Source organism: Myxocyprinus asiaticus, chromosome 24 (assembly GCF_019703515.2).
Source record: "Myxocyprinus asiaticus isolate MX2 ecotype Aquarium Trade chromosome 24, UBuf_Myxa_2, whole genome shotgun sequence".
Lineage (NCBI taxonomy): Eukaryota > Metazoa > Chordata > Actinopteri > Cypriniformes > Catostomidae > Myxocyprinus > Myxocyprinus asiaticus.
In genome coordinates this window covers 45229693-45363859 of record NC_059367.1, presented here as the reverse complement: position 1 = coordinate 45363859, position 134167 = coordinate 45229693, and the positions used below count along the sequence as shown (strand labels likewise).

The 134167-nt window shown below is 38.9% G+C and overlaps 1 protein-coding gene across 3 annotated transcripts; it reads right to left on the bottom strand.

Moving 5' to 3' along the window:
- Nucleotides 1-51913: 51913 nt before the first annotated feature.
- On the bottom strand, nt 51914-132531 carry LOC127415228 (guanine nucleotide-binding protein G(I)/G(S)/G(T) subunit beta-1). 3 transcript variants are annotated; one of them, XM_051653884.1, is made up of 11 exons: nt 132171-132531; nt 84531-84640; nt 80506-80544; nt 80278-80384; nt 72933-72996; nt 58073-58235; nt 57840-57906; nt 57416-57617; nt 54614-54830; nt 53987-54102; nt 51914-53685 (listed from the first exon to the last, which is right to left on the bottom strand). In XM_051653884.1, the coding sequence occupies exons 2-10, from the start codon at nt 84585-84587 to the stop codon at nt 53996-53998; spliced, it is 1023 nt and encodes a 340-aa protein (XP_051509844.1). In that variant the 5' UTR covers nt 84588-84640; nt 132171-132531; the 3' UTR covers nt 51914-53685; nt 53987-53995. The 3 variants fall into 3 exon arrangements, with proteins under 3 accessions (XP_051509844.1, XP_051509845.1, XP_051509846.1); XM_051653885.1 differs by lacking the exon at nt 132171-132531 and adding an exon at nt 90319-90370; XM_051653886.1 differs by lacking the exon at nt 132171-132531 and adding an exon at nt 88701-88820.
- Between the last annotated feature and the right edge of the window lie 1636 nt (nt 132532-134167).

The window sequence follows — 134167 nt, the reverse complement described above, 5'->3', positions numbered from 1 at the left end:
ATCTCAGTAATTGAGTCCCTGTTTGGTAGGTCCTCGTTGTGCTCTTTCCACCTTTTTTTCATTGACTCGTTCTCCTTCAGAAGTGTTAGCCCATCCTTGGAGCGGAGTGAAGTAACAGTGGTGGCGGAGCCCATATACTGCTCTTGTGGTATCAAAGAAACCTCTGGTGATTATGTCCAACCTTGGCATTAAAATCACCAAGCAGGATTAGTTTATCCTCCTTGGGGACTCTTGTTAGAACTCTGTCCAGGTCAGAGTAAAGTTCTTTTTAGCCGTATCTTCTGCATAAGCACTGATGACAGTGGCGCTTTGGTTGCTTGCAAGCGGCAGGCATATGGTCATAAGGCATTTATTAATACCACAGGGAGTTCAGCAAGGTGGTCAATGAGACTGTTCTTAATGGCGAAACTGTGATTTCTTTTTAAAAAGTATAACAGCATTTCTCCTCTTTGAGTTGTCCTTCTCTAGCCAGCCGTGTCTTAGATTGCAGCAATATCAATCCAATATTTCCTTAGTTCCCTAGCAATGATGGTGGTTTGCCCTTCAGGTCGATGACTACGTTTGTTGTCTATGAGAGCCTGTATGTTCTAGGTTCCAAAATACATGCATTTCTGCTTCTGACCGCATAGTGGTGATCCTCCTGGGTGCGGTAGTCCAGACAGGAGGTTTGAGGCTGGCTATGTTTAGGGCACCTTTTCTCTAGCCCCTTCCCGAAATTGGGGTGATCAGAGTGGCTCCTAAATAGGGCTGCTCAGTCATGGATGCAGCAGCCAAAAAAGCCCTTCTGCCTCAGTCCAGGGCTAAGCGACTTAAACACCCACCGCCTGTGTGCCAGGTTTTAGCTAGGGGCTACCGGACTTCACGATCCTGCCCCTGTCAACACTTTTTGATCGCCACAGAACTTTGTTTAGATAATTTTCAGGTAACATATTTTAACGTGGAGAGGCTGATGCACCTGCAGCCACCACACAATCCTTGGGACCATCCTCTATTGCATCCCTTCACCCACCTTCATTGCCATTGTGACTAGTTGTCATCCTCTGCCAATTCTGCCATTTTGGGCCGCACTTTGTCTGGAACCTCCTCATCAACCTTTCTGCCTATGGAGACCCTACCAGGAGCAAAGCTCTGGACGGCATAGCTCTTGGGATCATTGGAAAACACAAGCTTCTCCACCATGGCAAGGTGGTGGTGACCCTACTTATTTATTTACTTGTTCTTTGAACTGTTGTATAAAAGCAGTAACACACTTGCAATCGTGCTGTATTGTCCATTTATCAGCTCGGCTGTGATTCGGCTGTAGGCACAACCCTAAACCTGACTCTAGCTTTAAATTGTAATATTCATTATGACCCCAGTTGTGGACATAATCCATACTCTGGATGAAAATCAAAGGCCAGACCTTAATTTAGCTTTAACTCTAATGTTAGTCTCAATCCAAATGAAAGCTGTAACTATAATATTAAGGCTAACCCTAACCCTAGTCCTAGCTTTAACTGTGCTATTAGCAGGTACCTGTACATTCATATTCAGTATGACCCCAATTTTGGACATAGCCAAAACTCCTGTTGAAAATCAAATGCCACACCTCAATTTAACTTTTATGTTTAAATCAATACAGTCCAAAGCTGTAACCATAATAGTAAGGTGAACCCAGACTCTAGCTTTAAATTTGGTCATAGCCTTTGCAGTAATATTCAGTATGACCCTAATTGTGGACATAAATCATACTCTGGATAAAAATCAAAGGCCAGACCTCAATTTAGCTTTAAAGTCAGTGACCCTATTTATTTTCTTAATGCATGTTACTTTTCTTATTGTGAATGATTCATTCATGCATATTGTTTTATTATTAAAAATAAAAAATAAAATTGGTCTCATAATCTTTAATCACAATATCATAATTTGCTTATTTTATTATTACTATTTTTCATAATTTGCTAATATGACTGAGTCTTCTCTGCTGATGTTTGAAAGGCTGCTCGACAGTTCAGCCAATAGTCAAAAGGTTTTGGTCCGTTTTAACCTTTCCCCTTCATGAGCCTGGCATGTACAGAAACCTGGCATCAGTTGAAACAATAAATGCAGAGATGGTGAAGAGGTCTATTTGTAACTGTTTCCCTCTAAAACCCTGTTCCATACCACAAACTGCCTTGGTTAGGAGCCGACTGGCATTAATTTTTGTATTTCCCAAAGGAGGAGGAATAACAGCGAATTCGCAGTTGTATTCGAGGCATTTCACGGCTTAATGGCTCCAGAAGTGAACACTTCCGAATGAAATGGGCAACGGATGCGGAGAGAGTGGCTGGAGTTTATTCATATTTTTTAATGCAGGCATTTTTCTGAGGTATCTTGGAATGTAAAGCACAAGTAAGTGAATTAAGATCATCATTCAGTTCTCAAGTCAGTGGGAAAGCTGGCTTGTATTTGTAAAGAACACACCTGCACAGAGTCGCGTGACGCCATGCGGGGGTCGGACGTGTGAACGGCGAGCTCTGCCCACTTTGCTAGTTTTTAATTCTTTCTGTGTCCTAAACTGTGAGATTCGATACACTCTGTTTCATAACTGTTCTATGAAGAAAACATGTCAAAGAATTCAAAATCCTCGGGCTCTGGTGACATTAAAAGACACTTACGTGCTCAAGCTGATACCACATTTCTGAGATCATCGATAAAGATCTCGTGTTATGTGAGGAGTAAAGGAAAGCTTTCTTGGAAGAACCACAGCATTTTCTTGTTCCCATACTTTGCGTATTCGACGAGAGAAATGTGATCGATTCAAGGAATACAAGAAACTCTTACTTCAACGGAAGGTCGCTTTTGCACTGATGTTCCCGGCCAAATTGAGAATAGATACTAAAGATGGCTGCAAAGTATTTACATGCCCACAACAATCGATGTCTTTCATAAAGTCAATGGAATGAGTTATTTGGAATGAGTTATTACTACACGGGGGTGGCTCAGTGGTTAAGGCTCTGGGATACTGATCAGAAGGTCGGGGGTTCAAGCCCCAGCACCGCCAAGATGCCACCGTTGGTCCCTTGAGCAAGGCCCTTGACCCTATCTGCTCTAGGGGTGCCGTGTCATGGCTGACCCTGCACTCTGACCCCAGCTTAGCTGGGATATGTGAAAAAAAAAGAATTTCACTGTATATGTGCAAATGTATAATGTGTGATTGATAAATAAAAATGAATTAATATTTTGGTGATTTTCATGTTGCTCCTGAGTGAGCTTGACTCGTTGAACATTCACTTGACTGTTCGAGGAAACTGGGCACCTTTTTTTTGTTTCTTCTTGTGATGGCTCCACCTAGCGACTGGAGTTTGTTTTGTGGAATAACACTCCTTCGGGTCAGTTGTGGATGAATCTGCTCGTTCTTTGTGTTTATTCTGCCTATTGGATGGAGTTTGTTTAGAGGAATATTTTTTTGCAGGACATTGGATGGATTAGGTCATCTGTTGCACTCATGAAACAGCCGGCTCACTGAGCATTTGTTTGACTGCCCGAGGAAACTGAATGTTTTGTGTGTGTGTGTGTGTGCATGTGTGTTGGTTCTGCTAGAGGCTGGAGCTTGTTTTGTGGAATAACACACCTTCGGGACAGTATGTGGATGAATCTACATGTTCTTTGTGTTTATTCTGCCTATTGGCTGGAGTTTGTTTTATAGATTTCTTCTATGTAATTCTGTCTCACAAAATTTGTATAGAAGCACCGGACTTGAGCAATCCAACGGCAAAGTTGTCGCAGGGACTCTCGTAGGCGTATATGGACTTTTTGAGTTTAGAGGCATGGAGTTTAGTTGGCGCTGTCGTGAGTGGGGGTTAATGGTCACGTTTTTCTTTTTTTCTGTTTGTTTGGTTCGGGGTAAGTTCGGGGTTTGATTGTTGCACTACTGTTGGAAATTGGTCTTTATAATCTTGTTTTTGACACACAATCTATTTTTTCTAATATGTCAAATGTTAATATTGAGTGGATTATCTCTCTCCACATGGAATGTGAATGGGTTGGGGCACCCCATATAAAGAAGGAAAGTTATTTCTCTTTTTAAACGTAAGAAATATGATATAGCATTTCTTCAAGAAACACATCTTTCCCCACAGGAAGCTGAACATTTTGGGAAGATATAGGGTGGACATGATTTCTTTAGTGCTGGCTCAAGTAAGAGCAGGGGAGTCGTTACATTGATAAGTAAGAATCTACAATTCCAAGGTCTCAAACAGATTAAAGATAAATTAGGAAGAGTCATTATTGTTTTAGCAGAAATTCAGTGGCAAAGGTTGATTTTGGCTAATATTTACGCACCTAACGTTGATGATCAGGGCTTTTTTTTTTATAGATCTTGAAGGGATGTTGCAAGCCACTGGCACCCCTCATGATATAATATTGGGAGGAGACTTTAATCTTTTGATGGACTCAGTCCTTGATCATAGTGAAGCAAAAGTGTGTAAGTCCCCTAGAGCAACATTGACGCTTCACAGGATGTGTAAAAATCTTTGTCTTACAGATATTTGGAGACTTTTGAACCCATCTGGTATGGACTATAAATGTTTTTCATCAGTCCATAAGATCTATTTTAGAATAGATTTTTTTATATATACAGGTGCATCTCAATAAATTAGAATGTCGTGGAAAAGTTCATTTATTTCAGTAATTCAACTCAAATTGTGAAACTCGTGTATTAAATAAATTCAATGCACACAGACTGAAGTAGTTTAAGTCTTTGGTTCTTTTAATTGTGATGATTTTGGCTCTCATTTAACAAAAACCCACCAATTCACTATCTCAAAAAATTAGAATATTTTGACATGCCAATCAGCTAATCAACTCAAAACACCTGCAAAGGTTTCCTGAGCCTTCAAAATGGTCTCTCAGTTTGGTTCACTAGGCTACACAATCATGGGGAAGACTGCTGATCTGACAGTTGTCCAGAAGACAATCATTGACACCCTTCACAAGGAGGGTAAGCCACAAACATTCATTGCCAAAGAAGCTGGCTGTTCACAGAGTGCTGTATCCAAGCATGTTAACAGAAAGTTGAGTGGAAGGAAAAAGTGTGGAAGAAAAAGATGCACAACCAACTGAGAGAACCGCAGCCTTATGATTGTCCAGCAAAATCGATTCAAGAATTTGGGTGAACTTCACAAGGAATGGACTGAGGCTGGGGTCAAGGCATCAAGAGCCACCACACACAGACGTGTCAAGGAATTTGGCTACAGTTGTCGTATTCCTCTTGTTAAGCCACTCCTGAACCACAGACAACGTCAGAGGCATCTTACCTGGGCTAAGGAGAAGAAGAACTGGACTGTTGCCCAGTGGTCCAAAGTCCTCTTTTCAGATGAGAGTAAGTTTTGTATTTCATTTGGAAACCAAGGTCCTATAGTCTGGAGGACGGGTGGAGAAGCTCATAGCCCAAGTTGCTTGAAGGCCAGTGTTAAGTTTCCACAGTCTGTGATGATTTGGGGTGCAATGTCATCTGCTGGTGTTGGTCCATTGTGTTTTTTGAAAACTAAAGTCACTGCACCTGTTTACCAAGAAATTTTGGAGCACTTCTGCTGAAAGATGCTGATTTCATTTTCCAGCAGGATTTGGCACCTGCCCACACTGCCAAAAGCACCAAAAGTTGGTTAAATGACCAAGGTGTTGGTGTGCTTGACTGGCCAGCAAACTCACCAGACCTGAACCCCATAGAGAATCTATGGGGTATTGTCAAGAGGAAAATGAGAAACAAGAGACCAAAAAATGCAGATGAGCTGAAGGCCACTGTCAAAGAAACCTGGGCTTCCATACCACCTCAGCAGTGCCACAAACTGATCACCTCCATGCCACGCCGAATTGAGGCAGTAATTAAAGCAAAAGGAGCCCCTACCAAGTATTGAGTACATATACAGTAAATGAACATACTTTCCAGAAGGCCAACAATTCACTAAAAATGTTTTTTTATTGGTCTTATGATGTATTCTAATTTGTTGAGATAGTGAATTGGTGGGTTTTTGTTAAATGTGAGCCAAAATCAACACAAATAAAAGAACCAAAGACTTAAACTACTTCAGTCTGTGTGCATTGAATTTATTTAATACACGAGTTTCACAATTTGAGTTGAATTACTGAAATAAATGAACTTTTCCACGACATTCTAATTTATTGAGATGCACCTGTATATATAAGCCCCTCATTTAATCTGTTGTGGATTGCTCAATTGGAAACATTTTAGTCTCGGCTCACGCCCTGTTGAGTTTAGAGGTGTTGTCACATACGGAGAAAAATAAATCATATAGTTAGTGCTTTAATGTATCCCTTTTGCAAAATCTTGAATTCCAACAAATGTTGAAATTAATTAAATTAATATTTATATGGAGACGAACTGGTCTTCAGGATCCTCTGTGGGCGTGGCTTGGGAGGCACTTAAGGCGGTTCTTAGCGGTCAGATCATATAGTATGCCTCATTCATCAAAAAGTCCAAAGCACAAGAACTTGTGGAGTTGGAAGGAAATATTAAAAGTGCTGAGGCAGAGCTGAAACGCAGAATGTCGTCTTATGGCCTCAGAGAATTGACCCGATTGAAATACAGATATAATACTATTTTGTCATGGAAGGTGGAGTTTTGGCTATTCAGGCCATGACAGTCATATTTTGAGTTGGGGTACAAAGCAGGGAAGCTTTTGGCTAGATATATAAAGCAGAGAGAGTCTTTTTCTACCATGAAATCTGCTGGTGGTGAAATTTTTACCTCGGCCATTGATATTAATAATGCTTTTAAAGAATTCTATCTTTGTAGATCCACGTCTTTGTCTACTAATGAGGATATTAGAAACTTTGTGGAACCATTAGAACTCCCTAAACTGATGACTGAGCAAAAAATTGACGAGGTAATTAAGGCCTTGCCTACAGGCAAGACTCCAGGGCCAGACGGCTTTGCCGCTGAATTTTTAGATCTTATGCTACAGAATTGGCTCCACTTTTGCTAGAAGTTTATATGGAATCATTAAAGAATGGAAAGCTTCCGCCAACCATGACACAAGCCTGGATCAGTCTAATACTTATAAAGGACAAAGATCCAAGCGAGTGTAAAAGTTACCATCCAATTTCCCTGATCCAGCTAGACATTAAAATATTGTCAAACATTCTGACTAACCGATTAAGTAAAGTTATGACATCTCTTATACATATAGATCAGATGGGGTTTATTCGGGGCCGCAGCTTTTATGATAACATTAGGCGTTTCATCAATATCATGTGGTCAGTGGCAAATTATCAGACTCTGGTCGCTGCCATCACACTTGATGCCGAAATGGCATTTGATATGGTAGAATGGGATTATCTTTTTAAGATTTTGGAAATATATGGGTTCGGGAATAATTTTATTTGAAGGATTAAGTTACTTTATAGACAACTGGTAGCAGCGGTACAAACAAATGGATTAATTTCAGATTATTTTACTCTGGATAGGGGCACCCATCAGGGTTGCTCTCATTACCCACTATTGTTCTGTCTTGCCCTGGAACCATTAGCAGTCGCGATAAGAAGGGAAGATGATTTTCTAGGGGTGGTGAGGGGAGGTGTGGCGCACAAGCTTTTGCTTTACGCTGATGATATTTCCAACCCCACTAGATCTATGCCTTGCCTTCACAGAATTATTAATTCCTTTTCTAAATTCTCAGGATACAGAGTCAATTGGTGTAAATCCGAAGCTTTGGCTCTGACAGTGTACTGCCCAGTAATGGCTTTTTAGCCTGGTGCCTTTCAGTGGCCCAAACAGGGCATTAAGTATTTGGGCATTTTATTCCCAGCAAATTTGTCTGATTTCGTTAGTTAATTTTGACCCCTTAATAAAAAGGTTTTTGAGCGATGTGGGCAGGTGGGCTTCATTGCATTCATCTATGATTGGGAAGGTTAATGTTATTAAAATGAATTATATTCCAAAATGTAACTACCTGCTACAATCTCTCCCTGTAGATGTCCCTCTCTCTTATTTCAAGCAATTTGATAGCATAGCGATGTCCTTCATTTGAAATGGTAAGTGTCCTAAATTACATTTTAATAAGTTGCATAGGCCGATTGATGGGCTAGGCCTACCCAAGACTTTGTTTTATTATTATGCATTTGGTCTCAGACATTTGGCTCATTGATCACTTCCACCTGAGAGAGCCCCTCCCTGGTTTTGTATTGAACAGGAAGCTCTTTCCCCTATTTCGCTAATCGGAGAAGTTAAGTTACACCCCGTTGTCTCGCATTTGCACTCGGTATGGACAAAAGTGTCCAGTGTGTTTAATTCAGACATTTATTTAAATGTTGCCTCGAGCATATGGCTGAACCCCAAATTATGTATCAACAAGTCCCCTTTTTGCCGGTCAGAGTGGATTGTGAGGGGGGTTACTACACTCGGTGACCTATATGAGAGTGCAGTGTTGAGATCCTTTCAAAATTTGGTTCAACTTTTTGGGATTCCCAGATCTCAGTTCTAGAAGTATTTACAGCTGTGCCACCTGCTCTGTACTGTTTTTGGGAGTAGTTTACACCCCCCTAAAGCAGCAGATACACTGGGAGTGGTGATTCTGCTTTTGGAAAAGGTCATGAGGCATCTGTGTGTTACTCCCTGCTAATTCAGAGTCTGGGGGATGGAACTTCAACTTCTCTTAAGAGATTATGGGAGGAAGATCTAAACTTGGTATTGGAGGAAGGAATGTGGGCTAGGATTCTAAATAACATCAAGTCAAGGGTTAGCCTTATGTAATTCAAGATTTTACATAGTCTATTGGACCCCCTCTAGATTGCATAGGCTTGGTCTTAAAGACACACCCACCTGCTGGCGATGTCAATCAGAAGATGGAGACACAACCCATGTCTTTTGGGGATGTGTTAAAATCCAAGAATTTTGGTTGAGGATTCAGAGTTTTATGTGTGAGGTATTGGGCTCTCAGATTTTATTTGGCCCCAGACTCTGTATTTTAGGTGATGGGGCGGTCATTAATATGTGAGAATAAGCACGTAAAAGACTGGGTCCTAACTAGTATTATGATTGCCAGACAGATAATTTAAAGGGTTGGAAGTCGGCTGGAGTGCCCCCATTTCAGGAGTGGTGTTCGGAGATGGGCAGGGTGGCAGCTTTTGAGGAGGGGGCATCCAGAAGACTAGGTAGTTTTTGGAGGGCTCTCGGGGAGGGACAGTGGAGAGAGAGGTGTAGTGGATGTATGTGTTTATTATATATTATTTTTGTTTGTTTAGTTTTTGTTTGTGTCTATGGTTGTGTGACCACTGGGGTGTTGTTGGGTTTCGGGTTGGGGATTGGGGGTGGGGGGGGCAAGGCAATTGTGAGGGTTAAATGTTGATTCTGTTTGTGTGTTTTGTTTTTCATTGTTTAATAGCTGAATCAATAAAACATTTTAATCACAAAAAAAAGAACACACCTGCATGACTATTGTGCAGAACAACAGAATGCTTTATGAAAATAGGCTTGTGCTTCCATCTTATGACATGACACTGCTGTTGGGCACTTCATTCAGGAGCAGGTTTGGTTATTAGCAATAATTAATATTGATTAAAGATAATTATTAATTATTAAAATCAATAGAACATTAATTAGAATCAATATTAGCTTTTTAATCCTTTAAATCAACAATCATCAAAGACGACCATCAATTATCAAATTCAATAGAATATTAATTATTATCAAATATAACCATCAATTATCAAATTCAACAGAATGTTAACTATTATCAAAGATAATTATTAAAATCAATAGAACATTGATTAGAATTAACACTAGCTTACTGATCCTTCAAATCAACAATCATCAAAGATAAGTATCAAAATCAATAGAATATTAATAAAGATTAATATCGCCAGGTATTAAGAATCACCCTGGAATCAGGGACTAATAACCAGACATTATAGCAGTCTCACTATAGGATTGTTCTCTTAGGAAAGTCGACATCCAGAGAGTTCAATTTACATTCAAAAGGAAAACAGTGAAGGCTTGAATCCGAGCACTGACATCCCCTGCCAGCCCTTGGCACAGGTGCATGCAAAGTAATACCAAAACACTTCTCTTTAAAGTATAACAAAATTTATTGATGCAGTAACATCTATTAATAATCAGTACAATGCAGTCAATAAACTTCCGACTTCCAACTACAAACTAAACAGTAACATGATTAGATATAGTAACAAAGGTATGGATATGGTAACAAATAAGCCTATAATACATGAGAGGAAGGTGTGTGTGTGAATAGGTGTGTGTGTGTAAGGAGTGGCACACACAAAATGGTGCACGTGGCTCTCGTGGAGAGTACGTCATGCGAGGTTTCCGGCCAGAGAATATGGCCGTGAATGTGGGCGGAGAGAGACTGGTTAATGGCATCTGCCTTTTTGGCACGTGTCTCAGCTTGTACGATAACTTAGGGACAAAACTCAGCTTTATCGCCAAGTTATCTACTCGCCAAATGTGTGTGCGGGTATGTTTGTGAGGGGTCACGTGTGTGCGGTTAGTACGAGAGAGAAAGAACAGAGTGACGGCACCGAAGCCAGTTTTCACGATCGTAGGAGAGAAGTGAGTTTATCACTCAGAGAAGCCGTGAACGGCTTGTAATCCATCCATCGTGGTCTTTGGTTCTTTAATTGATAAACTCAACAATCCAACGTGGTTGGACAACAACACAGCAAATCTCATTCGTGGTAACAGTACATGACAGTAATACCTTGAGAATTGTTAGCAGCAATGAGCGGTCCGTAAACTGTACAGGCAATAACCTTGATACACAAGAATAACACCCTATAATATTCTATCTCTGCCCAGACGTAAACCACTTACTTGAATCGTGTGAGGACACGGGTAGAATGTGTGTTTGTCTGTCGTTTGACTCAGTTCCTCGAAGCTCAGGTGATGATGGGAGGCCGTTTTCTTGCTCTGTCGGCAGGCGGTACGGCGGCTGATTATCGGCGGGTTGGCAGAGAAATCAGCAGAGAAGTCAACTCGGTTGAAGAGGCAAGAGAAATCTTCTTTCTTTACCTCTACAGGCAAATAGGTGAAGACGCGGATTGATCGGCGGTCTCCTTCGGATCCGTTAGCGTGCTTAGTGGAACACGGAGAAATCTCAACTCATCCAGCGAGATGGAGATTGTATGGCCAAAGTTTCAGGTACGTGTGTTACTTCCTTGGGAAATGAGGCTACACGTGGGAGCAGCAGAGCTGCATCTAGACGTGGCACATACTGTCGCTGGAAGCAATGCCCACAAAGATCTCTGAGGTTTTTATACTCCCGATGGCGTCATGGTTGAGGGACGCGTTCTGTCGTGCGCCTCACCAATAGGAGTTGACAGTTCGATCCTTCAGAATTTCACACATACTGTAGGTGTAAATTGAGCAAGGCTTCATGGGATCTGTAGTCTGTTTAGGACTCCCTTTGTTTGATTTTGGCGCGGTTGTTATCAGGCTGTATGTAGGCCTCAGTCAGGCTTTATGACTGTATGTAGGCCTGCCTTTGTCTCATATCTGAGTACATGAGGCCCAACACTGCTTTAGCATTACATCTTCCCTTTTTAAAGAGAAATTTATTTTAATGGAAAAAGAACATTTAATAAATGAGTTAGATTTTTTTACTGTCACAAAACAGGTTTTGTCAGTGTTAAAGGTCAGTTTTTTGTATTGCTTTATGCTCTCTAACAGGGTTTCTTCTCTCGATGTGAGACTGAGTGCTTTCTTGTGTTTTCACTTTATTTTCTGCTTGTGGTCCTTGGCTTTCATTATGTGGTACTTGTGACATTTCAAGTTCTTGTGGCTTTTCTCTTTCATGTGTCTCTTTCTGTGATTCTTCCTACCTTTTTGTCCTTTGTCTTTATTAGATGTCTCCTATTCCTTCTCAACTTTTGCCCTTCGGCTTCCAGAATGTATGAGTGTGGCTCTGGACATGGTTTGATGACTTTTGCTGGTTTCCAGTGTGCCGCCTTTTAGCCGTACTTCATCTCTTGGTTCCAGCTCAGGCAGTTTTTTGGAGCCCCTGTCATAGTATTGTTTCACTTTGGATTGATTACATTTCAGTTTGGTTGCAATTCCTGCTATGTGTTCTGGTTCTAACAGCCACTTTGTCGTGGGTAATATGGTTCTGCGACCCATCAGCATTTAAGAAAAATTAGTTTTTTTAGCGTTATCTGAGGTAATTGGAATATGTGATTCCAGTGTTGTCAGATTTTATTGCTGATTTGAAACATATACTTTGATCGTAATCTTGACTAACCGTTTATGAGATTTCTGTGTTTCCCCATTCAAGTAGATAGGCGGTGCACTGTCATGACTGGAAATAGCCTCCCGAGAGCATCCCAAAGATGGCCGACAGTGGGCTGACTTGCTAGAAAGACTTTGGAAAAAGTCAACTGGCGCGCTGTTTCTCCCAGATGCAGATGAAATTTATTCCAAGCACAAATGCAACATTTAGACAAAAATTATCCGTTGTTTTAGTGGATTACCTGTGTTAGTTCAGCTTCCGATGTCAAGTCATTTTTATTTGTACAGTGCTTTTCACAACACACATCAATTCAAATCAGCTTTACAGAAAATTATGCTTTTACAGATATTACAGCTTCAGTTTCTGTTATGTCTTCATTGTGCGGTTTGTTAAAACTGTGATTGTAAATTGTGCCTTATAATAAATAATTAGGCAAATCATATTTAAGTTTAGACCCCCAGCGAGCAAGCTAAAGGCTACTGTGGCAAGGAACAAAACTCCATAAGATGTTGGTTAATGGAGAAAAATAAACATTGGGGGAAAACAGGCTCACTGTGTTCAATATCAGACACAATGAAAAAGTTCTGTGAAGTTTTTGGGCTTGTGTTTGTATTCACATTTTCAAATTTTCAGATCAGATGGTTATTTTTTTTCTAGTTCCTCGTAAGAGGCAAAGTTTAAAATCTTGTTGTAGTGCAGCGGTTAACTGACTGGTTGCGCTTCGCATGCCTTTTGACCACCTCCATATGTGGTTTCAGTGATCCGATCACAAAATGTTTTGGAGACGTTCCCACCTGTATTTAGCATTGACTGCTTGTGATTGGATCACGAAAAATGCATCTTAATACCAGGAGTAAACGGGGCCAATGTGTCATTAGTTCAGCACCAATCATTCACACAGTCAAAAAAGGCTTGTGAAATGGGCGTGAAAAGATGTAAAAAGGTGGGAGGGTGGGTGGGGTGGGATGGGTGTCAAGCACAACAAATCACTGACCACACTTACATGTATTTAAGAAAATGGTTTATTCCAGGGTTTTTGCAGAAAGTGGTATTCTGAAACGTCATGTTAACGAGAACACCAATTTCCTTACGCTGTTAAAGGGATTAAGAGAAAGCAATTTAACACACCTAGGTGTGTTAAGTTTCTCTGGGAGAACCCAGAATCTGGGAGAACCCAGAGAAAGCTGCTTATGTGGTCATATAAGCATATAAGCAGCATTCTAACAGGTTTTTTTAATGTGCGCATGTGCGTGAACAGACCGGAGAACAAATGTCATAGGATGGAACCTAACAAGTCAACACAGGGGAAAGAATTCAACATTTCTGGGATTACAGTGGGAAAAGCACATACAATATAAACTACCCATTTATACACACCAGTGTAAAATATCGATGGTCCCTTGCATCAATTCAAAGCGCTGTCTACGCACAGCTGCATTACAATGGAGCGCTTTCTGTTATGTTGTTGAAACTTGATTCATTGATATTTTCATAATAAAACCTAATAATTCAATATGCACTGTTGAAGTATGTGACTATGATGGTTTATTTATAGAAAAAAAACAATGAATGAAAGCTTGAATCCGAGCACTGACATCCCATCAGCATGACACAGGCGTATGCAAAACAAACCAAAACACTTCTCTTTGTAATATAAACAAAGTTTATTTATGCAGTAATATCAATTAATAATTAATATAATGCAGTCAATAAACTTCCAACTTACAACTACAAACTAAACAGTGATATGATTAGATATGGATATAAAAATAATTCTATAACACATGAGGGTGTGTGAGAGAGAGCGAGTGTGTGTGTGTGTGTGTGTGTGTGTGTGTGGTTAATACGAGAGAGAGAGAATAAAGTGACGGCCCTAAAGCCGATTTCGCGATCGTGGGAGAGAAAGCAACTGTTAGTTTATCGCTCAAAGACGCGGTGGACGGTTTGTAAAAGTCCTGCGTTCTTTGACTCTTTAATGGATAACTCAGTTTGTTGGTTTCACCCGCGATGGCGAAAATGCACAACAGTCCAATTTGGTTGGACCACAATACAGCAAAACAAATTTGTGATAATTAATACCCTGAGTATTAATAATGAGCGGACATGGCCGTCCGTGAACTGTACAAGCAAAAACCTTGAAACACAAGAATAACACACTATAATATTCTATCTCTGCCCAGACGTAAACCTCTTACTTGAATCGCATGAGGACACAGGTAGAATGTGTGTCCCTCCGTCCTTTAACTCCGACCCGGTTCCTTGAGGCTCGTGTGATAATGGGAGGCCGTTTCCTCGCTCTGTTGGTGGGCATGGCTGTTGATTCTCGGCGGGCTGGCGGAGAACTCAGAAGTGTTGACTTGATTGAAGATGGAAGAGAAATCTTTAATCTCTTCACTTCTGCAGGCAAACGGATGAAGATGCGGATTGCTCAGTGGTCTCCTTCGGATCCGTTAGAGTGTTCGGTTGAACACAGAGTAATCTCAACTCGTCCAGCGAGATGGAGATTGTATGGCCGCAGTTTCAAGTCAGAAGTTACATCCTTGTGCCACGAGGTTGCACCTGAGAGCAGCGATGAGCTACGTCTATACTCGGTGAACTAAGTTGCTGGAAGCAAATCCCGGAAGCATTTCAGAGATATTTCTACTCCTGATGATGTCATGGTTTGAGGGACATACTGTTGTGTGCCTCATCCAATAGGAGTTGAGAGTTCGATCCTTTAGTGAGCAAGGCTTCATGGGATTTGTAGTCTGTTTTGGACTCCCTTTGTTTGATTTTGGCACGATTTTTATCAGTAAGATTTACGACTTGGTGGATGGCGGCTTGAGTTAGGTTTTTACGACTGTGTTAGGTCTGCCTTTGTCTTCTATCTGAATACATGAGGCCCAACAGTGCATTTAGAGAATTGATACATCCCTCATGATCGGTTTCCAGGTCAGGGCCTGGAGGACAGAGGAGCGAGGAAACGAGGATGCACAATTTAAGAAATGAAAAACACCCATAGTGATGTGAGCTCATGCATGAGGCAGTGACTGAATGGACAGGCGTTCCTTTTTATGAATAATGTGGAGAATTGCTCAGAATTGAATGATGAAGTTGCTTCAAGTTTTGTTTTTTAAACCAGAAGAACAAAATGGCTTTAAAACATTTTTAAAAAAATAACTACTTTACCCATAACAATAAACATAATGGGTGCTATAATTATTTTCAAAGATGTTCAACCTGTACATATCTGTTAACATCTTAAAAAATGTGTGTTAGGGTTTCATGAACCTTTAAACAACTGGACTAATGTTGTAAGAGAAAGGGTTAAAATCACATTTAAAAGATAAACGATTGTTCAAGCAAATTGGTTATTAAATTACATGTCACAGCAGACACCTCAAACAATATGGAAGGTTAACTTTCAAAATAACTGCCAAGTATAGGCACAAAATAGGCATTTGTCATCAGTATTGTATGAATACTGTTTAGCAAATGGTCTAATAGCAAGTCCTCCAGTACAAACACTGAATAAAGAACCATTTTATCTTTATTATTAATGCATGTAAGTGCTCATCCATTCCTATAGTATGAACATAGCTTGACAAAAAAAAAATCTTGTAAAATCAAATTTTATTTTAGACACAGGAGTTTCAAATTCAACACCACTGCAGATATACATACCAGTAGTGTTGTCACAATACCAAAATTTCAGTAGTCTGTAACGATTTCAGTAAAATTTCAAGATTCTCAATACCAATTTCAATATCACAGAAATAATAGGTAATATGTTACTGAACACACTTTTTAGCCTATTAAACTGTTACATTTCAATGTAAATAATAAAAAAAGTCTTGTCCGCCATCTTTGGAATGCTCTCGGGAGGCTAATTCCAGTCATGCCAGTGCAACTCCTATCTACTTGAATGGAGAAAGGACAAAATCTCAAAAACGGTTGGTCAAGATTATGATCAAAGAACATATTTCAAATCAGCAATAAAATCTGACAATACTAGAATCATAAATTGTGATTCTTTTCCGCTGCTCTGTGTTTCACGGAAACCTGGCTGAATGAAGCCATCCCAGACAGTGCGTTTTATCTGCCGGGCTTCCAGCTGTTCAGAGCGGATCGCATTGTGGAATCATCAGGGAAAACGAGAGGCGGTGGAACATGCTTTTACATGAACGAAAGTTGGTGTACAGATGTAACAGCATTGAAGAAGATGTGCTGTCCTAATTTAGAAGCGCTCTTCATCAACCGTAAGCCTTTCTACTCACTGCGGGAGTTTTCCTTGTTCATTCTGGTGAGTGTTTATATCCTGCCACAAGCATGCGTGAATGCAGTGTTGCAACAGCTGGCTGATCACATCACAGACACGGAGCAACCACACCCGGACTCCCTTATTATTATTTAGGAAATTTTAATAAAGCTAACCTCACCTGTGAACTGCCAAAATACAAACAACACCTCACATGCCCCACCAGAGACAGAAATATACTGGACTACTGCTACACCACTGTAAAGGATGCATATCGCTCTGTCCCATGTGCAGCTTTAGGACTCTCTGGTTCATCTTCTCCCAACCTACAAGCAAAAACTAAAATCAGCTAAGCTTGTAGTAAGGACTGTAAAGAGATGGACCAATGAAGCAGAGCTGGAACTACAAGCCTGCTTTGCACTGATTGGAGTGTTTTTGAGGCTGCAGCCACAGACCTGGACGAGCTCACAGATACTGTGACATCATATATCAGTTTCTGTGAGGATATGTGCATCCCTACTAGAACATTTTTATAATTCAATAACTATAAACCATGGTTTACAGGAAAACTCATACAGCTTCGTCATGCCAAAGAGGATGCTTACAGATAAAATATTGTACAACCAGGCCAGGAAAACTAAGGAAATCAGAGTGGCTAAAAAAGCTACTCTGAAAAGCTGAAAAAACAGTTTTCAGCCAACGATCCTACATGACACCTCTCCCTCACTCTGTAGAGAGTCAACTAATGGCTGATGAACTGAACGTGTTTTACTGCAGGTTTGAAAAGCCCAGTCTCACACCCCTCCCCCACTCTGATCTTTACTTCACACACACCAACACCTCCTGGAACCCCCCTCCTCCTGCCTCCTGCTGCTCAATCTGCACTTATGATCTGTGAGGAAGATGTGTGCCGGGTCTTTCGGAAACAAAATACTAGGAAAGCTTCAGGCCCAGACGGTGTTTCAACTGCCTGTCTGAAAGTCTGCGCTGACCAACTGGCCCCCATCTTCACACAGATCTTCAGTAGATCACTGGAGCAGTGTGACGTTCCCTGCTGCTTCAAACCCTCCATCATTACAGTCCCCAAAAAACCCAAAATCAAAGGACTTAATGGCTACAGACCTGTCACTCTCATGTCTGTGGTCATGAAGTCATTTGAGAGACTGGTTTTGGCCTACCTGAAGGACATCACTGGACCCCTGCTGGACTCCCTTTAGTTTGCTTACTGAGCAAACAGGTCTGTGGATGATGCTGTCAATATGGGACTGCATTATATCTTGCAACACCTCGACAGACCTGGGACTTATGCAAGGATCCTATTTGTGGGCTTCAGTTCAGCCTTCAATACCATCATGCCTGATCTTCTCTCAACCAAACTGACCCGGCCCAACCCAATTTGTCAATGGATCACCAGCTTTCTGACAGGCAGCAGCTAGTGAGACTGGTGAAACACATCCGGGACCCTCACTATTAGCACTGGTGCTCCTCAGGGATGCGTTCTCTCTCCACTGCTCTTCTTCCTGTACACAAATTACTGCACTGCAAAAGACCCCACTGTCAAGCTCCTGAAGTTTGCAGATGACACCACGGTCATCTGACTCATCCGCAATGGTGACACATCTGCATACAGACAGGAGGTTGATCAGCTGGCTGTCTGGTGTGGTCACAACAACCTTGAGCTGAACACATTCAAAACAGTGGAGATGATAATGGACTTCAGGAGAAATACCCCCCCACCACCATCCTGAACAGCATTGTGGCAGCAGTGGAGTCATTCAGGTTCTTGGGCTCTACCATCTCTCAGGACCTGAAGTGGGACACCCACATAGACTCCATTGTACTTCCTTCAGCTGCGGAAGTTCAACCTGCCACAGGAGCCACAGTTCTAGTAAGCCATCACTGAGTCTGTCCTGTGTACATCTATGACTGTCTGGTTTGGTTCAGCCACCAAATTAGACAGATGGAAACTACAATGGACAGTCAGGACTGCTGAGAGGATTATTGGTGCCCCCGCCCACCCTCCAAGACCTATACATCTCCAGAGTGAGGAAATGTGCAGGTAGAATCACTCACCCCACACTTGACCCCACACACCCTGCCCACTCCCTCTTTGAACTGTGGCCCTTTGGCCGGCACTCCAGAGAACTGAGCTCCAGGACATCCAGGCACAAGAACAGTTTTTACCCTCAGGCCATTTTCCTCATGAACTATTAAACTGCCTCAGGACTCCCCCATAGTGCAATCATGTAAATACATATCTCATGTACATATGTAAATTCACATATATAATTCAATAACTTTACATACCCCTACTTTGCACATACATTACCACATGTACATACTCTATTCTGTTCTGTTCTGTTATATGTCCCATTATTTGTATGTCTATTTATACTCTTCTGTTTCTCACTGTAATGTTCTGTGTGCACTTGTTTCTCCTATCACCAAAAAAAATTCCTTGTGTACGTGAGAACACGGCAATAAAGCTCATTCTGATATTATGCTAAAATCACAGTTTTCCCAGCTTGTATAGCTAATGCGCATGCAAGTTCTAGAGTTGATTAACAGCCGATGTCTTTATCTAAAAGGTGATTGGCTCTTTTAAATGTAAGGCGGGACTTCCTTTCGACATCCGTTGGGTGCTCAGAGCTCCTTGGTTGAGCGTTCCAATTTCTCCCATTCATTTTAATAGAGATGGCCCATCTCTACTAAATAATCTCTGATAATAAATTAAAACAACATCATGTTTCCTTTGAGTGTTGCTCAATTAAGTTAAAATTGCTTCAAGTTTTTTTTAAGTTGGACCCTTATTTTTTCTTAATTCTATTTACCGGTAATTTTTTTCCAAATTCCACATTTTCCCTTTTTTTCTGAATTCTACATTTTAGTGTATAATTCAATTTCATCATCAAAATTGTGTCTAGACAATCCACATTTCAAACAAATAAAGATAGAACAGTTATCTATTCTTGCTTGTGAGACATTGGTTCAGCATAATAATAATAACAAAATACATTTTACAAAATATATTTTTGTCACAATTTGTTAAATTTCATGCGTCAATCTTTTATTTTTAATCAAACTTTTATTTTGACGTTAAGGCATTTCTGGTTCTTTGTTTTTGTCGATAGTTTCACACTTTCAGAAGAGACGTTGGTTATATAACCCAGTGTGATTATTGAAGTGCAAAATGCTGGGATTAAATTATATAAATATTTAGTCTGCATCGGCCTTATCTGCGATGGCAACGAGTCTTCTTACAGAAGGGAGGTTGAACAGCTGGCTGTCTGGTGTGGTCACATCAACCTTGACCTGAACACGCTCAAAACAGTGGAGATGATAGTGGACTTCAGGAGAAACTACTCGGCTGTCATTGAGTCTGTCCTGTGTACATCTATAACTGTCTGGTTTGGATCAGCCACCAAATCAGACAGAAGGAAATTACAACGTACAGTCAGGACTGCTGAGAGGATTATTGGTGCCCCCCTGCCCACCCTCCAAGACCTGTATGTCTCCAGAGTGAGAAAACGTGCAGGTAGAATCACTCTGGACCCCACACACCCTGCCCTCTCCCTTTTTGAACTTTTGCCCTCTGGCCGGCGCTACAGAGCACTCAGCACCAGGACATCCATGCACAAGATCTGTTTTTACCCTCAGGCCATTTTCCACATGGACAATTAAATTGGCTTCAGGACTCCCCATAGTGCAATAATGTAAATAAATATCACATGTACATATGTAAATATGTGTAAGGAAATGATTCAATAGCTTACTTCAACACATCTAGGGAGATGTATTTCTTTGCTACTATGTCTTTGAATCCTGCAAAGAGTTAAAATGCACCAGTCTGTACATCTTGTAGTTGTGCATCAGTTCAGAATGCCAAGCAAAATCTGTAAAAGGTATTCACGCTGAAGCTCTCATAGAATCCTGTAAAGTGAGAGAGCGCCAAGGTTATCTACTGACATGTACTGCACAGTTCCTTTAACACTTTTACAGAGGTGCTATATTTAGACCTCTTGATCTGAATTGTGCAGGTAAGTTTGCAATAACCCAGTAAACTGCACACATCTTATATAAAGAGCTGCTAAGCTGTGCAACAACTTTTGTCCTAAATCATGTGATTCAGTCTCAGTGACATTCTGCTTATTTTTGTGTGCACTGAATGTGGAACACACACACTGCTCTTAAAAGTGCAATCTTGAAACAGACACTGACATTTTTGGTGGTCTTGAGGTGTCTAAAGTGCAGATAGGCAAAATGATCTGTTATTTGTGTGTGTAGTAACGATGTGAAATTCTGAAGGCTGATTTGACTTAATGCAGTACTGCTACCAGATCAATCCCTTAAATACGAGAATTTACCACTCTACAAATGAGGTAGCATGCTTCTTTCATTAGATGTGTACTAACCGATGTTAATGTCTACACTCAATACCTACAGTATATGTGTACTGAAAGGGTTATTTCACCCACAAAAGACTTGGGGCCTCATTTATAAAATGTATGTACAGTATGATCAGATTTGATCTTAAGTCAAAAGACATTTCTTAATTTGAATTTTCACTTATTTATTTTGTGTTGTCTGTCATGCAGATGTTGTCGAGTCAGTGGCGGATCCTTGCACAATCGACCCTCACAAGATGGGCTCTTCGCTTCTCTTGCTCTGCATCAGTTTGGTGTCATGCTGCCGCTATAAATTTTATGACCATTCACTCCTCTCATTGAAAATTAACTGTCCTAGTGAGTAAAACTATCGCTCCCTGTGCTATACTTCCCATCCCATCAGCCCATCTCACATATGTGGCTATCTGCAGGCCTGTCCCATACATTTTGGCAAGATACTGTTTTGACGCCCCACATATGGAACTTCCACTGTATCACTTCATGCAGATACAAGATACTGCACGAACACAAAAACACACAGAGATGCAATATCCCTAAAACATACACTATATTGCCAAAAGTATTCGCTCACCCATCCAAATAATTGAATTCAGGTGTTCCAATCACTTCCATGGCCACAGGTGTATAAAATGAAGCACCTAGGCATGCAGACTGCTTCTACAAACATTTGTGAAAGAATGGGCCGCTCTGAGGAGCTCAGTGAATTCCAGCGTGGTACTGTGATAGGATGCCACCTGTGCAACAAGTCCAGTCGTGAAATTTCTTCGCTACTAAATATTCCACAGTCAACTGTCAGTGGTATTATAACAAAGTGGAAACGATTGGGAATGACAGCAACTCAGCCACGAAGTGGTATGCCACGTAAAATGACAGAGCGGGGTCAGCGGATGCTGAGGAGCATAGTGCGCAGAGGTCGCCAACTTTCTGCAGAGTCAATCGCTACAGACCTCCAAAGTTCATGTGGCCTTCAGATTAGGTCAAGAACAGTGCGTAGAGAGCTTCATGGAATGGGTTTCCATGGCCGAGCAGCTGCATCCAAGCCATACATCACCAAGTGCAATGCAAAGCGTCAGATGCAGTGGTGTAAAGCACGCCGCCACTGGACTCTAGAGCAGTGGAGACGCGTTCTCTGGAGTGACGAATTACGCTTCTCCATCTGGCAATCTGATGGACGAGTCTGGGTTTGGCGGTTGCCAGGAGAACGGTACTTGTCTGACTGCATTGTGCCAACTGTGAAGTTTGGTGGAGGGGGGATTATGGTGTGGGGTTGTTTTTCAGGAGCTGGGCTTGGCCCCTTAGTTCCAGTGAAAGCAACTCTGAATGCTTCAGCATACCGAGAGATTTTGGACAATTCCATGCTCCCAACTTTGTGGGAACAGTTTGGGAATGGCCCCTTCCTGTTCCAACATGACTGCGCACCAGTACACAAAGCAAGGTCCATAAAGACATGGATGAGCGAGTTGGGTGTGGAAGAACTTGACTGGCCTGCACAGAGTCCTGACCTCAACCCGATAGAGCACCTTTGGGATGAATTAGAGCGAAGACTGCGAGCCAGGCCTTCTCATCCTACATCAGTGTCTGACCTCACAAATGCGCTTCTGGAAGAATGGTCAAAAATTCCCATAAACACACTCCTAAACCTTGTGGAAAGCCTTCCCAGAAGAGTTGAAGCTGTTATAGCTGCAAAGGGTGGGCCGACGTCATATTAAACCCTATGGATTAAGAATGGGATGACACTTAAGTTCATATGCGTCTAAAGGCAGATGAGCGAATACTTTTGGCAATATAGTGTATCCCCAATGCATTGCAAAACGCAGAAAATAAAGACTAAATACACCAGCAAAATAAACCGATTTACAAACTGAAAACAGATCACATGCAAAGCGATTTAGACTCAAACAACCATTTTATCATATGAAAATGCAGTGCATCTTGATTAAATAAAAAAAAGATCCCTACCTTTAAATGTTGACTCTTCGAGCTTTCATTGCTGCAAATGTCTTGATGGCATCGGAAAGGTTTATTTTGTTTGTCAGTTCTTGTTCAATTGAGAGAACTGCAAGTCCATTTAACCTTTCCTGGTTGATTGTGGTTCACAAATAATTCTTGATCAACTTTAGTTTGGAGAACCTGCATTCTCCAGCAACAACAGTCACTGGCATGGTGAGAAGCACCTGTAAAGCCACAAAGGCATTAGTAAAAACAGATGTCATGCCATTGTCCATCAGTTGGATTAGATCCACTGTCAATGCACCTACACAAAGCACACAGTTCCTGAAAGAGCTCAAGTACATCAATATCACTAGAATCTCCTTATGTGAGGGCCTGCTCCGGTGCTTTGCCTACTTTAAGAGCTGTCACTTCCCTCTCCTTGATCGATGAGATGTCATACAAGACACTAAACGTGCCTCTGTGCTCCTGAACCTGAGAAAAGCACTCCTACACTGACTGCAAAGCACAATCAGGTACCTGGTTAAATAAATTTTCTCTAAAGTTTTTTTTGGGGGGGGAGTAAATGACAGGCTCATCGTGTACCTCATTTGAAAACATCCTCCTCTTCTTTCAGGGTCATACAGCTGTTTGTACTGGAAACAGGCCTTGCTTGCTAGTTCTCTAGCGCTGGAAAGTACCCTTTCAAATGAGCTGTCCAATCCGTGCGGTACTTATTTTAGAACCGTTTTGTTGCATTAAGTTGCATCGCTGCTTGAGACAAATCAAAGTCCTCTGCCTGTAGTTTCTTGCTGGTTATATTGATCTCAAAGAGAATATTATACCAGACAACAAGAGAACACAATTTTCACAACAGTCCCACTCGCATCTAACCTGCTTTTCATGCCACATGCTCCAGTGAGAGTAGTCATTTGCGATTGACAGCAAGGCATTGTATACTTCAAGTTGATAGCAAATCAGCTTTACATTCTCCACCCTACTTTTCCATCTTGTATCACTTAGGTTTCACGGTAAGTCCATGTCTAGCTTGTTGTATGTGCTCTTTAATCACCTTCCAGCGAGAGATAGATGCCACAAAAAAGTTGAAAATCTCCTGTATTGTGCCAAAACATTAAATAGCATGGAGACAAGAGACAACCAAATTAAGGTGTGTGCATTGAACAAAAAATGCCTTGGGGTTAATGTCACAAACTCTGTTCTGCACTCAGTTATGTTTTCCCTTCATGTTCATGCCATTATCGTAGCCTTGCCCTCTCATGTTCCCAACAACAAGGCCCAGCTCCTCTAGCTTTGACATGAGCGATTCTGTCATACCAGCACCTGTGGTATCTTTTGGCTGAATGAATTCCAGGAAATGCTCCCTTATATGTACACTTTCTTCAATCATGTCAAAATGGACTATCATAGTCATCTGCTCAATTTTGCTTAAATCAGGTGTATAGTCTAAAATGACGCTTCATATACAATCATTGTGATGACCTCATTTTGAATATACTTTCCTAAATAATGGATGTGCATTTCCTGCGATGTTATTCTCCTGATATTTTCTGCCATTACATTATCAAAGAGCCTAATTGTCTCCATACATTTTAAAAAGTTAATCACAATACTGATAAGTCGCTGTTGTACCTGCTGCCAAGGCATAGTATCAGCTAAGATTTTCCGATAGTCGTGTCCATCCACTGTTTTTTTATTGTATTTTTTTTATCCCCTTTTTTCCCAATTTGGAATGCCCAATTCCCACTACTTAGTAGGTCCTCGTGGTGGTGCGGTTACTCACCTCAATCCGGGTGGCGGAGGACAAGTCTCAGTTGCCTCCGCTTCTGAGACCGTCAATCCGCACATCTTATCACATGGTTCGTTGTGCATGACAACACGGAGACTCCGCATGTTAATCTCCGCAATCCACGCACATTACCACGCACCCCACTGAGAGGGAGAACTACTAATCGCGACCTCGTGGAGGTTACCCCATGTGACTCTACCCTCCCTAGCAACCAGGCCAATTTGGTTGCTTAGGAGGCCTGGCTGGAGTCACTCAACACACCCTGGATTCGAACTCACGACTCCAGGGGTGGTAGGCCCCCCATCCACTGTTTTTTGAGATTCGAGCCTAATGTCCAATTTATATATTTTTTATATGTGCTCAAGAGGCTAGACGTTCTTCCAATCTTTCACACCTTCTCATGCCAGTGCAAATCTCTCGGATTCACAAAAAAAGTTTGCAGCAGAAACAAAAAACTGAATCATTACTTAATGAATACATGAGCCACAGCCTCTCAAGTTTTTCACCCTTCTGTATTAAAATATCCCATAGTGCTTGATTTAATGGCAGCCATTTGCCTGGATTGTTTAGGTTTTCACTTTCATTAATACCGCCAAAATGGGCCTGCTGGTGAAGTTAAACTGGAGGCGTTAAACCCACTGTGGAAGAAGGGGCACTGTCATCCTGCATTTCACACTTGGTCTCCACTTTAATACGTATACTGCAGTTAGCTGAGCTGACATCTGTTGTAGGCTTTGACACCAATTTTTTTTTTACTCTCATCCCATAACTACTCTTCAACAGTTTGACAGAATCCAACAGTCCTGAAATCAACAATTAATTAACACACCCTGTTCAATGTGCTGGAATCTAATTGACTGATGAATATTTGCTGTGCCACCTAGAGAATAACTACACAGACAATATCATTGGCAGTTCAACAGTCAGTTTAATGAAATATACACTATGATTGGCCATTTTATGGAAGATAATCAGATTGTGTTTACGTGTGCGATTTTGCTGCCCCTGTAAAATGCCGCCCTAGTTCGCCTATATAGTAAAAACAGCCCTAGCTATCTGTCTGAAAAGCCTCCTCACCTGCTAGAGGACAAAAATGCAGGAAGGATGGATGTTAATAAGGATCAAGAAATCACTAAATATAGTGACTGTTCCAAAACCTAGTGAGCTGCCTACGCAGGCAGCACTTTAGGACATCATAGGCGCACTCCCGATGCAAAGGCTGTTCCAAAAGGTAGGTTTCTTAATTATGCTGCCTCCTAAGATATTGTATCAGCCAAATTGTAAGGTATCCTCATATGTATCCTTCCCTGGTGGGCAATCCCAGGTTGCACCGTGATGAGCTCGGTAAATAAAGAAATCCAAGGTGGCGGAAGAAGCGAGATAATTTTTGATTATAAATATACATATGATCCATTCATACTGAAAAGTATTGATAATTTTTTTTTTATATGATAGAAAACTGACAATTTTACTCAAAATGTGTATTGAGTATTGCGTGGTTCTGCTCGCATCACCTGTATTTAAATAATTTGCAAGTCGAGTCTCCCATGTGCTGCGCATAAGCTATTTGAAAGGCATGTGGAGTTGCTGCCTATGAAGAGTGTTCCAAATCGATCTCTTATGAGGCTCCATTTTAGTTAGGATGCTGCCATAGAAGACAGCTGCCTATGAAGGCAAGAGATAGCGAGGCAGCTCATTAAGTTTTTAAACAGACCCATAATGTAACCAAATGCAAAAATGTACTTAATATTAATATCTGGATATGTTAACCCTAATGTTAAATAAAACTTTATTAATAGTACACTAATACTTATACAAAATATTAACCACTTTTAGTGTGTTAATCATATCTCTGACTAAACTGTGTGAAATGTTAATTTTTTGCCTTGTTTTATTCAATTTGCATGAGGGAGTTGATAACAGTTTGTTTAGTAAGCTCCTCATTCCAAATCTGGAGAAATTATGTAATTTCCCTCTGTGTTTTTGCATTATATCAGTTTTGTATGTTAACTTAATAGCCAAAATATTTGGAAATACGTGAAGAAAAAAGTGAACCTGGAATGTGTTTCAGTCACAATGCACATTATGCAGTGTAGAGATCAGAAAATTATGTAATTATTGAAACATCTCCTTTCTCAAATAGAATTAAGCTCACTAGGTTTTGAAACAGGCCCAATAAGTTCTATTTTATACATAACTTCATGAACAGATTTTAGTAAAGCTTATTCACACAAGGTTGTCACTGGTGTTTAAATGAGGAGCAGAAACACCAGTGACAGTAACATCAAATATGCATTTTATAACATGGCAGCTACAGTAAGTCCAACCACATGTTGCTAATCTTGTTATACTGTCTTAAGCCTGTAATTAAGTCAACGTGTATTGTAATTTTAGCATGAAATGAAGTTTCATGTTTTTTAAGAGAACAGTTAGTGTATTAATAGGATTGAGTCAAGTGCTCACAGAAGAGATGTGTCTTTAGACATTTCTTGAAAGTTGCAAGAGAATCAGCTCTTTGGGTGGAGTTGGAAAGTTCATTCCACCAGCAAGGAATGGTGGAAGTGAAAATGCGGGAAAGTGATTTTGTGCCTTGATGAGATCCCACTGATCGCAATGTTCTGGAAGGCACATAGAGTTGAAGAAGTGAGTGTAGATGTTGGTACAGAGCCAGTAGCTGTCCTATATGCGAGCATCAATGCCTTGAACTTGACCTGAGCATTCATTGTTATTGAGATAAAGATAAGCATGACTCTTGGGCTCTTTGAAGACAAAACATGCCAACACGTTCTGGATCATTTGCAGAAGTTTGTGTATGCAGGAAGTCCTGCCAGAAGAGCATTGCAGTTGTCCAGTCTAGATATAAAAAGAGTCTGGCCAAGGAGTTGTGTAGCATGCTCAGTTGGGAAAGGTCTGATCTTCCTAATATTGTACAAGGCAAATCTGCATGAATGGGCTGTCTTGCGATGTGGTTTGTGAAGTTCAGCAGATCGTCGAACACAACCCCAAGGATTCTGACGGTGTAATCATTGATAAGTCTAGCTAAATGTTGTACTGCAGGGCTCCAACGGACAACGAAAATCTCAGAGATTATTTTTTCATCCAACATGAGATGTCTACCAGGCAGGCTGAGACCTGTGCAGCTACCGTAGGATCGGCTGGCTGGAACAAGAGGTAGAGATGCCTGTCATCGGCATAGCAATAACAGGAAAAGACATGTGCCTGAATGATAGATCCCAGTGATGTTGTGTATATGGAGAAGATGAGGGGTCCAAGCAATTTACCTTGAGGTTCCCTGGTAGCTTGTTGGTGTGACTTGGACACCGCTCCCCTCAAAGATACTCTGAAGGACCTTCCTGTGAGTGCAGTTCTCATGATGCCCAGTGTCATGAGAATGTAAGGGAGGATCTGTGATTTTACCGTTTACACTGTTGAAAATAATACTGTCACATAATAAAATGGGTTATACCAGTAACATCATCTAAAATCCTCGAATCAAATTATGAGACAAATTAGGAAATGTTTGATATTTGAAAATTTACATTAGACTTATAATGTGCCTTTCTTGATAGAACTTCAGCAAGAAGGATGTAGAAAGTGAGGTCAAAAGTCTGGATATTTTTTCAAAAAAATTGTGTCTTCTCGCCAGTGTACCATCGCGTTATGCTTTGTTTTGCTTACCTTGAAGGTTCCACCTGGGGGAGGGGCTCTGATGGAGCAGAGGGCAGGGGACTTGAGATGTGTTTTTTAAAGTTTAAAACTACATTTAACTTGACACATTGTTCTAAAAACATGGCATTTATGGCTAGAGATGCTAAAAACCAGCGAAACATGAATCAATCACAGTTAGAAACACCAAAGTCCCCTGTCTGTCACATGTGTACTAATGAAACGCAAGCACGTGTCCAGTGAGCATATCTCTTAAGTCTACCTTGGGCAGGTTGATAAACCCAACTCCAAAATGGCCAGTGAAAGGCTTATGTTCATTGATATGGCAATAAACCAGTATCATGGCTTCGATATTGTATTGTCTAATCCAGGGGTTGGCAACCTATGGCACGCGGAGGGGTAATCACTGGCATACCAGCAATGGTGAGAGAGGAGTAGACTATTTTATTTATATAAATTCCGCACCTCCATTCCAAACTATTTTTTAACAGCCATTGACCAGGTAAATAAAAAATGGCACTCCATGTCCAAAAGGTTGCCGACCCCATGTCTAATCAATGCTTCACTCGTCTACCACAATAATGCAATATATTTGCACTCACATTCTCTCATTACAAAGTGTTTAAAATCTTGTTGCATTTTGAGTGTCCTTTCTGTACCCAGATTGCCCAGAGATAACTATACAGAGAAGTGGGCTCCTCCTGCTGGACTAAAATGCCTTGATGAGTGGCACTTACCATATCTTGACTGACAGCTTCTGTGCACTGGGATATGTAGCTGCTGATGTACAGGGGCATTCTGGAGAGCTCATCAGCATCTGCATTAGCTTTCCCAGGCCGGTACTTTATTGTAAAATTAAAATCTGCCAACTCTGCCACCCACCTCTGTCCTGTTGCATTTCGTCTGCCAGTGGTGAGGATGTAGGTGAGTGGATTGCTGTCTGTATATGCTGTGAAGAATGGTGCATGGTACAGATGATCCTGGAAATGTTCACAGATGGCCCACTTTAATGCCAGAAATTCTAATTTTCCTGAGTGGAGATGGTAATTTTTCTCTGTAGGGCTGAAAGTTCTGGATCTAGATGCAATCACTGAGTTTGCCATCTTGACGCTGGGACAGGGCAGCTCTCAACCCTTCCTGTGAGGCATCACAATGTAGGATACATTTTTGGTTGAGATCTGGATAGCCTAACATTGGAGGATGGCATAAGCAGTCAACTAGGTAAGTCAGCACCTCTTGGTGTTGTTTGGTCCATGTAATGGGAGTTTTACTACCTTTTGCACACTTCTGTGGGGATTCTTTAGTTCTTGAGTGTTTTGACTGAGTTTGTGACACATTTCCAGATGCTGAGGATGACAGCAAATCAAATGGTGGCTTGGCAATGTGAGAGAAATCCTTTATGTATGGTCTATAATAGGTTAGGAAGCCTAGGATCTTTCTGAGCTCTCCCATGGTGGCTGGACACTTTTCTTTGAGGGCCTGCACCAGATCGACCTCTGCTGGATCCATGGTGTAACCATCATTGGAGACAATCCTACCAAACAATCTCACTTTGGCACAGAAAAAAATTATTATTATTATTTAATTTTTTTGTCTGAGTTTAATGCCATCAAAAAAAGTTGTCATCAAGGTAAGGCTGACAGATTTTGTCCCTCAGGCTCCACAGAGACTGCTCCATACTCCTCTGGAACTCAGCTGGAGCCAATCTCAAACTAAATGGGACCCGAACCCACTCATAGAGGCCCCAGGCTGTTATAAATGCAATGAGGGGGCGTCTTTCTTCATCCAGAAGACCCTGATGATAAGCCTCTCCCTGATCTAAGACTGAGAACCAGGAGCTTCCACTCAAACTATCAAGCATGTCTTGAATCCTGGGTATTGGGTATCAGGCACTGATCTTGGATTGAGTTCCCAATAGTCACAGCATAGTTTTAAACTGTCATCTTTTTTCCTGACACATACTATAGGTGATGAGTATGGGGATTTTGACTGAGTTATCCATCCTCTGTTTAACAGATCTTGCTGTTAATCCTGTTTTTAAGATCTTGGGAACTGAGAGGTAAGTATTTTGTACTGGGGTATGATCTTTGAGCGTAATGTGTATTTTTTAATGAGGGTATGCAGCTTACATCATATCTATCTCTTGCAAAAGCATGGCACTCCTCTCGAAGTATCTTTCTTGCCACAGCCTGCTGCTCACTTAAGAGATGATTGAGATGGATTGGAGGATCCAATGACTCACCGCATTCTTGTGAGGTCATCTGTGGGCTCCGGTCAGGTTTACTCTGTGTTGATGTGCCGGTGAGACCAGGATCTGCTGGGTTGGGGTCCACAGTAACTGGCTGCACAGCTGCAGGGTAGATAGATTTAACCGCCTTGATGTGTCCCAGGCAAGTACGTGGGCCCAGAATTATGTGTTGTGGGTTGAGGTTCACAGTAGAGACTGGGAAGCGACACGAGCTGCCTCTCATGACTGTGACTAAGAGTCCATTGATGTGCAACCTTTCTGGCCAGCAGGGTTTATTGTCAGGTGTAAACAGCAAGACAGTGTCACTTTCCATTGTGCCCAGATGTGACTGGCATGGGACTGTGGCTATTTACCCAGGAGGAAACACAACTGATCTTTTGCCAGTCTTACCACTGCTTCCTCCTGATTGGAGTAGTTTGCACTGATCAAATGCACCAGAGAATAGGCTGCCCTGGTCAACCTTGAGGGCAGCACTTAGTAAACTGCCTTTGTATGGTTCCTGGTGTTTTTCACTTACCGGGTGCTCTTTAATGATATCTTTAATCACATTAAAACCTATTATCAGGTCATAGGCTATATTAGTATCACAGGACACCAAAATAGGGATCTGTAATCCTGAACTAGACCCCACTTCCCTGTGAAGTTTGATTTTGACTGCTATCCAGCCAGTAAATGGGATGGTGGTTTGGTTGGCTGCCATTCCTGTCAAAATTCCAAGAGCCACATGTCTGTCCTGACCACATTGAAACAATGCTCACAATGGTCACCTGTTCCTTGCTCCTGACATGACTGCCAACCTCTCCTCCTTGCTCCCTTCTTAGCTGCCAGTCCTCTTGCCTTATGTTCATTTAAATCAACATTGGAGCATAAGTGAAACTCATCTAGTCTAGGTGGCATAAGGGCTGTGGTTTTCTTGAGCTTATACTGTCTCTCCAACTCCAGACAGGCTGATTCATTTAACGTCTCAATTAGGATTTCATAAGAGATCTTGGGATCATCGAGATGGGGCTTAATTTGAAATTTGATTCTGTCACTTAAAAGTCCTGTACCCACTGACCTAAGGAATTTTCTTCAGAAAAGGTCTGAATTGTACTGGTCACCCACACCTTTTTCTCTTGATGCGAACAACAATCTGTCTTTGAGTTCAATAGTCCTGAATAAGATTTTTGGGCTTACTCCTTTGGGTCTTGTGAGATGCTAATCAATCTCTAAAACAGGTCTGAACTGTCTTCCTCTTTGTAGTGCTCTTTAAGGATGGTTTTGAGCTTTGGCAATATCAGGTCACTTTTAATTTCGAGCATGTCCCGCTGGGCATATGGCCCAAATGACAATAATCAATAATTTCACATTCTGAGTGACCTTACAAAGCCCTGACACAATTTGTTGCATTAAGTTAGTGTACAAGAGCTTGTCTCATTGTCCCCCTGCACCAATTTGCCCACTGATTTGAAATTCCCTACGAATGGTGACTTCAAAGATTTTGTTGTAAGTGCATGGATAAATTACAGCATCAGAGTGGGACTCTAGAATATCCAAGTTCTCGCAAAAAGTATGCCTGTATTTCTATTTCTGGGGTTTTCTTAAACTGACAGTGGTCTTTCTGTACTTCTGAAAGCTTTTCACTTATGACCTTTGGATGAGATGGCTCCAGCTGGTCAGAGATATCTTCTGCAGTTCCACTTTCATGCTCCTCGATAAAAAGCTGAAGATCCTAGATGTACTGGCTTGCTGCTTGTGCTCTAGATCATCTAACATCTGTTCAACTTTTCTGTTAAGGGCTCTTTTACTTTTGTTAGCGAATCGTTCAACAAAATGTGGCACCACTTGTGTTGCACTTATGGTGTCAAAGAAAAGGTACAACACCTGATGATTGTGTCTCTTTGTTGGTATTATATTGAAATTGCGCTAGATACATCGCTACAGATGCAAACATTTTGAACTCTGTCTCTCTTCACTATTATCGTGTCTCTTAAATGGGAACTTAAACGTAACTTTTTATCGTGTCTCTTTTCTAGCATGCTTGATTACTGACACTCTACGGACACCTACTAAATGACACCTACCTAAGAACAATAATAGAGATGTCTTATTTCTCTATATCCCACAAATGCAAGGCCTGGGCCGGTGAAAAATCATCCTCAACATCTCCGCGCTCTATTTACTAGCTTCGGAAGCCACAGAAGGAGTATGGCGGGAGGCAGGGGGACTGGTGTCAGCTTTCTGAAGAAAAAATGCGAGTCGAGAGCTAAACATCTAGAGTTTCATGCGCTCGCAATGAACGCAATCAGTCTCACTGAGCGCCACTTCTGCGTGAGCTTGGCCCAGGCAGACAAAGTAGCGCTCATACCCATCAGAAACAGGGATATATCGCTGGCTATGTGGGAAACATTGGTCTTACTCCAGCATTTTTTGCATTACAAACATCCATGTGAGGTTTAAGCAGCACATAACATTTTCAAATGAAATAACGTTTCTGGTTATTATATGTAAAATTCAAACCTATGTTTATCTGAATTCCAATTAATCTGCAATAAAGCAAGCAAATATTGCTTGATCTTCCATGACTAATGTAGGTTCAGCAGACGACGGGAAGTGTCCGACGTGATGGCTCTCTTTTCAACTCCTCCCCCAACTGCAACTGGCAAATCTTGCTCGGTTAGTCAAGGTGCCGTTCAATTCGAACACACCTAATGAGAAAGTGCTGTTAAGGTGCCATGGTAAGCTGATATTAAACTGGAAATGTAATATAATCCTATTATATAACCCTATTTTATTATTGTACATCCAAAGGTGATTTCTAATGATTTTGTTTTGTCATTTTTAATGCACATTTTACCAAAACAAGACCTTAAACAGCTTAAAATCTCTGTGTCATGTATTAATGACAAAGTCCTATTATGGCAACAAATCAGAATTTTAGGTACCATGACAATTGGTTCACAAGCATAGGCCTTGAAGCTGAAAAGGCAAAGAGAGGGATCTACTGCCTTGGCACATTGAGAACTAACAGGTTCTCACTGGGGCCTATCCAGCTTCCACTGTGCAATGCTGACTGTAATGACCTGAGACAAATTTTGTCAAAGTTGAGTGCAAACATTTATTGAGTAGCACAAGCAGTTGCGAACACATACAGCAGGTGGACCCACTCACAGGCTACTTCCTCCTCCTCCTTCTTCTTCTTGGTTTTTAATGGCGGGTGGCATCCAACGTAAATGGCAGCTTAAATTCTACCTATCAGTCCTGTTTTTCTTATAAATTCAAAGAAAGTTCTACTGTTTTTCCAACTTGACATATTTGTTAATCCTTAATACTGCACTCCTTAATTCCATTCTTCATCAACTCCTCCATCATATTTTTCCTTTCTTGTTCATATTTAGTGCATTCAGTAATTACATGTGATATATTCTCCTCAACCTGACAGTATTCACAAAACCCCTCTGTTTTCCTATTATTTTTAGTGTACTATTTAAATTTGAATGTCCTAACCTTATTCTGTTGTAAACAACTTTCTCTTTCCATGACTTACCTATATTTCCTATTTTCTGATTAACTTTATTGGTTATGCTGTAAAGAAATCAACCCTTTGTTTCATTGTTCCACTTTCCTTGCCATTCTTCTATTGCTTTACCTCATATTACTGCTTTAACTTCTGACTTACTTAATGCAACTTGTAATTCTTTTATTTCTCTTTGTAATGCTTGTTTTAATTTATAATAATTTATAATTATAATTTAATAATAATTAATTTTGTTAATTTATCCACCTCCTCCTGTGCCGGAACCCACATAAACCTAATTACTGTACCCTCTTGAATTATTCTTGTATGTACTTGTAAAATTCTAAACAGAATATCTTGTCGGCTGGATTTGAAAGATCTCATGCTCTTAAGGACTGAAACAGAGTCAGAACATATTAAAATGTATCCTGGTTTGTGTTGTTCTACCCACTGTAAAGCCATGAATATCGCCAGCATTTCCACTGTATATACTCCCAAATAATTTGAACTTTGTTATATTCCACTTTCTTTCCATTGTGGTACTATAAATGCTGATCCAGTTGTCTGATGCTCTGGATCTTTTGACCCATCTGTAAATATTTGTATATATTGGCAGTGCTGTGGAGTAGCTAACTACATGTAGCGACGCTACTAACTTAACTAAATTTTTCAGTAGCTTGACAGTAGCTCAGCTGCTTTTAAAACAGAGTAGCTTTTCCAGTAGCGAACTACTTTTTCCAGCAAGTAGCGGTGTAGCATGACCAAACGCTGCTACATGTTGGTCAGATTATAACTAATAGCCTTCCTTATTGCGTAGAAGCCAAACTTTTACCGGCAAAACGTCTGCTGATCAGAATCAGGCAGCGTCGTCGTCTTCTTTTGTAATGGCAGATCACAAACAAAAATAGTGAATTACGGCCATCTACTGAGAGCTTATTACAGCTCACTTGGATAAGAAGAGATTGTCTGATGGTTATGTAAAGCGAGCAACCACAGTTTATTTGCCTTTACAAGATGTACAGGGGCAGGAAAATGTTATTCTTCTGTGAAACAAAGAATGTTTCAGACACTTTGATCTTAATAGATCACACAACAGCATATTTACCTTGACTATTTTAAATAAAATTATTCAAAAAGTTATTATTGCCTTTTGAGGGATTTTGTTTCTGTTCTAAATATGTTTATTTCGCTTCTCATCTTCAGTGCGTTATTGGGAGCAGCGAGTGAATTATTATTATAATATTTATAAATATACAGTATATATTATTATAATAATTACTATCATTCAGAACTATTTGATTTCTCCATTTCTTAGCATTTAATTAACTATTACTTTCATGTAAAATAAACAAAATGATTGGTAAAAGAAATCATTTATGGCATGTATTATTATGCAACAATCTAGGATGACCATCCGTCCACTTTTTTTGGACCTGAACAAAGCGAACAAAATATTTGTAGAGCAACCTCTGTATGTGACCTGTAAAGCTGGCACTTGCAAGTCAATGGCAAAAAAGTCAGAAAATACAATGAGCATGAACCCAGGTGAGGGGAGAAACAAGCCCTGAGTCTTTATTCACATATTATCCACACTAAATATTATGTGACTAGAACAAAAAAATGCCAGCCCAAGGAGAGTTTGTCATAAAAATGTGATCTTTAGGGAAGTAGGCTACACCTGGCCACAGCAGGACTGAAAAGTGTGAAGTATAGTATAAAAATGATTTTTTAATGGCGTCTGATCTTTTTGTTTTTATTTTATCCTGTTGTATTTTATTGTATGGCCATTATTAACTGTATTAATGTTACTATTCATTAAATGTATTAAATACATTTTATACGAAGCACATTTGATTTCATTCTTTGCGCATTCAATATTATTCCTCCCTTTACGTTACTTTTAATTTTATCCATGTCTATGTTAAGTGGTACCCCAGAAATAACACCTCTTTGTCCCGTTTCTACCTTTTTCTCCTACTTTGTTTGTACTAACCACTTTAATTCCGGCGATTTCCTTAAGTTTAAGAGCTTTATTTGCCTGTTCTTCTTTGTTACATCCCACTAAAAATTTCCATCAGATAGTACTTTTGCAAAATCTATATTTCCAATAGATTTATTTATAATCTTTGTCAATTTTAATGGATTAATTTTACTTACCCCAAATTGATCACCAAACCTTATGATGCATTTAATATTTTTCTCACTCTGTTCATCTGAACCACTCTATCCTTCCTTTTTTCCCCTCGTTTACTTCTTACATCTTTCCAACTTTCCCTATAAGATCCACCATTTTCTCCTTCACTTCCTACCCCCATACTTCCCTCACTATCCTCCATTCATGCCTCTCTGTTCCATTCCCGGAGCAGTTGTGCCTCCCCGCTTTTCCCTTTCTACTTCCCGCTGCTTTTACAGGCTAAGCTGAACTGCACCAGACTGACTGGCAATAGACATTAACATAGAACAGTTCAACAACCCATTCACTCTACTACTCTGACATAGGTGTACAAATCAGGTCATGAACATGAAATGTATGGACAAATCTATGGAAAGAATATAGTATCAAAATTATTAACACTTGCGTAAACACGTATCCATCCATTTGATAAATGTCACACACGTATCTTACTATCCACACACAAATGCCTTTCAACTTGTGTCTGTGAAATTCAGAATTAAATGAATGTGCCACAGTTTGTACAAAAAAGACACATTTGTGAATTAAAATGTTCTCTTTTGTATAAATGTATTACAATTTGTGCATGCAACCATAGGAAGATGTTCCAAATCAAACACAAAATTATCTTTTATAAAATATAGGTGTTGAATGCACATTTGTGGATCAATTGACACACGTGCATTCATTAGTCTATTTGTGTCATCTCTGTTTCATGCATTTGAATTTTGAGACTTTATTTTCACTCCTTTTTTCCTTGCAAGATCCACACACAAACACCTACCAATGAATAATCCCTACATTTTTTCATAAATGTATGCACATCTACCCATTGATTTGAAAAAATCTTCTCAAATGTGTATTACAATCCTCAAACAAATGCCTTTCAACTGGTGTCTGTGAAATTCAAAACTAAATGCATGTGCTGTGATTTGTACAGAAAGAGATATATTTGTGGATACAAAAGTTCCATTTTGTACAAATCTATCACAATTTGTGTATGCAACCATAGGAAGATGTTCCAAATCAAACACAAAATGGTCTTGTGAAGTGTTGAATGTGCAATTGTGGATCAACTGACATGCATGCATTCATTAATGTCTATTTGTGTCTACTCTCTTTCATTCATTTGAATTTTGAGACTTCCTTACCGCTGGTTTTGCCTTGCATAATCCACACATAACTATGTAATAAAAGCAGCTACCACTAGAAAGTGGTCTCATTTTACAGATTTACCATCAGGTGGGGCGTGGTTTATTCACAAGGTCACTCGGCATGCGCAGTTTACAAGCGCTGCTTCAAACAAACAGCGTCTGAGATCAGCAGAAAGAATCAAAGGTTTGTCTAAATTTTTTTCATATACAACTAAGGATAATGTTCTGTCACATTGTAAAAGGCGAAAAAAGTTTTTAGAGTGTAAGTCCTGGTGACAATACGTTTGTGTTACATGTCAGAAGCTTTCGAGCTAATAGGATTCCAACACCTGGCTCACCGGGTCTTTGTTCCAGGTCAGCGTTAGAGTCTGCTACTTCAATCGTTTTGTTTTTTCTCCCCAATTTGGAATGCCCCATTCCCAATTCTCTAAGTCCTCATGGTGGCATAGTGACTCACCTCAATGCAGGTGGCGGAGGACGAATCTCAGTTGCCTCCACGTCTGAGACTGGTAATCCGCGCATCTTATCATGTGGCTTGTTGAGCACGTTAACACAGAGACATAGCGCATGTGGAGGCTTCACGCTATTCTCCGCAGCATTCATGCACAACTCACCACGCGCCCCACCAAGAGCGAGAACCACATTATGGCGACCACGAGGAGGTTAACCAAACGTGACTCTACCAACCCTAGCAATTGGGCCAATTGGTTGCTTAGAAAACCTGACTGGAGTCACTCAGCACACCTTAGATTCAAACTTGTGACTCCAGGTGTGGTAGTCAGTGTCTTTACTTGCTGAGCTACCCAGGCCCCCCTCTGCTACTGCAATTAAAGAAACACATTTGCTTTGATTCTGAAGCAAAGCCCTCACTCACGGATATTTTTGGATTTTGTCTTCCATTAGATACTGGAAACCATTTTGGTAACTATATAGTCTACTTGATATAAATGCACTTGACAAAGGTGTTATTTATTAATTCCTGATGTAATTAAGATCACTTCTCACTCTGTGCTAGTGGGAGAACAGTCGGTAGGAAAGCTTGGTGTCAATGGTAATTAATTAACAGCAGCTGAGGCGCGCGCTGTGTACACACGCGTCATAAATAGGGCTCTCATCCAATAACATGAGACTGCAACTTTTAATGCAAAAATATATTCCTCCTCCTGCATTTGACTTGTTTCAGAGTCGTCCTGCATTCTGTTTGTTCATCTATCTCCATGTTTGTTTGTTCGTCTCTCTCACTATCCATCTCACCTTCAGCCAAGTGGAGCATTGCATGCACAGATATTTGCATACCACGATATAGATGATATAGAAACATTTCTATCGATTGAGACTTTATCGCCACAATATATATCACCATTCCAGCCAGCCCTATTGGATACTACAACATTAAGAACTGTACTCATGCTTTGACTACACAAACAGATATTTCCCATTGTGTAGACAGGAATTTCAGTCTAGAAACTTAGTTAAGACTGAAGTAGCAGACTCTAACGCTGACCTGGAACAAAGACCCGGTGTTGGAATCCTATTAGCTCAAGCTTCTGACATGTAAAACGTATTGTCACCAGGACTTACACTCTAAAATGGGCTTTTATCACCTTTTACAATCTGATAGTACATTATCCTTGGTTGTATTGAGAAAAATTGAGACAAACCTTTGATTCTTTCTGCTGATCTCAGACGCCATTTGTTTGAAGTGGTGCTTGTAAACTGTGCATGCCGAATGACCTTGTGAATAAACCACGCCCCGCCTGATGGTACATCTGTAAAATGAGACCACTTTCTAGTGGTAGCTGCTTTTATTACGTAGTTACGTGTGGATCGTGCAAGGCAAAACCAGTATGCAGTATGAAGTCTCAAAATTCAAATGAATGAAAGAGAGTAGACACAAATAGACATTAATGAATGCATACATGTCAGTTGATCCACAATTGCACATTCAACACTTCACAAGACCATTTTGTGTTTGATTTGGAACATCTTCCTTTGGTTGCATGCACAAATTGTAATACATTTATACAAAAGAGAACATTTTAATTCACAAATGTGTCTTTTTTTGTATAAACTGTGGCACATTCATTTAATTCTGAATTTCACAGACACAAGTTGAAAGGCATTTGTGTGTGGATAGTAAGATACATTGTATGCATCATGATGGCGCTGCGGATGGCCACCTCGGTGTGGAGCGCTTCTATTGTTTTGTTATTTTTGTTTTGTTTGTCCTGTGTTTAGTAATCTTTTTTCAGTCAGTTTTACCAGAGACGAACTGCTGAACATTCGACAGCATATACCAGACAATCTTTTCCCGGATTTTGAATATTCGGACATTTTGTTTGACATTTTAGTCAGAGGCGCGGCTGTGTTGTTTAAACACGCTATGAGACGCAGGCGAGGGAGACGAGCAGGCGCGCTGGTCAAACTCCGTCGGCAGGGCTTTCGAACAACGCTGCCGAGCATTCATCTAGCAAATCTCCGCTCTCTCCCTAACAAAACGGACGAACTACATCTCCTCACCTGCACAAACAAGGACTTTTCAAACTCTGCTGCCTCGTGCTTCATAGAAACCTGGCTGAGTGAAGCCATTCTGGACAGCGCGTTACATCTACCGGGCTTACAGCTGTTCAGAGCGGATCGCATCACGGAGTTAATGGGGAAAATGAGAGGCGGTGGAACATGCTTTTACATCAATGAAAGTTGGTGTACAGATGTAACAACGTTTAAGAAGATGTGCTGTCATAATTTGGAAGCGCTCTTTATTAACTGTAAGCCTTTCTACTCGCCGCAGGAGTTTTCCTCGTTTATTTTGGCGAGTGTGTATATCGCGCCAAATGCATGTTTGACTGCAGCACTGCAACAGCTGGCTGATCAAATCACAGTTACGGAACAACAATACCCAGACTCAGTTATTATTATTCTTGGGGATTTTAACAAAGCAAACCTCACATGTGAACTGCCCAAATACAAACAGCACATTACATGCCCAACCAGAGACAGAAATATACTGGATCCCTGCTACACAACAATAAAGGATGCATATCGCTCTGTTCCTAGAGCAGCTTTGGGACTATCTGATCACTGTCTGGTTCATCTTCTTCCAACCTACAGACAGAAATTAATATCTGCTAACCCTGTTTTAAGGACTGCAAAGAGATGGACCAACGAAGCAGAGCTGAAACTACAAGCCTGCTTTGACTGCACTGATTGGAGTGTTTCTGAGGCTGCAGACACCAATCTGGACGAGCTCACAGATGCTGTTACATCATATATCAGTTTTTGTGAGGATATGTGCATTCCTACTAGGACTTATTTAAAATTTAACAATGACAAACCATGGTTTACAGTGGAACTCAGGCAGCTTCGTCAGGCCAAAGAGGATGCTTACAGAGTTGGGGATAAAGTCTTGTATAATCAGGCCAGGAACACACTGAATAAGGGAATCAGAGTGGCTAAAAGAAGATTCTCTGAGAAGCTGAAAAACAAGTTTTCAGCTAACGACCCTGCATCAGTGTGGAGTGGCATGAAACAACTTACAAATTACAGGACTCCTGCCCCCAACCCTGTGGTGGACCAACAACTGGCTGAAGACCTGAATGTGTTCTACTGCAGATTTGAAAGGCCCAATCTCACACCCCACACCCGCTCTGACCTTCACTTCACACAAACACCAACACCTCCTGCAACCCCCCTCCTCCCCCCTCCTGCTACTCATCCTGCACTTAAGATCTGTGAAGATGATGTGACCCGCGTCTTTTGACAACAAAGGATAAGGAAAGCACAGGGCCCAGATGGCGTTTCACCTGCATGTCTTAAATCCTGTGCTAACCAGCTGGCCCCCATCTTCACACAGATCTTCAATAGATCACTGGAGCAGTGTGAAGTCCCATGCTGCTTCAAACGTTCCACTGTCATCCCCATCCCAAAGAAACCAAAAATCACAGGACTTAATGACTACAGACCTGTTACCCTGACGTCTGTGGTCATGAAATCATTTGAGAGACTGGTGTTGACCCACCTGAAGAACATCACTGGACCCTTTCTAGATCCCCTTCAATTTGCTTATCGAGTAGACAGGTCTGTGGATGATGCAGTCAACATGTGATTGCATCATATCCTGCAACATCTGGACAGACCAGGGACATATGCAAGGATCCTTTTTTTGGACTTCAGTTCAGTTTCAACATCATCATCCCAGCTATTCTCCAGACTAAATTACACCAACTCTCTGTTCCCATGTGTATCTGTCAATGGATTACCAGCTTTCTGACAGACAGGCAGTAGCTTGTGAGACAGGGGAAACTCACTTCCAGCACCTGTACAATCAGCACTGGTGCCCCCCCAGGGATGTGTGCTCTCCCCACTACTCTTCTCCCTCTACACCAATGACTGCATCGCCAAGGACCCCTCTGTCAAGCTCCTGAAGTTTGCAGATGACACCACTGTCATCGGCCTCATCTGAGATGACGATGAGTCTGCATACAGAAGGGAGGTTAAACAGCTGGCTGTCTGGTGCAGTCAAAACAACCTTGAGCTGAACACGCTCAAAACGGTGGAGATCATTGTGGACTTTAGGAGGAACACCCCAACACTGACCCCCCTCATCATTCTAAACAGCACTGTGGCAGCAGTAGAGTCATTCAGGTTCCTGGGCGCTACCATCTCACAGGACCTGAAGTGGGAGACCCACATTGACTCCATTGTGAAAAAGGCCCAGCAGAGGTTGTACTTCCTTCGCCAGCTGAGGAAATTCAACCTGCCACAGGCACTGCTGATACAGTTCTACTCAGTAGTCATTGAGTCTGTCCTGTGCACTTCAATAACTGTCTGGTTTGGTTCAGCTACGAAATCAGACATCAGAAGACTAAAAAGGACAGTTCGGACTGCTGAGAGGATTATTGGTTGCCCCCTGCACCCCCCCCCCCCCCTTCAAGAACTATACACTTCCAGAGTGAGGAAAAAGGCTGGGAAAATCACTCTGGACCCCACTCACCCTGCCCACTACATTTTTGAACTGTTGCCTTCTGGCCGACGCTTCAGAGCACTGAGCACCAGAACCGTCAGGCACAGGAACATTTTTTTCCCTCAGGCTATCCATCTCATGAACACTTAAATTGCCCCATTGAGCAATAACTATGTGCAATACACAGTTTAGTCTTTCTTATATTTATTCAACACATCCAACCTCTTCTGCCATTTCATTCCTCTGGGAAAAAAAAAAAACAAAAACAAAAAAAAAAACATTTGCACTGTACATAACAGATTGTATTAGATTTGCACTACCCATGTGTATGTACGTATGTGTATAATTCTTTTTTATTATTATCTATGTCTTGCTGTTGTTTTTGTATTGTTTTTGTATTGTTGTACACTGGAAGCTCCTGTCACCAAGACAAATTCCTTGTATGTGTAAGCATACTTGGCAATAAAGCCCATTCTGATTCTGATTCTGATACATGTGTGACATTTATCAAATGGATGGATACGTGTTTACTCGTGTTAATAATTTTGATACTATATTCTTTCCATAGAATTGTCCTTCATGATGTATAGTAAGAACATGGAAAGTATTGATCTGATGGACTCCTTGGTTGCATTATACAGTGCAAAGCTTTGATCACGGAAATGGTACATTTGTATTTTCATTAATGTCTTTGATGTACTGTATGTAAATGCATGGTTGCTGTACCGTAGGGATAATAATTCCTGTCCTCAACCAGAAATTGTCAGAAATGTAGTCAAATTCAGTGAGATTTAGTAAAAAAAAGGATGAACTCACCATCATCTTCTCAAAACAGCCATCACTTACAGTACAATGACCTTTAAACACAGGAAGTGGTCCAAATAGAATTTCCTCTTTTCTTTAAAGGGTGATTTCCATTGTTGTAACCACCTTGAGGGATACACCTTTTTCATAAAATATTAAAAAAAGATCTATTTTTATTAACAATATAATTAATATATACATATTAAATGAAATCTATTTTTGTTTATTAACTTTACTTGTGTTAAAAATGTTCCATTGTTGCAATTACATCCCAGGATACCTCACTGAGGTATTAGGGGGACATGCAGATTTTGTTAAACATGATATCTTTCAAACTCAATAAAGTATGTATTTAAAGACAAAAATGCAACTTTTAACAATGCACAAGTCGCTTTCACCCTACAGAATACAAATGTGCCAACATTTTAAGATTTTTTGGTATTTAAAGTTGATTTTATAGAATTATAGAATATCAACAAAGTTCATAACATTTTTCAATAGAATATAAATCCTTAAAGCTTTAAATAAAAATGTCTAAGTTTTAAATTGAATTTCACTCCCTGCAACCTAGGATAAGCAGGTAAATTAATGGATGCCACAGAGTTCGGCTTTCTGTGTCATTATTTATAACGGTTTGCATCAGTTTGACCAAAGTAAATTGTCATTGCTTTTTTCTCCAGTTTTGATATATTATGTTTATATTGCTTTATATCTCCATAAAATGTGTTATTTCTCCATAAAATAGTTTAACCACAACTATACAACAATTTGTCCCGGTCCTCGAATCATATTGAACGAAAGGCGTTCCAAGAGTGCTGATAGCTCACACCATCAGCACTGGGATGCTTTACTGTTTGTATCACTCTGCTTGCGTTCATGTGTTCCAAATTAAAGTGTAAGAGCAGTGCAGATGTGTCAGTGCAGTATGTCATGTGTGTCTTTTCATTCATCCCTATGATATTAAAGATTTGAGTCTTTGTGCTATGAGCAAGTTGAACTGACATTGGCAAACTGTCGTCAGTCAGTGCGCAAGTTTCTCTGAAGTCATCCGGAATTGTCTCTCACTCCATGATCGTTCAGATTACTACTACACTATAGCTGAGAAATAGAGTTAAACTAACAGCTTTAGCATTACTGCTGATCACAGCTGAGAGTCACGACAGATGTAACTTTCAACATGGTGGAGGAGAGAACGCTTTCTGTGTCGTGTGAGTTCCACAAGAAATATACACAAATGAAACTTGCATCCTCTATGTTTTCTCTCTGACAACAAAACACTTGAACGTGAGTGAAATACTTGTAGGATAATTCCGATAGCATGTATGGCAGCATCTCTCCATGATCAGTGTGGATTACTATCACACTACAGCTGAGGAATAGAGTTAAACTAACAGCTGCAGGTCATCACATGCTCAGTTGCTCTCTCATTCTCTCTCTCTCTCTCTCTCTCTCTCTCTCTCACACACACACACACACACACACACACACACACACACACACATATCCTTGTTTCTCCAATAACTTGTTAGAAACAGCCCAAACTGCCATTACTAGTTCTAGAATGTGGTTTTTGAATTAGTAACAGAGGTTTGGGCGCATCTTCCGAATTAGCAACGGCAGATCCTGCGGCATAAGAAAGTAGTTCCACACACAAGAGCATTTTTGTGACAGTCTTTAGTTTTTACCTGTTATTTATTTAATTACTTGTTTGTTGAACTGTTGTATAAAAGCAATATCATACTCGCAATCGCACTGTTTTGTCCATCTATCAGCACAGTTGTAATTACCTGTGGCCTTATGCCTACGGCCGAATCAAAGCTGTGCTGATTGCTGGACATACAGCACTCTTGCTCGTGTGATATTACTTTAATGGAACACAGCCTAAATATAATAGAACACAGCTTAAATAAATGTGAATGAGCAAAATCACTCACTCGTTCACACATAGTGCACTATATAGGATATAGGGAGCGATTTCAAACTGTTCTGAAGGGAATGGACCAGTTAAAAGCTAAATGCAGGTTGATTAAAATGACCTTTGATTGGTCGATAACATGTGGCAGCCTCCGTTCTGCTGCCTTTCCCATTGAAAATGAATAGGGAACATGCAGGTACAACATACCATGTAAAACTGCCTTTATACGCTACTAATGAATAGTTTTTAATCCTAGGACCCTGCTTGATTTAAACATGGGTCTTATCTGTCTCCACATGATATATTTAATTTGTAATTATTGGTGCAGTAAATGCTAACATTACACAATATGCAAATCTCTAACGCTTATTCCATGGTTTACCTACCATCTGTGTGTGTGTTTGCATTAAGTTATCCTTTATTCATATCAGATCTATAATGCATGTAGAATTAGTATAATTTTTCTGTTTATATACAGTATGCAGCCACACATAAGTCAAACCTCCTTGGTCCTAATTGCATCTGTGACTCTAGTGCTAAAATAATCGAATCAGATTGAATCGTGACCAAATTTCACAATGCATTGTAATCGTTAGGTAAAGAATCATAATCGAATCTAAATCAGTGCAAATATTTACTCCCCTACTATACAGTAGAAATATATTTTTTTCTGTAGTCCGGATACCCGATGTACCACAGGCTGCCCCCGATTGGGCTGGAGGGTATAGGATACTAGTAAGAATTAAGGGGAGTACACACCAAGCCTTGGTGGATACAGGTTGTAACCAGACCACTATCCACCAATGATTGGTTCAACAAGAGACTTTGGCACAACTAAAAGGGTGAGGGTGAAATGTGTACATGGGGATATTCACAACTACACTGTGGTGACCCTTGTTATTAAATTTAGGGGAACAAAGTGTAAAAAGGGATAATTTTCTATCCGTTCCGGAGTGGAACTTCAATAAATTGCCCTTGAAGGTCTCTGCCATTGTTCTGTCATTTCTGAGCACTGAAGTAAAGCAATTATTGTTAATTCACACATTTGATTCCGTTATTCACTTTATCTGACTCCAATTTTATGTTAATCTGACTCCAATTTTAAGTTGACCTCTAATTTATATTTAAGCTCTAATTAATTTGTGATCATTCTTTTAATTTAAAATTTTTAGGTTATTGATTACTCTAAATCCTCTTCTATTCATTGTCCTTTCGATCTTTGGAGACTTACGCTGGCCGTTATTAAATTACGTAAACCTCCCGAAAATGGATAGCCAGTTCCGTTCTTAGTCAGCGGTTGTAGGGTTAACTAATATCGTCTGGTTTGGCTTGTCTCATAACCAGATGATATTGCCGCTTATTCACGTACATACAACTTGCTAAGACGGGCGGTGAGCAGTGACTGAGAGTCTTTAAATGGCTTTCTCCTACCCGGTTGTCCTAGGTAGTTATCATACCTGGTTGTCCTGAGTGGTTTCTCCTATATTGAAGCTCCAGTATGGTCTACCCTGGTCTAATGAAATTCAAATCCTACCCGGTTTGTCCTAGGTGGTTGTCCTACCTGGTTGTTCTGAGTGGTTTAAATTCAAACTGAGAGTCTTTAAATGGCTTCCTCCTATATTAAAGCTCCAGTAATGATTTCAGAGGAATTCAGAATAAATCAAATAATAACAATTTATTTGTCAGGTAGGATATAAAACATTGTTGCAGAAATTCAAATCAAAGCTAATTTCACATGATCAGAATAAACAAGCATTACTAAAAATAAAAGACAAGTCAAAGAAACATACCTGACAAAACTACATGCAGCGGTACAGCACGGGAGATCTGCTTACAGATTCCCCAAGCTTCCTGACAACTTTCCTTAAATATCTAGACAGAATAAACATTGTGTACCAAATGGTATTATCCTTTGAACAATGAGAATTTGGGGGTGAATGGGTTCTTGACTTCCTGGGGTTTAACCTTGTTAACATACAGGAGATCATTTCAATTGTAGGTCAAGCAGGGGGATAGACCTCCAAAATTATGCAGTATTTGGCAAAGACCTTATAACTTTGTTACCATTAGTTTTATCAACATGGGAAAGAGACCACTATACCAGTCGCACAGAGACCTCTTAAATGATATCAAACACATACAGTTGCATTCTTTGTTTTCATGGTATTTCTTATATTTTTACATATAAATCTTATGTCTTTGTGTTGGTCCAGAGCTGTTGAAGGAGAGAAGGGGGAGAGAGAATTGGGGGCAGCAAGGTGATTTGCAATTTATCACACTGTGGTGATATTCAGGTGAAGATTTCAGCTTTGTAAAACAATGCAAAGGTGATTTGCAATTTATCACACGTAGTGATATTCAGGTGTAGAGTTCAGCTTTTGTGAGAGAGTTTTATGATGTTGGTTCTCACAGAGCCTTTTAGGTGTAGACATTCCGGTGCCAGTCTTACAAAAGCAAAGAGTGGAGGCCACGGTTAGTTCCCGCCTCACCCATCCGCTGATTTTGGGGACTAATTGGCCTGAATTCAGAAATGTATTAAAGGGTACATGCGCGGATGGGTCCAGCACAAAAGCGACGAGATATGAAATGTGTGACGCTCTGGCAGGGGAGGTGGAACCGGGGACGTCTTCATCAGCTCCACATCAGGATGATGTGGGGGGGGGGAGAGGCTGCAGCCCCTCCCATCCTCAGGGGATTTCCCGAAGGAAATTTCCCTTTGGAGCAGTTGCGAGATGAAACCCTCAACACGCCTCAAGTGAGAGTGATCGATGGTCAACAACTCCAGCCGAATGTCGCACTTTCATATCCTTATTTCGCAATTATAATCGAGCGGTTGTATAGAGTGACGCAGGATGCTCAAACAAAGGAAGATACAACCCAGCTCTTAATACCGTGGAGCCGTCGGGAAATGGTGTTCCAGGCGGCTCATTATAATACCATGGCGGGTCGTCTAGGGGAAAGAAAAACACTGAACTGCCTAATAGCCCTTTTTTATTGGCCGGGCATTGGCAGCAATGTCCGCAGGTGGTGTGCGGCATACTGCGAATGCCAGCTGGTGAATCCACCGGCTACCCCAAAAGCGCCATTGTGCCCTCTTCCACTGACCGAGGTCCCCTTCGAGAGAATTGAAATGGACCTCGTCAGGCCATTAGAGCGGTCAGCACGTGGACATTGTTTTGTATTGGTCCTAGTGGACTATGCAACGCGATATCCGGAAGCAGTGCCTCTGCGCAACATCTCAGCACGTAGTGTTGTGGAGGCACTCTTAAAAATAATCTCCCGGGTGTGGATTCCGAAAGAAATCCTCACCGATCAGGGCACAACCTTTGTCACGAACACTACGCGAGCTTTACGAATTATTAGGCATTAAATCGTTCCGCACAAGCATTTACCATCCACAAACAGATGGCCTGGTGGAACGATTTAATAAAACTCTTAAAAACATGATTCGTAAGTTCGTGCACGAGGATGCAAGAAATTGGGACAAATGGCTCGATCCCCTGTTATTCGCAGTACGAGAGGTCCCACAAGCCTCCACTGGGTTTTCCCCATTCGAGCAGCTATATGGGCGGCGCCCACACAGCGTGCTTGATGTCATACGCGAAGCTTGGAAGGAGGGACCTTCGAGCAGTAAGAATGAAATTCAGTACGTTCTTGTTCTTAGAGCAAAACTCCACTCCTTGGGGCAACTAACACAGGAGAATTTGCTCCAAGCTCAAGAACGACAGAGCCGACTGTATAACATGGGAACTCGGCTAAGGGAATTTGCACCGGGAGATAAGGTACTCGTATTACTCCCTACGTTGGCTACAGTAGTTCCGGAGAGGGCGGAGCTCGGGCCAGAGGTAAACACAAAACACAATCACTTCACCCCGGTCACTTGTGGAGACCACCTCTCACCGTGCCAACTCGCAGAGGTTGCCAAACTACAACAAGAATTCGTGTAAGTGTTTTCCCCTCTACCGGGTCGCACGAACCTCATCCAACACCACATCGAGACCGAGCCGGGGGTGGTGGTACGTACCCGTCCCTACCGATTGCCCGAACATAAAAAATAAAAAAAATTTGGGAAGAATTGGATGCAATGCTCGATATGGGAGTAATAGAGGAATCCCACAGTGACTGGTCCAGCCCGGTTGTTCTGGTGCCTAAGAGCGACGGGTATGTACAGTTCTGTGTGGATTATAGAAAAGTAAATGCGGTGTCTAAATTTGATGCCTACCCAATGCCTCGTATTGATGAGTTGCTCGATCGGTTGGGCACTGCTCGTTTTTACTCGACACTGCCGCACTTTGCGGGGGGCCGCTTTTACATGCACCTAATTTCTCTCTCCCTTTTGGATTACAGACGGACGCTTCAGACAGGGGGCTGGGGGCTGTAGGTGGTGTGGGGGGGTTGGAGCGCCCGGTGCTGTACATCAGACGCAAGCTCTCATTGAGGGAAACAAAGTACAGCATCGTGGAAAAGGAGTGTCTAGCCATCAAGTGGGCGGTCCTCACTCTCCGTTACTACCTGCTGGGGCGGGCTTTCACTCTCTGCTCAGATCACGCCCCACTCCAATGGCTCCACCACATGAAGGATACCAACGCGTGGATCAACCGGTGGTATCTGGCACTACAGCCCTTTAAATTCAAGGTGGTCCACAGACCGGGAGCGCAGATGGCTGTCGCTGACTTCCTGTCCAGAAATGGGGGGGGGGGGCCTGAGTCGGGCGGTGGGGATATGTGGCATCGGGGGTGTGGTCGAGCATCCGTTGGGAGAGAGAGAGCGGTAAGGGTGCATACACCTGAGCCAAATTATGACTAACACCTGTCTCTAATTGTAGTGAGATTGGGGAGAGCGGCATAAAAGGACCATGCCAGTGCCAGATCGAGAGAGACAGGGTCGAGAGCCTTACTGTGAAGCTGATGTGTTATTCTGAAGCTGATGTGTTAGTGTAAAGCTGATGAATTAGTGTGAAGTTGATGTGTTATTGTGAAGCTGTAAATCAGAGAAGTGGTCAGTTAAAAGTTCCCTACCTGTGTTTGAAGAATCCAGTTCTCGGTGTCTTTTCTTGTTACATAAATATATGCTGGTGGCCAAAAGTTTGGAATAATGTACAGATTTGGCTTTTTTGGAAGGAAATTTGAACTTTAATTCACAAAAGTGGTATTCAACTGATCACAAAGTATAGTCAGGACATTACTGATGTAAAAAACAGCACCATCACTATTTGAAAAAAGTCATTTATGATCAAATCGAGATAGACCCCATTTCCAGCAGCCATCACTCCAACACCTTATCTTTGAGTAAATCATGTTAAATTGCTAATTTGGTACTAGAAAATCACTTGCCATTATCTCAAACACTGCTGAAAGCTATTTGGTTCTTTGTATGAGTAAAGTCGGTGATATGAGCCTGTATTGCATTTTTACTCTTCAAAGTTGGCACATGTTGATTATAATTGAATATTTTTACTGTAAACGCAACTTTTAAAGAACAATGCAAAATATTAGCAATATTTAAAATGCTGTTGAATAATTTGCTATTTTATTTTGGGGTTTTAATGGGTAATCAAGAGTAGTTGCTATGGCATCAGGAATAAACAAATGTAGCAAATTAACATAGTCTCGCAGTTGCTGAATGTTCCACATCAACACTGTCACAGCCTTCTCGCATCTTAGGGAAGAACACGTCACTAACAACATTGCAAAGTAAAAATGGAACGTGCAGCAACGTCGACTCAACGTAAATGTGTTTGCTGGGTGAGCGGCCAGTTTACCACACATTCATTTTAAAGCATGCAGCATGCATTTTATGTTTATTTAATTAAATCTTAGCCTTTTGCTGTTTAATAATCACACTAGGTCATATTGCAATTTTTATTTGATTGCACATTAAAACATAAATTTTCGTTCCAAATGTCAGATTCCGTTACATTCCACGTTTTATAGCTAATGCCATTATTATGACTGGATTCAGTGATTCTGAGTCCGTGTTTTCCGCATCGCGGAAATCATAAGAGCCCTGCAGGTGATAACCGTTGTTTAAGCAGACTACGGTCACACATCTCGCTGTGTAAAGGTTGCATAACCACGCTATCACCATAAGCAGTCCGACCGTCGTCACTGTCTGAAGTTTACAACTTCAGTGTTTTTGTAGTCAACACTACAGCAATGTTGGGATGAAAAAAATCATATTTTACTCTATATCAATACTTAAAACTGTTTTGTCAGAGACGACAGTAGATGTGCAGAGAATGTACGTGACAGGACTTCATTCGTGACAGTTAACCGTTCATGTGTTTGCACAATACTTTATAAGTAAATAGCTGCAGGCAGAGCTCCAAAAAGGGGTCGGCAAAGACATAGAGCCCCTAACCCACCCCCGTTTGGAGATCTCTGGGCTGCAGCAATACTTGCTTGCAGGTGCCAGTAGTGACAAAACGATTCAAATTTGTGTATTTGACATCTATCCAGAGTCCCGATTATTACCTTGTTTTTGTACATATAGCAAAAACTGTTTACGGCACAGTTAAACAGTTTTATTACAATAAAATATTTTCCAGGACATTAAGGTATTGTTCTCATTTCCATGATTGCGGAACTGCATTGCAAAATTACATGTTTTCCAGGACACATGGGAACCCTGAAAAAATATTGTCTCTGTAGATATATCCATGACTTTTCCTAGACCAAATTTGATTACTTTCCATAACTTTTCCAGGCCTGGAAATCACAATTTTAAAATTCTCAAATATTTCCACATTTTGCATGACTGTTGGAACACTGTGAACAATTGCAATAGTGGCATTTGTAGTTTATTTTTCTTTGTTTCCTTTCAGGTGTCCTGAAGATGACAATAAGTACATGCATGTCAAAATATTTCCTTTGGGAAAAAAAGAGAAGCAACATAAGATCGTCTCAAACTGCGTTTATTACATCTTAAATAACAGTACATTTTAATATAGTTTCTATCTTGCATCCAGCTCTCTGTTGTACACAGACTTTAAAATTAAATACAAAAGATGGATAAGGGTACAGAGGGGAGCACAGAGCTGTGTGTTATTTGTAAGGAAGAGGCAAAGAGAGGCAGAGAAAGAGGGAGAAAGGAAATTTAGTTCATTTTTAGTCTTTTATTTTCGTTGCCAACTCCAGGCCTAATGCACAACGACAGCACTTTTTTTGTTTTTGTACAGAATGTTGCAGAGGAATAACAGAATGGAAGAAATGCCACTACAGCTAAGGAAAGAGCTTTTCTTGATACATATCGAGAAGAGTTCTGCCATTCAAATTCTGCGTTTTCTTCTTTTTTTTATTTTTATTAAAGAACAAAAAAACCTGTTCGTTACAAAATGTCTCTAGCATTGTCTTTGTATATGAAATTTTGTTTTGCTACAGAGAGAATGAGAATTTCTTTGTTCTGGTTATTTGTGTGTGGGTGTGTGTGTGTGTTCGGGGATTCACAAGCTCTCCAGGGACAGGAAACAGCTCACCATTCATGTGTTGTGATCAACATGTTTGCTTCTCTTAAGTGCATAGCTTTGAATGTTAAACTGAATTATGTATGCACTGAGTAGCAAAAAAGAAAACAAAAAAGGAAAAAAAATATAAATACTGTGATCTATTTAACAGTTTTTTTGTTTTTGTTTTTGTTTTTTAAAGAAAAACATCAAGGACTTAAGTTCCATATGCACCTCTTTTAAGCAATTCTACAGCATGCGATTCTACGAGATTCCCACTCATGGCAGACAACCAAAATATTGGTTTTTTTTTTAACTTAAAAAGTTTTCCATATCATTATTTTCAAACATTGATTTATACAACATGTCATTCACAGAGTAGTAACTGTTTTCCAAGCACAAAACGGGCACCTCTGTTAAAATCGAAAAATGAAGAACTGCCCCATCCCACCTGTCAACATCCTCCACATCAAGTTCAAACAGATAGAGAAAAATTGGATAAGAAAAAAAAAGAAAAAATAATATTATAATGATTGGTTAATCTTCAATGAATTACTCCACATTTTTCAAAAGAAAAAAAAAAAGCACAAGGAGAGACATGGTTAAAACTGACATTGTTTGTCTTTGAAAATCAAGCAATTGTCATTGTGAACAGCACGTGCTTGGTTAGTTAACAGTTTTCAACATTATACATGCAAAACTGTATTACTTGTGCAAACAAAATTTGCAACTAGACCCCACGATAGCAGCTAGTGGACCCCGATCTGATTTTGATAACATTGATAAGCACGCTTGTGATCCTCAATTTTGAACCTTAACCAACAATTGACAGGGGGGTGGGGTCCAAAAAAAGGCCCAGAAAGCCATCGAGCTCGTTCATTGGAGAAAAACTGCTTCTTTTCGTGTTGAAGATAGATGATGTTAGCGTAATGACAATAGCAGTGGAATGAGTCTTTTATGTTCTTTCAATACAAGATCAGAAAATGGTCCCAAAAGGAATGCACAATTACCAACTTTTATCAACTTACCAACTACAATCTAGCTGAGTGAAACAATTGTGCTCTTTTTTTTTTTTTATTATTTCCAAAGGAGAAATTTTTGCTCTTTTGTCGTTTATAGATGTTGGGGTCAGTTCTGTCGTGTTTAAGAAGATAGGAGATAGGAGAATAAAATTTAACATTTTGATTGTGGAATGGTCTTCCAGTGAACCTTAGAGTCCTGACGCCATCTGAGGAGGGAGAAAAAAAAACAATTTGATAACATGAAGCAATCCATCAAAGGCCAAGTCAACTGTGGTCTGAGATACAGCTCATTTTACAGACAGTAGATGGCAGTAGAGATGCATTTGTATTTGAAATGACATTTGAAGAAAGTATTAATGAATTGAAAAAAGTTCAATTAATATGTTTTTAAGTATTAATGTTTTTTCTTTTATTTTGCAAAGGTTGCATGTTTACTCTACCTTTTTAGGTAATCATTTTACAGACTTTCTTTTTAAGTGACCAAGTAGCCAAAGATGATGAGTTTACCTTCCGGCTTTAATTCCAGATCTTAAGGAAACTGTCCCAGGAGCCTGTAGCCACAGCCATCCCATCATCAGTTACACCCAAGCAGCTAACACGATTATCATGACCCGCCAAAACACCTGCAAAAACACAACAACATGCCAATCATATTCAAACAATGAGTTCACCCATGACTGTACATATAGACTGATATGTGACCTATTACATTTACATGAAGAATTTACAAGATAAAATAACTTAAGCATCAGTAAATCTGTACGGTTCAAATTTGAACTCTACGACTTCTCATCTGTTTCTGATCCTCCTATTTGTTGCTCTCTGAGGAATATTTCACAATGTCGATGTCTGAGAAATACAGTATTTTCAAAGACAAGAAGACATTGATTAGTATCTTAATAATGATAGCTAAAACATCACAGCCTAACATTTCACGATCCAATCAAATCCAGAGAGTAGAGAGGTCTATAGATCTTTCTTTTTTTTTTTAAACATGGTTTACAATTTTCTTCTCACTGGAAAAACCTTGATCTTATCTGAAAAGACAAGTTTTAAACACCAGGTTGCGAAACAAATCAATTAATAACAGAACATTACTGTGGAAGATATTTCTCTGTCGCCTTTCATACTGACCTGCACGGTCGGCTTTAAGAGCATCCCACACGTTGCAGTTGAAATCGTCGTAGCCGGCGAGCAGCAGTCGTCCGCTCTTCGAAAAGGCCACAGAGGTGATGCCGCAGATGATGTTGTCGTGAGAGTAAACCATCAGCTCCTGGTCAGCACGCAGGTCAAACAGCCTGCAGGTGGCGTCATCCGAGCCTGTGGCGAACGCATTCCCGTTGGGGAAAAACTGATAGGAGGAGAAAAATGATAGTTTTAGCCATTTAAAACATGAAGTGTAGATGCGTATTTAAGTGTGCTGACAAGAGATGTGTTGAACTACATAATGTTGAACTCAACTATATGGTGGGTTGCCTGAATGACTAGTTGACTAATCTGTATCATTTAGCAACTTGTTAGCAACATACTTTTTTTTTTTTTTTTTTTTTTAAACAGCAGCTTCACGTTTGGGGAATGACAGTGTGTAATTTATGTTGTCGAACAAAACGTGAACAAGTATTTTCAAGTAATGTTTACCACAGAAATTATTTTACTCACATAATCCAAATCTACCATTAGAAAAACCCCTAGGAAATCCTGAGAGAACCCATAGCTTGAAATGCGAATTCTCTTCTGGGTATTTGGACTACAACCTGAACAGCTCTAATAACAAAAGTGTTTTTAATATGCTCCTCATCAAAATTTAGTGAAATGCTGTCATCTCCTTTTCTGTGCACCGGTGTCACGTTATTACTATAGTAACTTGTTGTGACAAAAATGGAATAACATGAATGTGAAAAAGTGAACTCCAAGCATGCTGTGTTCTCAATGCACATTATAAGCAAAACTGAGTGCTTTTCCATGCAGAATCGTCCAACGATTATTTGTAAAATGTAATAAATTGTTTGAAAAAATGATTGCACAAACATATTTTTGCCCATTAGCCCGATTTCATTCTGCATGTTTACTAGCGTTCTGGCGGCTTAACCAATGTGCTGATGTCAACACCAGAGAAACCCTAAACATCTCATATCTAATTTTTTACAATGAGCTGATATTTGGTAACTTTCAGCATACTGTTGTGCATATAAACGCACTCACTGATTGCAAACATCTCCAAGACCGCTTGAAACACTGTATCATGAGCTCCACACAAGCTTGAGTAAGAACAGTGTCGCGTTTTCACTTTAAGCATGCAGCGCACATAGATATATTCATTTAATTAAATCACTTCCTTTTGCAGTTTAATAATCACACTAGGCCACATTGCGGTTCCTGTCTTTCCGTCCCCAAATTTGTCAACTCTTTGAATGAAAATTAATATATTAATAATAATATTTTTTAAATATATTTTACATAGATGTTTTTAAAATGTGATTTTTGCATTCAGCCATGACAAATTATGAGACTGAATGTGTCCAATTACAGGAGAGAGAATAATATTCAGCTGGACGTATGATCTCAACATGTCGATGTTTACGAAAGTGCGCCCAGAATAAAGCACAAACTGTGACTGATATGTCTAGTCTTCATCTTCATCATTTCAAACATGATTTTCAAAAATAAAATAAAATATAGCTGCAAGCAGGGATTAACGAGTTTCAAGCCTTTAAGGTCCTTTAAGTGCATATGTAACATATATTAAGTATTAATTAGACAGTCTGTTTGCAACTAAAACAATGATAAAGTGCCTTAATTTTCAGAAACATCAGGTTAGGTAGCACAGAGATATGGTATTTTTTACATTTCTGACTGTTATAGCGCCACCAAGAGGCAGAGGTACCCAATTTTTTCCATGTGTCCTCAAATTGACCTCCTACATAAGTGTTTTACATTTGGTGATGATATCTCATTCTGTTCAAGAGTTATAACCATTTAAGAAAAAGTGGCCATCGTTTTGGCATACTATTGCAACGGTGCATCGAAAGTTCAAACTTTTTTTGATCATTATTGAGATTGGGACTCCAGAGAACCTTTTTGCACTGATTTGGTTCTGATCAGGTGAACGGCCTAGGACTAGTTCGAAAAAGTAGTTTTGTTAAATAATCTCAAATAATTAACAAATGATTTGATTCACACCAATGGTTCTTGAGGCAAAGTTGTTCAGAAAGAGGAGGTCTATTATATGAAGAACGTGTTTCTTTGTGAAAGACAGCCGTATTTACATTGATTTATGTGCATTTAAAACACAACAGTGCCTCCCGGTGGTCAATTTCTTTTCAAATTTTGCACAGACCTCTCAGGCCAAGACACAAACAGGCCTACCACGTTTCGTTTTGATACGTCTTTTTTAACCTTGTCAAGTAGCTGCTAAAACATTGGTCAATGGCCATGTTTTTCAAGATATGCAACTGTCCTCATAGACCTTGATGGCACCTTGGACAAAGACACAGCATGCAAAATTTAAATCGTACCTACGGTTCCATAGTTAGAGCCATTTTTAGTTTTTTAATTATTATAGCGCCATCAAGAGGCAGAGGCATGCAATTTTTTTTGTATGTGTCCTCAAAATGACCCCATACATAAGTGTACCAAATTTGGTGATAATATCTCAATCCCTTTGAAAGTTATAACCGTTTTAATAAAAGTGTTCATGCCCACTATGTACGTTTTGGCATACCGTTTGACGATAAACCAAAAGTTCAAAATTCCATTAATTACTTTTCATATTGTAAGCATGAAAGGGGCTTGAACCTCTAAATAATCACTTTGTGCACATTTAAAAACGCAACGCTGGTGGCGGTGAACTAATTGACAAGTTGGTTCATTGGATGATTACAGAAACCCTTGTAACTATATGTGACTCTCTGGAGTATGTATGTGAGTGTTGCTTACACAGATGGCATTGATGTCAGACTCGTGGCCAGTGAAAGTCTGTCTGCACATGCCTTCCCTGACGTCCCAGAGTTTAGCAGAGGCATCGCAGGCACCCGAAACAAACAGGCGCGTGTCTGGGGCCAGAGACAGTGACATCACATCACCGGTGTGACCTGCAAATGTGGTTGTCTGCTGCCCGGTCTCAATATCCCACAGAGCACTAATATTAAACAGATGTAGCAAAAAAATAAAATAAAAAATTATAATAAGGAAACAGACGTAGTTTTATAATTCTTTACAACTCTTTTTTTTTTTTTTTTGTATTGGATCATTAGTCATTATGTACCTACCTATCTATCTGTCCATCCATCCATACCTATCTATCTGTCTGTCTATTTATCCATCCAGATACTTGGTACTTGGTTCTGGTGCAGTAACTTACCAGGTGGTGTCGCCTGAGCTGGTAACAATCTGGTTATCATCAAGGAAACGGCAGCAGGACAGATAACCTGGTGAAAACAGCAGTAAAACAGCAGGAAAAAATAGTGAGACCATAAACTAAACCCCAAAACTAAATAAACTCCGAAGTTAGTCTCAGTTTCTTATGTATGAGCACAACATCAGAACTGTAGGTACGACTGTGCAGAACTGCCTAAACAGTTGAAAACTGAGCACCTGTGTGTCCAGCCAGTTCTCGGCTGACGCGCACATTCCCCTCGCGGGTCTTCAGGTTGTAGATGGAGCAAATGTTATCCAGACCTCCACAGGCCACGTAATTTCCGGATGGCGCGTACGCACAAGTCATCACCCACGAAGAGCGCAGAGGAATAGCATGCACCTACATGTCAATACACAGCACATCAAATATTTGCACCAATTCCAGATATAGAAGATTAATAATACACAGTGGTATGATATGTTAGAAGTTAAAATTTAATCTGGATTGAGTTCACAAATGAAAAGTAGTATGAGAATATAAGAGGAGAACAATTTTGTGACTTAGAACAAGTGATTTCAACCTTTACAGAGCCAGGGACCCCTAGAAAAGCTATATTTTTTCAAAGTAACACTTTCATTAAGAAAGGGTTCCCCACCCCTACTGACTAATGAATTTCCATGATTTTCCAGTTGTTATTGATTTTATAGAAATTTCCAGCCAAATAAATATTTGCATAACTAAATAATCGTATATTAACTATAGAAATATCCATGACCATTGTAACACTGTTAAGAACATTACCTAAAATGACATTATTACAATTATGTTATAAACTGCTCAAATCATTAGTTAGAAAATTAGACATTAGCTACTCACTGGTTGAATACCCTGTGCTTAGACAAATACGCACTGATTTATTACATGCAGTATGTATGTCATAAAGTGTTACGCACACAGCATGCACATTCTAAAGTTTCACTCATCACAGGACAATGCATGAGACGATATATTGAATTTTGATATATCGCAAACCAAAAAAATGACCATACCGTGGCATATAAGGATATATTTTGACATTTGCAACATTGTTTTCAGTCCATGTGATCAAATTAAATGAGCCGTCAAACATCATTCTCTCTATCGCTTGATTTTACCACTACTGTGCTTTATTTGACACTGTTTACAGGGTTCACAACAGTGTATATGAGCAGAGTGGAAGCGGAGCAAGGAGTGGAGTGGCATGATGTTGCCTGGAGCGGGTTTTTTACAAATCTGAGCGTCATTGTTTTCTCTCGCTCCACCACGAGCACAACACCTGTTAACGGCCCTTAATGCAATAATTCACCACGTGATAAGCAGTGATAAACACTATTGGCATGAAGGAAAGATTGAATTTCTGATATAACCATAAAGAATGATAAAAATAAATATAAATGTAAAATCTAGCAGCACTTGGTAATATTCGACCTCCTGCGCGAAGGTTAACGCTCCTGATTATTTAGTTTATCTTGAGGTAAAGCTTGAGTTAACTATATGCTATATGGAGAACCTGAGTGGGGAGGTGATTGCCACAATCAAAGGTTCATTGTGAAATCCTAAAAGACGTGACCAGAAAACATGATGATAATCCATTCACATGTGGAGAGAAAATCTAAAGGTCAGTAATACATACAGTATATCTCTCTCCCCTATTAAATATTTTGAATAATCATATCATCATTGTAATCAAATGCATCGCAAACTTAACTGTAGGCTATTATGTCCCGCATTAAACAGAATTGAACTTAACAACCTAAAACACCAACTGAACTAATCAATGTTAATATTGCGTAGTTTGACTTTAATTGAATGCCAGCTAATTTATGCATTATACATTTGCAGATGAAGAAGCTCAGCAAATGTGAGCAGAGAGAGGTAGATTTTTTAAATCTTTCTAAAAGTGAACTCTGCATTAGACATATAGTTTTAATAGTCTTATCTAGTTTTAATTAAAAAAAAAAAGTGTAGAACATTCTGAGAATGTAATCTTTTCATTCACAAAATTATAGGGCAAGGTTAATTAAAAGAAGTGCAATAATAGAAATAGGCAATAATACATAGGCCTAATATTATTATTTATTTATATATATTTTATATATAATTTATTAATTTGATGAAATTTAATGTTTTGTTTTCGTTCTGGTAAAAAAAAAAAATAAAAAATAAAAAATTTCATTTGGTAATTTTATTTTTTATTTAATGGTTTTTTCATCTAGTAATTTATGTAATTTATTAAATCTAGAGAATGCTGCTGACATGTTTCAAAAGTAAGCTATTCAAATAATTTAATTTAGTTTTAGGCTAATGTTAGTGTTCTAATAAAGCACATTGTAGCTTTTCTCCTAGAATTGTGTATTTATTTTTCATTTAATACTTCTTCTGCATAGAGAGAGGGTTGTGATATTTAAAAGCATACTGAAATAACTTCACAGTGGATAGGTAGTTAGGCGCTAATTTTGCTATGGAGCGGGGTTTCTCTAATCCAGGAGCGTGGAACGGGAAATGGACAACCTGGAGTGGAGCGGAGTGATTAAAGAATGCTTTGAGCATGGAGGGAAAATTGTTGCCGCTCCGCTCCGCTCCACTCCACTCGCATACTCTGGTTCACACAAGGCCCTTAAAGTGCTTGAATTTAGCTTTTAGAAATGTAAGTACTGCAATACCTGGAAAATCACCTTGTTTTTAAAGTGCCTGAGATTAAAACTGATCATTTCCTTCATGTAATGTATCCATCAAAAATGAGGCGGCTCCACTTTAATTGAATATTGTGTCTTAATATCCTTTCTCTTCTTTACAGTCAGATAAAAAAGTAAAAATAAATATTAATTTTAATCTCATGGAGCATGGATGCGCTAAAGAAACAGAGAGATCCTCGTTAATGTTCACTGAACCGGAACACATGTTGAAACTCTTAAAGTGACAGTACCTTTTTAGCGTTTCTTATATAAATGAATGTAAACTCAATGTTATTACTTGTAAATTGTACACATTACTTCAAACAGTGATAGCTCATATCATTATTATATATAAAATTTCATGATATAATATTAATTAATATAATGTAGAATTTTGTTATTTTTACAAAGTTAAAATGTGATTATAATAATGACAAAATGATAAAAAAAAAAATTAATACACTCACACATCCTTTTTTCAGGACAGGTTTTGTTCAGTTCTATTCCATGTTTTGCACCTGATCAGCCTGAATGTAGCCCACTATTTTCGAAATCTTATTTGTTTGTGATCTTTTCTTATAGAGAAAGGTATATGAGCAACTCTTATTTCAACTTTGAGCATTTATATTGTGTTTTAAAGAACTTTATTTTGATGAGAAATTATGTGTATTTTGCTCAAAAGTTTTTCAGAAAAGAAACCATTTTCTGTAATATTTTGTCATTTAAGTGCTATTATATCGAATCATGAACCTCATATCGTAAATAGAACCAAATCATGAGGTAACCATATTGACCAATCCCTACTATAACATTAGTAGGGATTGGTCAATATGGTTACCTCACGATTTGTTCTATAATGTACATAAAACTAGAGCTGGGTATTGATACAGTTTTCCCGACTCTCAAGCTCTCGTTTTCATTAGATTCAGGATTCTTTTTTATTTGGGTATAATTCAGATATAACATCTCAGATATAATGTCCATTCACCATACATTTGAAAGAAATTCACTCTTGCTGTTAATTATACAGGGGACCTTCCTCACTAAATACATTAAATAAATATACATTTTACAAATATTATTTTATCATTAGTTTTTCCATCATTTTGGTCACATTTTAGCTTTTTAAAAACTTAAAAATTCCAAGTTCATTCCATGCACGCATGCTTGTGTACACAAACACACACACACACACATATATATATATATATATATATATATATATATATATATATATATATATATGCTTGTGTACACAAACACACACACATATATATATATATATATATATATATATATATATATATATTTGAAGAAAGAAGTTTACATACACCTTAGCCAAATACATTTAAACTGAGTTTTTCACAATTCCTGACATTTAATCAGAAAACATTCCCTGTCTTATGTCAGTTAGGATCACTACTTTAATTTAAGAATGTGAAATGTCAGAATAATAGTAGAGAGAATGATTTATTTCATCTTTTATTTCTTTCAACACATTCCCAGTGGGTCAGAAGTTTACATACACTTTGTTAGTATTTGGTAGCATTGCCTTTACATTGTTTAACTTTGGTCAAACAATTTGGGAAGCCTTCCACAAGCTTCTCACAATAAGTTGCTGGAATTTTGGCCCATTCCTCCAGACAGAACTGGTGTAACTGAATCAGCTTTGTAGGCCTAATTGCTTGCACACACATTTTTAATTCTGACCACACATTTTCTATCGGATTGAAGTCAGGGCTTTGTGATGGCCACTCCAATACCTTGACTTTGTTTCACTTAAGCCATTTTGCCACAACTTTGGAGATATGCTTGGGGTCATTGCCCATTTGGAAGACCCATTTGCGACCAAGCTTTAACTTCCTGGCTGATGTCTTGAGATCTTGCTTCAATATATCCACATAATTTTTGTTCCTCATGATGCCATCTATTTTGTGAAGTGCACCAGTCCCTCCTGCAGCAAAGCACCCCCACAATATGATGCTGCCACCCCATGCTTCACGGTTGGGATGGTGTTCTTCAGCTTGCAAGCCACACTCTTTCCCTCCAAACATAACGATGGTCATTATGGCCAAACAGTTCAATTTTTGTTTCATTAGACCAGAGGACATTTCTCCAAAAAGTAAGATCTTTATCCCTATGTGCACCTGCAAACTGTAGTCTGGCTTTTTTATGGCAGTTTTGGAGCAGTGGCTTCTTCCTTGCTGAGCAGCCTTTCAGATTATGTCAATATAGGACTCGTTTTACTGTGGATATAGATACTTGTCTACCTGTTTCCTCCAGCATCTTCACAAGGTCCTTTGCTTTGGGACTGATTTGCACTTTTCGCACCAAACTACTTTCATCTCTAGGAGACAGAATGCATCTTCTCCCTGAGAGTTATGATGGCTGCATGGTCCCAAGGTGTTTATACTTGTGTCCTATTGTTTGTACAGATGAATGTGGTACCTTCAGGCATTTGGAAATTACTCCCAAGGATGAACCAGACTTGTGGAGGTCCACAATTATTTTCTGCGGTCTTGGCTGATTTCTTTTGATGAAGTCAAGCAAAGTGGCACTGAGTTTAAAGGTAGGCCTTAAAATACATCCACAGATAAACCTCCAATTCAGTACACCTCCTATCAGAAGCTAATTGGCTAACTGCTTAAAGGCTTGACATCATTTTCTGTAATTTTCCAAGCTGCTTAAAGGCACAGTTATCTTAGTGTATGTAAACTTCTGACCCAGTGAAATTGTGATTATAGTCAATTAAAAGTGAAACAGTCGGTCTGTAAACAATTGTTGGAAAATTTACTCGTGTCATGCACAAAGTAGATGTCCTAAACAACTTGCCAAAACTATAGTTTGCTAATATTAAATCTGTGGAGTGGTTACAAAATTAGTTTTAAAGGAGTAGTTCACCCAAAAATAAAATTGCTGATAATTTGCTCACCCTCAGGCCATCCAAGATGTATCTGAGTTTCTTTCTTCATCAAAACAGAATTTAAGATTTTTAGGATTTCATTTCAGGCCTCCTACTATAAACAATGCAAGTGAATGTACTCCATTTTTTTGACGGTCCAAAATGCATATTTAGGGTGCATCAAAAGTGCTCGAGAGGGATGACGTAAGCTCGTTGGTAAGGTCACGCATCACGTGGAGGTGGAGGCAGGAAGCGCATCATTGTTTACAATACAAACTTGCACAGAGCACGGACCAAGTGCCGTTCACAAACCAAAACAGTCCAAAACAATTTCAAAACAATATAAAAAAATAAAAAATAATTTCCAAATAATAATAAAAAAAATGTAAACAATGACACGCTTCCTGACTCCTCCTCCACGTGACGCGTGACCTTACCAACGAGCTTACGTCATCCCTCTCATGAGCGCACGTCACAGAGATATACGGAAGTGAACATTTGTAGTTAAAAAGTATATAAGTATTGTTTTGTTTCTAAAAATAATCAATAGTTTGGGTTCAGAAGAACTTTATTTATCGACTGGAGTCGTGTGGATTATTTTGATGCACCCTAAATATACATTTTATTTGCATTGTTTAGAGGCGGCGGCCTGAAATGAAATCCTAAAAGTCTTAAATTCTGTTTTGATGAAGAAAGAAACTCAGATACATCTTGGATGGCCTGAGGGTGAGTAAATTATCAGCAAATTTTCATTTTTGGGTGAACTATTCCTTTAAGGACTTCAACCTAAGTGTATGTAAACTGTATGTATGTATGTATGTATGTATGTATGTATGTATGTATGTATATATATATATATATATCATACACACACACACACACATATATACACACACACACTGATCAGCCACAACATTAAAACCACCTGCCTAATACCGTGTAGGTCCCCCTCGTGCCACCAAAACAGCTCTGACCTGTTGAAGCATGGACTACACAAGACCTCTGAAGGTGTCCCGTGGTATCTGGCACAAAGACATTAGCAGCAGATTCTTTAAGTCCTGTAAGTTGCGAGGTGGGGCCTCCATGAATCGGACTTGTTGGTCCAGCACAGCCAATCAATCGGATTGAGATCTGTGGAATTTGGAGGCCAGGGAACACCCTGAACTCTTTGTCATGTTCCTCAAACCATTCCTGAACAATTTTTGCAGTGTGGCAAAGCTTATTATCCTGCTATAAGAGGCCACTGCCATCAAGGAATACTGTTGCCATGAAGGGGTGTTCATGATCTGCAACAATCTTTAGGTAGGTGGTACGTGTCAAAGTGACATCCACATGAATGCCAGGACCCAAGGATTCCCAGCAGAACATTGCCCAGAGCATCACACTGCCTCTGCCGGTGCTCAGCAAGTAAAGACGCCAACTACCACACCTGGAGTCGCAAGTTCGAATCCAGGGCATGCCGAGTGACTCCAGTCAGGCTTCCTAAGCAACCAATAGGCCTGGTTGCTAGGGTGGGCAGAGTTACATTAGGTTAACCTCCTCGTGGTCGCTATAATGTGGTTCTCGCTCTCGGTGGGGTACGTAGGGAGTTGTGCGTGGATGCCGTGGAGAATATCATGAGCTTCCACACACGCTACCTCTCCACGGTAATGTGCTCAACAAGCCACATGATAAGATGCGCAGACTGACACTCTCAGACGCGGAGGCAACTGAGATTCGTCCACCGCCACCCAGATTGAGGCAAGTCACTACACCACCACGAGGACTTAGAGTGCATTGGGAATTGGGCATTCCAAATTGGGGAGAAAAGGGGAGAAAATCAAGAAAGAAAAAAGAAAAAAAGATGCACCTTTATTTTGACAATCTGTACAAATATGTACGCATTTTTGTTGAATCTCGCTCTCAATGGGGCGCATGGTAAGTTGTGCGTGGATCGCGGAGAGTAGCATGAGCCTCCACATGCAGAGTCTCCGCGATGTCATGCACAACGAGCCACATGATAAAATGCGCGGATTGACAGTCTCAGAAGCGGAGGCAACTGAGATTTGTCCTCCGCCACCCGGATTGAGGTGAGTAACCGCGCCACCATGAGGACCTACTAAGTAGTGGGAATTGGGCATTCCAAATCGAGAGGAAAAGGGATACAAAATAAATTAAAAAAAAATTGTCATCAAATCAAAATCACTTTATTGTCACACAGCCATATACACAAGTGCAATGGTGTGTGAAATTCTTGGGTACAGTTCCGATCAACATAGCAGTCGTGACAGTGATGAGACATATACCAATTTACAATAACATCAAATTAACACAACACAATTTAAACATCTGTTATACACATAATTACACTTAACAATATACAAATAATAACATACACTGTACAGTATACAATACGCTGTTTTTGTTTTTGTTTTTTTTTTACTATATAGATGCACATTATTCAATAAAAATTAAAAATAAAAATATATTTAAAAAAAGTATATATATATATATATATATATATATATATATATATATATATATATATATATTAGAATGTACAGTATTGTACTGTATTGACATTCAGGCTCTCGGTTGATAATCAGTTGTTAAGAGAGAACATAATATAATAATAATAATATAATTTATGACAGTCCAGTGTGAGATATAAGAGTAAGGGTAATAAAGTGCAGTGCTGATGTATTTTGATCGTGGGAGATCAAGAGTTCAGAAGTCTGATTGCTTGGGGGAAGAAGCTATCATGAAGTCGGCTGGTGCGGGTCCTGATGCTGCGATATCGCCTACCTGATGGTAGCAGTGAGAACAGCCCATGGCTCGGGTGGCTGGAGTCTCTGATGATCCTCCGAGCTTTTTTCACACACCGCCTTGTATATATTTCCTGGAGGGAGGGAAGCTCACCTCCGATGATGTGTCTGGCAGTTCGCACCACCCTTTGCAGTGCTTTGCGGTTGTGGGCGGTGCTATTGCTGTACCAGGCGGAGATACAGCCAGTCAGGATGCTCTCCACAGTGCAGGTGTAGAACCGTGTGAGGATGTGGCAGTTCATTCCAAACTTCCTCAGCCGTCTCAGGAAGAAGAGGCGCTGATGAGCCTTCTTCACAACGACTTCAGTGTGGACGGACCATGTGAGTTCCTCAGTGATGTGGACACCCAGGAACTTGAAGCTGCTGACTCTCTCCACTGGTGCTCCATTGATGGTGATGGGACTGTGTTCTCTGTCTTTTCTTTTGAAGTCCACCACAAGCACCTTTGTCTTACTGACGTTGAGGGAGAGGTTGTGCTCCTGACACCAGTGTGTCAGAGTGTGCACCTCCTCTCTGTAGGCTGTTTCATCATTGTCAGTGATCAGACCTACCACCGTCGTGTCATCAGCAAACTTAATGATGGCATTGGAGCTATGTGTTGCCACACAGTCATGTGTGTACAAGGAATACAGTAGTGGGCTGAGAACACAGCCCTGCGGGGCTCCAGTGTTGAGGGTTAGTGATGAGATGTTGCTGCCTATTCTAACCACCTGGCATCTGCTTGACAGGAAGTCCAGGATCCAGCTGCACAGCGAGCTGTTTAAGCACAGAGCCCGGAGTTTCTCATCTAGCTTGGAGGGCACTATGGTGTTGAATGCTGAGCTGTAGTCTACAAACAGCATTCTCACATAAATGTTCTTTTTTTCCAGGTGGGAGAGAGCAGTGTGTATTGTAGATGCAATGGTATCATCAGTGGAGCGGATGTAATCTCCGATTAGTCTCTCAAAACATTTGCTGATGATGGGGGTCAGAGCAACAGGACGCCAGTCATTTAAACAAGTTATTTTTGATTGTTTTGGAACAGGCACAATGGTGATGTTTTAAAGCATGTGGGGACTACAGACAAAGAGAGGGAAAGGTTGAAAATGTCCGTAAAAACACCAGCCAGCTGGTTCGCGCACGCTCTGATGTCGGAAGGATCGGGTTACATCCGCTACAGAGACGGAGAGTGAACTAACCTCTGTAGCTTCAGCCGCGAGAGCTCTCTCCGCGAGGGCGGTGTTATTTCCCTCGAAACGAGCATAAAAAGTATTTAGCTCATCCGGTAGAGAGGCAGCGGTGTTCATGGCGGAGTTTTTATTCCCTTTAAAGTCCGTGATGATGTTAATTCCCTGCCACATGCTTCTAGAGTTGGTGGTGTTAAACTGTCCTTCAATCTTGCTCCTGTACTGGCGTTTTGCTGTTTTGATAGTTTTTCGGAGGGCATAACTGGCTTGTTTATGCTCCTCCGCGTTCCCGGAATTAAAAGCGGAGGTCCGCACATTAAGTGCCGCGCAAACATCGCTATTGATCCATGACTTCTGATTCGGATAGATTCGTACAGTTCTGGTCGGAATCACTTCCTCTACGCACGTTCTGATGAAACACATTACGCTATCAGCGTAAAGCTCGATGTCATCATCAGAGGCGGACCGGAACATCTCCCAGTCCGTGTGATCAAAACAGTCTTGTAGCATAGAGTCTGATTGGTCCGACCAGCACTGGATCGTTCTGAGGGTGGGTGCTTCCTGTTTCAATTTCTGCCTGTAAGCGGGCAGAAGCAGAATGGAAGAGTGGTCCGATTTGCCAAATGGTGGGCGGGGGAGGGATTTGTAGCCATCCCGGAACGGAGAGTAGCAATGATCCAAAACCCGGTCCCCTCGTGCGTTGAAACTAATGTGCTGGTGATATTTTGGTGCGACTGATTTTAAACTGGCTTTATTAAAGTCCCCGGTCACAATGAACGCGGCCTCAGGGTGCGCGGTTTCCTGCTCACTTATAATCCCATACAGTTCCTTGAGTGCCAGGTCTGTGTCGGCTTGTGGGGGAATGTACACAGCAGTGATAATGACCGCTGTGAATTCCCTCGGTAGCCAGAATGGTCGACACAGAAGCATAAGAAATTCCAGATCAGGATAACAGAAAGACTTGATGGAATGTACGTTCCTCTGATCACACCAGGATTTGTTGATCATAAAACATACACCACCTCCTCTAGTTTTACCTGAGAGGTCTTTCACTCTGTCCGCTCAGTGCACGGAGAACCCCGCGGGTTCAATGGCCGAGTCTGGAATCTCCGCAGACATCCAAGTTTCTGTTAGGCAGATAATGCAGCAGTCCCTCGTCTCTCATTGGAAAGAGATCCGCGCTTTCAGCTCGCAGAGCTTGTTATCCAGAGACTGAACATTTGCCAGTAGAATAGTGGGTAGCGGGGGTCGATTTGCACGGCGTCTTACTCTGATGAGAACGCCGGCTGTGTTTCCCCTTTTCCTCCTGCGTTTCCGCGGCAGTGCTGCCCAGCAAAGGGCTCTGCTTGCGTGTTTGTAAACAGCGGGTCGGCATTGAGGAATGTGAAGTCCGGTTTTCGGTGTGAGATCGCTGAACCAATGTCCAAAAGTGTTTGTCTGTCGTAGACAATAAGGCAGACAACATCCAAGACAAAAAACATAAGAATTGTGAACAAAACAAACAAAACATTGCTATGTTGTGTCGGAGCTCGCAACGCAGCAGCCATACTCGGCGCCGTCTTGAGTCCAAAAAGGTCATGTGGTGTGACCAAGTATTATAATACTTTTTTGCACCTTGAATACATGAGATTATAAACAACTTAATCGTTAATTTCCCAAAAGTTTTCAAACACATTTTCAAGGTAAAAAATATATATATACACTGCCAGCCAAAAGTTTGGAATAAATATATAGATTTTGCTGTTTTTTCTTTGCTTGAAGGAAATTGGTACTTAATACACCAAAGTGGCATTCAACTGATCACAAAATATAGTCAGGATATTAGTGATGTAAAAAACAGCACCATCACTATTTGAAAAAGTACTTTTTGATAAATTCTAGACAGGCCTCTTTTCCAGCAGCCATCACTCCAACACCTTATAATTGAGTAATCATGTTAAATTGCTAATTTGGTACTAGAAAATCACTTGCCATTATATCAAACACAGCTGAAAGCTATTTGGTTCATTAAATGAAGCTTAACATTGTCTTTGTGTTTGTTTTTGAGTTGCCACAGTATGCAATAGACTGATATGTCCTAAGGTCAATATTAGGTCAAAAATGGCACAAAAAAAAAAAAAAAAAGCTTTCTCTAGAAACTCATCAGTCAATCACTGTTTTGAGGAATGAAGGCTATACAATGCTTGAAATTGCCAAAAAACTGAAGATTTCATACAAAGGTGTACACTACAGTCTTCAAAGACAAAGAACAACTGGCTCTAACAAGGACAGAACGAGATGTGGAAGTCCCAGATGTACAACTAAACAAGAGGATAAGTACATCAGAGTCTCTAGTTTGAGAAACAGATGCCTTCCATGTCCTCAGCTGACAGCTTCATTGAATTCTACCCGCTCAACACCAGTTTCATGTACAACAGTAAAAAGAAGACTCAGGGGTGCAGGCCTTATGAGAAGAATTGCAAAGAAAAAGCCACTTTTGAAACAGAAAAACAAAAAGAAAAGGTTAGAGTGGGCAAAGAAACAGACATTGGACAACAGATAATTGGAAAAGAGTATTATGGATCTTAACCCCATTGAGCTTTTGTGGAATCAGTTAGACTGTAAGGTGCGTGAGAAGTGCCCGACAAGACAGCCACATCTATGGCAAGTCGTACAGGAAGCGTGGGGTGAAATGTCACCTGAGTATCTGGACAAACTGACAGCTAGAATGCCAAGGATCTGCAAAGCTGTCATTACTGCACGTGGAAGATTTTTTGATGAGAACACTTTGAAGTAGTTTAAGAAGTTCTGAACATTTCTTTCAAATTGTAATAGTAATTTTTCACGTTATTAATGTCCTGACTATACATTGTGATCAGTTGAATGCCACTTTGGTGAATAAAAGTACCAATTTCTTTCCATAAGAGCAAAATCTGTACATTATTCCAAACATTTGGCCGCCAAAGTGTGTGTGCGTGTGTGTGTGTGTGTGTGCGCGCGTGTGTGTGTGTGTGTGTGTGTGTATATATATATATATGTTATGAATTTTTGAGTCATGAATATCAATTTTTCCTCAGGGTTCCACCACATGACTTGAACAACATGTGCCTTTTCATAAAAATGTCAAAATTAATATCAGATGTTTTTAAAACTTCACGCTCAGTCTTGAGGGTCTAAAGGTGTCCGCTCTGTTTTATAGTTTTTATGGTCAACATAAACAAAATGGATACCATGTTGGTTTTACACAATGACTTTGATTTGGTGGACAAAAGTGTTTTTAAATTTGAATTTTATTTTAGAACACAATTGTTTCACTGCTTTTTTTTTTTTTTTATAACAATAAAAGATTATTCTGCACTAGTCTTGCCAACATTTCTTTTTTCAAGAATTTCAGCTTTTAATGAGACTGAATTTTTGGTACTGTCTCTCGACACCACATTAAAGTTTTTTACATTAAGCCCTTTTACTTTTAAATAAAAATAAAATAAAATATTAGTATGACTTTAAACTAAGAAATTGAAAATAAGCTCATCGTAGAGGAGGTGTATTCAAGTAAATGGATTTTGTGAATTGCATTTTTTTATGTATTTTTAATTTAATAGACCTGGACAAAAATGAACGTCACTTCATTGACCCTTAGGACATTAGGGCATAATATGCACCCGTTACCCTCCGTTACTGTATTTTATGATCAATTTTGTTGAAAAGAATCCATGTTTTGATCATGAAAAATGTTTTTTCTAGATTGCTCACCCACTGTCACAGACACACATTTTTTCTACTCCGATAACCGAACTAGTACTGGAAGTTTGGGCTGTTTCTATGAAGGATGCTTAAACAGTGGTGTAAGAAAGTTGTTCTACACACTTTTATGGAAGAACTCTGTAAATTGTTTGAATTAAAAACATGTGCATGTTGTAACTGTACACTCTTCATAGCAATATCTTACCTTCTGTTCTATTCTTTTTAAAGAAAGACTAAATATTTTATTGTACTGTTCTCTTGGCCATTTTTGAAAGTGTGCAAAACTTTTGAAAACTTGCATTACCTTCAGTGGCTTAAGTTTCATGTGAACACTAGGAAGGACAAGTCATTGAAAACCAGCGTCTTTTCGCCGTGAAGAGAATGTTGCCAGATTGCGTGACTAAAGTGTCACCCTTGCAGAATAGACCTTTTTCACACTCCAGGTTTTGGAACACGGAAGTAAACGTTTGCAGGGTAAACTTCAACAGCAGTGAATGGGAGACCAAAGCAAATATTATTTTCACTTACCCATTTGCTCCAAGAGCAAAAGTCCATTATTACATTTGAATTACTTTCCAGAAGAGTTAAAAAATAGAGAGCAGTGGATTAAGACAAAATTAAGATAAAATTTACTGTCACTCTCTCGGCAGCTGTAATCGAAACCCCCTTGCAGCTGGGGTATTTTTTTTAAAACTAATTCCACGGTAATATAACACAAAGCATAATGTTGTAAACTTGCACTCAATATTTAAAAGAATTATCATATAAAAAGTCTGCAAGATTTACGCTGCTAAATAAGGCGGAAACACGTCATCACAGTCTGTGAAAAAGGTCTATATTTCCAAACTGTACAAGTGTCGAGATCTAATTGGGGGATTTCACAGATAGAAATCTGGTAACCCGACACGTCGAAATCTAATTCTGACCGGCTAATCGTCCTTTTTAAAGTCTGTTATTTATCAAACGTAGAAAATTTAATATTTTACTTGCATGATTAGTTCTAAGTAATGCGTGACACAACTGATCTAAAGGGGTGCTTTTTAGTATTTCTTGCAATAAGGGGTATGGCATCCCCTCGCATCCCCTCTCAACTCGAGCCCTGGGTATCGGCACACATTGGATCGCTGGCTAAGAGAACAGATATAACATCATATCATGATGAAGTTTGTGATTTACACTCCTAATATGTAGAAAAGTGCTAAAACAGTCCTGTCTCTTTAAGAATAGCAGCAGTTCAGCGAGCGTCTCACATAAGTGTTTTGGTTAAACACATATTAACGAAAGTGGAGTCAAATGGTTTCCTTACCGCATCCGTGCTATTTGTGATAATAATTAAATATTTATTTTTAGTTGTTTTTGATGAACAACTGACTGTTAAATTAAAAAAGGATTTTAAAAGAGACATTATTCAATGACAAATGCATCTTGTCTTTGGACACACATAACATGGAATGAGTCAAAACAAACTTTTACTCTCAACAAGCAGTGAAAAGGATCTCGATGTTTAACTTGTTCACCACTATACAACTCAATCACTGCCGAGTGAAATCTGAACATTTACCAGTAACCAGTGGTTAATCACAGACATTTTTTGTCGTATAGTGTGCAATTTATTGCCATATGCGAGTGATTTACTCGCACTGTAGAGGGTTGCGCTTGGGATTTAAAGAATCCTATCGAGATCATTCGAAAGAAAATCATGATTCATCAAAAAATCTATATTTTTACCCATTCCTACATAAAACCATAATTCAAGTTCACACAGATCTTTGGCTTTCAGCTTTTACCTTGTTTGTAGTATAGCTGTCCCAGATAATAAGTTTTCCATCCTGGGAAGCACTGACAAGAAGCCTGAAGAGACAAAAGAGATAATGATAGATTTCAACTCATTCTGAATTTTTTTTATTTTTTTTTTTACATCAAGTTCTGAAAATCATCTACTAAGAGACGATGATTGTAAAACACAACACATGCAAAATAATGTAAAACATGTGCAAACATACTCATGTAATGTTACCAATGTGGAAATGGCATGCTTTGCATAAAGAGGAAGTCCTATTCCGAGAAGTATCTTTTAAACTGTATTTTGATATTCCAGTAGTAAAAACAACACATATACAGAAAACGTGAGTGTGCACTTCCTTTAAGAGCAATTACAAGAATGTAACCAGGATCACCACTCCCTATATAGGGCACCAACCCCCTAGGGGGGCACCATCTTGGCCAAGTGAGGCACCAGAAAGTCCACCGACGGCCTATTCTCGCACGTTATATGCTATTCGAGGACCCGATGGCAGTCGAGGAACACTCTCCGTGTCAGACCAGTTGGATGCAAAGGTCTTTTTTTTAATCTAACTGAATAAAATTAGAAAAGCACTTTCACGTTAGCAAAATGATTCATTCTTATATAGGACTGGACACTTAGAGGAGCGAGATTAATCCAGTGGTAACACTGAATATTTGCTTGTAGACATCTGAACATCATAGAACAGCTTACATCATTTTTATAATCTCTATTATAGGTTTAATATTTAGAGATGGTGCAACATATAAATAACGAAAATCAGATCTGAAAACAAAACAATTTTGGGGAGTAACTAAGTAGTGATGTTACAAACTATATTTGTTAGCAGTTTTCAAAACGGAGTAGCTTTTTCCAAAAAGTAGCAGTGTATCACTATTTTTGTAACATTGTATTGTACAAGTAGTTTTACAGCTGTGTGAGCTGGGGAAAAAAATCAAACACGCTCACCAAAAATGTTCAGTTTCTCTCCCTTAAATAAAAAATAAGGTTGTCTCATTCATTCTCTTGAGTCCCTACGAATAATTTCATTAAATTTTTGTTGCGACATACAAGATATTATCAATGAGCGTGTTTACATGCACAATCTTACACTGATTATGCACGTGTTTTCAAAGCAGCATGCAAAATTTGGTGTGGATCGGACAATAGGTGGCCCTATAACAATCAGACATGTTAAAAAAAAACACTAAATCTCTATGGTTGTTTACCTGTGATTGCTGAAAATTACATTGCTTTATCTCTATTTTAGGTGCTTACTGGCTATCAGAATAATTCTTTAAGTCTTGTAGCACATGCACTTAAAAGGCCCAATGCCGCTTGAACCTGGTAATTCCTGCTTGCAGCTATATTTATTATTATTATTATTATTATTATTATTATTATTATTCTGCCCTAAAAGTGTCTGGGCAGCAAAAACTGGACGACCTAGAGACACCAGACTTGGCAGGATGGTTCCAATCCTTTTTGTCATTCTCACCAGGAAAGTCTATTGACATGTGGCAAATTTCACCAATTTCTGTTTTCAGCAACACTTTAAAATGATCAGGTAATTCAACACTGAAGGACAGTACAGGTGTAGTACCAATTTTGTCCACTAGAGGGAGACATGAGATAGGTAATACTTGAGAGTCTTTAAACCTGTCAAAGAATTCCCTTTACTCTGCTGTGTGTTATGTATCAATGTGTGCATAAATTATAACAGAAATAACACCTAGTCAAAAAAAAACAAAATAATGTACTTACTGCTATATTCATCTAATTTGCCAGATGCACTCCAATAGTCGAAAGGACAAAATTCTAATGACCTAATAGCCTGCATTAGCCAAAGACCTTATTCACAGTGGCAGTGTATTACATTTTTGATGGGAATGAATACTGAGGCTGAAATATAGACTGCATGTGCTGTATGAAGCTATTTAAAGGTTTTAGGTCACATCTAATATTCAAAACTTGTGCTTTGTGGAGTTTCTTGTCTACTGATTTATAAAAAAAAAAAAAAAAAAAAAAAAAAAAAAACATTTTTTGGAAAGATTCTTTTTTCAATGTTTTGTCCTCATAATGATCCAAAATGCTTTAAATAACAGTGCAACCAGTTAAAGAAACTGTAAGTCTCTCCCTCACACTATCATTTTCATCTGGTGAAAAATACAACTAAAAAACTGTCATAACTCCGCAGCCGTTAGGTCGACTAAGTTCAAATTAAATATGTACTTTCTTTGTTTCAAGCTAACATATCCTTAAAATATTGATTCAACAAATCAACCAAAATGGCTGCCAGCAGCCAATCAAATTTCAGCAACTAATAACTTGAGTTGTGAATGGCCGATGATCATGAAACGTATTATACACAAGCAGGGTGTCTACACAAAGCTGTATCTAAAAATTTGTGAGAATTGGCAACACAATGGCACTAATAAGCTAATACACATTTTTGCTAATAACTCTGGAACCATATAGGCTAGAATAAACTTTGTAGTTTTTTCTGAATCCTTCAGTGCCCCTAAATCATATGGTCACATGGATTTCCATTTTTGCTTCCTTTTAAAACTTCCCTTCCAATCTGACTTTTTTGAAAAACCTACTTTTTCAAACTCATCCAAGGTTGTTTTCCTGATTTGCACGAAATGTCATATTTATCATCTACAGACCCTCCTGACAAAAAGCTATCAAAAGAATTTTGATTCTGTAAATCGTTTGGAAGATATAAGCCAATATATTTTTGGGTGTGGCCTATAATGACTAATTGGCCTATATATTGTGAGCGCAAGATTCAAACTTAAAACATAAAACACACGGACATTCTGAGGTCATGTGCAAGATTTCATAAATTTATGAAGCTATGGGGAGCTATGACTTAAGAAAAACCTTTGCTAAGTTGCCATGCTAAGTAAAGCAGTTGAATTTTGACACCAAGACAAATGTTTCCACAGGATCTATTCAGTAAAAATATGATCATTTTGATAATAAACACCTAGACAGTCTGACACATGCTAAATTTCACAAATTTGTTGTCAGCAACACATCAAAATTATTAGTTTATTAGTTAACTGTGTGAATTACAGATGCAGGATGTTGTACCAATTTTGTCCACCAGAGGAACACACAGAACAAGAAATCTTTCTACAAAATTCCCTGCTTCAGCAAAGCAATCTGTCTACCATGTGCAGAAGTTTTGGTTTGCAAAGGTCTCCTGGCTTCTTGTTTATTTGTTAAGGAAAAGTCTGTTTTTCTTTATGTGATACTGCTGTGTGTGCGTAATATTCATCATCATCATCATCATCATCACTGTTTTAAATGCATTTTAGTGAGTGTTAATGTTTAACTTAATTGATTTTACCTCAGAAACCTTTCCATTGAAATAAGTATGTAATACTTGTAATGCTTATAGACTCGACTGATTTCTCAGTTATTTATCATCAAAGGTGTTTATTCATATTCTCAAGTTTATTATTTGTTAAATATATCTGTAAACAAAAAGCTTAGTTAGCTCTTCAGTACTATGAGGAGCGCACCTGCAGGGCTGTAACCCGACACCATATCAGTGAGATATACTCACTCACTATAATATGACTGCATTAATGTGTACATTGTGAAGTGTTAGCCTGCATGTGATGACACTTAACCATAAGTTACTCGTGCTCAAAATAATACCATCACAGTTAAAACATATATTTGTCAAATTCACAACAACACAGCATAATGCAGCATTTGCTGACATGAATAAAATGTGCTATGAATGTTCCTTTGTCGATACATTCAGCTGTAACTTCACAAACATCTCCAGCATTTACACAGGTCTTGTGTCAAACGACCTACACCAGAGAACAACTAATCGATTATTTGCCAAAGTTCCAAAGTTCGTGGAATAAAATATATTCAGAAGTTATTTTTGAGGTCAACTAAATAAGGCTGCAATTTATTTCGAAAGAAACAGCAGAAAATGTATTACTTGTATATAAAACAAATATAATCCTCAAAACAATATTGATAATTCAGTATTATATTACAATGAAAAACTTGACTGGGTCCCACAGTAATATTTCAGTATTATGCAATGTCCTACTGGGTTCAAGTCGTTTTTGCACACCTTGTTCATTCACAAAAAATGTTTAAGCTAAAATATACATAGGTAAATAATGCTATTTATTAGGCTACTATGTATCATTGTATAGAAAATATAAATATAAAAGTGCTTATCAATGAAAGTGATTAGATCTCATTCTCCTTTTGTTCAATTAGTGAAAAACTGGGGAAACATGCCGTTATTATTTTTTAAATAGATTTAGCCATTTCAGAGGAAATACATACAGTAATTATCAAAATGCTGAGATAATATCTGAAGCCATATTGCCCAGCACTAGTTTACTGCACCTTTTTAAACCTGTTTTGTTCAAGTAATATGACAACATTTATTCTTTACAGTATTATTGCTCTGTTTGATTGTTATGCTGATTTCTGTTGTTCTCACAGAAACAATACACAAACCTAACATGCACAGTCTTTACTTCACAATATACATTTGAAATATACTCTGGAGTAGCTGCCATTCTTTCTAAAAGTATATTTCGGCGAACTGGTTTACAAGCAGTCCATTTATGTACAAAAACATATCAGTATAATACATTATAGACTTACAGTCTCTTCAACTGCACGTGCTGAATGAAGCCATATAAAGGTCTTAGATCACATCTAATATTCACAACATGTGCTTTGTGGACTTTGTTGTTTACTGATTTGTTCATTTTTAATTTATTGGGTAAGAATCTTTTTTCAATGTCCACAAAATGATCCAAAATACTTAATACCTTAAATACTAAATAACAACAGCAAAACCCACTCTCATTTTCATCCCATCAAAAACCAAATATGGCGCTACTGTGAATAAGGTCCATATGTGCTTGGCCCCCGATGATTGCCGCTTGTTATTATTCTTCTTCCTCTGACTGGGAGTCTATTGCAGCCCATAGAACCGTATTGTTAAAAAGTTGTGAAATTTGGCACACTGATAGAGGACACTTTCAATGTTACTGACCCAAATTTGGGGTCTCTAACTCAACTTTTTCAAACTCCTCCTTAGACCGTATGTCCGATTTGCACAAAATTTGATGTGTATCATCTTACGACTAAATGTTACCAAAAGCTTTTCGATACACTAAACAGTTCTCGAATAGCGCTCCAACGAATTTGATGGCAAGCCGCCAAAAAGCATCTGAGGCTGTATCTCTGCAACACTTTGCCGTATTTTCATGAAACTTTGTGTGTAACATAATGACCCAACCCTGACCTCACCATATTAACTTGGGACAGCGCCACCTATTGATTAAAATTTCATAATTCATTGTATTTTAATTTTAGCAATTCTACCTGTGTTCTTTATGCTGCTTTTCTTAAGTCATATCACTGATGTCCAGTGACACTTCCGTACATGCCATATGTAGGTGGGCTTGCAGCTATATTTTCCTTAATACATTGATTTATCCAATGAGGGTTACATACAATTCTGACTTAGAATTATGCCAAAACCTGATATCTTGGGTATTCTACCATTTGGAGCAGCTTTCGTGTCTGGAGAGTGCCTATGATGCCTTTAAATGTGATGAAAACCCCATTTCTCTAGGTTTTGGGACAGAGCGAATGTGCTGATGTATTTTAAGATGCGTTTTAAACTCATTTTTGGGTCTTTTCCAAAACCTAGCGATCTTTCTCCGGATGCAGCTATTTAAGATATCACAGGCGCACTCTCAATGTGAAGGCTGTTCCAAAAGGTAGTTATCTTAATTACAGGGTCTATAGAATATCATAAAAAGAAAATCATTGGAAGTCACTTTTTTTTTTTCTTACAGCTTGAACTCAAAACACATTAAAAAAAAATTTAAAAGTTGCCTTTGGCCTCTTGATAGCTTCCCTGATCAATATCCTCATGGCACGGTCATCCAGTTTGGAGGGACGGTGCCATGCGCTTTCCACTTCTTAATAATGCTCTGAACGGTATTCAGAGGGATAGTAAAAGCCTTTGAAATCTTTTTTGTACCCTTCTTCCGAAGCTGTGCCTTTTCCGCAATTTTTTCCCAGAGCCCTTTTGAAACCACCTTTCCAACCACAGTGAATTCTTGAATTCATTACCATGCACTACTAGTAATGGAATTCTAATGGAACAGCCAGTTTTATTTTGAATTAATCAAAACCACTCAAACTGATGTCAGGTGGGGGCCAATTAGCCAGGTATGTGATCTGAATGGTGACTGGTTGCACCTGTGCAAGTTTGCAATGGTTAATCTTAGGGGGATGATCGCTTATCTAAACCAGGTATTTTACTAATTCATTATTAATAATTGTTCAGATTTTGTTTTACATTATTTTCACTTTGATTACTTTGAAGGTCTGAAGGTTTTAATGTGTAAATACAGCTGGAAAAGGTTAGACTAAATTTATTTAACTTTCCAGGGTGTAATGTGACAAATGATAAGGATTTTTATAAGGTATGATGTCTTTCAATAGCTCCTTGTCTCTCACACTGCATGAACCAGGCTTTATCCTCAACCTCCTGCTTATTTGTTGCATTCTTTAAAAGCAAATGATATGCAAAGTTTTTTGGTGTTTATTAGTGCAATATGAATATAAGATACCTCTCGTGAGAAAGAGCAGTGCTGAGCTGTTCAGCATCAGCCAGTTGAAATCGTATGATTATAGTGACAGCTAACGGTTTAGAGCAGCAAGCAGACAGTTGACACAGCATCCGTGACAGTAAAAAGTTCATTCTGGTTGAGTACCTGACTCAGATCATGTAAAGTGCTCAACAAAAATAATTCATATTCTGCTTAGAATTCCACGTTTGAGGTTTGAAACTTGGGAAGTATATTTGGGTGGAGCAATGTGCTTTAACATCATGCAGTAACACACTGCCATGGTGAGTGAAATTACAGACCCTCCCTTCAGAATCCAACCTCAAGTGGTCACAGGAAACGCATCTGACGTAATAAGCAGGTGTAAACAGTGACCTGTCTCACATGAGCACTTGTGGCCGAATCACCTGAGATGGGTGTTAAAGGGTTATTTCACTCAAAATTGAAAATCCTGTCATTTACTCAATAATTTTTCCAAACCTGTATGACTTTTTTCCATGGAACACAAAAGAAGATGTCAGGCATAATACAATCAGTCACCATTCACTTTCGTTGTATCTTTTACCAATACAATAAAATTAAATGGTGACTGAAAGTCACACAGGTTTGGAGTTAATGACAGAACATTAACTTCTGGGAGAATCATTTATTTTAATACACGGTGTAGACAGAGTTTATTTATTGCACATGGTTGTATGTGGTCACCTTGAGTCAGTCCCCCAATGCATGGCGTAGATCTTTGCCAAATGTCCCCTCAGTGTCCGTCTAGTGCGCATCTGAATCCGCCCCACAGGCTCAATATTGGCTGTGATCTACAGGAAACAGGTGAAAACAAAAAAAGTATAAAAAAAAAACTCAACCCTCAATTAATTGAGATTACACTAGAAGTCTGGAGCTATTTGCTTGCATGGGTTTCTGACTCTTTAGTCTTACCTGAGAGAGCGTGGCGTCCGCGCATGCTTTCCGTGCATCCTAAAGAAGAAAAACTCTGATTAACCCATATTCCCAAACAAGTCAAAAGATGTGGCATCTGTCTCAGAAGCTAGACATGCAAATGATCCACATATGTTAGCTTTGCCACTTGGATCACACGATTTCAGCAGTAGGAAAATTCTTCAGTCTACAAACTGCATCTATATTTGTTATATTTGAAATTACGCTAAAGTGTAAATAAAGTGAACACAAGAACATCATTTGGAATTATCCGTCAATGTTTTCAAAATGTAAAAAATAGCAGAAAAATTTAGGTTAACTTCTGAGTCATTTACATAAGGTAAACATTGACCCGCCACACAATAAGGTAATAGACTACTTGTCTTGGCGGTTAGTCAATTAGTACTAATATGGAGTGGGATTTTGGACCAATGAGTTTTTACTGTTGGCAGAACTACCCAACATTACATGAATAGAAACCAAATAATCACTCAAATGTCTTATCATGGATGATTTGGATAAAAGCTCACTTTATCACATCGCATCTGGTTAGGACACGGTATCGGAGTAAAAACAAACAAAATTAATCAGGGTTCCCACTCTTTTCAAGGCGCAATTTTCCAATACATTTCAAGGAGATTTATACAGCCAACAATTGTAATATTTAAGCAAAATCACATGCGTCCATTATTTTATTTTGCCGTTTGTGTTTTTTTTTTATGGTAGTTTCTTACCTCAAGATAAGTAGTTTGCTCCATGGCCCAGTGTGATTATTAATCCCTGTAAAACTGTGATTTAAATAAATATACAGTCTGTATGTGCTGCGCACTTCAGAGTGCTCTCACACACAAGCGTGCACATGATGATTGTGATAAGGTGTTTTCAGTGTATGAGCATACAGTGTACATCACTTGCAGATTATTTATTCAAATAAATCAGAGACTTTTTTAGTTTAATTATCACACTAGGACATATCACAGCTTTAATTTGATTAACTATACATTCAAACATTCATTTTCATCCAAATAGGTCATATTCCATGACTTTCTGCATTTTATTGCTAATGTCATTTATATGATTCCGTGTTTTCCACATACTATAAGATGTCTCCGATCATTTAATTATTGAAAATTAATTAACATCCCGAGGTATTAAGGCCAAATCACCATGTTACCAACCCAGTGTGAATTAATTGTTTTTTTTAAATCAGTGGTCCGACTGTCATCGTTGTCTAAAGTTTATAACTCGCAGGGATGCAAAATCATGGGGATGAAAAAGTTGAGAATAACTGATCCACGAACATGTATTCAGGGTATTTTTTTTAAAGAATAAGCTAAAAGCACCAACTTAAGCTATTTGAATTATTCAAGTATAGCAACTTATCTGCACAATTGTGAAAAATTAGCTGCAATAAAGGGTATTTTGGTGTGGCTTGCTTCTGTTTCACAAATTTGTTGTTTCATTGATTGACAAATTTTCTAGAGATGCCACTAGGTGGCGACAAATGAGCATCTTATGTGCAATGAGTGATTCATTGAATCATCATGTTCACCACCGAAATTTGCCAAGAGACTTTGTAGTGTTTTAGCATTATAAGAACAAAGCAGATCTATAATTTCTGTTCATTTTGTGAACTGGCGAGCATGACTTTTCATCCAAAAAGACAACAATAATAGTCTAATAATAATAATATCAAAAACATCCTTACCTTCTCCTTTATTCAAATTTGCATGTCAAATCTATTGACTTCAGTACACATGTTAAGAACAAAGCAGATCTACTGTGTCATTTTCCAATAGTATTTAAACTGCTGAGCATGACTTTTATCAGAAAAGACAACAATAGCCTAATAATAATAATTTTGAATTTCAATAATGTCCTTTCATCCTTGTAAAGCACATTTCACATGTGTTGAGTCATCAACGCTCTATTCAACTCCAGCGTCAAGCAGCGCTTTGCCCTCCACATGACAAGTGTTGCAGAAAGTGTCAAGGAGGAGCAAATATACGAGCTTCCCACGCAAGAAAGCGGGAGGAGTGCACAATAAATATTGAAAACATTTATTTGGAAGAGAAAAAAAGACAATTGCTTTGCAGAAAATGAAGGACTCGACTCATTTATGTTTATGTCTTAGCGTTTTTAAACAAAAAAAATTTAGTGAATGCAATTACTGTTGGAGCCGAGATTGCACTGATGCATCACTTCGTAGACTTCAATGTATTTGGCGGAGCTGACGCGAGTCTTGTGAAAGCCCCTCAACATTTATAAACATCAGTCACTTTTACACATTAATGGCTCTTCCGCCCTTTTCTCTCCGTGATAAACAATGTAGACTCACATGCCAATGCTGAAGTGAACGAACAACATGCCCGTCTCATTCAGTCGGTCGGTACATGTACCAGGTCATTCAGTTTGTTTATGAAAGAGAAGTTTCACGAGTGCCGCTTCTCAATGTGCTCGCGCTGCTGTAGCTGTAACCAATCATTTGACTATGTGCCTCGGTTGGACCACAAATGCCAAGCACACGATTGGCTGCTGCTGTAATCAATCATGAGGGTGTAAGCACCCTTAACCTTTAATATTGTTTCACAATCCGCAGCCACCAGCAGTTTGTGTATTTGACTCCTATTCCGAGTCCTGATTGCTACAATGTTTTTGTACATGTAACGTAAACCTTGCTAGCAACACAGTCAAACCATTTTATTATACTAAAATATGTTCCAGGACAAATAATTATTTTCCAGTATATTTAGGTATTTTTTTAATTTTTCATGACTTTTCCATGACTGGAAAACTGCATTGCAAAGTTCCAGGTTTTCCAGGATGCGAGGGAACCCTGTTAATGTGTAATATGATGAGTGAATGTGAGAGGAGCCTTTATTTTATTGAGAGTAATGCAGATGTAGTGTGTGATAAGTAGGGATGCACTGATACCACTTTTTCAACACCAATCCCGATCCGATATCAGTGTTGTTTTTTGCATAATCAGTTTACAATATCTTTACATTATTGTGTGGAACTAATTGGGCGTACTCCTCAATATGTAAAGAAACACAAACCTCTAACTACACATTATTTCAATATAAATGTATAGCTTATTAAGAAACACTTTATTATTAACTAGTATACTGGATAATGTAGCAGCAAAATTAACAGTAAATCCAGTATATGTCATCAGTAGAAAAGAAGCCATTTAATTTTTTTATTTGCAAAAAACATTCAACTTGTATCTGGACTTTAAAGATTCAGATCTCTTTTTTGTTCAATTTAGTTGTAAGATATCAGTCCACTTTTCATTCACACAGTTATTTTTTGGAACCCATTCAACTTAAATATTATTATAATTTGTAAACAAATGATAATAATAATAATAATAATAATAATATATTATAATAGTAATATATAGTAATGTATCTCAATCATGCACCTTTAACTTTTAAACCCTCACGCTTTTATTTTGACATTCTAAACTCTCCATTAAGTCCTGTATGTGTCTGTTTGTAGGCAAGTTCACAGTAGTTTAATTCGCTTCTCTTGTGGCGTTCTAAATGCATATTATAAGTTAACCGAACTATTGAGCATCTACATCTGAGATGTTGTTCGTGAGAAGCGCTCAAATGTTGCGCAATGCGTGAAAGCTAAAAATAGCCGCGAGTGTGTGTGTAAACAGAGCTGGAACTGTGCGTGCATTTTATATATTTACTTATAAAACACAGTCTTTTGTGATTCACTTGTTCATTCAAGTGGCTTTGAATAAAATGCACGAGTCATATGAACTACTGTAATGGTGTTTTTATGGTTCTTTTATGTCATTTTTTTTAGCTTGACAGTAATGAACATGACTAGCACACAGTACCAGATTAGGATTGGGCTCGTCGGACCGATACCTGATCCGTTTAAAAACGTCAGCATCGGAGCCGATACCGATCCAGGTATCGGATCAGTGCATCCCTAGTGATAAGTGAATGTGGGTAATGGAAGTGTGCTATATATAGTGAAGGTAACAAGTGTATATAGTGACTGACTCTGATCTGGTTCTTGAGCTGTTCAGCCTCCTGACGTAACTGGTCGAGTTCGCTCATTTTCCTCTAAACGATGGGCTTCACTCAGTCCAAACACTGGCGCTCACACTGATCTGTAGAACAAAAAATACAAAAATAAATAAAATAACTGAGCAATCAATCATTAATCATATACAAGAGAAAAATAGCCAAGTAATTCCAATTCCATGTTGAACAAACAGAGACAAAAAGTATTGGCTGGTGTGGCACGTTAATTTTGGCCCCTGAATATATAACTATTGGAGCTGTCGAATTAACACATTAATTTAGTGTGATTAATTATATGATAAAAAATTATGCGTTAAAAAAATTAACACTAACAATGAATAATACTTTTGCAGCATCTATTAATCTTAGTTAATGTTAATTTCAACATATACAACTTTTGATTTTAACAATGTATTACTATACAGCTCTGGAAAAAACTCAAGAGACCACTGCAAAATGATCAGTTTCTCTGGATTTACTATTTATAGGTATGTGTTTGAGTAAAATGAATATTTTTGTTTTATTCTATAAACTACTGACAAAATTTCTCCCAAATTCCAAATAAAAATATTGTAATTTAGAGCATTTATTATCAGAAAATCACAACTGGTCAAAATAAAAAATAACAAAGACCTCGAATAATGCAAAGAAAACAAGTTGATATTCATTTTTTAAACAACACAATACTAATGTTTTAATTAGGAAGAGTTCAGAAATCAATATTTGGTGGAATAACCTTGATTTTCTATCACAGCTTTCATGCGTCTTGGCATGCTCTCTACCAGTCTTTCACATTGCTGTTGGGTGACTTTATGCCACTCCTGGCGCAAAAATTCAAGCAGCTCAGCTTTGTTTGATGGCTTGTGGCCATCCATCTTCCTCGAGCACATTCCAGAGGTTTTCAATGGGTTTCAGTTGGGATGGCCATGACAGGGTCTTGATCCGGTGGTCCTCCATCCACACCTTTATTGACCTGGCTGTGTAGCATGGAGCATTGTCCTGCTGGAAAAAACAATCCTCAGAGTTGGAGAGCATTGTCAGAGCTCCTGGAAGCATGTTTTTTTCCAGGATAATCTTGTACGTGGCTTGATTCATGCATCCTCAACAAAGACGAATCTGCCCAATTCCAGCCTTGCTGAAGCAGGATCGGTGAAGATCTGGGGGTGTCCAACAGCAATGTGAAAGACTGGTAGAGAGCATGCCGAGACGCATGAAATTGATTGAAAATCAGGGTTATTCCACCAAATATTGATTTCTGAACTCTTCCTAAGTTAAAACATTAGTATTGTGTTGTTTAAAAATGAATATGAACTTGTTTTCTTTGCATTATTCGAGGTCTGAAAACACTGCATCTTTTTTATCTCAATAACCATCCTGTTATTTGACACTTTCACTCCAGGATTACATTAATTATGGCTGACTGTGAATAGTGAATTTCTACATTGGAACTGGTACCTGAAAACTTTTGTGTTTGAATAATGCTGGATCCAAACCACTAGGTGGGAATAGAGGGAGGTCAATAATAAGGATATGTTCAATTATATGGAACAATTTTTTACTTTTAAAGCCACTTTTTGTTTTTCCCTAAATGCTTTATATCATATATGTGTATATTGTGGCAGCAGACAAGTATAAGAAATATCTGTAATATTTCTACATATTAGATTATATTTACAATTATTTTAATTATAAGATAGTAAATTATCTTTATTCGGAGCCTTTCTTTGTAAACTTTAATTTATGCAATTAATTCTATTAATTATGTATTTAATTCAAATAAAAATATTAATCAATAGACAGCCCATATATATATATATATATATATACACACACACACACACACACACACACACACACACACACACACACACCATCATATTATATTATATATGAACACATTATGTTATGACAGAATGACTACATTATCCTGCTTATTATTAGGAGTGTGCAAAACTACCAATTTTCATAATTGACTAGTCGGTCAGTTGTTGGAACAACTAGTCGACCAGTCTGCGTTAAGGATAATGTATAATTGGACTCCGTTATGTTCACGTAACCCCAATCACACAAGTTTCAAAGGATAAGAGCAGCACAACTTAACATGGTGACTAACGGACATTCAACAAATAAAAAGGCTAAATAACTACAACATCTTATTGCACAAAACTGTGAAAATGAAAAGTAAAAAAAATAAGAAAGGCCCCAATAAAGAACAGTACAAAACTGATTATGTGCTTCAACGTAACCTAGAGTGCTTCTGGACGATCCTCGCTCACATTCAAAAACGCAGAACTGCAAGATAATACTGCGGGTACACATCTAGTTCATGACATCAAGCAGTTTAAACCTTATTACTGCAACTATTTATTCAAGCAATATTCAACAGAATCAGCAAAAGACTTAAATCTCTCCACAACACCTCACAAATACAGGAACATTACTCACAGCAGAGGATTTAATGTCCGACAGTGATTGCCTTGAAATATATTGTTGATTTTGCGCGTTGATGGTTGTAACAGCAGCACAAAGGACTAAACCTAAAGCATTAAAGAGACAAAACTTCTTGCAGAGGGTTTTACCATGCTGACTGTTATTCACTGTTAAGCACAGCAAGCTATAATCATGCAACAACATTCTCCAAGAAGTTGCGTCTCTTAATTAATTTGAGAAATGCATCTACCATTGAAACCACCACCACTAAAAATATGAATGTTAGTAGTTGACCCCACCAATCATCTAGTAAGTTGTTAGACATCTAGTCAATTAGTCAACCACCCTGGCACATCCCTACTTATTATACACGTACTTACCACATGAATGAATAAATGGACATCAAATATTGATATGGGTTTTATCATGTGAAAAGACTGCAGAGTGATAAGAAAAACATGAAACGAACACAGCTATATAGGATATCACATCCCTGGGATAATGGTCAATTATACAGTTTAGCTTCCTTGTACAAAAACATTTGCCTGCAAAATGCAGCAAATCACCAATCAGAATCAAGTATTCCAGAGAGCTGTGTAATTAATAAATAAGCACATACATCCATCTATTTTATCCATCTATTTTATATATATATATATATATATATATAGGCTACTCACAATAATTATATACTGTATATGTATATCACAAATCCAAGCTAAAATTAGAGTTTATGTAAAAACACAGCTGACATCAGACCGTGCTATAGTTAGAGACCCAAAATGACTGGAGAGAAAAGACATTTCAACACTGATGAAGGGATGCAAGCGAGTCTCTCTTTCTCTCTGCCTGTGTCCTTGCCAACCGGTGAAGCCGTTACTAAGCAACAGGGTTGTGCAGTGAGCCTGGGCTAAATATCACCATTTCTGCATGGTTACCGACACACCAGCACATCACACAACATACAAATGGCTTCATATAATGGCACAGCAAAGTCAAGTTAGGACATGACAAAAGAATTTGTTCATGTTTAAATCAATTCAAACTTGAAGCTAATTCCGTACCATTTATAAAACTGATAAATTACACAGACGAATCTCACAAACCCATGGGTCAATTGGGTCATATTCCACCCCAAAATCAAAAGAAAAATAATGAAATTATATTTTGGATTTAAAAAAATGAAGCCTATAAAGATTTTTTTTTTTTTCTATGATAATATTTTAGTGAAAAACATCTGGACATTTTATTTGTAATTCTAAATATTCTCAATGGTGAGTCACATGAGTCTCTTTACCGTAATACAGTAATTTAGTGTTGCAGAAAAAAAATACAATGTTTTTTATTTAAATCAGCTGTAAAGAAAAACAATGTTGTATTATATATATATATATATATATATATATATATATATATATATATATATATATATATATATTTATTTATTTTTAATTTTTTTTACACATTACAGTAATGAGAATTACATATTCTTTGCATTATGTTAATGAGAATGGGGGGGGGGGGGGGATTGTCCTAAAATAGACTTCATCATCTTTATGCAAAACAATTTCTTATTTCTTTTTGATTTTAGGGTGAAATGTGACCTGCACATATTCTTGACAGATTTCTTGAGATTCACTCTATACTATTCCAGACTAGATACTCATTTAAATAGATAAATATAAAAATTAAAGCCATAACAGAAACATAACCTACCCCCTTTTTGGAAATTTGGCAAAAAGAAGCAATCCAAAGCAAATGTTGGGCGTTTGTTAAATTAAGTGAGTGGTAAGGTGGACAGAACCAGTGGAGAGTACGAGTGGACAGACACCTTGTCCCTTTCTCAATGTCACTCCTGTAATCCAGGGACACCGTTGATTCAGCTCGTCCACACAAATCCGGTTAACACCAAATCTGCTGATGAATGCTCCTGGTGACCCAAATCCACCGGCCAACACTTTAGCTCGCATCTTACTTCAACATGAACAACACTAAATTTTGCAACAAAACCCTTTGACAAATATTCGACTCAATCTTTAAGTGAACCAAAATGTGGAAGTAGGGAGTTCCTCTAGTAACCTACAATATGTCTGACCATTTTTAAATCGACTATTCAATGGGTTGCCAGAACGACTAGTCGATTAATCGGCATTAAGGAATCCCAGTAAAATCAGGTTTGTTTCGGGTTCACATGTCCCTGATTGTACATGTTTTTAATGGGGCATTTACAAAAGACGCATTCTTGCATTCAAAAACAACTAATAGGAGAGTCAAGGTTGGACCATTTTTAACTTGACAAAACATCTTTAAAATGCAATGCTAACTGAAAAAAAAAAAAAAAAAAGAAAACATTTGTCTGAAAGTTTTGTGGATGTAGTGGTGGTGCTTTAATGGGGATGATTTTGAAGTCTCAACTTTATCAAAAAGGTTTTACTGTGCAAACGGTCTAACATATAAAGCACATCATGCTCATTAAAACGGTGCAAAGAAAATTATATATATACACACACACACACACACACACACACACACACACACACCACACACAGTAGTCTTAGGTGCATAAGATGTTTCACACAAACATTTGTTTCAAGATGGTTATTAAGATCTTCAGCTTAAGTGTATCAATAGGAAATATACATTTTATACTCTCAAACATTCCTTCTGCAAATAGAAGAACAGGGAGCCCTGCAACAGATGGCATGGCCCCCACAGAGCCCTCTCTGAGCATCGAGTCAGTCTGGGATTACATGAAGAGAAAGAAGCAATTGAGATGGAGAACCTGCCACAGTTCTTCTAAGAAGCTTGGAGCATCCTACAACCAAGACAAACTGTGTCCAGGTGTACCTAGGAGAATTGGTGCTGTTTTGAAGGCAAAGGTGGTCACACCAAATATTGATTTAGCTTTTTTTTATGTTTACTGGACTTTGTATGATGTTAATTGATAAATTAAACCTATTCAAGGCATTATTTTTTAAGACATCCTCCTCACTATGCAACATTTTTCACAAGTGCCGAAGACTTTTGCGTAGTACTGTATACTTAAAAAATGTAGACAAACTAGTCAAATAATAGACTAGTCTGTATTTTGCAGACTTGTTGACTACTGTGACACCTCCCTAGAAACAACATGGACATATTCCTTAAGATAATAGTAAATACTTCTAATACTGCACAACTAAAGAACTAAAGTCTTCGCTTATTAAGGTCCAACATCTTTTGTGTTTCATTCAAACACAAAAACCCATCCATCTAATGTCACACTTCCATACTTCCTTAAATTATCATCCGTTAAGAAGTGTTGTCAGATTTCTAGAGAAAGCAGAATTCTTACCTGTCTCCTTTATTGCCAGACACAGTTCCTGTGTTTTTGATAAAGAGCTTCTGAATGGATCAACATCCATTTAACACCATACCTGAACGCCAGCGGCTGATTGGCTGCCTCTGTGCTTTAAGCTGTGTGTAATCCAGCTGATAGTGTCATGCTAATATTGGTAATACGGGGTCAGCGCCTGTGGAGACCTAGATATGGCCTTTTGCTCACCTCCAAAACACTGCTCTCTAAAACCAGACACACATTTCTAAAGAATCTAAATATTGATCTAGATGTGTTTGAGTATGCTCAATCCTCCTGTTCTGTGAAGATTGACTTTCTTAATGTTTGAGGTCCCAGAGATCCCAATGTTTTGTGTAAAAAAATAATATTAATTTCATACTAAATTGGTGGTGGCGAGGGCATGGTGGAGCATGCGTCTAGGGGAAAGTGGTAAGGCTTCACCCCTGGGTGATTATTATGACTAACAACTGTTTCTCGTTGCAGTAATCCAGGAAGAGCGATAACAAGGGGGCTGACGCAACAGGAAGGGAGAGAGAGCTAGCACACTCATGCCCAGACTGTGCTCTTTTGAATTAAACATTTGTGTAAAAAGAATAAAAGTTACTTTGTATGAGTTGAAAAATTGCCTGTCTCTCGCTTCCTCCTTTGGGGTAGACAAGAACCTTGTCACAGTGGTGCCGAAATCCTAGATCTTGAGGAAGCTAGCATGTCGTCATGGAGTCCTCGCCGCTGGTCGAAGTTATCCAGTCCCTCGCCAGCATGCATCAGGCTTAACACCATGCCCTGCTTGAGTTGCGTCGAGAGCAAGACCAGCGCTTCCAAGCCATTCTCTGAGCTCAAGCAGAGGACCAGCAGGCACTCCAGAGCTTGTTACACCAGGGGGAAGGCCCAAGCGCGACCCAGACCAGCAACCTTCATGCCTCCGGTCACCCTCTGGAAAATGGGCCCACAAGATGAACCAGAGGCATTCATAGAACTGTTTGAGTGGACAGCAGTGTCGTCGAAATGGCCAAAGGTACAGTGGGCAGCCCGCCTCATGCTTCTGTCCAAGGAAGCCCAGCTCATAGCCCAACATCTACCTGCAGCCAACCTCCTGTTGTACGAGGACTTAAAGAAAGCCATCCTGCAACGGGTTGGTTGCAGCCCATAGCAACACCGACAGCACTTCCGCTTGCTAACGTGGAGCGAGCGCGGCCGCCCGTTTGCATTCACCCAACAGCTCCGTGACACCTGCCAGAAGTGGCTGCAGGAGAAGGACCATGACACCGAGAATATCATCGAACTGGATGTGCTGGAACAGTTCATCCTGCGTCTGCTGATCGGAATGGCGGAATAGGTCCAGCGCCATCACCCGGCATCACTGGAGGAGGCCGTCCAGCTGGCTGAGGACCATATGACGGCGTATCCGTAGGCAGATGAGCCCTCCCCTTCTCTCTCTCTGCACTGACCCCCCCCCCCTTCCCCAGAAATGGAAGGCAATCACTCCCAAACCGGCTCCCTTGTCAATCAAGCCTTGGTGGATACCGGATGTAATAAAATCACTATCCACCAATGTTTGGATCAAGACGAGGCTTTAGACATGGCGCGGTGGGTGAAGGTGAGGTGTGTGCATGGGGATATTGAGAATTACCCTGTCATGACAGTCACTATTCAATTTCAGGGACAAAAACAGTGGAGACCGCGGTTAATTCCCGCCTCACCCATCCACTAATTTTGGGAACGAATTGGCCGGCATTTACTTCTGTCTTGGGGGGAATGTGTGTGGATGGGTCCAGCAACAAAGCGTATCAGTGTGTGGCGTGTGATTCGCTTTCTGGGGAGGCGGAGCCAGGGCCGTCTACGTCAGCTCCACATCAGAATGACGTAAGGGAGGACTTAGAGAATTCCCTCTGGAGCAATCATGAGACGAGACCCTTAGGCATGCCTTTGATCAAGTGAATGTGATTGATGGTCAATATCTCCAGCCAGATGTTGCACTAACTTATCCATACTTTTCAATTATTAGAGATCGGTTGAATTGAGTGATGCAGGTTGCTCAGACAAAAGAAGATACAACCCAGTTGTTGATACCGAAGAGCCGTCAGGAAATGTTATTCCAGATGGCTCATCATAATCCAGTGGTGGGTCACTTAGGGCGAGAGAAAACACTAAACCGTCTAATCCCCCATTCGCAGGTGGTGTGCGGCATGCTGTAAATGTCAGCTGGTGAATCCACCGGCCACATTAAGAGCGCCATTGCTCCCTCTGCCATTAATCGAAGTCCCCTTCGAGAGAATTGGCATGGACCTTGTCGGGCCATTAGAACGGACGGCATGCAGACATCGCTTTGTGTTAGTTCTGGTAGATTATGCAATGTTATATCTGGAAGCAGTGCCTTTGCGCTACATCTCAGCATTCAGTATTGCAGAGGCACTCTTCAGAATTATCTCCCGAGTGGAGATTCCAAAAGAAATCCTCACCGATCAAGGCACTACTTTCATGTCATGTACACTACGCGAACTGTATGAATTATTGGGTACTAAATCAATTTGCACCAGTGTTTAATCACCACAAACAGATGGTATGGTGGAACGATTTAATAAAACCCTAAAAAATATGATTTGTAAATTCATGCACGAGGACGCTAGGAACTGGGATAAGTGACTCGAACCCCTATTATTTGCAGTTCGAGGTTCCGCAAGCCTCCACAGGGTTTTCCCTGTTCGAGCTACTGTATGGGCGTTGACCGCGCAACGTGCTCAATGTCATGCGGGAAGTTGAGGAGGGACTGTCAAACAGTAAAAAGGAAATTCAGTATGTTCTTGATCTTAGAGCAAAACTCCACACTTTTCTGTCAACACACACAGGAGAATTTGCTCCAAGCACAAGAACGCCAAAGCTGGCTGTATAACAGGAGCACTCGGCTACAGGAATTTGCACTGGGAGACAAAGTGCTTGTATTACTCCCAACCTCGAGCTCCAAATTACTCGCCAAGTGGCAAGGGCCCTTTAAGGTCACACGACGAGTGGGAGATCTCGATTATGAGGTCAAACGAACAGATAGAGGTGACGCACGTCAAATCTACCATCTCAACCTCCTGAAATTATGGAGGGAGGTGGTCCCTGTGACGTTGGCAACGGTGGTTCCGGAGAGGGTGGAGGTCGGGCCGGAGGTGAACTTAAAAGCCAGTCATCTCACTTAAACGCACTTGTGGAGACCACCTCTCACCGTCTCAACTCACAGACGTTGCTAAGTTGCAGAAAGAATTTGCGGACGGGTACTCACCTCTACCTGGTCGGACGAACCTCATACAGCACCACATCGAGACTACCCCTGGGGTAGTGGTACGAAATCGTCCCTACCGACATCCCGAGCACAAGAAAAAAGTGGTACAAGAAGAATTGGATGCAATGCTTGAGATGGGAGTAATAGAAAAATCCAACAGTGACTGGTCCAGCCCGGTAGTGCTGGTTCCTAAGAGCGACGGGTTGTGTGGTTCTATGTGGATTATCGAAAGGTAAACGCAGTGTCTAAATTTGATGCATATCCAATGCCTCATATTGATGAACTGCTCTATCGGTTAGGCACAGCTTGTTTTTATTCAACACTGGATTTGACAAAGGGCTAATGGCAAATCCCCTTAACCCCAATATCCCGTGAGAAAACGGCCTTCTCCATGCCGTTCGGCTTACACCAATTCGTGACACTTCTGTTCGGTTTGTTTGGGGCTCTGGCTACGTTCCAGCAACTCAAGGACCGAGTCCTTAGACCGCACGGTGCCTATGCACCTGCAACATCTGCGGGCTGTCCTGAGATCGTTGAGATGAGTGGGGCTCACGGCAAACCTGAAGAAGTGCGCAATTGAGCGGGTGGAGGTATGGTATCTGGGCTTCCACTTGGGCCATGGACAGAAGCGTTTGATAAAACTGTAGCGATTGCAGCCTCCCCAAGACCTAATACCAAAAAGGAGGTAAGACAGTTCCTGGGGCTGGCTATTACCATAGGTTTGTACCTAACTATTCGGCTGTCACCAGCTCGTTGACCGATCTTACTAGAAAGGCAGCACCAGATCCGGTCCAGTGGACGGAGCAGTGTCAACAGGTGTTTATGCCTGTGAAAGCTGTAGCCTGTGGCGGGCCGCTTTTACAAACAAATCTCCCATTTATTTTACAGACGGATGCATCGGACCGCAGGTTGGGGGCAGTGCTCTCGCACTGGTGGAGGGGGAGGAACGGCCAGTGCTGCACATTAGTCGAAAACTCTCGTTGAGAGAGACCAAGTACAGCACCATGGAGAAGAAATGCTTGGCCATCAAGTGGGCTATCATCACTCTCCGGTACTACCTGCTGGGGCGGGCCTTCACCCTCTGTTCCGATCATGCCCCACTCCAATGTCTCCACTGCATGAAGGATACTAATGTGCGGATCACCCATTGATATCTGGCATTACAGCCTTTTAGGTTCGAGGTGGTCCACAGGCAGGGGACGCAGATTTCGTGGATTTCCTCTCCAGAAGGGGGGGGGGGGGGAGCGCTGAGCAGGCCAGATATACAGACTGTGCTCTTTTGAGTTAAACATTTGTGTGACAAGAATAAAAGTTACCTTGTTTGAGAAACATTGCCCGTCTCCCGCTTCCTCCTTTGGGGTAGACAAGAACCTTATCACAAAAACCTATTACTTTCTCTTCAAATGTTTAAATTATGTTCCTCTGGCCTAATATAAAACCATCAGGCACTTTTTCATCTTGAAGCATGTACTTTTTTTTAAGTTATGCATCGCAAATATCAATCCTTAAAAAAAATAAAAATAAATCTAAAGTTTTTATAAACTAGTAATTTAATTATTTAGTTATGATAAAAATAATGTGTATCATAAGCTTTGAAGTGAGTCACCTCAGCCAAGCACTGCCAAGTAATGACAGAAAAAAAGATAACAGCATATGGATCACAGATTTTGCCAAAGAATCGGCACAGAAATTGTGGAAAGGTCTGCAGATTCCTTTTGTGCCTTGGTATCACAACCCCTATATAGTACTGTTATTTCTGTCTGGGGTAAATTTGACCCTAGCAAAAATCAAATTATCAAAAAATACAGTAAAACAAAATGCAGTTAGCTGGAGGACGTCTTGTAGCTAAAAGTACCATTCATCATTAGTTGATATGAACCACTATGTAGATATATACAGCCGTATTGCAAATTGTTACTGACACTTATTTAATCAATTCATACATCAACGATCTGTAAGCTTACAGTATAATGGTTGATGGTTGTACATCATTAGCATAATTTCTACAGAAGACAGAGCTGAATAAAAGTCTGAGTCTGTACACTCCACTTCTGCTGTTGGACAGGGGCAACTTTGACACAATGGCCCCGTTTCCACCTGGTATTAAGATGCGTCTCGGGTGATCACATGTGGTCAGGTGAGACACATGGCTGTTTACACCTGATCGTTTAAATGCATCTCCTGTGACCACTTGTGTTCAGATTTGGAGTGGAGGGTATCGGTTTCATGATGACATACATCAATCACTATGTCAGTGTGTTACTGCATGATATTAAAGCACAAAGTCAGAAAAGACAAAGAAAGCAAAAAAAAATAAAAAATGGCACGCTGTTTCTCCCAGATGCGGTTGAAATTGAATCTAAGCACAAACACAACATGTCAAGCAGAATTATCCATTATTTTCGTGGATCACCTGTATTAAAGGAGCTTCAGGTGTTCGTGCTTGTCATCTGTGTTGATATCAGACACACTAAAAAAAGATCCATGAAGCTCTCGTTATTGTGTATTAGGGTTGCTCCAAAACCAAAATTTTGGCTTCGGTACGATACCAGCCCTGGTACCTCTGTATCGATACTAACTCGATACTTAGGCAACAAATAAAAAAAAACCTCAGATTTTTGATGAAATTACAGAGAAAATTACTTGTCTAAAAGACTGCATAAAGTCTTTAAATACAAATTATGCCTTTCCGGTTTTAATTTTTCTGGATTCCATGTTAAATGTTTTTAATTAAATGTTATGATCAAATTGTGTTTAATCAAACACATACTGTACAGCTTTAATCAAATGAAAATATAATACATTTCAACAAATATATATATATATATATATATATATATATATATATATATATATATATATATATATATATATATATATATATATATACATACATACATACATACACACACACACACACACACACACCGATCAGCCACAACATTAAAACCACCTGCCTAATATTGTGTAGGTCCCCCTCGTGCCACCAAAACAGCACCAACCAGCATATCAGAATAGCATTCTGAGATTCTATACTTCTCACCACAATTATACAGAGTGGTTATCTGAGTTACCGTAGACTTTGTCTGTTCGAACCAGTCTGGCCATTCTCTGTAGACCTCTCTCATCAACAAGGCATTTCCATCCACACAACTGATGCTCACTGGTGGTTTTAATGATGTGGCTGATCGGTATATATATCTTTGGTTAAAAAAAAAAAAAAGATGCACAACAGAGCTTTACAATATTATTGAAAACATTAAATGAAAACAATCTGATTACCTGAGGCAAAAAGCTGCCATGGCTGAATCACAACATGCTGATATTCAGTACACTTGCTTATGTGATATTGCTTACAGATAATAATACTAATAATATAACCATTTAATATTGTATTATTGTTACCATGAGTATTATTGTGACTGCTTTGAATATTACACTTTTATACAGTAGTATTTTATATTTTTCTATCGTAATGTCTTCCATTTCACGTAATCAGTTGAACAGAGCTCTCATTTCAGCGGGACTTTTATTTTGAAAGATCTTTGAAGTTCTTCATGTTTGTGAAGGGTTCGTTATATCAAGCTTCCCACAAGCTGCAATGGAGAACGAGTTTATTTGAGAGTTCACAGCCATTTACACCTTCAACACACTGATCTGTGGCTCTGCTGATGGATACTATTGGACACACTGCATGACAATCAAGCATTAGTAGTGTGTGTTGCGTTTGTGTTTGTGCCTGTGTATGTGAAGGAGATGACAGGGCAGGGAGGCGCCTCTTATTCATACTGTGGCACGCAGCGCATGTGACTGTATATTATTTAATTAAATGACATCCTTCTGCTGTTTAATGATCACACTTGGCCATATAGAGGCTTTTTTATTATTATTTTCAAATGGTCTTTGATTTCATCTCAAACTCTCACGTTACATTACATTTTGCTAATGGCAGCAGACTTTAATATGGTACCGAAATATAAACAACAAGATGATATCGTACCATTTTTAATTTTTTGGTATCATGATATTTCGTTAGTAACGGTATATTGCGCAACCCTATTGTGCATGTATCCATTTTTTTTTATTTTACGACCGGAAGGTTATTTCATTTTAAAGCCGCTCGTAAATGGCAAATTTAAACTCTTGTTTGAAGGTGAGGGGTGGCGCTTCTCTGTTTCCAGGATGCATACAGGACGGATTAGTGTTTACACCTCAAATGTGATGTGGACACATGCGTTTTTGACCACATTCATATGTGGTTTCTGTGATCCGATCACAAAACATTTTAGACCCCGTTTAGACCTGTATTTAGGGCTGACCACATCTGATCGGATCACCTGAAACACATCTTAGTACCAGGTGGAAACGGAGGTCAATAAATATGAGAAGAATGAAAGAGTACATTTATACTCGCAGTAGAGTGTGAGCAAGTCAGTTATTGTTGCTGACGCCGTCAAGCTTTTCTACCTTGTTTTGCTCACACACACTGCTGTGAGTAGAAAAATACTCGTTCACACTTGTTCTCTTTTAAAAAAATCATGAATCAATCAGACATCTTTCTATCGACCCAAATGTAACTGATAAGTTTTCTGATTTACAATTTACAACTTAAAAGGGGATTTTTGGTCCACTTTAGTGTGGGTCTCTGCCCACTATTTACCCTCACTCAGGGGGCTTTCACACACTGGCAGTTTAGTCCGAAACAACACGGTTTGCATAAAAAAACTAGAGGTGGCGATTCATCCCTGTGACATATTTATACCAGTAGATGTTGACAAATGAGTGTCTTTTATGTGTTACTATGACTTAGTTGAGAAAGTTGTCTGTCAGTGAGCGGGTTTCATTAAAATCTGAACATCAGCATTGTTTTTCCACGATTGCTCCGAGCAGGGTACTATCAACCTACTAACAGTTTTGCTATTTGTAGCGATCACTGATGAGAGTCGCGTAAGTCGCAGGCAATTACACACAATCGTGCTCTCTCTCTCTCACACACACACACTAGGGGTGTAAATTGCAAGTTTCAACACGATATGATCTTATATAGATTATCTTAGCCAGCGATCCGATGTTTGCAAATACCTCAAAGTCTGCCTCGATGTGATTTTGATTCAATTCAAGGGTCTGCAATATTACGATATTATGCGCTACATTTTACACAATCAATTACATTATCTCATTACATTATGCAACCAAAATATAATTTGTATATTTCATTGAGCACTCTGAAAAGTGCAAACCCAGTATCCAGATTGGAGCATCCACAACAAAATAAGGTACTTCAGTTATTGAAAAAAAAAAACAAATAATAATATAAAAATACTTCACATAAATGTGATTATAAATTGTTTGATGACAGTTCATTGTGCCTTGTGGAATGAGGTAAAAACTACAATGACAATTTGTCATCTCTTCAACAATCAAGCAAGTCTTTCAATTCAAAATACTTACATACCCACAACAGGAGAGTATGTGCCATCCCTGTTTTTTGCTTAGCTAAGCCTTCCACAGTTGTATTGAAAAATTCTGTTACAGTTTACTGTGATAAATGTTAGTAAGGCTGTTTATGTGTAGATGTGAAAAGTCTTGTAATTGATGTCGGGGCAGGGCAGGTTTTTCTCTTTTCCTCCTTAGTGCTGTTTAGAATATCGCGGCTGTTTATCAGTTTGAATTGGTTGAATTGCTGCATAGTGCTTTAAAAAGGAACATTGTCATGTAGAATTCAAATGTCTTGCATGCACCAGGATATCAAGAGAAGCCTGATTTAATTGTGCATGTGAGCTGCTCAGCGCCATCCTGTAACCGGATCTCGCAACCCCGTTGACGCACGCACAGCGCAAATTCAGGCTTCAATCATTCCGCGCATATCCGTGTGGCCACATGAGAAGCACATTTAGCACTTATAAAGCAAGATTCATATCATAAGTTGCTGCATTGCCTGATAGAAAAGCGTATGGACATGGTTAGCAAGAACATTTCAAAATAAAGGTGCATCTTAAAAAATATATACATCGATGTTTACGTGTTGAATCGATGACATCATATCGTTGGTGATTTGATCAATGCATTGACCCAGATCGATGGATCGTTACAACCCTAGCACACACACAGACACACACACACACACACACACACACACACTTGATTACTTCAATTATTTCTTAAAAACAGCCTAAGCTGTCATTACTAGTATTAAAGTGACTCTTTTGAAATTAGTAACGGAGGCTTGAGCACATCTACAGCAGCTTTGGCTGCTTCTAACCAAGATCCTGAATCTGTGGTGTAGTAGTTTGAAACACAAGAGCGTTTTTGAGTAAACTATTCCTTTAAAACATCACAAACCTAAGTCATGGTGGAGATGACGTTCTAATGTCCATACAGGTGTCTGGTGTGCAAGGAGCAGCTAAATCAGTGCAGTACAGGAGGTGTCCAGAACACTGTTGTGCCATATACAAGATGCCGCCTTGTTTCTGCTGGAGTTTAATCATTTAAGACCCCCTGCCACTAGACCAGCTGCCCCTCACACACACAAGCACGAGCTGCTCCAGCCTGCCTGAATGCATCACAACGGCTGCTTTACAATGCAAAGCACCCACTGCAAGAGATACAATCACCTCGTCATGATCTCACACACACTTCCTGCAAAAACAAACAGAGCAGATAAAGATAAAGCTCACCCAAAAATGAAAAATTTGTCATCATTTACTCACCTGCATGTCGTTCCATACCCAAACCTCAAAGACTTCTGGGGAACACAATAATGCTTATTTGGTCATTTTGGAGCTTGACATTTACATGAGATTAAAAAGAGGACATTCTTGAATAATTCACCTATTGTGTTTGGCAGAAGAAAGAGTCATAAAGATTTGAAACTACATGAGAATGAATAAATGATGACAATGTTCATTTTTGTTCATTACACAGATCAAATACTACCCTCCTTGATCTAAATTAGTAACATTACCTGCAAACCATCAGCATAACCAATAAAACAACTGTAGGCCTATGTGTTAAAACACAGAAGGCAATGCATGAATTTCCTCCAAATTGATCTGATGAGGATGTTATAGTTCATATGCAATGATAACTGAGAGAAAACTTCAAAATCATCACAGCACAACACTGGTGAAACTTGTGAGACTTCAGGATTCAGTAGCATACAGATTTTGTTTACAACTGAATGCGTTTGTGATTTGAATGATGGTGTAATGTTGGGAAGGTGTTTTCCAGAAGGAAGTTAAATGCTGTATTATCACAGATGGCTCTTGTTATTTGAACTTCATGGGCACAAACCGAAAGATCAAATCATTCAAAAAAAAAATAAATAAATAAATATATGACAAAACTGACATCAGTGCAAAACAGCTGCACACTTTGAAATACTTGCATTAAAAACAAAAGACAGAGAACTGTAGGGCTGGGTATTGATACCAATTTCCCAATACGATTCGATTCTGATTCACACGCTCTCGATTCAATTAGTTTTGTTCGTATGGGTATATTTCAGTCCCTTTTGCTTACATAATACGTAACGCACATCATGGAGATGTACGGAAGCAAAAATTTGTAGTTAAAAAGTATATAAGTATTGTTTTGTTTCTAAAAATAATCAATCGTTTGGGTTCAGAAGAACTTTATTTGTCGACTGGAGTCACGTGGATTATTTTGATGCACCCTAAATGTGCATTTTGGACCGTCAAAAAATGGAGTACATTCACTTACATTGTTTAAAGGAGGAGGCATGAAATGAAATCCTAAAAATCTTAAATTCTGTTTTGATGAAGAAAGAAACTCATCTTGGATGGCCTGAGGGTGAGTAAATTATCAGCAAATTTTCATTTTTGGGTGATCTATTCCTTTAAAAGCCAGTACGGTCTCTTTAAGAAAACCAGCATTTCTGTAAAAAGCGTCTGTAAAAGAGTGCATGTTAACAAGAGAGATTCAAATGGCTTTATCTTATCTGTGCTATGCGTGATAATTAATTGTTCTTTTTTTTTTTTAATCAACATTGTCAGCTGAGTGGAAGTTAATGTGTAAACATGTATTCACCAAACTGTTTTGTTCAGGATTCACAGTTTGGTACCCCCTTCAACAGAACAATTCCAGTCATTGCATTTATAAAATGTAATATTTAAAAATCTGGTTTTCCACCGTTGAAAGTTTCCCCTGAACTTGTATAGCAGAATACAGTGTAACACCGCTGCTGCTGTTTATCTCTTGACTCAGCAGGTGTAAATGCTTCTTGTTTTACAACCTGCCCCTAAATGACATGCAGTAATAATATAGCCAGCATTTGACTGATACTAAACAGTACTTTAGAGCAAATACATACATAACAAGAGATATATTTTGAATATAATCAAAACGTTGACATTTCTTAATAGATCGCCCAGTCCTAGTTGTAACTAATGTGAAAGCATTCACTTATGTCTGCAGGCACACGCATCTATCTGTCACATGACCCCACAGTCAGCTGAGAGCATGTGTTGCAAACAGGAAATGGAGGGTGGGGTGAGCAGCAAAACTAGAACAAAGACACATACACCATAACAAGCTTACACTCACTATTGCTCTCAAACACTTATTCAGTGTATTTTCACTTCAAAGATACAAGAGACATTACTGTAATATGCTCAGTTTTGATTGTAATATTTTTGTGCAAAACAGCCTACAAGAGACGTTTATAAAAGAGATGGGCAGGGTGTCAAACAGACACAGTTAAATATCTTTCAGATCTACACAGCAGTCTGTCTCATGTTCTCTAAAGGAACTCATAGCGCAACAGTGAGCACCCATTTTTTTCTGCAGCCTTGCTTCCACAATAATTTTTTTTAGCCTTGTGGTTTCTACAGAACCATATTATTGCTTAACAAAATCAGTAGGGTATGGAACCGAGAACCGGTTCCATTAAAAAGAAGAATAAAAAAATAAAATAAAAAAATACTGTATGGTTTTCATGGCTTTCCAATAACGGTTCTTGTATTTTTAAGCTGATGCGGATGGAACACCATACTAACATACTCTGATAGCGTTTCCTGCTGCATTATTTGTAAAAATCTATTTGTCTATGGAGAAAATTAACAGGATTTTTACTTGTGAAAGTCTACTGTTGAGTTCTATAACCGATATGACAATCAAACGGGACAATTTGAGGCTATTTTAGAGCAGTGGTTTTGCGTCGGGACCCAGATTTTACACTGGACTTCAAGTGGTGACCCATCATTGTAAAAAACGTAACCTGTTTTTTATGTATCCTGGGTCAGATTTTCTTTTATCTTGCATTGTTTTGTTCATGGTTATCCAGTATAAGGGCATGTACCAAGTGAGGCTGGGCGATAGGACAATGTAATCAGATTTCGACAATGTCTTACAAATCTCCCGATGCTGATTTCAACAGTCATTGACAGATGATGATTGACAATATCGATAAATGGCAAACCCATGGATTTGGGAAGTCTCCAGATACAGTTGAAGTCAGAAGTTTACATACACTTAGGTTGAAGTCATTAAAACTCATTTTTTAACAACTCCACAGATTTAATATTAGCAACCTATAGTTTTGGCAAGTCGTTTAGAACATCTACTTTGTGCATGATACAAGTAATTTTTCCAACAATTGTTTACAGACAGACTGCTTCACTTTTAATTGACTATATCACAATTCCAGTGGGTCAGAAGTTTACATACAATAAGATAACTGTCACTTTAAGTCCAAAAACAATTATGTCAAGCCTTTAGACAATTAACTTCTGATAGGTGGTGTACTGAATTGGAGGTATACCTCTGGATGTATTTTAAGGCCTACCTTCAAACTCAGGGCCTCTTTGCTTGACATCACGAGAAAAAAAAAAAAAAAAAAATCAGCCAAGACCGCAGAAAAAAATCGTGGACCTCCCCTAGTCTGGTTCATCCTTGGGAGTAATTTCCAAATACCTGAAGGTACCACATTCATCTGTACAAACAATAGTATGCAAGTATATAAACCATGGGACCACGCAGCCGTGGGAAGCCACTCAGTAAGGAGATGCATTCGGTCTCCTAGAGATGAACGTAGTTTGGTGCGAAAAGTGCAAATCAATCCCAAAGCAAAGGACCTTGTGAAGATGCTGGAGGAAACAAGTAGAAACGTATCTATATCCACAGTAAAACGAGTCCTATATCGAAATCACCTGAAAGGCTGCTCAACAAGGAAGAACCCACTGCTCCAAAACTGCCATAAAAAAGCCAGTTTGTAAGTGCAAATGGGGACAAAGATCTTACTTTCTGGAGAGATGTCCTCTGGTCTAATGAAACAAAAACTGAACTGTTTGGCCATAATGACCATCATTATGTTTGGAGGAAAAAGGGTGAGGCTTGCCAGCCGAAGAACACCATCCCAACCGTAAAGCATGGAGGTGGCAGCATCATGTTGTGGGGGTGCTTTGCTGCAGGAGGAACTGGTGCACTTCACAAAATAGATGGCATCATGAGGAACAAAAATTATGTGGATATATTGAAGCAACATCTCAAGACATCAGCCAGGAAGTTAAAGCTCAGTCGCAAATGGGTCTTCCAAATGGACAATGACCCCAAGCATACCTCCAGTTGTGGCAAAATGGCTTAAGGACAACAAAGTCAAGGTATTGGAGTGGCCGTCACAAAGCCCTGACCTCAATCCGATAGAAAATGTGTGGTTAGAATTAAAAATGTGTGTGCAAGTAAGGAGGCTTACAAACCTGACTTAGTTACACCAGTTCTGTCTGGAGGAATGGGCCAAAATTCCAGCAACTTATTGTGAGAAGCTTGTGGAAGGCTACCCAAAACGTCAAGTTATACAATTTAAAGGCAATGCTATCAAATACTAACAAAGTGTATGTAAACTTCTGACCCACTGGGAATGTGATGAAAGAAATAAAAGCTGAAATAAATCATTGTCTCTACAATTATTCTGACATTTCACATTCTTGAAGTAGTGATCCTAACTGACCTAAAACAGGGAATGTTTTCTACGATTAAATGTCAGGAATTGTGAAAAACTGAGTTTAAATGGATTTGGCTAAGGTGTATGTAAACTTCTGACTTCAACTGTATATTAAACAGTAGCCCATGGTTTGAAATTTGCACCCGTAACCCGCCAAATGTGATGAGGCTGAATCCAGCTCCTTATTCGCAAGCTCCTCGTCCAAATGCAGGTATTTCATGAGCTGGTAAGTTTTCTCATCTACCTGCAACAGTGGTGGGAGACCTGTAAGACGTCTCTGAGTAACACATGACAAGAAATACTGTTAAACACAAAGACACACGCTTTAAGAAACACACTTTTTATATTTTTAAAAACAGACAAAAGAAAAACCATCAATTATTTCCACGGAGCAGTTCGCACTTAACATACATTGTGAACACAACTCTGCAGGTTCGCTCAAATATATCTTTGTATTAAAGAAACAAATACAAAAGTGATTAAATCATAAAATAATACAAGACCACATTCACCAAACCAAAAATTGAGATCTATTTTCTTTTCTTTAGGCAGCATTATTTTGGGAACACAAGTTTGAATTTGGGAAGGTGGTTATATAAGATTTTTTGATCACTTTGTTATTTTAATACTTTTTCTCGTTTAATTTTTAGTGTAATTTGAATTTAGAAATATCTTTTACGTTTTTCATGTTTCAATAAATGAATTACATTTTTAAAGCAAAATCAATAAAGCAAAAATATTAAATGACCCTTGGCAGGGGTTTGATGATATAATCGGATATCGCGATATTTTTAAGGCGATTATTGATAAAATATTTTTTACATATCGCCCAGCCCTAGTACCAAGTGACATTATTTTTGTAATTAATATACAGGACATTTTCTCACCCCCTCTTGAAAATTTAAGAGCTTATTTATTTCTATGAGCCCATTATATTTATTATCCCGTTTATTTCCTAATTTCAAACATCATTCAAACAGAACATATATTACACAGGAAGAACATTTTATAATTTGCCCCCAAGTCTTGGTGGTCCAGACTTTAAAGCCCCTTATTTACTTTCCTATATATTTAAAGAGCAATGACATAAAAGCACAGGTAAGATCATGGATGGCTCCTCATTACCATGTTTAGGTCAACGTAGCTAGTCTTAAATAATAATAATTATAGCATTTATGAAAAAAAGAGTACCCAAAACACATTTAGAAATTGTAACTACAACTGCAACTGTTGTTATAAAAATAAGGTCTAATAGATTATACCTAATATATTATTTAAAATGAAACTATAAAAATTTTTTTTAAAATATCACAGATACTTTTACTACTGTAAGAGATACGGTAGATTAGAGCAGAGCAGATCATTAGCGCAAGCGGGTTTCGTTACACTCATGCAAAAGCTTTAATCGAACCGCAAATATATCGCAGTGCAGATTAGAAACCTTTAGCTGAATGTGAGATTATCATCACATTTGCATCAGCAGCCCTAAATTTCACTTGGGCAGCCACCGAAAAATTGTCAATGGGAGAACCGTGGTATTGTTCTTTCCCTGCTATCCACAACCCAGTCCAAATAGATCTGCGACCCACTTTTGGGTCGCGACCCACCAGTTGAGAAAGACTGTCTTGGAGCATTTTCCTTAAAAAAAACTAAACAAAAAACACATTCTCTCCCGCATAATCTTGAAAGCCTTTGCTCTCTGAGTGCCGCCAGTGGTCACTAAGTGAACTGATCATTTTTGCGCTTTGTGTCCATCTGCAACCTGAGGTGATGAAGTGTGTAAAACATTCAGAGTGTGTGGTGTGTAAATGCATGCGCTGAATAGGCCTGACCGTTTAAAAGTGTGTGCGTGTATTTGACAGCATGTGCCTGCAGCCATGCGCTGAGGACAGTATGCAATATTTAATAGCACTCTGCCCGTCTCCCCTCCCAAAACGCTTTTACAAGAGACACACACACACACCAGTGGCCACAGCTCATGCGTGGAAATGCAGCGGAAACAGAAGGACAATGCATGACGGCGATGCAGATATATGGAGCATACAGAAGCTGCTGGAAGGCATGTCTTAAAAGCCCCTGTTTCTTTAACTCCATTCGGTTCTTTCAGATGAACACAAACATCATCACTCGACCTCAGAATCATCAGATTAGGGGCCGGATTCATGAAAAGTTAAGAAGAAATTCCTTCTTAACTACCATTTTCTTCTTAATTTGTAACTTAAGAATAAAAATTAAGAATATTTTGTATTCCCGAATAAACTTCTTAAAGTTCTTATCTTTTTTCTTAAGAAAAAAACGTAAGAAGCATTCAAATTCTCGAAAAAACAATTCTTGAATATCATCGTAAATAACATCTTAAAGTTAGGATAACCTCACAGTTGTCTTATTCTAAAAGGTAAGATGTTTAATGAATTTACTGGTTTTTCATGTTGAGTCCGAAGTCGCAGTGGGCTGTTTACGTAGAAATGTTATTTTAGACCGAAAAACGTTTTTGACTGTTTTGTGTTTAATTATATTTTCAGCTTGTAAACCATGTAAATATCATCACTAAATTAAAACATTAAATGTTGTTTTGGAGCTTCTTAATGTGGTGACCAATCATGCTTATTCAAATGGATGCGCTGCATATAGCGCTCTCTCTATGTGATTTTTAGTGTTCATAGAAACATAATAATAACATTAGAAAACAGAGACTTTTTTTTTTTCACCCCCATCCACATCCCTATCGGAGTGGGGCATAGCAGAGACAGCCTCTCTCATTTACCCACCTCTTTCCGACATGATATTATTCTCAAGCTTCCCAAGGAGAACTTTTTCCTTGGAGTAATTTCCTCAGCTCTGGTCCCCTGAAGTTTTTTTCTTTTTTTACTCCATGTCAAATTAAAAGTTATCAAATGGTTAGCAGCAAGTAAAGTCTCCTTTGGCGGTTAATGTCGTTAAACTAACACATCTCACGCACTTTACATTTAAAAAAAATTATCGCGAGGTGCTTGCTACTTTTATATATAAAAAAAAAAAAAAAAAAAAAAAGGTTATTAGATACATTTATCGTTCCGATTTGCCTGTGCTGAAGTACTGAATTTGTTGTAGGCTATTAGACAAGACAAGCCCATGAGCAGGCTGATCAGACAATGTCAAAGCCGGTATGTTCTTAAGAAAATATTTGAGAAATTCTTAAGAATCTTTCAAGAATTGTACTTGGGAACGTTCTAACAAACTTCTTATAATGTATCCTAAGAACTTAATTTCTTTTCTTAAGAACATTTTCGTGAATCCGGCCCCAGTTCTGCTTCAGTATGCACAATCAATCCACAGCTGTTTTGTCATAGAGGAGGGAGGAGCCTGAGGTCTGGCCTGGGGTGAGTGCGAGAGAGTTTCGGGCCAGATAAAACAAATGATATGTGTGACACAAAATATTAATGTTTTATTTTTTCTGAATTCTGTGTTTTAAAGTTGAATTACATTTTATCATAAAAAAAAAAAAAAAAAATGAATTCACAGAAATTTAAATCAAATAAAAACAAGACAATTCATTTTTAACATACCATTGCATTATTTTTTATCAAATTAAGTGTCAAATGAACAGATCCTCACAGCACAGTCCAAAACGCTACACTGGAGTATTTTTTTATTTCTTTTTTTGTCAAATATAGTGCTGCACAGCAGAGCATCACAGTATTAATCAAAGCACTGAAAACTTTTATTCAGTACAACAGCACTCTTGCTTGTGAAATATTGCTTAAATATAATGCCATTTTTATTGATTTATTTTTTATTTTTTAATTATCATTATTATTATTTATTACTACATTAAATATTATATTTTACTATACAGACTAGTTAAATTGAGCTTTTATTTTGAGTTAACTTTTACTTTCAGTTTTTATGTTTTTGATTGCAGCTTTTCACCTCAGGATTAGCAGTTCGCTATATGGTTTAATGTGCTTATTAAACCACAAAAGGCTGTGATTTAATTCTATAAATACCTAGTCTACGTCTGCTGCACACTTTATGATTAATGAGTGCACTGCTCTCTGTCATCTACACACACAGACACACACACTGTGCGGGATACTCTTGAAGTTTTCAGTGTATGAGCGGCCAGCTTCACACATTCACTTTGAAGCATGCAGCACAAGCAAACTGTATATTTATGTAATTAAATCTCAGCCTTTTGTGGTGTAATCATCACAATAGGACATATCATCATATTAAAAAGTGCATTCACACATTCATTTTATCCTAAAAATGTCAAATTTCATGACTCTGCATTTTACATTTAATTTTGTTTTTGTGACTGGATTCCGCAACTCTATCCGTGGCCCTCCATAAGCATTAAAATCAAAATCGCGATATGGCGTAGTGCTATAATCAATCCACAAAGGCTGCAATTTAATTAAATAGTCTGCATGCACTGCTTGCTCGCTTACTGTATGTGCACTAGGGTTGCACGGTTTACCTGTATGAACAAAGTATAGCAATATCAAAAAATTTAAAATGGTAAAATATCATCGTGTTGCTAATTTCGGTAACATATTAAAGTATGCTGTAATTAGCTAAATGATACGAGATATAAACAATGACACTGAAAATAAAATAAAAAAACATTTGGTTATGGCCAAGTGTGATCATTAAACAGCAGAAGGATGTAATTTAAATATTATACAGACACATGCACTGCATGCTACAGAATGAACAAGACTCTGCTCTGTCATCTGCTTCACACACACTCACACAAATTCAACACACTACTGGTGCTTAATTTTCATGCAGTGAGTATAAACGGCTGTTAACACTTAAAGGTGCACTCAGTAACTTTTGTCTTTGTGTCATCTTGGACTTACACGGACATCTAGTGGCTTGGATGCAGCATCATTTAAAACCAATATTTTTCAGTTTCTGATGCCATTGTAGAAATGTATTATTCACAGTCAGCCATGATTACTTTAATCAATGAGTGAAAGTGTCCAATAACAGGACAGTTACAGAGATTAAGTGAGTAGTATTCAGCTGGTTATGTGATTCTAACATGTGTGGACCCTCTCCATGTAGAATAAAACAGCTTTTATCAGGTTACTGATATGACTGGAGTCTTCATTTTAATGCGAGTGCTCATGATTTCCTACATATATTGCAAAATTACAATTCATGTCTTTAGGAGTTTAACTCTTTTAATGAGGGAAAAAATTACTGAGTACACCTTTAAATGAACTCCTCTGGTGTTCACTCTGGAGCTCTGAGATTTCAGCTTGAGTGTCACGACGGGATTATCCTAGCATTAATGGGAAGCTTGATATAAATAGCCCATCAAAAACAGGAAGAACTCAAAGGTCTGTCAAAATAAAAGTCCTGCTTGTATGAAAGCTCTATTCAACTGGATGCGTAAAATTGAAGACAGAAAAATATTACTACTGTACAAAAATTTAATAATTCAAAAAAAAATTTAATTCAAGAAGTAGCAATAATACTCATAATAAGAATTCTATAATATTAAATGGTTGTTTTAATATTATTATTATTATTATTATCTGTAAGCAATATCAGAAATGCAAGTGTTTTATCAGCATGTTGCGATTCAGCCATAGCAGCCTTGTGCCACAGGTAATCAGATTTTTTCATTAATATTTTCATTAATACTGTGAAGCACTGTTGTGCAGCATTTTATTTTACCAAAAATAAAATAGCAATTGTTTTGTCAAATAATAAAAATAATAATTGTATATATATATATATATATATATATATATATATATATATATATATATATATATATATATATAATCAATTTGATTAAACACCATTTGATCATAACATTTAATTAAAACATTTAACATGGAATCCAGAAAAATATAAATCGAAAAACTCATTTGTATCTGCGAGCCTTTATGCAGTTCTTTTAATCAAGTCATTTTCTGTGCAATTTCATCAAAAATCTGAGGCTTTTTATTTGTTGATTATATCAATTTAGTATCGATACCGAGGTACCAGGGTTGGTATCGTACCGAAGCCAAAATTTTGGTATCGGAGCAACCCTAATGTGCGCAGCACTGTTTTCTGTAGTGTTAAGGCCCTTACACAAGTGTCTAGTTTATTTTCAATGAGAGGCACATCGCAGGCGGCAAATCGAAGGTGGCGTGCAAGCAGTGCTCGTATACCCAAAATCCTGCCGCTTTCACGTGCACGGCTCTTTGCGGCAAGTGCCGCGAGAGATAAAAATATTTTATCTTTTTCAGAGCGGCTGCAGCAGCCGCGTCTGACTTAGTCAATAATTGAAATGCTTTGTTCACAGCTAATCATTCAAAATTTTACTGAGCTCATAGCAGACCTTTTCCAGTTATATTATGACTCAAATCTCATTGAGATTTAAAAAAGCCATAAAAAAGCTGGCGCTTGTGAGTTGGTTTGCCAGGTAAAGTGCAAAAAGAAATTAACAGAACTCAGTGGGGGTCATGGAGTCTATGCTAGTCATAAACCTTACACAAAGTATTTTACTCAATTCTAATTAAATTATAAATAACAACAAATAATACATGATTATGATGAGCAAAATAAAGCATCAGGTTCTCTTGTAAGCAGATCACAGACATACAAAAATCAACAATAAACACAAATGCAATTTTAATTTTATCATTCGTTTATCTCATGTTTCATGTTCTCAACTGATTATGACTTTACTAACCAACTACTGATTAATGCCCGACCGATATATCGGTCGGCCGATATTAGACTTTCACTGATATATCGGTATCTGCGTATATGTTTACAGATATGCGCAGATATGAAAACTTTTTTCAGAACATATAATGCAGAAAACAATGCTTTAGAATTGGTGTCATTACTTAGTTTGTCCAGCAGAGCATGCGCCGACTCCACAGTTTACAGAGCTGAGCTGACAGTGGTTCTGCAGACAGGGCGGAGTTCAGCAGTGTCTTCTCGGTAAACTGCTAACTAGTTTGTGAAATACATACTGGAAAGTTAATAAACAATGACCCCATCATTTTATATAACCAATATAACGTTAACCCTGTCCCTGACAACCATGTCACTCATGTTGATCACATCTGTTTGTTATGTTAGCCAGCTACAGTTTGTCAGTGCAGTCAGTAATGTAGCATATTGAAAGGTAAACATCACAGCATCTTTTTGCAGCTCAGCAGACAATGGTGCAGCGGTGGATTGTGTCTGTTGAGTGTTGATTTCACACTATGTTGTTACCTAGTTAGTGAGACACAATGCTGGAAAGTAAATAAAATCCATCTTTTTTTCTCCGTGGCAACGAGCTTACAGCTAACTAGCTAACCACATAGTTTCATACTTTGTCAGCGTGTAAACATGTATTCACCAAACTGTTTTGTTCAGGATTCACAGTTTGGTAGTTTGGTACCCCCTTCAACCGAACAATTCCAGTCGTTGCATTTATAAAATATTTGGTTTTCCAGACATTAAAATAGGATACGTAATAAAAGTAGATTTAATAAATAGTATATTTGCCCTGTGTAAATAACAATATATAGGAACTAGGGATGTGCGCTATGACTAATTTAACAGTCGTTTAAACGGAAGTTTTATAACCGACTAGTCGACCAGTCTAAAGAGAAACCAACCTTCAGAAAACAGTAAAAAAAAAAAAAAAAAAAAAATGTAAATACTTTAAATTAAATACTTAATCTATTCCAAATCCGATGCTAAATTCTACTGAATAGGGGCATTTATCTGCGACGTGCTTGCCTTGAATTATGATCATTGTACATTAAATATAGAACATGACATGCATTCACTGAATCAACATTAGCGAATATTTAACAGACATATTTATTGAAAACAACTGAATAAATAGTGCAGGATCAATGGAACAACCATTAAAAGCCTGTTCTAAATGGAAATCACCAAGTAAAAGTTACTTAACACATTAAAACAGTCAGGATGTTGAAAATAATTAAAAGGTAAGCCAAATCTACGAGAGAGAAAAATAATGCGCTGAAAAGTTGCACGTATTTCACGACGTGCAGTGGTGCATTAGCCATTGATCTAATATGACAGCTGTTTGGTAAAGAACGTCAACCAATAACAGTTACGATGTAAAAAAAAAAAAAAAAAAAATTTTTGCTATAGGATAGAAAAAAAAATAGGCCTGTGATGTAGCTTGCAATAAACCTAATGTATTCTAAACATGACGTGCACACAGAATAAAAGATAGTTTAACCCGTTAAGCAGTCGACACCTCGTTGAAAATAGCCTTCTTAATCAGCAGATTAAAAAACATTGCATACCTATATATATTTTTAGAGGAGTAAAATTAACACGTTGACATGGTCCGGTGAAAGATGGGACTTAACTCACCTAAGGTGGCTGTCCTGCGCTTGAAAAAGCCTGCTCAGGTGGCTGTCCTGCGCTTGAAAAAGCCTGCTCAGCGGAAAATGCACAGATGTAAAGAAGACTCAAATGTGAAAACATCCATAGGGACTTTCAAACATTTGGAAAGCCGATTCCCGCACCACCGAAGTGATTTCATAACTACTTTGCCGAGTTTGCTTGTCTAGTGAGAGGATATTTTCCTGCGCGTGCCGCGAGTGAGAGGGAAGCAGCACGCGCAGCCTGAGGTGAAATTACACTCTGTATCTGCTCCAGATATCCTCTTTTTTAACTAATATTTGTATTATTAATTCTATTTAAAATATGTAACATTAATATGACAGTAATTTAAGTGCAGCCTCTGTAAAAATATAAAGCCAAACGTAAATGTGTAAAAATTATTATCAGTTTAATGGGGGGAAATATTAACCGACTAGTAATTCCAGTGTCGACTAGCAGCATCAGAACCGTTTAGTCCACTAGTCTCGCACATCCCTAATAGGAACTTTATCTAAAATAAATAAGGGGTGATAAATATGAATACAACAGGCTGGAAAAATAGACATTTATTCATTTTAATATATTATATATATTCTGAATGTGTTGAAACTTGACACCAGGCGACACAGCCTAAAAACGGCACCGTTAGATCGGTTTCATACTGAAGAGCCGCTTAAAAGTACATTTTTTTCTCTCTCTCGTAAATGTAAATGAGTGTAAATGCCAACACCATCATATATGTCGAAAGGACTGAAGCCTGTCAACCAAAACATGAGCTCATTGATGTAATTAAGTAAGTCTGCTTTTTTATTCCATCCGTTGCTGGTCGGAGGCTTCTGTAAATATTTAGTTTATTCGTAGGGTTACGTCCTACATAAATGTAGTGGTGGAACGCTCAAATATTTAGTAGTGCATAAATTTTGACTTAGTGCCCATTTACGCCAAAACTAGGCTAAATTGTAATGTATGTATAGCTGGTGCAACCGGCCCCTGATGTTTATTTAGCTATTTAATTTATTTTTATTTATTCTTTATTTAAATGGTCAGCATTTGACCGATACTAAACAGTACTGATGTTTATTTAGCTATTTATTTTATTTTTATTTATTCTTTATTTAAATAGTCAGCAACTGACTGATACTGAACATACAGTACTGTTGTTTATTTAGCTATTTATTGTATTTTTATTTATTCTTTATTTTCTGAGTGTTCATTTCTAGAATTTGTTGACAGTGCATAATAATAATGTCAAATATTCTTTGATAAAAATATAAGAAAGCAGCCTTCTGAGTTCCTTTGCATAGTCATATCGGTGCAAAATTGGTGAACAATCCACATAGAAAAGGTCTGTTTTCATTCCAGCTCAAATTAGCTATATCGGCCACCATATCGGTAATCTGTGAATTTCCCCCACTAAAATTGGTATCGGTCTCAAAAATCCCATATCGGTCAGGCTCTACTACCGATTTGATTTTAACTACTATATGAACTATATAAACAGTTAAAGAAACACCGTGAGCCCAGTTTAAAATTTGTTTGGTCCAACTGCATCTTAATTATAAAAAATAAAAAATAAAAAAAAGTGTTGCCAGGGCACTTCTCAATGAGGTGAGGTAAAATAGGTCCAGAATATTTCTCACATTCATTGCAAGTCTACTGCTGCTGTTTGTGTGCGGCGTAGGTGAATTCACACAATGGAGTTCTTGTTGATTGTATCTATTGCAACAGACGCTAGCACCGTCTTGACTGCACAAAAAGCTTCCACTATAAAAGAAAGCGGGAGCCGCACGGTGCTTTTGCTGCTTTCCACGGCCTGTGTGTAAATCCTTTACACACTCGCAGCACTCTTGATTCACTAATTGCACATTTGTGTAATCCATATCTAAAGTAACCTCATAACACCAGGTTTATGTGGAAAGAAAAGTGAATGAGAGCATTTCTCTTCCTTCATGCCTTCTTTCAGTGTACCGCCAAAATAAAAGCTTCTACCACAGGGCCGGCGTTAGCTATAGGCAGAGTAGGTAACTGCCTAGTGCCTCCACATTAAAGGTATAGTTCACCCAAAAATGAAAATTCTCTCATCATTTACTCACCCTCATGCCATCCCAGATGTGTATGACTTTCTTTCTTCAGCAGAACACAAAGATTTTTAGAAGAATATTTCAGCTCTGTAGGTCCATACAATGGTGACCAGAAATTTGTAGCTTCAAAAATCACAAAGAAAACATAAAAGTAATCTATATGACTCCAGTGGTTAAATTCATGTCTTCCGAAGCGATATGACAGGTGTGGGTGAGAAACAGATCAAAATGGATGTCCTTTTTTTTTTTATCTCAATCTCCAATTTCACTTTCAGATGTGAAAATAAAACAGGCACCACATGTGGCTTTCAGATATAAAAGTGAAAGTGGAGATTTAGAGTAAAAAAAGGACTTAGATTTAAAAGATTTCTCACCCACACCTATCATATCTCTTCGGAAGACATGGATTTAACCAATGGAGTCATATAGATTACTTTTATTGTCCCTTTATGTGGTTTTTGGAGCTACAAAGGTCTGATCACCATTCACACTGCAAGAGCTGAGATGCTCTTCTAAAAATCTATACAAATACAAATCTGTTATATACAGATAGTGTAAGGGAATGTAATGGCAGAAGAGGTAGGATATGTTGGATAAATATAAATAGACTAAATTGTGTATTGCTCATAATTATTGCTCAATGGGGCAGTTTTAACTGTTCATGAGATGGATAGCCTGAGGGAAAAAACTGTTCTTGTGCCTGACGGTTCTGGTGCTCAGTGCTCTGTAGCGCCAGCCAGAAGGCTAGAGTTCAAAGAGGTAGTGGGCTGGGTGAGTGGGGTAGAGAGCGATTTTTCCAGCCCTTTTCCTCACTCTGGAAGTGTATAGTTCTTTAAGGCGTGGCAACCAATAACCCACTCAGCAGTCCAAACTGTCCTTTGTAGTTTTCTGATGTCCAATTACGTAGCTGGACCCAACCAGACAGTTAAGTCTGTAAAAAGTCCTTGTTTGTACGGGTGAGGAGATGTAGTTTTTGTTAGTAAGAGAGCGGAGATTCGCTAGATGAATACTCTGCAGTGCTGTTCGAAAGCTGGGCTGACGGAGCTTGACCAGTGCGCCAGCTCGCTTGCATCTCATAGCGCACTTGAACAAAACAGCTGCGCCTCTGACTAAAATGTCCAGCAAAATGTTAGAATAGTCAAAAACCGGGAAAAGATTGTCTGGTATGTGACGCAGAATGTTCAGCATTTCGTCCCTGGTAAAACTGATTGGAAAAAAAATACTAAACACAGGACAAACAAACAAAAACAACAACAGAACTAGAGAGCTCCACACCGAGGCTACCATCCGCAGAGCCATCTTGTAATTTTTATCTTCTGTTGTGAGGGGAGATTAAATCAAGTCTTTTTCTTGATTTTCTGACACTAGTGTAAAAAATAATTGCAAAAAAGGCTTGACAAAATGTTAGACAGAGTGAAGTGAAATCTAACAGAATGTGGAGTGAGAATTGCTCTGTGACTCCAAGCGCTCCGATTACATTAAAGCACGTTTCTTACTTTTATTACTTTGGTGTCATTCTGTGTCAGCTCATCCAGAGGTCCACAGCTCAAAATGTAAATATCATGAATAATGACAAATTCCAAAATTTTAAATGCCATGGATTAATATTTCATGATTAATTACTTATTTTGTAAGGGTCAAAATGACAATTTTCACCTATGATTTTGGAACAAAAGTACAGGTAAAACAAAATATTAAAGCTTTCAAAATATCCTTTTAGATTCTGGTTCTGAACACCCTTTCTTTTATGCATCTTCATTTTTAAGACCCTTTATGGTTAAATCCCAGAGATATGGGACTCTCAATGAGGCTCCACATGTAAATCGTTCAATTCTACCCATTTTCAATTATCTATTATCAAAAAAACAATCTGGAGAAATTAAAGAGCTCACATTATGCTAATTTACAGGCTCATCATTTTATTTTGGGGGTCTACTAGAATAGGTTTACATGCTTTAATGTAAAAAAAAACCACTTTATTTTTCTCATACTGTACACTGCATTTCCCCTCTCTTCATACTCTGGCCGAAACGCTCTGATTTACCTCCAGTCTCTTTAAAGCCCCCCTTCAGAAAAGCCCAGTCTGCTCTGATTGGTCAGCTGGCCTAGTCTGTTGTGATTGGTCAACCACGTAGAGCATGTGTTGGAAATGTAACGGCCCTTACCGTAACCGAGTTTCAGCTCCCAAGTCTTCCTGAGCAGCTGTAAACACTACTGTAACTATGGTAACAGTGGCATCGGTTTTTGCCATACCAGCTCTAGCCCGAGTGTGATAATGAAAGTTTGGAAGAACAAGCTGATCGTCCCGAACCACCTTCACAAGTACGACTTGAGCAGAACGTTTCACAGTGGTAAGTTTTAATTTTGTAGCTTTGTTACAAGTACACTGTTGATTATTGTGAACTTAAAGCTTCAAGTAAACGACACGTAGTCACACGTAAGTTAGTCATCTTTTGCTGGAATGGGTGTAGCCGAACTTTTTTCCCCAGAGCTATGAACGGAGAAGAGAACAGAGGCTTACTCCCGGTTGGACATTACCAGGGGGTATTAAAGAGTTAGTGAGCAAGTTAGCCGTGGACTAACGAGGATAGCGGCCGTAACAATACAGCTTGTAATTATATTATTATATATGACTTTTGAGATCGACCCTTTTGTTATACACTTTTAGGTAAAAGCCGGCCCACAGCTGAATAGTAATTCCTTACCAAAACAATAACATTACATAGAAAGTTAGCCGAGCACTACTGTGGATTGCAGATGTAATTACCCTTTGTAAAAAAAAATCCATCTCCACACTTGATCACTATTCGTGACAGTAAGAACGACAAACAATCTGCATAATTCTACACAGTTGTAGGTAAAAGTGGGCCCGCAGCTGATTAGCAAAACTATTTTAACACAATAATGTTAGCTAGCAGGTTTGCAGAGGCCTACAGTTGTGCACTGGGTGTACACTGTAGCTACACATAAAACTCTGGATTTGGACTCTCAGTAGTAGATAAATCTACAAATAATCTAACATACTTAAAGGTTGTGATCCTGAAGCGCCAGATTGTCCCAACAAAGTGGAAACTGCACCATCTTTCAGGAGTAACCAACTTGAAAATCCGGCATTTGTTGTGGTTGTACTGCTGAGGAATAGTGGTAAAAATAAATTTTAACCACTGATACTTCAATTCGTCTGCCTTTGGAAGTCCAAACAAAGAGGTTTTGCTTTTGCAGTGAAGAAAACAGCGTCTTCTCGACATGGCAACAACACTAACCCAACTCATCCTGGCCTCGGCTATAACTACCTTTGTTTGAGGGCGGGCATTATGCAAATGTATTACATAGTGACGTAGATACTTTAAGGAAGAAATGGCTGGACTACAAACCAGCCATTTCTTGTAGTTCTTGAGCAGTGTTGTCTGTGGGAGAGGATAACTCCCTTTTGTTTGGGCTTTGTGCTCTGTAACTTTGCAGACCGTTTACATGCACAAACAGCTATATTACACACTAAAGGAAAGGTAAAATCCCAAAAAGAATAATAGGGCCTCTTTAAATGTCATTGTGTAATATTAGCTTTGTATATTATCCTGTAGTGGTCGAAAATATTTGGAAATATGTCAATGTGAAAATAAAGTGAACCTGAAGTGTGTTACAGTCACAATGCTTGATTTGGACCATAGTGGTCAGACCATTATGTAACAACTGAAACAGGCCTGTTGATTTTGTAACCGTAGGATAATATTTCCAAATAAATTAGTATCAAATTGAACCACATCAAAATTTGGAATTGAATCAAAGCGGAGCTTGTGAATTGGAACTGAAACAGGAAATCAGCGCCAATACTCAGCCCCATGCATGCCTTTGAAAACAGTCAACAGTGTGGCAGCTCACCAGGTTTCGGGACGGTGCCCATTATGAATGCCGCTGTCTGCCGCGGACCAAACCGGTTTATCTGGACGCTCCACTCACACACACACACTTCCTCCTTTCACTGCACTGCAATACTCCATTTCATCAGAGACTACACATGTACAAATGTGCTTAGATACTACACCTTCACACTACTTTTTCAACTACTTTTCATACTGCAGAAATAGTAAGAGTAGTATGCTATTCCAAACACAGCCTATAATAACTTTCCCATCAGGTCAGAGCACATTACTCCCTGTTGTTCAGTCGAACGCTAGTGCTGCCAACAGAATGCAAAGCCTTTATCTCAATTGCAAATGATGAGGTTTCACATGCACATGTGTATGAGCTAGAGCAGGCTGGTTGTACGGTATTGTAGCTGTTTACTTTGCTTATTCAAAGCAGCACACAAGTGCCATAACAGACCTGTATTCAAAGAAGCTGCAAGATATCAACACAGGTGACACGCTGCACACGCATCACTTCTTGTATTAACCGTGTGAGGTGCAGCCATCACAGACATTTATCAGCAACCAGATCAACCAGTCTGTCCAGTGAACTGCTCAATACAGCCCATCACATCAGCATATAAAACAGGGCTTCAACATTAAGGATTTTTTTTCTGCTAGCCCATTTGGTCCAGTGGTTTAGATTTTAACTTCCCTGCCAACATTTACACTGGCCCAACCACAAATAATATTTATAATAATTTTGAAGCAACACATTTTTATATAGTGTTATTTTTACATAGTGTCACTATACTTAATATTTTTATAATGCGTCATAATTAAACACTTTTCTCAACATAATTTTTTAATGTACAAACATTTTAATTGCAACCGTTTTGTCAACTGGCCCGAAACGGTCTCACACTGGCCCCAGACCTCCCTTACTGTTGAGCCCTGTTAAATATTTATTCCATGCTAGTTTTTTAAGGGATAGTTCAAGGGATTGATGTAAACATAATAGGGCTGGGCAATATGTAATAAATATTTTAGCGATTATTGATTACATTATGAACCCCCCTGCCGAGGGTCGGTGAATTTTTTTTGCTTTAAAAATGTTATTAATTTATTGAAACACGAAAAACAAACAAAAAGACATTCTAAACCATTCAAATTGCACTTTAAACTAAACGAAAAAAGCAATAAAATAAAGTGATCAATTCTTATTTAACCACCTCCCCAAATCCAAACATTTACCGTCTCCAACGGCCCCATTTGCCATCACGCAAGCATCCGTCAACACAACAGATGAAAAATTACTAGTAGCCTACAGATTAAGAACTAAAGACAATTATAAATGTAAAGACAATAATAATCAAAATAAATGAGCCTAATAAATTCCCTTTTGTTCCCAAAATAATGCTGTTAAATGTGTGTTCTTATTGAATATGTGTTTGTATTCTGTTTTGGTAATACATTTAATGCTGCCTGAAGAAAAGAAAAGTAAACTAAATTTTAGGTTCAAGGTGAACGTGTCTTGCATTTCTTCATGATTTAATGACTTTCGTCTTTGTTTCTTTAATACAAAGATTAGTGTTTTCAAAAGTACCGGTACTTCGGTACCAAGTTGATAATAAAATTAAAAAATGGAACAATACCAGTGTTTCTGTAGTACCGGCAGTACCGAGCACCGTCTCAATCCAGTACCAGCACGCAGTAAGACTGACACACGACTGCTTTAAAATGCTCATTTTGAATGCATATTCTGTTCCTCCTTGCACTGAAATGGACAATTAATCAAATTAAAATTGTGACATGTCGTAGTGTGATTTATTAAACCACTGAAGGCTGCAATCTTAGCATGGATGAGCTATGTACTTTAAATGAAATGTATAAATCCTACCACTTATACTCTGGAAAATCCACAGACATTGAGGATCCTTCACATTGTTTAAGAAAGAGCAGAGCACTAATCTACTGTGAACCACGCAGCACATGTAAACTATATATTTATATAATTAAATCACAGCATTTGCTCTTTAATCTCTCAACTCAACTTTATTTCTATAGCATTTAGACAACAGAGTTGACCAAAGTGCTTCACAGTAATACAATTTAAAACATAACATTTCAAAATTACCACATACACAAACACCAGTCATTTAAAACAAATCCGTATCACAAACTGATTATCCGGAAAGTGAAGATTCAGGGAAACAAATTCACGTCATAATAAAAGCACGTTTTAAAATATAAGCTAGAGCCCTGAAATTGAAGATATTGAATAAAAATATATTACAACTGTATAGTAAGATGTAAGATTCACTGTTATGATAATAAATGATAATAATAATAATAATTACGCAATATCACAAGCAAGACTGCTGTTGAATACAAGTTTGGGGAAAAATGCAATGACATGTTGAACAGTTTTATTTTCACTTGTTAAAAGTTTTAAAAATGAATTGATTAGACACCATTTTGATGATTACATTAAATTAAACTCTAAAACATGGAGTTCTGGAAAATAATACTAATAATAACAAAAAGGAAAACATGATTTGGCAAAGAATAAAACTACTGAAGAACACATCAGCAATGCATCCTTGATTGAGAAACACTTGAAGGAAACATGCATTTCTTTTAATATATTATTTATATTGAAATGTAACTTTTTAAATAGGCTAAACAGGTGTGTTCAATAGCACATTGTCATATTAGCATATTTATGCTCTGGTACCGAAATTGGTACCGAGAACCGTAAATTTTACTGGTATCGGTACCCACTACTGAAATTTTGGTACCGTGACAACACTAACAAAGATATATATTACTGAACCTGCAGAGTTGTGTTCACAATGCATGCCAACTGAGTTGCAATAACGCAAACTAAACTTACAGCACCTCCTGAGATGATCGGAGATAATTTGCAGCATTCTCACAGAAGACATTATTCTAGCAAACAGATTTCAGACGAATGCAACACGAGTGAAAACACTTTACATGCGCTTGTTCCACATGACAGGCTCGTGCTTCATGCCTCTAAACAAACAGCGAATCAGAAACAAGCATTGACGGCTTTTCTGTTGTCTGTTCCTAAAAATATGATCTTTGTGACTAACAGCACTTCTTGTCATGTGCCACTCCGAGACAGGTCGCCCGCCTTTTACGGGTAGATGAGCAAAATTACCCGCACACGAAATACATTTGGAAGAAGAACTTGCGAACTTGATTCAACCTCGTCGCATTTGGTGGGTGGCAGGTGCTAGTTTCACACCCTGGCCACTGTTTAATATATTTGTCAACTTCCCAGATCCATGGTTTTGCCATTTCCCGATATTGTTGATCATCGTCCGTCAGCAATCAGCATCGGGATCTTTGTAATAGGGCTGGGCGATACAGCTAAAAAAAGTAACACGGTATATTGTTTCATATCATTCGGTATCGATAATTATTGATACATTTTAATAACCTTTTTTAAACAAAGGCCAGTAGAAAAAGGTTTGAATTAACCACTGTATTTTTAATTTACCCACTCTATTAAGGCAAACAAAAAAATAATTTTAGTTTTAACAGTCAAAAACAAAATAAAATTTAAACAAATATCTTAAGGCATTGTTGCCAAGTACCTCTTCATCGTGGACTGCTTGTGGGTTGTTTGTTGAGGTGAGGTAGATGTAGGTCGTGGTGGACGACATGCTGCATATTCCAAAGGGTGGAAGCGGTTAAAGTGATGAAATAAGTTGCTTGTGTATCCGTACTTGGCCGGGACGGTGTTTTTGCAAAGCTTACACACAACAGTGTTCTGATGTTGGTCAGACGTAAAGAAACCAAAAAATTGCCACACTGGCGAGCTGACATGTCCTTTTTTATTCACCATCTCCTCATCGCCAGCAGGCATGGCACTAATTTTCACGTGTTCGTGTGTTCTGATGTCACATGGCGATGACACAACTGAACCACACAGCAACGCAACTTGTTATTGGCTGTTTGCTTGTCACTCGTAGCACACTCCTTTATCAAACCATATGATAGGCTGTTTATGATCAGGGACGGCGCACGCTTGAGGGTTGCTCATGCAACCAAACTTCATGTCTATTTACATTATAACGCTTGATAGTTTCACTTAAATGCATTAAATCGAAAATGTTTTATGTCGTTAAAGGTGTACTGTCGATAAATACCGATACCCAGCCCTACTTTGAAAGACATCGTCGATATCCGATTACATCGTCCTATTGCCCAGCCCTAGAACATAATCTTATGTTTTAACCTCCTGAGACCCTAGGAGATGGCAGTTCGAGTGCGAGAGAGAACTACGAGCAGCTGCCTGTAGTTTTTTCTCTCTCGAACTGTCGTCTCCGGTCGCCTTTATCCCTCGCTCGCCTCAGGTTGACTGGGGTTCGGGCATGTGTCATTCCGGCCCGGCCCCACCCTCCTCCGTGCTACAATTGCATTTAGAGGTTTTGGAAAACCATTAATCAGCTTAAAGTGTAGAACAGCATGTTGGTTTTTTTCAATTTTAAAATGTATACATAATAAAAGTTTCATGACATTTATGATTCTCAAATTCCCAATTTTGATACCACAGCAAAAATAGGTATATTAGTATTGAATTTTCATCCCTAATATATTTAAAAATAATTTTACTCAGGTGGCTGTCCAATTGTAAAAGGCTTTGCTCAGCAAGAACAAAAACTGGTAGGAACATTGGCCAAACGGAATGAGGGCAAAGATGAATGATGAAAAAAGAAAACTGTACATGATGCAGAACAGCTGATGCTCCTGTAAATTTACCTTCATCTCTGGTCACTTAAAAATGACAGGCAGATGTGTTAAATGAGGGCTGGAATGAAGCACTGCAGGACGACAGGTCTGCAGCACCCTGCTGTACATAGTATGCAACAATGAATGTTTGAAAATGTAGTATGCTGACTGTAGTTGTCATATGAACTACTTCCTGCTGCATTCCAAAAATGCAATTCCTGGACACAAACAGCATTAAGCCGGCATCACACTAGCAGACTCTCGATTTTGACTGAAGGTGTCACACTTGCCGACCATTTTGCTGAGATCTCGCTCTATTCATTCGGAGGTGTGACACACTTGCCAATTAAAAATGGTGGAGGGGTGACAAACATACCAACTCACTGCAACTGTCTCTCTGATTCCCCGTCACATGGAGCTTGCCAAAATAATATCAGGAGTTCCGCATAGACATAAACAAATGTGGTAATGATTCTGAATGTGTCGGAAAAACCAGCAAGGAGACTGCCAGAACATTTTGTTAATTTATAGAGAGAAATGCACATTAAGTTAAACATGCAGTAAGAGAGATACTAATTTAGCTTCCCAACGAACACTTGGAATATCCTAATAGCGCATATTTATCTAGGTTATCTAACGTTAGAGCAAGCGGCCATGCTAAGTGGCTAACGTTAGGCTACTTACATATTTCAAATGATAAGCCATGTTTGAGATCGATGAATGATAGGCGAACGTTTGCCTGCAAATTTTGCATGTCACCTTCTTGGGGTCATTCTATACCCACTCGAAATGATCCCACATTTTGGATTTCCTGCCCGACATAATTAATACCACATGGGCCAGCCGAGTAAACGATCATGTCTGTCTGTCACTGACTGCGTGACTTCGCCACTTCCTGTAGAGTTTTTTTTTTTCTGCGACCACCCGACCAATCAACCAATACTCTTCTCATCGACTAACGTTTGGTCGACTTTTAGGGGGCAGCCCTACAGATGTTTTGACAAAATATTCTCATAAACCGAATGGATAATATTATTACATGGGCTGGAATGAAGAGTGACATTGTAAAGCATATTTATGACATTTTTTGTAAAAGAAATTGTTACCATTTCAAGTGACCCGGCAATAAAGTGTTTGACATTTTTTGGATCATTTGGATAAAATCCCATTTAAAGCAACTCAAACACACATTAATCCCTAGAATCTCATTGGAAAATAGCAAACATGTGTCAGAGCAAAGGCAGCCCAGCAGGTTGCTAAGACAGGATTGGTCAGAAATGCTTTTAAGGCGGGGCTTAGCGAAGGGTAAATTATTCAGTAAAAGAAAAAGCTTACTGGCCACTTGAGGCGAACACAAGAGCTCGCAACGGTGACAAACTATTTTTTCTGTCATGTTGGATCCTTTTTCCCATTGCTGTAACCATAAACTCAGAGCCCATGAAATATCCAACTCTCATTCATCATTTGTGCTAATACTCATTAACAATATCTGAAATGAATACTGCAAATTGTGTAATAGGTTGCAAAATAAATTATGATCAGAAGCAAAAGGTTGCAGAAAGAACATGCATACAAGTCTAGAAAAATGGCAGGCAGGAAACATGCTCACAAGAGTTTCTGCAACAGGATTTCTGCTGCATGTTGCAGTACTCGATGGCCATGGTAATCAAAAATGCTTCCAGTTTTGACAGTGGTGTAACTGCAATGCTAAACCAACTCGAACCCAAACACAACGCAATGATCATCTGGCATGGCACTCTACCCTGAGACCCCAACATTAAAGTCAACATGAACAGCGTTTGCAACCCATTTTTCTGACATTGACATGTGATCTGGACAGTGATTCGTGAGATTCAGCCTTGTATTGCTCTGTCACATTTAATGAGACTCTGAATTCACTTGCTTTCAAGCAGTTTAGATGAACATAAGCTGCCTGGTTTGATTTCGCTACCATCAGAGGCTAAAAATAAGCAGCTGAACAGACTAAGGCTGTGACCCCATCATTCAGACAGACCTGCTGTCAAGTTACGAAACGGCACTAGAAATACTGACAAATCAAACACAAAATGCCATGATGAAAGATACAGTTACAGTGGCATAAAACATCATGCAGCTGTGCCGAATTTCATAAAAGACTGATCAAAAAACAAACGTTTATGACGTGGACAGCTGAAAAAAAAAAAAAAAAAAGAAAGAAAGAAAAAAAAAAAAATTAAATCAGCACTATCACTGACCAAAGCCATAATCCTAAAAGCCGCCATCTACAGACGGAAAGAATTTAATCCTATTCAGAGCTGTAACTAAAAACATCAAGTGGGATAAAAAGATCATAAAAATGCATTACAACAACAACAGCAAAACTATTCATGAGGGTCACATACCTCTAGTAGTTTCTATGACAGACTGTTGAAAACAATGGATAAAACACTTTTAAATTCTGAAGTAGTTACTTTAGATTTTTTTTTAATATTTGAACATTTTGATCACGTTTATGCTAATTATAATCTCTCTCCATACCAAATACACTATGATGTAAAACAGGAACCTTATGCCATATTTGACATACTTCTGTTAACCAGCAAGACTATGGCTAGTACATTGAAAATCCTTTATAGATATGAACACAGGCTGATGGTTTTAGATGATTTTGGATCTCTTTGTAGAGTTTCCACTGATGTTGAGGTTGTGTTACATAAGATTATATACACCAAACAGCCCAAAGCACCTTACAGCATGCTCATATGCCCGCCTTTCTGCTACATATGACTGATGATGAGCCACAAACCAGAATAGAAAGGTTTCTTTTTTTTTATCTGCTCCATAGAAAACAGAAAGAAAACTCTCCTCCATGTAACAGTAAACCTTACAGTACATGATTCATCTTGCATTGTGTCTTGTACTGTATACTGATACTGGCATGGAGCTAGTATTTCAAAGGATGTGTAATGTGTGCTCAGATTTGTTAATGACATCTGTAAGTATGCGTAATGTGTACAGATCAAATGGACCATAATACATATACACGTAATAATGCATATCATGTATGTTATGTGCTCAGATATTAAGATATGTAATTAATCTACAGTATGTATGCATTAGTGGTTGCACAGACTAGTCGACTATGACTCATGCAGTTGACACTGTCAGTCTGACGTCGATTAGTCACATTCCACGTAATTTACAAAACGCCTCTGTAGGAAATACAGCGTGTGGTGGATTTCCATAACCTCTACCTGATTTGTTAGGATTAGGTTTATGGGTTGGGTTATAGTTTCTGACCAATCAGGTAGCACTTTCCTGATGAATATTACAGAATCATCCAATCAGTTAATCGCTTTACTCATGAATATAAAATGATTCTTCCCCTGCCATCCAACGTTTAAAGGGGTCATGCAATGGAGAATCAAATTTCTCCTCATATTTAGACACAAGAGGTAACTACTATAAAAACATACTGTACATTTCAGAACTCAAAACTTCCTCCCCAATCTAAAAAGAGCATTTATAGTTACCCCCCTGCTGAAACATCTCGTTTTGAAATCTGTCTGTTTGTGATGTCACGAAACATTGCTCATTTCTATTTACACATCCCACAACATTATCATCGCACCCGTGATCTCACCCACAGGCGCGCAGTTCAAGGGAGCAGACCTTCTGTGGCTAACTATTTCTAACATAACACCAAAGGGGACCCATCTGGACAATTTTGAATTATTTTTTATATAAACATGAGCTACACAGACTCTTTGACTGCTGCCATGTATCTCGCTGCTTTTAATAGGCGCGATGTCAAGTTACAACTCTGATAGGGAGAAGAAATTCTCTTTCATTCAGCTACTACCTGTGGTGCTTTGAGCACAAACGCGTCATGGACATGTTCTTTCACCCATCTGCGCTATTTTTAACTGTTGGTGTATCTAGGACGTCTTTGACCATTTCGGTGTGCTTCCGACAATGTGCACCTCAGCGCGCCTTATGTATGTACATAATTTCACCATGCTTTGGACAATGGTGTGTTCATTTTTTTGGCTGTCAGCATTGATTGTTTGTGAACCGTCATAATACGATTCAAGCTTTGCAAAGGAACTGTTATTGAAGGATGGGGTATTTAAAAACACTTGGACTGTTTGATAGTTTATGGTGCGGAGTGTTAACAGTTGTGTTAGAGATGAACAGTTTTATATATTAAGATGCAATGTGTTGGATGTGCGTTATGTGTAAACTCTGCAATTTTCTTTATGTCGAGGTTCATTCTCTTCAGATTGAGTTTGCTGAATTTGAGGGGCAGCATGATGTTAGCCAATCATAACAGCGGCCGTTTACGCTGAAGTGTTAAGCAGGCGCTTATGCCAAAACTGAGCGTTTCAGACAGAGGGCCAGAGACAGGGTGGAAAATGATCATATATTACTAAATTGTGACCGTTTTGGTGAAGAAAAAAAAAAAAAAACGTTTATAACATTATCAGTGGACCTCAAGGAAGATGATAAAATTATTTAAAAACAGCACTTCATGACCCCTTTAAGAAACTCGCCAGCAGGTGTTGAGTAAAAGTGCTAGTGTTATGCATAATCATTTAAAAAGGCACTTGCTAGCACCAGCGCTAGTTAATTTTCAACTAGGAATGTTAATGATGAATCGATGAATTATTGTTAATAATTTGATCGACTAAGCTTAATGATCCTCAATTAATTTCAGAGCAAATGCATTCAGTAATCATGCCAGCAGATGTTGAAAAGACTGTCTATACATTCATCCACCACTAGAGAGCACACTGCCGCTTGTGAGTTGCATGTCACATGTTGTCTGCAACACAGAAGAAAAAACACAGAGACACGCATCCTTCACATTCCTATCCATAATATTCTCAGTGAGTCCACTGTATTTTGCTAGGTGGGCAGAATTTCCGGTTGGCTAGCGGAAGTGCGATTGGTTGGCGTTTTGTGTGTAGCCGGTCTCTGCTTGCTTGCGTGTCATGCGGTTAGATTCTTGCTTTTTAAATGTTGTAAGATATCTTTAAAATTCCCCAGACAATGTGTGCAGTTAGTGGTTATCCTAATAATCAAGCAAAACTAAGTTTTATTTAAAACAGCAATGGTATGGTCAGAAACCACTCGCAAAGCAAAGCGCTCCAGTCCCAGATGCTGCTCTTCCATCGGCTGCCTACAGAAGGATTGACTTAGGAACATCTGTTTGAAAAAGCTTGGAATAATTTGTGTGTGCTCTTTTCACTTTATTGGCAAGAAATCAACAGCGGGGATTACTTATATTATCCACCGTTACGGTCCGGCTACGATAGACATCCAGAAACGGAGTGCAATGAATTACATAAACGATAGCATTATTGTGCTAACAGGTGAGTGTACATGTGCTGAAAGTTCATTAGAATTTTTGAGTTTGTTTATTTCTATTCAGCGTTGGCCTTTGTGAATGCGTCACGTGTTTTGAAATGGCATTATTACTGAGTATAAAAAGGTAAAAAAAGTCTGTGAGTGGTGACAATGTTTTCAACTGTTTTCATGCTATGATGCTGAATGGATCAATTCTACAGTGGAAGACCATAATTATTAAATGAGACGTACAGTAGTGAGATTGAAATTAAGTGTATTATGATTTTCCTCTTTCTTGCATTTTTCCTGCCTGCAATTCACTTTCTTTTGAGTGTCTTTGCTGAATGTTCATGTCTTCCCTTAAAGGGAAAAGGTGATTTGGAAAAAAGTGTGGACATTAGTTCAGTATCAATTAAATGTATTTGTACAGCTACTGCTTTTAATAATACATACTGTTTTATAGTTGCTTTACAGAGAAAATTGAACTTTTGTGTACAATGTTTATAATATATGTCCAAAAAAATATGCTTATTTTTATTGCATGTAGTTCTTTTTGTACAGTACAGTTTATTGTGTGGCTGCTAATACATTGTTATTTCCTACACAAGAACAATAAATTCAATCTATCAACAGGATCAGTTGTTCAGTCAACACTAAAACATTTCATGTAGGTTATAGCATTTAGATACGGAGATCAAGTATGTTAACTAACAATTATAAAGCTAGATTGCGCTTACTACACATTCATCTCCCGCAAAATATTTGACAGTATCATCACCTGAGTCCTGTTATAGAACTTATTCACAGCTGTGCCATATTTGATTTTTAATGGGAATGACAACGATGCTTTGAGGGATAGATGTACAGTCTCTTCAATGGGCTGTACTGCAGTTTAAAGTGTTTTTGGATCATTCCACAGACAAAACATTGATAAAATATCTGTCCCAGAACATTCAGTATACAAAGAACTCTAGACATGAGTTGTGGAAAATTAGATGTGATCTAGGAGCTTTATACAGCTTTATACCGTTTGTGCCATTGAAGAGATGGTAAGTCTATCCCTCACAGTCTCATTTCCATTCCCATTAAAAACCAAAGATGGCACTAGCGTGAATAAGGTCTACACACGAGCATCCTGCTGTCTGGACCACCCCTGTATCTGCAGTAAGTATATAATCTTGATACAACAAACTCTTCAGGTTCTGACTAGACTCAATATATGCTTTAAAATAAACATAATTATCTACAGTTCTCAAAACATGTCCAACTTTTACAGCTGTGTAGGCGCTAATAGGCTACATTGCTTTTCAGGTTAGTCTGCTCAGTCTCTTCCATCGATGGATAAAGACTCAACAAAATAACTAAAATGCTTTTATATTTGTGATATTTGGCCATCATCCTGAAACCCATAATCATTAACAGATAGGTGGGGAAGAACAATATCGCCTCGCTATAATTCTGTGATCATTTGTTTTAAGGTTCCCGTCATTTTTAATGCTACGTTAGTACACAACGATTGTTTACGCTAAACCGGAAGTTCCGCCCACATCAACAGCAAAGCGTCATGGGAATATTGTGGATATGACATTTAGTTATGCTGCTATTGTTTATTACCTACACACAGGCTAAATAGCTAAAAACCCATTACATTGTAGCGAACGTAGATCTTTCTATTGTATACTATAATATTCAATTGGTATGGGAGTGGAATTTCTGCCACACTCGTGCTATTAAGGGGTTCGGAGAATGACGTCACGAATAGTTGAATTCAATTCGACTAATGGGCTCGTCAAGTCGACTATAAAAGCAGTAGTCGTGCAACCCCTAGTATGCAAGCATTTATACATGCGTTTTATATTAATATCATGTATTCAAATAATGTTTGAGAGCATGTGTTCAGTCTCGGATGTATAATAATAAAAGATGTGTTCAGGTGTATATTAGTATTTGAGAGTGTATGTGATGTGTGTCGATGGGGTTCAGATGTGTGTGTAACGTGTTAAGAGCAGATATATAAATGATAATTGACAGAGTATGTAATGTTTTCAGACTATATGAGAGCGTATGTAATGTGCGTTGTGTGTTGAGGCAGGGCTGTGTCTTCATCAGTCGCCATCTTGTTGGCTGCAGCAGCTGTAGGCCGTGAACACACACATTTATTCATTCAGCACATGAACACACTTCAAACACACGCATGCATTTGTCACTACAGCATCATGAGCTGAGAAAGCTTTTTAAAACACACCGGCATTACTACATCGATCGAACGTACGAGCACAAGAATCTGATTTCTCATCTGTACACTGATCAAACACAACGAGATTGATCTATAATCGCGCTGCTCTTTCTCGTTCACGTTTCCTCCACGAATATAACACACACGACAAAGCACATGTTAAAGAGATCGAGCGAATCCCATTAACTCGCGTTTAAGGTCATTAAAAGCACAGGCTCAGTGAAAAACCAATCAAACATACACCAACAATCCCGACATAAACACACTTCATATATACTGTATACATATAACCATCGCTGTAACCTTTAAGCTCATGTCAGTGACTTAAATAATCAAGCAAACCATTGCGAAAACACTAAACAGACACGCTCACTGACAGACTCCAGGTGTGCACTATTAAGGCTTTATTAAGGTGATACATGACAATAAATATGCTCAAACAGTGCGAGTCCATGATGAAGTGGGGGAGGTATTGGCTTTATCCTCCATCTTCTCTGTCCATTTCAGCATCATCATCTGCATTTGCAGCTAGATACACACCAATACATGCCCAAGCCGTTCAAATGCATACTGTTATTTATATCAGTGCAACAGGCCAAATGGTGAACGCTGAGAAATGTCAGGTTTAGCAGCTATGAATGCTGATCATTCCATATAAATACATTTTTGTAGCTTGTAGATGCCATCGTTAATAACAGCACGAATAACCTGGTAATAGTTGTTATTATCAATTAAAAATAAGACGACTGCAGCTTGATTATGAGTGCAGCTAGTGAGCTAACAGCCCATCTCTGGCACATGACCGTGATTTGAGGAAGTTAACACATACTAAACCAGTTATGTGGCCTGGTCATGATTCATAAACTACAATTGCCGCAATTATACTAAGAAAATGCACAATTTCAGAAGCGAAAATGCCATTTTGTGTGTGTTTGGAAAGCCCAGCAGCGGCCCCAACCCCACCGGACCCCAGAAGAGTCAAGTCAATGAGGTATTTGCTGAAAAGATAAGTACTGACCTGTGTTCAGCCGGGGCAGTTTGTTGTGAATCTATCATTGACTGTAAACAGCGACCAGAGATCCACAGCTGCCCGACCTGCAGACAGTCCTTCAGTCAGTCAGTCAGCCAGCGAGGAGCGGCACTCCCCGAACCCGCAGCCGCGAAAGCTGCAACTACGCTGATTCGGATGCAAAAAAAAAAAACAACACGCTTCGGTCAAATGTGTTGTGATGAATGCGGCCAACCCCACGCTCGCTCCAGATTCAGCCGTTCTGTATGTCCCACACGCGTTGTTCTCCGGTGCTGGAGTGTTTCTAGTACGCGTAGTATGTCAGACGCTCGCTCCGGCCATCAGACAGCAGAGATGGGCGCGGCCGGTGACCCTGCTCTCACGGCTTGGAAACCCCACGCTGCGCCTGCGTCACCACGCAACCGATTCGGCTTGTTTCGGCGCGAAATCACGTTCACACTAAACTGCAGGAATCATTAGCTAGACATCCGTCTCCTTGTTTTGACAGAATTGTTCAGTCAAATTGTACTGTAATCGTCATCTTCTCTTATTTTATCTTACATTGTGGACATAGTATTTCAGTGGTAACTGTGCAACCTATTCAAAACCAATTTAACTAATAAAAGACCATCTGAAGCTGGAGTCACATTAGGCTTTGAGCATGCAATGTAATAAAGCTGTTCAGGTTGTAGTCCAAAAACCCAGAAGAGAATTCGCATTTCAAGATATGGGTTCCCTCAGGATTTCCTAGGGGTTTTTATAATGGTAGTTTTGGATTATAAGTAAAATAATTTCTGTGGTAAACATTACTTGAAAATACTTGTTCACGTTTTGTTCGACAACATAAATTACACACTGTCATTCCCCAAACGTGAATTTTGAAGCTGCCATTTGTGTAATGTGCCCTTCAAGTGGAGTCGGAAATATCATAATTACGAGTTCAGAGCACATGCATGATCCAACAAAGTCGTATTTAAAAGTTGGAAAATAAATTTCTAGATGATACCCGAGTTGCCGACCCTTACAAAAATCGAGAGTTTTGTCAAACTTGCTGCAAACATGCCACAAATTCGGCACTCATTTTCAAATGCAAATGAGCTTTGCAGCAAACTATTCATTGTGGCCAGGTTTGCTGCAAGTTCACCATTACTGGTGAAGAGCTGCAAACTTCTGGCAAACATTTGCAGCGAATTTGCAAGCTCATTTGCATGTGAAAATAGTGAGTGGGAAATTTGCAGCAAGTTTGTCGGAACTCTAGATTTTTTGTAAGGGAAGCTGTGATGTTGGAAGGCACGTGTCTACACGAAAGATGATCTAAGGCAATGATTTTGCAGTTATTTTAATTTCAATGCTTAAGTTTAATAATATTAATATGTTATATATTACAGTCAGGGCACCAGTTGAGGGGGATGAGGGGATGCCATCCCCTTGTTGCAAGAAATACCAAAAAGCACCCCCCTTTTAAAACCACCATCACCCTTACCACCCCCTTTAGATCAAGTGTCATGTATTACTTAGAACTAATCATGCAAGTAAAATATTTAATTTTAATATGTTTGATAAATAACAGACTTTAAATAAAGGGTGATTAGCCAGTCAGAATTAGATTTCGGCATGTGTGAGGTTGCCAGATTTCTATAGGTGAAATCCCTACACTTGTCAGATCTGGACACTTGTACAGTTTGGATATATGCTGCCAGGGTGACACTTTAGTCCCGAAATCTGGCAAACTCGAGCTTGCAAGCTCTCTCTCCACTGCAAAAAAAGATGCTGGTTTTCTGAAAACACTGTAAAACAGGTATGTCGGAGTTTGCGATGGTCTGATTTGTCCTTCCTAGTGTTCACATGAAACTTACGCCACAAGTTTTCAAATGTTTCACGCACTTTCAAACATGGTCAAGTAGTAGATTGGAGCAGAAAAAATGCGTGTCTGCAGTGGGCGAGCGATCTAGAAAAAAAACCTTTTTCATGATCATAATGTGGAATCTTTTCACAAAATTAATCAG

Excerpts from the sequence above, each read along its gene's own strand:
- LOC127415228 (XM_051653884.1), bottom strand. The coding sequence starts at position 84,587 with ATGAGCGAACTCGACCAGTTACGTCAGGAGGCTGAACAGCTCAAGAAC. Across the intron at positions 80,385-80,505 it reads CGGACGCCACGCTCTCTCAG|ATCACAGCCAATATTGAGCC; the intron begins GTAAGACTAAAG and ends TGTTTCCTGTAG. Across the intron at positions 57,907-58,072 it reads AGAACTGGCTGGACACACAG|GTTATCTGTCCTGCTGCCGT; the intron begins GTGCTCAGTTTT and ends TGTTTTCACCAG.